Below are 127,607 nucleotides of genomic sequence, written 5' to 3'. Positions count from 1 at the left end.
TTCTTCCCCATTCTGATGCTCGGTTTGTCTTCACCACGTTTACATGCCTAAATGCATTTATTTTCTGTCATGTGATTGGCTGATTATCTATTTTGTTTATATATATATATATATATATATATATATATATATATATATATATATATATATATATATATATATATATATATATATATATATATGTATATATATATATATATATATATATATATATATATATATGTATGTTTGTATGTATGTATGTATGTATGTATGTATGTATGTATGTATGTATGTATGTATGTATGTATTCCAACGGCTGTTTTCCCAACGCTCTACCTGCTGTAGTTCCTCCCTCTGAACGACAGCTATGCGCGTTCATGTGAATTCAGTTACATTGACAGGAGACAAACAAAAGTCACTAAATATAGCGACAAAATCGCTTTGAGTTGGCAACACTGAGCACAGGACGAGGGCTATATAGGGCCAGCGGACGTCCTGCTGCTAGCGGCAGGCAGCCTAGGGGCAGAGGAAGGGGACGAGGTCGCGGTCGGAGAGGTCTTGATGTGATAGGGCAAGAAGACATGGCCGGTGTACTTTTTTTCGAGCTCTCTCCGTCTCCCTTTCAGCAGTTAACTTTTCAACATTCGTCTTTCCTCGTTTTTTTGCTGTCTTAGCGGTGTTAGTTGTTGGTATCCTGGGAATGGTAAATTGAGGGTTCGTTTGTGAAGACATTGCTACTCGCTGTCCGCCGTAGTAGCCTAGTACCAAACAGTAAGCTAGTGTCAGACTGCTAGGGTCGTGAACGCTCACGCAACTGACGCATCAACGTCGTTGCCAAGGTCCCACAGCCAATAAGAACGGAGAATCTGACCTCGCTCTGATTGGTCAAAATTATCATGAGCGGTGGCAATTTTGGGGGGGCAGCACACAGAGGCAGGGGGGAGCAAAGTGATAAAAAAAATATTTTCAGACCACTTCACCTACATATAGCTGGATGGCTATTATGACAGTTTTGCCAAATATTACAGTAAAAAAACTCTCAACTGCAGCTTTAAGGTCTGCACAGGTATACTCAGTATATGCTACTGTCTCTTAACTTCACTATGTATTTACCTTCTTTAGCTACTTTGATTTTACCTATAAGTAAGTATGAGATCAACTTATAAAATATATAATGCATGTCATAGATTTAAGGAAGTCTCAATTAATTAAACATTCTTAAAGTGCATATGAACACATTTACTTTCAAGTATATTTTGCTGCTAATAATACCAATATATATGGGACTGTAAAAAGCCAGATAATGTAGGTCATGCCGATGTTCTAGTCAGCCTCTAATAATTAAGTGTATTTATACATCTCGTGATAAGAATAAGATTAAATACCACAAATATCACTACAGTGGCATAAATGAAAAGAATGTTTAAATATCACATGAACACACACATGCACAAACATACATGAAAAAGTCATAGTTGAAAATCCATCCTGAACTGCATCATGGGACCTCTGAGATTCTAAAGACAGAAGTGATACACGCCACCACCAACCTGAGGATGCTTTTAGCTGCTGTCACTGAACACACACACACACACTCATACACACACACAGACATACACACACACAAACACATAGCAGTGCTGCCTGTTTCGACACCTCTGCTCTTACGCTTTTTGCACCAGCAGACGTGTGAAATCGCACCCGACCAAAAGCAAACAAACACACTGATACCAGACGCGACTTGCAGAGAAAAAACACCGAGCCAGAAATACTTAATTACCAACATTTTCATCCCTAAGATTCAGTCACTTTATTATAAAAGAATAAGGACTGTTTTTATGTTACCTTGGTTTTACGTGGATAAGAGAATGTCCCTATAAAGTATCTATCTAACTCTATCTATCTATCTATCTATCTATCTATCTATCTATCTATCTATCTATCTATCTATCTATCTATCTATCTATCTATCTATCTATCTATCTATCTATCTATCTATCTATCTATCTATCTATCTATCTATCTATCTATCTATCTATCTATCTATCTATCTATCTATCTATCTATCTATCTATCTATCTATCTATCTGTCTATCCATCTGTCTGTTTGTCTGTCTGTCTGTCTGTCTGTCTGTCTGTCTGTCTGTCTGTCTGATTCAAAGTTAAACTGTAAAACCGCCTTCATCCAGGTCCAATAGAATCCATGTTGCTTCTTCCACCAGTTCCATTCATCTTAACCTTCATCTCAGGCTCAGATTTTATGAATCCTGTAGTTTAAAAAAATCTACTCAGAAAATGATATTTTTGTATAAAACCCAGAGAATAAACGTCAAATTTTTCAGCTGCTCTCTCTCCCTCTCCCGAGTGCATACCGCTGTCTACCGCTGACTCTACATCTTTAATGACGCGGCCCCGAATCATTTATGAGAGTTTTTCTTCTCCTGCAGTCTTCAGCCGGTTAACTTTGCCCGCTTGTGACATGATCAATCATCCAAGCAAGATGTTGTGTGTCCCACTTTAGCTTTGCTCGGGTCGCTGCGTCACATGGCCCAGTGGGAGGTTTGGGGTGGGAGGGGGGGGGACTCAAAACTCACACAGACCTACGGGGTAGCACAGAGAAAATATGCTGTTCTTGTGTCGGTCATTGAGATAATTTAACCCATTTAAGACTGGCTCATAGAAACCACAAAGACCCTGTTTCCACCTGGCATTAACATCTGACTTTTTGAATCTGGTTACAAGTGGACAGCTCTCAGTCCGTGTGTTCCCACTTGTATTTTCAAATGTGACTTCTCTGTCTACTTGTGATCGGATTCCATTTACCCGCGCTGTATTTAAATCAATACGTTCATCATTTCCGTTTGCATTGGTGTTTTTAACCGGTGGGGTTCAAACAAGTAAACATACAGGGCTGTACAGTGCCACAGTTTTAATCGCATTTGCTATTAAAATGCATTACATGCGAAGATAATTACCAGTCTAGGTTGACGAGATATGCTACTGTCTCATTTAGACAAGGAGGCGCGATGCACAACACTGCTTAGAGGGCTCTCGCCAAATGCGGGAAATATCATAGATAGTAGCCTATATAAAAGTAAAAACTCTTAGGCGAGTAAGTTATTACGCTATTTTACGTTTATTACGTTATTTGGCTGGTGAAAGGTGTGTGTTTGCGGGGCGCCTTTTCTAACGTCTGCTACACTCTTGTCACCAACACCAGTAGCATACACGGGCGGCTTTCTGTATGAAGTTAAGATACTGTATGCGAACAGAATATTTCCTGTGCGCCTTCACATTAAAAGCCTGTTACTACCCAAACGCGAGTTGACTTTTATTCTTAAGCAGATAAGAACAGGAAGTCGTTGCCTTGCAGCTCTCCAGTCAATAGCAGCGATTTCCGTGTTTTCAGATTTACGCAGTGAAATGAAAACAGAGGAGTAAACTTGTCATTTGCAACTCGTTCATGAGGCTTCTATAAAAGCTGCATGAACGCCAGTGATGCATTTTCAACGTATTTCCGCCCAGGCAGGGGGCAGCAGTTGAGTAGGAGGTCCCTAAAGTGGACAAGAGTCACATTGGTGTTTCCACTACCAAATGAATGTGGATACAAGCGACACAAGCGACGTAAACCACCTCCGAATGTGGTTTTTGTGATCCGATCTCAATGCGTCTTGAGAGTGTTCTCACCTGTAGTTAGAGCTGTATTCATGTGATCGGATCACAAAAACCACATGTTAATGCCAGGTGGAAACGGGGTCAAAGATGGTGACGAATAATAGTGCTGCAGCCTGCTTTGTCTGCTAACATTTATGCTGCTGTCTAGTCTAGTCTTGGACAGGGACCAAACCTTATGAGGTTTAAAGCAAGACACTCTACGTGAAAAGGGTAACATTTTAACTTATAGATATCATCATGACACATTGCAGTTGATAATTACATTTAAAAAAATCTAGATGTTGGATGAAGCCAGAGTGAATTTATATCATTTTATCAATAACAAATCTATGTTCAGAATCATATCTTAAAAAGGCATTTTTCAGGACAAAATGTTTCAGAAATCAGACCATTTACAACAACAAATCATTTTGTAGTATCCTTCAGAATAGTTCTAAGAATGATTATGGAAAGTTTAAGTGCTTTAGAAGTTCGAGTTTTGAAAGAAACTATTGTGTGCAGCATTTCAAACCTAAACTAAAGGGTTTAGGTAAATATAAATAAACATCTGGTCAAGTTTAGAGGAAGCCGCTGGCAAACGTTAACTTAAAAGGTCTTCTTTCTCATGGAGATATTTGTCAGATTAAATGTTTCGATCAAATTCATTCATACTGATTGTGTCTCATAATAACAATGAAAAACCAGGCCTATATTGACAGAGTTACTGAGTCCAAAATGTATTTTTATTTAACACCTGGATCAGGAGTCTCTGCAGTCGTTCTGCGTTGAAAAGATCATGAAATATTAATCTTCCATCTATAACCACTCAGAGCTTTTCTCCCCTGATGGAAAACATGGACGAGTGCAGAGACGCTGACCTGCTTTCAGACCATATATACAATCTATGGCTCAAATGCGACTTTACAGGTTGAAATAACTTAGACACTAATTAACATAGATCTAATGTTTGCTCAAACCCAGCAGGTACATTTACCACAATTCATTTCATCAACCCAATAATCGATAGAGAATAGACAGAAAAAAACATATATTCAGGTTTTTATTTTAAGAAACTTCAAGGTCAAAAAGAATTGCCTAGAGCTGCATCAGGAAACACTCAACTCTCTCTCTCTCTCTCTCTCTCTCTCTCTCTCTCTCTCTCTCTCTCTCTCTGTCTGTCTGTCTCTCTCACTCTATCTATCTCTCCCTCCCTCTCTCTCTCTCTGTCTCTCTCCTTCTCCCTCTCTCTCTCTGTCTCCCTCCCCCTCCCTCTCTCTCTCTCTCTCTCTCTCTCCACCCGTCGTGCTGTCAATGTGCATTACCTCCACACTGCTGCATTTCCCTTTCCCTCTCTCTGCTTCCTGTATAAAGGTAAAACACACATCTCCTCAGTCATAAAAAAAGAAGAAAAAATCACGAACATGAATTTTGTTTGTGGAAGCACTTTAGGACAACAACAACTGTTTTATTGATGATAAATAATTTATATATAAAGTCAAAACAAGCAGATCAATCATTGATTTCAGATCTAAAGCTTAAATTTGAGGTTTAAATTGCCATGTAAACCCAAATCAATAAAAAAATTCTTCTTACTATGTGTTAGTTTCATGATTTCTAAGCATCTGATGAGAGTTAGGCATATTTATTTATCAATCCAAATTAAAGATATTGTCATTTAAGTTTTATAAACTGTACACAGAGATTCGGTTTAGATGAGGCGGGCTATGCTCTGGTTTTTATTACACAATAAGTTTTTTGAACCAACTGCCGTGAGTTCTGTGCCCGAACGTTCTACTGAAACAAGAGCTGCATTCCATTAGTAGTTGCACTTCCCCTCATTCATTTACCCTCAGCCCTTGGTATGACGTAACAGCATAAGTTGCACGGAGGGAACTTGGAGCGCGGAGGGAGAGTGGGCGGAGGAGGAGCGGGGGATTTAAATGGAACCCACTTGCCCTTGTGCTCGCAATGGACCGTCAGTTACACAGGTAGTTCTGAATGCAAATAATACAGAATTATAAGATTCTGCTAAGGTAGCCTATATTGCAGAAAGCCATTTCCATAGCATAACAAACATTGAATTTCGACATGGTAACTCAGATTATCAAGATATTGTTACTTACACATGTAAATTGTATGCTCCGACGTATTTTCTTATTTCTGTTAGTTTCAACCAAAAACATTTGTTTTAAACAGTGTTATAATTGGCAGCCATCGGTGTTATAGCAGCAATGTGTAAACTGCAATACATTCACTGGATTGTTCCTATGGAAATAGGATAGGCTAATTGAGGCGTTTTGGATTATTTATATATATTTCTCCTGTGGGTGGCCGCGATGTCCCTAAAAGCATACAGTCTACCGGAAAATAAAAGGGGAAGAAGAAGAAGACGAACTGCAATGCACTGTGGGTGATATCCACCTCAGAGTGACCATGGATGTTCACTCGATCACTCAGCCCTCCGAGGGTCTATCTCACCAAATTCACTTCAGTTTCCAGACAATTGGAACAACACTTATGATGGCGGTGGGGATTCCCCCAAGGGCAAGTGCCCAGGGAAAGTGAACGAGGGGATGTTGAACGGGTATTGGAACGCAGGGAAGGACTGTTGCAATGGAGACAGTTTGATACGGCCACTCCCACACAGTCCTGTCAAACGGTCTAGACAGTAAAAAACATGTTTTTAAATTTTTTTGTAAAAGCTTATTGAGACACCCAACTTTGATACTATAGATTGATTTTTACTATTAAAGACCGAGGTTCCAGAGGCTATAAAAAGTTAAATACTGTATAAAAACATTGTTGTCTGCTCACCTTCACTGTTGGTTAATTCCTTGGCGAGGGACTGACACAGAAACGTCCACAGCGCAGTGTAATCTGTCATAATGTTTTAAACATGGAGCTAATGGCCCACGTTATGTTAACAGGAGCTGGGGGCTTTTAGAGAGGTCCCATCACTGTAACCCAGATCTGCAGGCTACACACACACACAGTCACACACACACAGAACATTATAGTTATACTTAAACTTTTCCTATTTATCATCATGCTTAGAAATAAAGATTTGATACATGCTGTATTAATCCCTGCAGGCGATGTTGTACAGACATTTTAGATTGTACATGTGTATAAATATTAAGGATGAATTTCACTTCTACAGGTATGTTTAGTTTTTGGTAAATGTGACTTATAATATGACCACTACAGCTGCGAGTGAGTAGTAGTAGTTTTCTGTCAGTTTACTACAAATCTTGGTCTGTAATCGCAGGTGGTAGCAAGCGAGAAGGTCACCAAACCTCAAGAGGATGTGTGTGTGTGTGTGTCCTGACCTTTCCTGAGTGTCAGTGATGAGCCTGCAGGCATAGACCTCAGCGTGACACTCGGGTCAAACCACCCAGAGTGTGTGTGTGTGTGTGTGTGTGTGTGTGTGTGTGTGTGTGTGTGTGTGTGTGTGTGTGTGTGTGTGTGTGTGTGTGTGTGTGTGTGTGTGTGTATGTGTGTGTGTGTGTGTGTGTGTTTCTTTCTGTGAGTAAAGCAGACGTTTGATTGACAGCTACCTGCAAGATCTACCTCAACTTCACCAGTGGAGAACACACGTGAGCATCGCACATGAAGATGCTACTGCACCAAGTTCAAGGTAATTTGCTCTATAAAGTTGCAAATAATTACGTTTTCTAGTGCAAAGTTTTTATTTGACTGAATGTAACTTTATTTAAACAGGGAAAATGACAAGACAAGATACAATAATATACTGTCTATAATAGGATACAACTTTAAAAAGATTACAAAAAGCAATAAGCAAGGCTGAATAATTTAAAATATCCATCTATCTATGTATATGTTTGTTTGCTTGCATTGCATGTCAACAACAGGTGACGGGTTCAGCTGCAGTTTGTGATCTGTTGTGATTTTGTTTGACATGAAAACATCTCGCTTTGTTTTCTCTCCATGTGTCGCTTCACTGAGCATCTTCACCGCACGGGTTGACCCCTGGCCCCCTATACACACACACACCGGTCTGTGTGTTGTTGGTGACATGGCTGCTGTTTGCCTGGACCTCTGTGTCGATATGCCAAAGCTGGTTGCATCAGTGTGTTTGTTTTGTGGACCGAAGCAGATGAGGCGGGTGGAGAGGTCGTTAAATATTGATGGCTGACTCTGAAAAAACAACATGACAGAAAAAACATTATTATTTTTTTTTGACAGATAGAGAGACAGAGATGAAATGGGGCAGAGACGGGAATGACATTCAGAGAACGACCCGGGCTGTATTCTAACCCGAGTCTGCTGTGAAGAGGACTGAGCCTCTAAGGGGCGGTGGGGGCGCTCTAACCACTACACCATGAGCGCCCCCGCAGGAAACATTCCTATATCTGTGAGTGTCTTTCCTTTTTCAGTGTGTTTGTATTAGAGAAACTTAGAGGTCTCATATTAAGCAGTTTATATACCCAACTTTAAAAAATGTATCTGCTACTCTCCAAAAAATCTGATCATTCGTTGATGAAAATATGCTTTTAGTTGACGAATTAGATTTTTATTTTAGACAATTTCTAGTCAGTTTGACTGATTTGGTGAAATGAACTATGCTCACAAAGACTTTGGGCCGGTTTCACAGACGAGGCTTAAGCCTAGTCCGAGACTAAAATGCCTGTTGAGCTGGATTAATTCAAAACTACTTGCACAGACTCAGTTTAAAATAGTCCTAGATTAAAGCTATTCTGGATTAAACAAAGCCAATTGCAAAATGGACGACTAGAGCTACTCTAGGTCTAAATTTGAGTTTAAATGAATCCTCCAAAGAGGCAGGTTTAATTTCAGTTTAGTGGTGTTTGTGAGAGAGCTTGGACTATTTGAAATATCTAAATGAAGACCAACTCCCACTGCAGAGGCCAGCCAGAAGAGTACTTGTGGATAGGTCTTATCCAAAACATGTATTTGATGAACTTACATTTCAAGACCGCTTTCAATATAGAAAATGCACTGAAAATAACAACTTTGCTTGAGCTTATTAGATGGATGCATTTAAATTGAAGATGTATTCAGCATAATAAAATGGGTGTCTAAAACAATTCTGTTTTCAAATGTGGTTGTTGTGATTTAAAATACTGACACACATGAATAACAAAATGACAAAACACAACATGAACACCTTTTATTTTCTACTTATATCTTCACTGTGATTATTAATCACAATTGTCACAGTACTGTATCTTGTTTGAATCATAGCTCTCTCTTCCAACTTCATGTCCAATTCCACCTGTAGAATTTTCATTTTCATGTCATACTTATTTCAGATATTGCATTTTCTGTTCATGGAATTCTCGGGCTAACTTTCATGCAACATCATCTTTTTTGTCCTCTGTTGAAATGTTGTGACAAGCTCTTCTTTAAAGCGAGATGCGGGTTTTTCCAGAGTCTATCAGTGCAGCTATCATTAAATATAATGTCAAAATTATAAATGAGAAAGATGTGAAATACCGATAATAATGAAGATAACCTGAAGTTGGTGTATTGTTCTCTTCATAACATTTTCATTAGAATTTAATTTGTTGCAAATTGCGGCCCAACTATTTATTTGCTCAGTCCCAGCAGTATGGCTTTTAGATTCAATAACCGGATGGTTTCAAACTATTCTTTTTTAAGAGATTTTTTTCAAATTCATTAAAGTTTATTGACGGGATTTTTTTAGCCTCTGCCATTGTTTTTTCTCACAAGCAATGGTGTTTCTGCTCCACTCCGGGTTTTTATGATCACCGTTGGACCAGCAGCATGTGCTCATGGGCAGGTGTTTACAATCAGGCTTACTTACCTTACTCCAGGACTTCATAGTCTCAGACTAACTAAGCCAAATCTAAGCCATATCTATGAAAGTGACTTAAACGTCCCAGTTTAACTAGTCCACATTAAGGCCTACTCCTGGCTTAATCTAGGCCCTGTCTGTGAAACCGGCCCTTTATGTCTTCATCATCACTGTAACTCAAGTCTGGCGCTATAACAGCATTGAACATAAGGTCGTACAATGCATTAATTTTTCCCTTATTTTAATTCAATCCAAACAAATTAAGATATTCAGAAAGTAATAGTTTTGAACTTGGTTTTCAATATATAGTATTATGCCCAAATCGTCTGCAGAAACAAAACATTATTTTGTCAAAGATTGGTATCTTATTCAAATTCAAGGCTCATTAAAGTAACAACAAGAGATCCATACAATTATATTCTTACACTAAGGTATGCTCCATTTAAAACTTTACAAATGTGCAATAAACAGAGTAACCACAAGCTTCAAGTACGTCTCCTTTAATCAAGTCATAAAATCCGGTAGTGAATCTTTAATGACTCAAACCAACAGGTTGAAAGCGCGGATAACGCATGATGCTTTAATGCAGTTTGTGTTCGTTGGACAGAATTTTTGAGGCGCTCCTTGTTTGTTGTGTCGACTTTGATATGATGACGTTAAATAATTCAGAGTATTTCTCCGCGTCCTGCTGCGTGGCTTTTTCCAGTTTTTCCAAGAAGCAGCTGAAGCTTCACGGATCGGCCTGACCTAAAAGCTCTGACATCTCAAGGAGAGATCGCACACTGAGCTGCCAAAAATACTGTGAGTGTGTGTGTGTGTGTGTGTGTGTGTGTGTGTAAGGGTGTGGGGGGGGGGTCTTTGTGTGTGTGTGTGTGTGTCTAGGTGTGTGTGTTTTCGCCAGTCGTCAAGACTAGAAAGAACACAACCTTGACCTAGATACTGTAAAAACATCTAGGAGGAGGAAGAGAGTTCAAGGTGACAGTAGACGAGACAGAAGAAACGGAAGTTATCATTTTGACTAGTCGACTAGGCTACAGTATAAGCAAGAAAACTCTGAGAGAACCAGGCACAATATTAACAATAAGCTTAAAACAGTTTAGGGGCATTTAGCCTTAACATTCCTCTAGACAATGATCAAGTGCTGTTGTAATGAAGAGGAAAACGGGAAGAGAAAATAGAAATAAAGAAGTAAAGAAGAAAGGAATATAAAGAAGAGATGGGGGAAGAGGTGTTTTCTAGGAGGTCACGGACTCCCTCCTGTTGGTTTGATAGATCCACACTGACAACCAGAGACCACTGGAGACTGTGTGTGTGTGTGTGTGTGTGTGTGTGTGTGTGTGTGTGTGTGTGTGGTGTGTGTGTGTGTGTGTGTGTGTGTGTGTGTGTGTGTGTGTGTGTGTGTGTGTGTGTGTGTGTGTGTGTGTGTGTGTGTGTGTGTGTGTGTGTGTGTGTGTGCATGAAGCTCAGTCTCACTCACCCCCACATCCACACACACTCTCCCCCAGTTTCCCTGGAGGTGTTTTTTTTATCGACTGTGTCTCTGTCTGAAAACTCTCACACAGGCACACGTACAGACACACACACACACACACACACAAAGTAGTAGTATTCGTAGTAGTTGCTTTATTAGGCGAGGTTGTAGAAGTTGGCAGGAGTTATATTTGGTAAGAGATAATGTATTGCGAATTGGTCATCAGTTGAACATACATCACAAGGCCACTAACTAAATTAATTAATACATTTAAAATAAATATTGATTTGAAATTGTCCGTTACAGTTGGAACCTCCTCCATAGCAACAGTAACTACTGTATGTAGCTTAGTCTCTTGCCATTAATAATTTTTTACAGACATTAACCATGACTTCAAAAGTTCCCTGCTCTCCACATACATTCAAAAGTAATATTGAAAAAGTATTGCACTGTTTTTTGGTGAATTATACTGAGCTCAACATCTCTGTAATTAAAATAGATTAAATACATTTACTAAGATCAAATTGAGAGAGGTGATGACACTCATACTGACAGTGCCAACACTATGGCCGACACTCACAAGATGATCATGAAAATTAGAGCGACAGCAGCGATGACTATTTTAAATAGTCCCCCTACAGTCTGTGTTCACACTCAGTCAGTAGTTTTTACCAAATTTTTTCAACATTTTGCATATACAGTATCTCACAAAAGTGAGTACACCCCTAACATTTCTTCAAATATTTCATTATATCTTTCCATGCGACAACACTGAATAAATGACACTTTGATACAATGTCAAGTAGTCAGTGTACAGCTTGTATAACAGTGTAAATTTACTGTCCCCTCAAAATAACTCGACACACAGCCATTAATGTCTAAACTGCTGGCAACAAAAGTGAGTACACCCCTAAGAAAAAATTTACAAATTGGGCCCAAAGTGTCAATATTTTGTTTTGCCATCATTATTTTCTAGCACTACCTTAACCCTCTTGGGCATGTAGTTCACTAGAGCTTCACAGGTTGCAACTGGAACCCTCTTCTACCCATTAATGACGACATCAAGGAGCTGGTGGATATTAGAGTCCTTGCGCTCCTCCATCTCCCGTTTGAGGATGCCCCAAAGATGCTCAATAGGGTTTAAGACTGGAGACATGCTTGGCCAGTCCATAACCTTTACCCTCAGCTTCTTTAGCAAGCCAGTGGTCGTTCGGAGGGGTGTTTGGGGTCGTTATCATGTTGCAGTACTGCCCTGCGGCCCAGTTTATGAAGGGAGGGGATCATGCTCTGCTTCAGTATGTCACAGTACATGTTAGAATTCAATGAACTGTAGATCCCCAGTGCTGGCAGCACTCATGCAGCCCCAGACCATGACACTCCAACCACCATGCTTGACTCTAGGCAAGACACACTTGTCTTTGTACTCCTCACCTGGTTGCCGCTCCACACTCTTAACACCATCTGAACCAAATAAATGTATTTTGGTCTCATCAGACCACAGGACATGGTTGCAGTAATCCATGTCCGTAGTCTGTTTGTCTTCAGCAAACTTTTTGTGGGGTTTCTTGTGCATCATCTTTAGAATAGGCTTCCTTCTGGTATGACAGCCATGCAGACCAGTATGATGCAGAGTGCGGCGTATGGTCTGAGCACTGACAGGTTGACCCCCCACCCCTTCAAGCCCTTCAGCAATGCTGGCAGCACTCATACGTCTATTTTCCAAAGCCAACCTCTGTGTACGACGCTGACCATGTGCACTCAACCTTCGTAAACTGGGCCGCAGGGTGGTATTGCAACATGATAACGACCCCAAACACACCTCCAAGACGACCAGTGGCTTGCTAAAAAAGCTGAGGGTAAAGGTTATGGCCTGGCCAAGCATGTCTCCAGACCTAAACCCTATTGAGCATCTTTGGGGCATCCTCAAACGGAAGGTGGAGGAGCGCAAGGTCTTTAATATCCACCAGCTCTGTGATGCTGTCATAAATGGGTGGAAGAGGGTTCCAGTTGCAACCTGTGAAGCTCTAGTGAACTCCATGCCCAAGAGGGTTAAGGCAGTGCTGGAAAATAATGGTGGCCACACAAAATATTTACACTTTGGGCCCAATTTGTAAATTTTTTCTAAGGGGTGTACTCACTTTTGTTGCCAGCAGTTTAGACATTAATGGCTGTGTGTCGAGTTATTTTGAGGGGACAGTAAATTTACACTGTTATACAAGCTGTACACTGACTACTTGACATTGTATCAAAGTGTCATTTATTCAGTGTTGTCCCATGGAAAGATATAAAGAAAAATGTGAAGAAATGTGAGGGGTGTACTCACTTTTGTGAGATACTGTATACTGTAGTGTATAGTCTGCTTGTTAATAGCAGCAGTAATTAATTATCACTTGTTAAACTGTCACATCTGATGGAGGACTTGACAGCGGCGGAGACAATTTGTTCACGGATGCCATGTTGGATCTAAGGGGCGGCGTGAACGAGCTGCCTTCATTTACACCTCTGCCCGTTACACACACACGGACTGACAAACACACACGCGAGCATAAACACACACACACACACTGTACATGTTTGCAGAGGTGTGGACTTGAGTCCTACATCTGGTGTCTTCAAACTTGACAGCTTTACTCGGACTGTGAACTTTTTGACCTTAAAATCCTTCTTCCAAAAACAAAGATTAAAAAGTATTGTATAATATTCATTCCCTAAAACCTCCTAAAATCACAGAAATGTACTTGTACTTTAACAGACATGACTTTCTATGTTACTACTGTTTCATATATGAATACAAGCTTTAACATGTTTAAAACAAGGGTGTTCAAATCTTTAACAGAAACAGAAAAGAAAAGTATGTTCTTACTTTTCCATTTCCTTACTCCTTTGACACAGCCCTGTTTCGCCCCCTGCTGGCTGCTTCACATACTGCACTCAGATCACACTGACCTCACAGCCATGCAGACAGTATTGGACAGGTGAGACATTTGTTTATTAAGCTGTATTTAGTATTTTTATAATGTTTTTTTGTTGTAATGCCAACTTTGAATAAAATGTAAAAAAAAAAAATTATAATAATCTTTTTTGTATTAACAATTTTACAAAAGGAATGCACATTAAAAATTAAAGATAAGGCATAACGTTAGAGAAAAAATTACAAAGAATAAATATATATTTATTGAAGGAATTTGTGCAGGCTGAAGCTTAATATCTTTTTCTCAGCACATTTTTATAAGCAACTCATTCACACTGTCACTACAACAATAGAAATTGTAACCCACTCTGTATGTTCCAGAATATGCAATATAAAAGTTTAACAATGAATGGATGTAACACTGCTTATCTTTTATTTTATGTTTTGAATGCATCTAATAAATTGTAAGTGTAAAAAAACTATACAAATTTAAATTTAGACAAGAGGAAAACCTACTGTGTGAATATAAAAATGTATAATGAAACCAAATCAAACAATGGAAGCGATCTGAGAATGTAACGTTCCAGCAACATCGAGGTAATCCTCGACACAGGGGTTAACTCTTAGTGTCTTCATCGAGAGCGAAGCCGCTTTCACTTCTCACGGTAATCCACTGGAAACACACTCGATACACTCTATGTACTAATTTATATGTTCATATAAACGGACTAGTATTACTAGTATTGAAAAAAATATAATTTAGAAAGAATTTACAAAGACATAGGTGTTAAAAAAAAGAAAACCTAAATTTTGGTCTTTTTCAGTCAGGAAAAAACCTAGAACTCCTAGAATTTATAAAATGTAAGGTAATTTATCAAGTTAGACTGAATAACCCTCACTCTAACTTTTTTGGATTAACACTCTATGCACTGTCTGTGTGTACACTTTTTAATATTATACAATATTAGCAGAGGTGGGCAGAGTAGCCAAAAAATTTACTCAAGTAAAAGTAAGTTACTTTAAGATTATAATTACTCAAGTAGAAGTAAAAGTACTCATAAAAATTATTACTCGAGTAAGAGTAAAAAAGTATGCAGTGAAAAGACTACTCAAGTACTCAAGAGTACAAGTAGGCCTACTGCATTACTCCGGATTTATTTTTGAAATATACAGAGCAACACAAACGGTACAGAATAGACACGAACATAATATAAAACAGCAATGTTCAAATAAAGATGTGTTAAATAACATAATTTTAAATAAAACAATAAATAAGGTCTTTAAAAATCAAATGAATAACCCTTGAACTCAAACAATAATAAATTAATTATCTGCCAAATTAAATACATCACCCTTCAAATAAAATGATAATAAATTAGGCTTGTCCAAAATTATATTAATTAAAACCCTTATAACACTGTTGCAATTGTTTTGCACATACACATTTTAAAACAAATTCCTATATGTCACTGGCCCTGAGAAAATGATCTAGGTTGTGTTTAGCCCCAAAAATATAAAACACAAAATTAAACTTCGTTACACATCAAAACCTGCTAGCACACTCACTTAACGTATGAAACTACAGAGTGGCTGAACAAAGAGACCACTCTCAGACTGTCACACAGCCAGACTGGGGCATGCGAAGTGAGTAGGCTACAGGGAGAACAGGACATGTGTCAAAGAAGAACAGTTTCTCTGTAATTGCGAGTGTGTGGGAGTCTGTGTCACTGTGATTGTGTGAGTGTGTATTTGAGGCCACGGGTGTGGCTATTGCTCCTCGGAATCAGCGGTTTCTTCCATTTTCTCGACTCACCCAGATAGTCGGTAAAATATGCGTTTAACCTACATGGCACGGCCACAACATCGGTGCGGAACTGCAGCCTTTAAAAAAGTCCGCGGACATTGTTGAGCCCATGGTTGAGCCCTATGACAACATGACAACACTTGTCATGTGACTGAAGTGGCTGCATTTGATTGGCAAGCTTTTGTAATGTGGTTTTTATTGGTTGAAATAGTCACGTGATAGAGATGTTGGCTGAAGACGTCCCCGGGGAGAGAAATCATGAGAGAAATAGCTCTTGCATGTAATAAATAAAATATATAAAAAAATAAGGTAACGACCGTCACGTAGCCAAATGGAACGGCGTAAAAGTACCGTTCTTTCTTAAAATATTTACTCAAGTAAAAGTAAAAGTATGTTGCAATAAAACTACTCCTAAAATTACAATTTATTCAAAAAGTTACTCAAGTATTTGTAACGGAGTAAATGTAGCGCGTTACGACCCACCTCTGAATATTAGAATACAATTAGAGGAATCTCGCCGTTGCATTTTGTCTAAATTCATGAAATTGTATTTTTTTTTTCAAAGTGCATAATAAAAGAAAAAAATCCCAATTAATTTTTTTCCTCTGGTGGCCGTAATAGTCTTCATTATCAGGGTTCAGGCACGTTTGCTTCAATATATATATATATATATATATATACATACATACTTTTATTGAAAAGAGATGTTGTTTTAATACAGTCATGTAAATAATAATTGTATTTTGACAAAAAAAAATATGGATTAAATTAATGAAATTGTCACAAGGAGCACTGTACTTTTTATACTTGTAATACTCTACAGGGTGCTAGCAATACTTTTAAATTTTACCTGAATATAGGTTTAAAAGAGTGTTTTTACGTTGTTGTTTTAGTACTTTTACTTTTGTTAGTACTTTAACCTTTTTTTAACATAAATATATATGAGCAGAGAAATGGTGCGTTCTCCTCTAAAGACAGAAAAAAAATCCTGAAACGTTTGACTCAGCTAAAAGCTAAAAAGCAGCAGCGGAGAGTGGTTTATATAGGCCGGGGATTTACATGGTATTAGTGTAATCTTTCTCTCTATCACCAACAGGTCGGCTCATTGTCTATGTCCAATACATCTCATCGCGTCATACCAAACATGGTGATTAATATTGTCACATCTGTGCAACTCCTGAGTCAGTGACCGCAGGCTGAGATCTTGATGTGAAGGCGGTACAGACTTTCAGGTTTGTCCCAATAAATATGTTTTAAAGCTATAGTGCGTAACTTTTTAATATATATAAATGTCTGTTACATTCAAACCATCACCAAACGAGTTGACTTAAATTTGATTAAGCCTATCAACTTATGTCGCCTCCATGAGGAATTCTGAGTATTTACAACAACACTGTCGGTGCATCTACATGAGGCAAGCCTTCGGTGATCACGTTTGTATTTTATACCTTCTGCTGTACGTCCAGGTTTTTTCTTAGTAGTAGAATCAACAACTGAAACATTTCTTGGGCCCTTCTTGGAATTTTTCTGATCTCCTGTGTCAGTGTCCAAGGGGTGACACCAGTTTGTAAACGCTGCCATACTGAGAAATACAGAGAGTTCTGTGGAGCTGATAGGCTTAATAGATAATAATAAAGACAGGTTGTATCAACTCGTTTGGCGATGGCTTGAATGTAACTAACATCCATTCATATGAAAAAGTTATACACTACATCTTAAAACATCAACATATTCCTGTCATTTTAAAATACTCTTTTCTTGCCACAGAAACTATATTAATATGACCCTTTACAAAACCCTCATTGACTCACTTTGGGATGGGATTAAATGTATAAATCTATAAATAAACCCCGGGAACAAGCAGATTAACACCCTGGTCTGTCTAAAACCATCAAATCTGTCCCACTCCCAACCTTATAATACTGTCTGCTCTGTGGCCCAGTTTTGGCTTCAATCTTCCAAAGCTCTTGCTGATAGCCTGATAGCCCCTCCCACTGCGCTGTGTGTGCGGTGAATAATTGACCAGCTTCCCCCTCCCCTCTTCTCCCTTAACACTCTGTCTCTTTCCATCTCTCTGTCTCGCATGTTGACAAAACGACGTCGGCAGGTAAAAAAAAAAACGCACGGAAACTCTGGAGCAGCTGCTGGTTGGTGAGACATAAACCTTAAACATTATAACATACAAGGCTGTTTTGAGTTTAAAACAGCTTAATATTTACAGGGAAATAGCAGATGTACTACAGCTCTTTTAATCCTCATCTTTAACTGATGGTCTGACTGGTTTTGACCTCACAAGCAATAAAACGGAAGATTTTACTGCTAACTTTTCATGCAAAGTTAAATTGTTGTTGGCAATTTATTAGTTAGTAAAAATTTGCCCCGCAATTAATTTTTTGCTTCTTTAGTATCCATAAAATCATGAAGTAACAGTCAGCTGTGAGGTAACAAGCCCAGCTCCTTTTGAGTTGACATTTATTTAGATTTTGAGTCATTATTATTACATCACTAACTTGACAAACCTCTTAAACTCATGTGTGTTTTTCCAGAGAGTGGTGGAGCCATGAAGGAGATGGTCCTGCTCCTCTTGGCATTGACAGAAACAGCCTCTCGGTCCGGCCACGGCAGCTGGTGTGAACCGGGCTGCGACTGTCGAGGAGATCTCAAATTCACCATCTGCTCTCGGGCGCTTTTCACCGAGCTTCCCGGCAGAATACCACCCTCCACAGAACTCCTGGACCTGTCAGACAATAACATCTCATTCGTACCTCAACGCTCGTTCAGTAAAAACCGAAAACTACGAGTGCTACTGCTTCAAAACAACAATATCAGCGTAGTGGAAGACGGCAGCTTCTCCCAGCTAGAGTTCTTGCAGAAACTGGACCTGAGTTGGAACAGAATCTCTGTATTGACCGAGGGCTTTTCCATCGGTTTGGCTTTTCTGAGGGAACTTCAACTCGCACACAACTGCCTGACGAGCCTGGACAGCCGCAGCTTCATGCATCTTGATGGCCTGCAAAGGTTAAACCTGACCAGCAACAGCATCCACACTATGCAGGTCAGAGCTGTCAATGTTAAAGGTGGAGTCAGAGATTTTGGATAATGCTTGTTGTCAATAACAATTTTTGTCAAAATCAGTGAATATATCCTCACGATATGCTCCTTGTCCGTACTGTGTGTGTGCAAAAAAAAAAGTCTATATTATTTACACAGCCTAAGATACACAGTATGCATGTTGCCAGCTACGGTGGGCCCCTTTGTTTGCATACCCTTTGTTTACATACCATTGTATGTATGTTTTTGCAATTTCTCTGTCTTATATGTATTTTTTGTGTCATTTGAGCCTGCCCTTTCAAAAACAAATTTCTGTAATTTCTGACAGAGATTAACGTTTTTCTTATCTATACTTTTTTCACTGCACACACACAGTACAGACAGGTAGCGGTGTGAGGAGTAAAAGTTATAATGAGAAAATATGATTTTGAGAACAAGCTCTCTCCACAACCATAACTTTATTATCCCTTCAGCTGAGACCAAATAATCAGTGTTAGAACGTTAATCTATTGTTTTGTGTTGGCACCAAATAATCAGAGATAACGTCAGAGAACATCAATAATCAAGATATTTCACTCCCCTGTAATGCAGGTGAGGTCATTCTCCTCCATGAGCAGCCTGCGTCAGCTTCACCTTGACGACAACAGACTCACATTCCTTCGTAGTGGCATTTTCTCAATGCTCCGTTCCTTGGAAGTCCTAAACCTCGAAGGGAACCAGATCAGTGGCTCCGAGGAGGGCGTGTTCAAACCGCTCACCAGCATGACACTACTGAACCTGGCCAACAACCAGCTGTCCACCGTGGCCTTCAGGACTTTCCTCAACATCCACACGTACAGCACGCACATCCTGCTGGAGGGGAACCCCTGGAACTGCGACTGCGATCTACAAAGGTTTCTGCCCTGATCGCTGAATCTGTGACTTAATTTAAATTATTTCTTAAATATATTAACACTTCTTTTATATACTAATTGTAGGAGCAAAAATAGGTTATCTACTTTTTTTATGTATTTAAAACACATTTTTATAGACAAGCTTTCATGTTATAGCGCTTTTTTATTTTATTTTTTCATCATCTATTTACCCCTAGCACCTTCTAAACTCATTTGTTTTTTTGCATTTGTCCTTTATGTCTTACATTTTTAAACCATCACAATGATGTGTATATATGGATATGTGTAGCCTATTGACTTGATGTATATGTATATATATACTGTATATGTGTATTTGTTTCTGTACCCTCTGTCAAAGTACTGTTTTTAAAGGTGCTATACAAATAAAATTATTCGTATTATTATCATTAAAGGGTTTTCAGTAAGCTGCAGAGCATCCAGAGGCTTTTCCTCGACGACTACTACAACCTGACGTGCAGCGCTCCGCTCGATCTCCATGACTACCGGCTGATGGACGTGGATACGGGACTGTGCCTCGCTGAGACGGTTACCGTGCTCATCATCAGCGTTACCGTGGTTATAACTGTGCTGGCCACAATGCTGATGGGCGAGAAGAAACGGAAAGAGAGGAAGAGAGGGAAGCACTGGTCGCAGCAGGGACATCATTCAGATGAGTCGGACAATTGAAAAACATTTCTTTATTTCTTATGTCTTTAAAGGTGCACTATGTAACTTTCGGTGTACCAGAGAAGTGAACGTTTTCTAAGGTATATTCACATCACAGAATAAACAAACTTTCCTCCCAGGAAAATGTGATCCCTGGAACACTGCGTGAAGTTAGAAACCTTCCTGAAAAGTTACTGTTTTTTTTTAACTTAAAGACAATAACTGCCTCACGCTTATTACTTAAATCCCACAGGAACATCTGCACATAGAGACAGTGCATGAAATAGGCCATGCCCATCGTGGGGGAAAACATTGAACAGCGTTCCATTCACTTTGTATTGAAGGAGAACTATCTTCTGCAAACAAACTTAATTAAAACTTAATCAAACATCCATTTAACAAAACAACGTAACTTTCTTGAAAGCCACGACTCTTGTCTGTCTATACGAGCTGTTCTTGTGAAAAATAATTGAGTAATTTTCAATATCGAGGTGTTTTTGTCCGGTCGGACCCATCGTGGGGGAAACCGTTGAACACCGGTCTTTTCACTTTGTATTGAAGGAGACCTGCCTTCTACAAACAAACCTAATTAAAACTTATTCAAACATCCATTTAACAAAAAAACTTTACTTTCTTTAAAGCCACGACTCTTGTCTGTCCATACGAGCTGTTTTTGTGAAAAATTATAGAGTAATTTTCAATATTGAGGTGTTTTTTCCCGTCCGACCTGGCGAGGATGGAGTATACGTGAAGGTAGCCTACAGCAGGAGGCTAACATTAGCCTAGCATACAGCATACATTAGTTAAGAGTTTTGTCTCGATATTGAAAATTACTCAATAATTTTTCACAAAAACAGCTCGTATAGACAGACAAGAGTCGTGGCTTTAAGGAAAGTAATGTGTATTTGTGAAAGGCATGTCTTATTACATTTTTATTAAGTTTGTTTGCAGAATACTGTGTCATTCAATACAAAGTGAATGGAGCGCTGTGAATTGTGTTCCCCCACGATGGGCGTGGCCTCCAATTATGACGCGTTCCGCACTGTCTCTATCTGCCTTGGATTCTACATTTTGCTTTGCTCTGTAAAGCGAGTTCTTGCAAAGTGCGATATAAGTTTAATCTACTAATATAATTATTATTATTATCATCATTATTATTTATATTATAATTTCATTTTGTTGGATTTTTCCTTCTGCTTCACACCCCAAATAAATGTACACTGTATTGGGAATTATTCAAAATAATAATAAAAACACTTTTATTGATTTGAAGTATATTTTTTCCCCACATAAATAGACAGGTTACATTTAAGCATGCATAAGCTACTGCTTCCTACGGGCACTGCACTAGTGTCATAAATAAATGATGATCAAACCTTTAGATTTGATTGCTTATGAATCTTTAGCAATAGCATACATACATTATATACTGTATCAGTATATTTTCATAATTATGGCTGGTATCATAGCAGCATGTGGCATCATAACTGTCTAACAAAGTATTGCTGAAATTATATTTATAAAAAATTGTTTATTTTTTAGATGGGAAATTAGAATATAGGGAACAATTCATGGAGATGATTTTGAGGTTCAGACAGGATGAACTTTGCCCTCCGAGTGCCTCTTTTACAGTAATTTGCACCAAGATCATTCTGGTTAATGCTGATTGTCTTTTGGCTAAGTAAAACAAGTGTGGCTATGATTTATTGTCAGAATGAATGTTTCTTAAACCTCTTTTTGGATTTTTTGGTGCCTTCATCTTCATTGCTGCCTTGTTAAGCGCAAATGTCTTGATCTCACTGCAGGGCCGCTGCTACGCTTTTGGGTGCCCTAAGCAGAAATTGTCAGTGATGCCCCCCACCCCCCCAAAAAAAAAAAACACCCAGAAGCTCGCGTCCGCAGGGCGCGAGCAAAATTTTTTTGCCATTGCAAGATCTCTGCGACTGCTTTTTGGCACATTTGCCAGCATTTACTAACAGAAAGAACAGCTTAACTTGTGAAAAAACTGCCTTTGCAAAGGAATTGAGTGATAGGATCATAGACTGATTATGAGATAATGGGCCCCTGGGCTTACACTCTTAAAGGGCCCCCCACTTGTCCCTATCCAGTCAGGTACACTGAATTTTCTACACGGATACATACAATTAATGGCAAAAACATATTAAGGAAGTCAGTGTTTCCCACAGGATCTTGGGGTATTGTTGGAGGGACCCTGTACCTTGTTGGGGGGTGGGTGGAATTTTTTTTACCTTTTTAAAGTAAAATGATCATCAATCTGGTGCACTTTGTGAGGAAATTTTAGAGACTAGAGAGATATCAAATCCTGAGATGCAGAAGGAACATTATTTTTCAGATTTTTCTTAAACAGGTAGCACTCTTTACTCTGCAACTGTAAAAACAGTAGATTGGTCTGCAGACCCATGTTCTATGATGGAGAGGCCCATTTCAACAGATAAAGGGTGGATATGAACAATTTAGAATTCACACATATAACGTTTATTTGTGTATGTGTGAGGGGGCCTTCAACCCCCTTAGACAGAGCTACTAATGCTGTTGTTTTTAACTTGCTTTTGTATTTCTCCCCTACTAGTTGAGGGGCCCATGATGATTTCTATCTTGTTACATTTTAATGAGTACTTATATTTAGGCTATTCCTTTTTGGACCCTGTTATTGACATCAGTGACTGAGCTCTTTGACTATGCAACATGAAAAGTTACTATCAGTATCTCTGGCTAAGGGCCCCCCTGAGCCCTTGGGCCCCTGGGCCTGTGCCCGGTGTGCCTGTGCAGTAATCCACCCCTGGATAGGTTACACAATTAAGAAAAAACAACGATGGGCCTGTTCATAACTAATTTATATATTTTTTGTAATTTAATGAATATCATGAACTTTAAAAAAAAAAGCTATTTTGGGGGGCCCCCGGACCATCTCTTTTTCCTTTTTAATTAAAAAAAAAATAAAAATAAAAAATTATAATTATAATTATAATTATAATTTTTTTTTTTTTGGGGTGCCCCCCCCAGGAACTTGGTGCCCTACGCAGTCTGCGTACTCTGCGTATAGGGAGCGGCGGCCCTGTCTCACTGCTTATGTTGGTGAATAATATGGTGAACATGGTCTCCCAGAAAATATTTTCTAGGACAAAATGGATAAAAATTATTTTATTCCAACATCATGGGCAACCATGTAGATACATTTAGATAAAAAGAATAGTGAAAAGTACAGTTTTTGTTTTATTTACGTATCATGTGTATAATTTGTTTATGTGTTTTGCCACGGACCAAGCACAAAAAACAACCACAAACAAAGAGAAGCGCTATTCCCTAAGCAGTTTAAGGAATATCATATTCAGTTTAGACTAAACTGAGACACAACATGTAATTAAATACAACTAATTGGCCATATTGCGTGGCCTGTTCACACCTTGATACATAATGATGCCCTGAACCACATAAGGCGTTAAGAAAACACCTTCTAACTAAACACATTAGACAGTTCGCCTCATCAAAACATGATGTAATAGTTTGGAAACAGGGGAAGTTGTATCCCCCAAACAATATGCACTGTTTAGCATTTCACTTGAACCAAGATTGGTTTACAAGGCCAAAAAGTGACCTAAAATACACCCAATATGAAAACTTTCTATAAGGTATTTTAAAGTTTATTTTGACACATCAAAACCGTCATTGTAATGTGCACATATTAGAGCAGAATTGCCATTCAATTTAATATTTAAAAAAGTAATTCAGGATATGGCTATACAAACATCTTTAAATAAATGAATGAGGCAGATGTTTAAATACATATTTAAAAGATAATATAATAGGCCTATTCCCCAAACTGAGAAAGAAGAACATGTAATTTAATACAAATATTGGCCATATTGTGTGGCCTGTTCAGACCTAATGATGCCCTGAACCACAGGGGCATGGCTCAAATCAAAGGTGTTAAGAAAACACCTTCTAACTAAACACATTAGACAGTTCAGACTTGCACCGGCATGCTTTTCAAATACATGTCTCTTTCTGCAACAGTAGACTATACTTTCAAACAAGAGCTGCGATCACCTTATGGCAAACACAACCCTGCATTTTATGGTTTATATTGGCCTTTAAAAGGTATATCCGCAGATTAATAAATATATACAATTATCTATCTTCTATCTATAAAGCAAGAAACATCTGTCTGTCTGTCTGTCTTCTGTGTGTGTCTGTGGCTCGCATATCTCTCTGAATTTTAGTCAGATCGGCATGAACATCCGGATATTGCTTGCGCACAGCATGAAGGTGTGCATCCTTCATTGTAAAGTTTTTTGGACCAAATATGTGGAAGTTATCATATTAATATCATGCTGGCGGCGAATACATGCGCGCACTGAAGGCCACAGTAGACAGTCTTGTCTTGGTCTGTTAATAAATAATTATGTATACAATAATCATTGAAGAAAGGCTTATTCAAGTGTCTGTAATGTCGCCATATTGTCACTAGAGGGAGATCTACCACATCTTTGCTGGTCGGTGGTGAGTATGAGATCCTTTATGTTTATTTAATGTTTATTGTTGTATTAAATCATTCCCTGTAGAGTCCTACATTTGCTAAAATTCATTTGAACTTAAAGTGACGATGAAATGAATCACCACAATATTTGTTTTGTTCTATTATTGAACATTTCCCCTTTAATTGAGATGCTGCTCCCAGAAATGACCACTGAATAGTACAGGATATGGACAAAATAAAAGGAATGGAATTAATATGTATAAATATTCAGGATCATGCAATTAATTCAATGAATGATTCAACGTTCGCTCTGTACATTTTTTTATCTTTATACTTTTTATATCCATTTCCAATCATATAAGGTAAAGAAAAGCATTGCATTTTTCATATGATAATAGCCTTGTTCGACTTGGAGCCGTCTTGCTCAGACCTGCTGAGCGCACAACAAAAATGCTGTGCGCTCAGCAAGCCGAGCGTCATAATTGCGCAGGTCTTAGCAAGACGGCGACATCTCAAACGAGGCTATTGTGACGCTGGAATCAGCTTGAAATAGATTTTAGCTATTAATTTCTTTATCAAAAAATGTTTTTGATAACATTTTTGATTAATGTTTAATTTTTTTTTTTACAAGGTCTACATTTTAAATTGTTAATCTAGTACCTTTTTACTACCATTAGAGATCATAAAGCAAAAAAGGTGTAATATTTTACATTCAAGAAGCTGGAAGGAGCTTGAACATTTTTTTTCTGTTCATAAACTTAAAGGCCTACTTCACCGGTTGGAATATGAAAGTGTATTGAACTCGGAGATCCTATGAAGTATAAATGTGCAAAAAAAATTGAAATCGGATCATCCTAGCCTGAGAAAAGGCAGAAAGAGTGTTTTATGGTCTCACTGTCTAACCCTACATTTCTCTTTCTCTTTCTGTGATCTGATTTAATTTTTTTTTTGCACATTTATACTTCATAGGATCTCGGAGTTCAATACACCTTCATATTCCAACCGGTGAAGTAGGCCTTTAATAAAAATCGATTATGCTTACAGTAAAAAGGTCTATTTGGAGAAATAAAGTAAACTTAGACCGTTTAAAATCAATAGAAAGACTTACAATTTAAAACAAAGGTTTATTATAATGTTTAGTCTAATTGCTGGGTAAGTTTTCCTTTTAGATAAAAAAATAAAATAAGAGACTTTTATTTTGTAAGCGCTGAGCGGAAGTTGTCAGTAGGTCTGTGGACAGGTGGGAGCTCCCGGTTAGACGGGCTGCTGTTGTTCTCAATACAAAGAGAGAGGAGCTGGCGAGACATACTTTCAATTCACATTAAAATAAATAGGAAAACATGGACATTTTACGCTGAAATATTCAACATTATAGGCGGAATCAAAACTAGTTATTATGACGTTTTGTATTTGAAAAATGTCCCCGGGAGAAGAAAGAAATTCAACAGAAACTGCGCAGTCATAGTTAATGGGAGCGGTGACCTGACCAGGTAAGACGGGAATTAATCTTTAAACGGACTGTGTAATTTTAAATATGTTTAAATAGTGTCATTGTGGTATCCGCGTTAGAACTTCAACGTCAGAGTATTTCTCTTCCCATATAACTGGCTTTCTTTGATTCAGTTTTTTATATATGTAGGCTATTACCAGCGCCATTTTACCTATTTAACTTTGTTTCTGACTTTTAAACGTGTTGAATTTGGTTAGTTTTACGTGTTATATAAACAAAAGCGTTGTTCAAGATACCAATTACTTCCGCATGAGATCGTCAGTGACAGTTGCCAAACTGAGGTCCGAGGACCTACCAGCGGCCGTTTGAAGCTCACCCAACCGGATGTCATTTCGATGACTGTTAGTCATTTTTGTTTTCTCTGTCTGTATTGATCCGTTTCTATCTCCTCGGGACAAAGTACTGCGTGTCAAACTAGGGTGCGGGACCTACAGTCATCCTCAAGGAATCCCATTCAGGGTCCTAAGCAACTTATGGTGCAATTATTATTATATTTTAAAAGCATTAAAAAATTGGATTTAATCTAGGCTACTTGATTTCCATTCAGACACCATCAAACCATGCCAAACGAAAATACACCATAATTGGACTTGTTAAACATGCACCAGATAGATCAAAGACTTCAGTTTCGTCTTTAAAAAAAAATAATATATATATATATATATATATATATATATATATATATGAGGCTACATTTCATATTTTAGGCCTGGATAAGATTAACAGACACTACATTACCTGATTAATTCTATATGTGAAAACTAATAAAGGGAACACTGTGTTCATATCTTTAATAATAATATCAAAACATTCAAGGTCACCTAAGGCAATTAAGTTTAAGGCCTGTTTGCATGGATAGGATCACTAGTTTTTAAACACAGATTTGAAACCTCATGTTTGGTTTCCTTTTGACCATGCAGACATATATTTTGGTTGTGGATTCAAGATTCAAGAGGTTTATTTGTCATATGGACAACGATTACAGCAGCAGTCATTCGGCAATGAAATGTTTAAGTCCCAGGCTCCTCTCAACAATGCAATATAGAAGAAAGAAAAACAAGTTAAGAGAGCAAAACCATACACAACTAAACAGACACAAATTAACACAACAGTAATGCAAGGACACAGTGTAGAGATAAGGTGCACCATCAAAATATAAAGTATAATGCATAATAAAGTTAATATTTTTATATACAGTATATTAATGAGTTTAATTCCTTGTAAGACTCTTAAAGGATGTGTGTTTTACCCCTTTTAACTGCCTGTCTCTCTCATCTCTCTCTCTCTCACCCTCATTTCCTCTCATCTCTCTCTCTCTCTCTCACCCTAATTTCCTTATCTCCCAGATAATGGCGGCTGACGACAAGGTTGCCATTCTGACGGATGACGAGGAGGAGCAGAAGAGGAAGTATGTTTTGGCCGAGCCGTTCAACACCATGGCGATGGAGGGGCACCATGCCAACCATGACTCTATGGCAACAACATCCCCTGTCGCTACAGAGACGCCACCTAACGATAACCCACCGACCTCCGAGCCCGACTCTATAGACTGCTGTGAGAGAATGTGTCTTCGCATCAACAGCCAGTTACTAGTCTCCAAAGTATTCTATTTCTTCTTCTATGCGGCCTATGGTTCGTTGCACCCTTTGCTCGCGGTGTACTACAAGCAGCTAGGCATGTCTGCCAGTCGGAGCGGGCTGCTCGTAGGCATAAGATACTTCATCGAGTTCTGCAGCGCCCCCTTCTGGGGAGTGGTGGCCGACCGCTTCAAGAAAGGAAAGATCGTGTTGCTGTTTTCCGTCCTGTGCTGGCTGGTGTTTAACTGCGGAATCGGCTTCGTCAAACCGGCGGAGATGAAATGCGAGGAACAAGGTGTTGTTGTTACGACGACAGTGACACCCTTGACGACGACTCAAACGCCGATAAACGCAACGCAGCCGTGGAACTTCACCGGCAGCGGCAACAAAACGCGCCGCAGCCTTCGAGATCTCGGGGGACTCCAGGATTCATATTTCAGTGTACTACACAGGTAGGAATGCATGTGATTTATTGAATTTTAAACTTGAAATTTAACTATATTTAAACTCAAGGAAATCCACTGTTAAAGGTGGAGTCAGCGATTCTGTAGAACAATTGTTTTCAATCACTTTTGGTCAAGATAATCACAGATTTTGACAAATTGATTTTGACTGCAAGCATTTTCCAGAATCGCTCACTCCACATTTAAAGAGACCGCTTTTACAATTCGATTTTTTTCACTATAGTCATGACGTTTCCAAAGTAAATGTATTTATAGTTAAATAATAATGATATCAGTTTCAATCAAAAATAATCACACAATCATGCTTTTTCTTTGCATACTCGACCCGCCCTAACAACAGGTACAAGCGAAGCGAGGACGCCAACAGCACGTCAGCTCCTTTCAGCTCCACTAACACCACCCAGCTCTCGCTCAACACCACCTTTCCCCCCAGCACCACAACAAGCGCCCCCACCACCACGACTCAAGAACCAGACAGAGAATACATGATCATCTACAACAAGGACCAAGTTGAGAACATTTTCCTGATCATCCTGCTTGTCATAATAGTTGGGGAGTTTTTCAGCGCCCCTGCCGTCACCATAGTGGACACAGTGACGCTGCAATACCTCGGTAAAGCCCGTGACCGCTATGGGCTGCAGCGGATGTGGGGTTCGCTAGGCTGGGGCATAGCCATGCTGCTAGTGGGCATCTGGATCGACCACACACACATCCTGGTCAGTATCGACGGAGTGGGCTGCGTTGTGCCCGAATTCCGACTTCACAACTACCAGATCGCCTTCATCGTCTTTGGTGTGCTGATGGGAGTGGCGTTCGTGGTCGCTACGCAGTTTTACTTTGAATCAGGTAATGATTTGTATTGTTTTAATTATAATGTTCATTCTTTGTTGTCTTATTTTGAAATTGTATTGGATGGCTTGAATGACAGGTGCTGCCTGGGCTTAACTAAGAGAAAAATGTTTGTGATAAAAATAGACTGATGTGTTATTTATCCCTCTGGTTTAGTCCAAGGGATATTGCTGTTTTTTGTAGTTTATAAAGAAAATTGGGGACAATGAATTAACATATTTGTGAACAGGAAAGTTAGATAGAATGAGCGATAAATACTCTATTGATCCCAAAGGAAATTCAGACATCCAGTAGCAAACTTATGTAATAAACAAAAAACAGACAACCCCCCCACCCCCACCCACAGACACACACACACCCACCCTACCTTATGAGGTGTTCATCTTCTCTGTCGTCTTTTCAAAATAAAAAGGTGGCGATTTCAGACAGGAGCTTCCAGAACGCGTGATATCGGACACGGGCAGTTTGGACCAGAATTCCATCGATGCTAGTTTTGAGGAGTTCACCTACAGCGATCTCCTGAGGCTACTGTGCAGCGTTCGCTATGGATCGGTGCTATTCGTAGCCTGGTTTATGGGCTTCGGATACGGCTTCGTTTTCAGCTTCCTGTACTGGCACCTGGAGGATCTGGGCGGAACCACCACACTGTTCGGTGTCTGCTCCGTCCTCAGCCACATCTCAGAGCTCGCAGCCTACTTCACCAGCCACAAGTTCATAGAGCTGGTCGGACACGTCAGGTAAGACACAGACACACAGACAAAGACACACACACACACACACACACACACACACACACACACACACACACACACACGGGGAAGTGTGTAACTCTCCATAATTGATCATTAACTTCTTTAGCAGGTTTATGCATCTCTTAGCGTTCCAAGAGCCTATAGGATGTAAATTAAAACACTGGATTGTTTTTCAGCACACACACAGTACAGACATTTAGCAGATTGGGAGGAGATATTCAATGATTTTGACAAAGTGATTTTGACAGCAAGGATTCTCCAGAATCGCTGACTCCACCTTTAAATCTGTCCTCCACTCAGCAGTGAATGTTTCAGACAATGCGTCATGGATGCTCGGGGGTTTGTGTTCAGGGCCTTAGACCTCGCAGGCAGCGGGGACATTTGAGAGTCTGGTGTTAGATTTCAGCTATGATGCCTCGAGACTGTAGCCCTCTACCTACACAGGGAACTCTGAAGCAACTACAGGTGTTTACTAGAAGATTTAGTTTTTTAGATAATTAGATGTAAGAAAAAAGGCAAAAGAAGAAATCTTTTATTTTTTATTTTTTTATCCTGGTATTTATCTCTCGAACCTTCTTGTTCAGGTCTTACTTCAAAGTAGATTATTGTCTCAAGACTGTATTACCAGTAATATATATGGAAATTATATATACTGTATACATATATTATTAGTGTAACAGCTATTACACTAGTGTTTTAGTGCACGCCTCAGTGTGTGAGAGGATGCAACGCTTTGCTGTTGAAACATCATCTGCAGCCTCTTCAATGCTTTTAGCAGTTTTCCACTTAATCCACAATTCTGCGAACCGTTTTTAAATAGTAGGAACCAATAGAGTGAGAGCCACTTCAGGAAGTCACACAGAATTGAGAGACGCACAAACTCTTTGGTTTAAAGCTATAACGCATAACATTTTCATATAAATGAATGTCGGTTACATTCAAGCCATCGCCGAACGAGTTGCCACAAAGTTGATTAAGCCTATCAGCTCAACAAAACTCTCTGTATTTGTCAGTATGGCAGCGTTTACAAACTTCTGTCTCTCCCTGACACTGGCGCAGGAGCTCAGAAATAGCTTTTAGTAGAAACAAGCAGAACCAGTAGCAAAACCCACTCTGTAAAAATACTTTGTTCAACGTATGAAGTCAATGGTTATAATGCTAAGTATTTGTTGCAGTGAGACATTTTTCTGACATCTACTTATGTCTAGCCTCATAAAGATGACAAAACCTTTGTGAATTTATTACATGTCTCCTGTCATACAAACATGCACTGTGTGTGTGTGCGTGTTCTCAATAAACCTTCTGTGACTGGTGAACACTGAACAAACACTGAAGTAATGCTTTGTGTGGAGTGAGGGAGTGTCGCGTTCAGATCCGTGAGTCCGCACATTGTTTGTCCTGCAAAAACAATGCAGAGACATGTGATAATGTCCGCCCGTTTTGTAATGATTTAGTTTTTTATTTTACAGAATCGAATATGACAAGTTATTTTCTCAACCAAAGACAAGGAACATAACATTCCTGGATTCAAGTTCTCCAAAATAAAAAGATAAAAAATGTATTATTTATAAATGAAATATTTTTGGATTTGTTTATACTACTATGTGTTATATTTGCATTGTTTGTAATGCTGGTGCAATCTTTGTCTTGCAATGTACAGTATATCAGTGTATTTTTTATCAAATTTTTGTTCCATATTTTCTATTCTAACTTTTATATTTTTAACAACTAGTGAGTCTTACCAATGTCGCTGTACAGTTTTATGTGTATAAAGACAACAACAGTTAATTACTTAATTCATTTTGGACTGTTGATTTTATCAAATTAAATAAAAAGAAGAAGAAGAACCAGTTCAAAATCCCACTAGGAGATTTGTCACTTTTGACTCTAAAAATACAAAATGCTTTAAACTTTCAAACAGCTGATTGCACAGAAAATCCATCAAATGTTATAATATTAACATCTAATTCTCCTTCGCCAGGGTGCTGTACATCGGCCTGGCCTGCAACACCGCCCGCTACCTGTACATCTCCTACATAGAGAACGCCTGGATAGTTCTGCCCATGGAAGTCCTTCAAGGTAGCGACACACTCACTCACTCACTCACTCACTCACTCGCTCGCTCACTCGGAGACTCGTACAATCATGTCTGGGAAGCTAGGACCCTGGGGACCGTGGTGTTGATCTAACAGGATGCTTATCAAACAGTCCTTTTCCGCTCCGACAGCAACGGCCATCAAAGAAAAGCACGACCTGAAATGACCTGTAACCAACCATAGACTGTAGGCCTGTAACACACCAGAAGATGGCATTAAGTGTTATTGTTTTATAACAGGAGTATTGCACATCCAGAAAACTTGGATGCAGGTGCGTTGGAAAAGTCAGTAGGAGGCAAAAAAATGTATTGTAAATATATATAAAAAGTTTCAGGGAAAAGGAAATGCTGTGTGATACGAAAAGTGACAGGTTTAACAGGACGTTAGTTATTGTCTGGTGACTGTGGCTCACAAATGAGTCATGTAAAATGTGTGCATCATACTATATAAACGCAGTATAATGAAAATAGAGTATGGGATGTAAGTGTGTAAATAAAATAAAAAGGAAAACATAATACTTTAATGGACTGTATTGGACTACAACAGAAAAATCCTGCTTTTAAATTAATGACGAGTAATAACAACTTAATGATATAGTTTACTTTTAAGTTTAATACTTAAGAACTAAACATTTCAGTAGATCAATCAAACTAAAAGTGGATAAAAATATAGATTGTATTTGATGAGGACCTGTGAGTCTGGGTGTTATTGTTTGAGCCATTCCGCCCTTAGGAAACACCAACGCCTCTTTGAGTAAACAAAGAAAACTAGTTCAACACTTCAGCTTCAATTTCAAGTTGCTTGTTTTAACCCGGTAATCCAAACAGTAGAGTAATTAGATAACTTTAAAGATGGGCAACGTCTCCAGTTCCCGGTGTGAGCTGATCATTTTAAAATCTCAGGAAGGTCCTCAAACAAAGGGTTACACCTTTTTAATGTTTTTTTTCCCTTTGTAACATAAGATTGACAGATGCTCTCAGGAGGCGTGGTGCCTTTGGTCACATGATGCGTTGTGTCTATTTCAGACAGGAAGCTGAGCTGTTAGCAAATTAAAATAATCACTGCAGGTTTTATTTTAACGACAAAATATAAATTTTCCATGTAGAATTTGCTTTGACACGAACACATTCTGGATAATACTCTCTTGGATTTAGTGAATAAAGAATATTAGTGAAGCAGGAAATTGACAAATTATTTGATAAAAACCCTGTTTCTAAATAATAAATTATAACTGTTTTATTCTTAAATAGTTACTAAATGACGATAAAGATTTATCTGTAATATATCTGCAGCACAGCTCCCAGTCAAACAGAAGAAAAATTATGTTGTAAAAAAAAAAAAAAAAAAAATATTTTAACCAGCTGAAATTAAAGTAATTTAATCGATTTGACGTTATTGTAAAAATCCATTATGTATTTAATAATTATAAGTATAAAAGTGTTTCTTTCTTGAGTTCATATAGCGATTAACTGCAGAGGTGAACATGTGCTTGTTATTTAAGTGAAGATTGATGTGAGTCACCGCACGGATGTGAATGGACACACTTTATATAATTGTATATAATGATAATAAATTACTGTAATGACGCTGAAGTAGGGCCATTAATGGAGCATAATCCTCTCTGTAATCTGCTATTGAGGCCTCTAAAATGCTAAATTTAAGAAAGTTAACCATCTTTTTTTCCTTAGATAATTTTACTATTTTTTATGTTTCTCATAGCGTCGTAACTGAGGTAAATTTACAGTAAATCCTTCTAATGTATCTGTTTGTTTATCATCTCCACAAGACTTCCTCAAAAAGTTACAAATATTAATTGGTTTAAAGTTAAATATGAAGTCCATATATTTTCTTTTTTAATTTAATCATCAACAAATACCAACAACGGAGAATAAAATCAAACAAATCAACAATATAAATATTTTTCTCTTGTAACATGACTTACTTTACTTCACAACCTATGATCTGGGAATGATTTAGAATTTTGCGAAATAATAATATTAGTATTATTTGGTCTTTGTTGTATATTTGTTTGGTTTAATATATAAATGGTTTGTATCAATTTGTTTATTTAACTTTAAAAAAATGCTAATAAAAAAAATCTTTGACATATGGTACTATAAACACATGCAACAAACCCATAGCTGCAGGATTTCTGGCCCATTTTATTTTGAAATATCTCAGTACCAATGTCCATCTCCCTGTGTCCTCTAGGTGTGACCCACGCCTCAGTTTGGGCGGCTTGTATCTCCTTCCTGAGTGCGGCCGTTCCTCCAGCGCTCAGGACGTCAGCTCAGGGGATCCTGCAGGGCCTTCACCTCGGCCTGGGACGGGGCTGTGGGGCCATGGTGGGGGGCGTCTTCGTCAACTACTTCGGTATGAATGATTGAATGAATAAATTTTTTTTTTGTCTGCCCTTTATTCATAGAATAAGTGTAGGTACAAGTATATAATTAGCTGGAATTATAACATGGTGTATAAGTGCAGTTTAGTTGAGTGCCTTGGATTTTTCTTGATGCTCACTGGATTTGTTTTTGCCTCCCCTACTTCTTAGCTTTATCTTTTTTTCTAAGATGCTCTCCAGTTCCTCAGTTTGTCAATGTATACGTGGGGTTTTTAAGGCGCAATTTCCGTTTTATTTTTCGCCTCGAGGGCCAGAAATGTTTTTTTAACGGCATCTTAAGCTGTGATATCTGTCTGTTTTTACTAAATTTGTTTCATAGGACTCTGACAGAACGGCTCTGAAATGTTTGCTTATTTTTGCAGGAGCTGCAGAGACGTTCAGAGGCATCGGCATGGCGTCGCTCGTCATCCTCCTCATCTTCTCCTTCATCCAGTTTCTAAGCGGAGATTCTGAGGGGAAAGGTGAAAATACACGTTTTTTCTGGGTCAATTTTAAATATGACTTTGGTGTGAAAATGTATTACAAGTCTAATTGATGAATCTATAACCCTTTCTGTACCAACATAAAACATTTATAAGCAAAAAAAATGGTGGTTATCAAGTTAAATTCAATGTCCTGAGACTAGATATATCAGTTTAGGATAGTATCCAAATTAATTTCTGTGACATTTTCCAGACGAAAAGCTGTGCTTAATGTGAACTAAGGGCTAAGTTAATTTTATTGTGAAAATAAGATGCCATTTGTTTGTTAACATAACGTTTCCTCTCTCTTTAGAAGACAAGATGCTTGCTGAGAACATCCCTGTCCCATCCAGCCCTGTGCCCATAGCGACCATTGACCTGGTGCAGAATCAGAACTCCCCTGGGAGCCCCGCCCCTCCGCTACAGGTTAAGACCTTTAAGATCTGTTTACCCAATGTTCCTGTGCTTGAATGATTTTCAGCACTTTTACTTGTATTGCCTGTATTACACTCATATATCTTTTTTGTTTTCTGTTTTTATTGTATGCATTGTAAATGGTTAATGGACTCCACTTATATAGCGCTTTTCCCTGGTTTTTCACTGACCCAAAGTGCTTTACATTGTTTTGTACACATTCACCCAATCACACACACATCCATACAGCGATAGCAGCTACTACCACGCAAGCTGACTATTGGGAGCTATTAAGGGTTCAGTGTCTTGCCCAGGGACACTTGGACATGTGGCTGGGAGACGGGGGATCGAACCACCGACCCTGCAACCCAGTGGACGACTGCCCTACCTGTACTCATGTGTCCCTTGTTAATCACTTCGTAGCCTAGGTTTTGAAAGGTGCTATATAGATAACATTTTACATACTTACTTCCTTACAGGGGGCAATTTTGCCCGTGAAGAAGACCAAACACCAGGAGGACCAGGAGGATGTGAACAAGCCGGCCTGGGTGCTCTCCGGTGCCCCCTGGGTCACCGTCGCCTTCGCCATAGTACAGATCAGAGAAATTATGAAAATGAAGAATACTGGACCGCCGCCAGAGACTACACCGCTGCAGGTGAATAATTAAATTACAATTACACTAAAAACTGATTTTCTTTAAAAAATTTTAATGTATGCTTTTTTTCTTTCTTTCTTTTTTAAATAAATCTTTTTTTTTTATTCTTTTTTTTTTTACTTTTTTTTATTGGTGATGATGTACAAGACAGAACAAGTATGTGCAAACAAATAACAACATTAAACAGCGATGAGGGAAAACAAAACATAGAGGATGTCGTGGTACTAGGACCATACTTGAAATACAGATACTGGATATTGTACAGAAATGCTGAAAACTAAACAGCAAACGCATAAATACACATGCATGTGACACTCTGTAATGAACAGTTTAAAACTATTATTAGAACATTTTATTTATTTGACCTCAAATCAATATCACAATTATTTTTGTAATTAATTACCCAGCCCTTTCATATAAGTTTAATCATGAAAATGTATTAAGTTTGGAAAGTAAAAGTACTTAATCCAGAATTTAACATTTTTTACTAGAAAATCTGTTCAATGAATATCAAAATAGTTTCCAAACTTAACTGACGATATCTTTCATTTGGATTGATACATATGCGTAACTCTTTTCAGATAATTCTTATTGTCATGCAACTAACTCCCCAACTTCCCGCTTTAACCAATACTATAATATTAATGCTGCCTTCCATCTGTTCTGCTTTGTCTGAATGACTGTGTAGGAAATGTTTCTTTAACTTTCACTAATTCCCTGACGCTTCCTCCTCTAACTGGCTGCCCACACACACTCACTACAGAAAGGTGAGACGCTTGTGTGTTCAAAGGTCGATGGAAAACTACCGCCCGCCTGTGTGTGTGTGTGTGTGTGTGTGTGTGTGTGTGTGTGTGTGTGTGTGTGTGTGTGTGTGTGTGTGTGTGACGTGTGTGCACGCGCGCTCGTGGGAGGGTGTCCAGGGTTTCCTCTGTGCAAGTGTGTTGATGCACAGGGTGATAACAATGACTCACATCTACCTGTGTGTGTATGTGTTTGGTATGTGGGCGTGTACATGCATGCATAGAAGACTTTTCTGTTTCCATTTTAACCTGTACTTTTTATTTTATTTAAATGTTTTACTTCTTTTCATTCGCTTTTAAATGTCTTCTAATGTGTTTTATGTATTGTAATCTTGCCCCTGTAAAGCACTTTGAGTGGCCTTGTGTTTGAATTGTGCTGTATAAATGAACTTGCCTTGCCTTGCATATGCGTCTGTGAATGTTCCACGCCCGTTCTTATGCAGTCATATGAGGTGCATGCAGCATTTACTCCCTCGTTGACGTCACTCCGACCCCACGCACACACACACACACACACACACACACACACACACACACACACACACTGCTTGAGGTTCTAAGATTCTGTGAAACTCGAGATTCACACAAGACTGAAGACTGAAGATGTAGAGACAGTATAGTGCAGCAGGTGAAGTCAGACATCAAGGGAAGTTTGGATCTTTAAAAAAATAGAATAGAATGTTTTCAAGTTGTAGTAATACATTTTTTGTCTTTGTGTATATGGATAGATAGATATATGATAAATAGTAATCTAAATGTATTAATATAGCACCTTTCAAACAAGTCACATATAGTTCAAGGTGCTTTACCTTGATTGCAATATAGGAAGAAAGCAAAAATTATAGATAGATAGATAGATAGATAGATAGATAGATAGATAGATAGATAGATAGATGGATGTACCTGATTGAATAAAAAGTTTTAAATCCTACATCTATGTTGTTGCCAGATGTGTGATGTAATTGCTAAACCGACTGCCTTGTCAACACCATTGTTTATTCCTCTTGTTGCTAGGTACCTAATGGGCGGGCGGAACACAGAAACTCGAGCGATGACGCCACAGATTCACAAACCTCCTCAGAAACACCCACACACCCTGACCCCACCCACCTGGCACCCTCAGACTCTGATGAGAGCGAAAACCAAACGCACCCGCCCTCAGACGGAGGAGGGCCTCAAGAAAACCCGGCATATACGGCAGAAAACACACAATGACTGTATCATTTAGAATCTATAATAGACATACAATGAGCTTTGTTACTGCAACTTAACAGTCAGTTAATATATTGACCAAAATACTGTATTTATATAGTGTCTTTATTTGTATATGGTCATCAAATATGGCAGAAAATATCCTATAATTTCTTTTAAACAACTACTGTAACTTATTTTTCTAAACGGTTTGAATACACGGACATAATTTATTTTAATGGGTTTACGTTTGCAGGGAGTTTGGGTTGAAGCTGCTGATCCATTTTGTGGTCGCCTGGCAACGCTATGCACTATTATCACTGCCCCTTGAGTGTGAAGGACAATCCTTCAAGTGCCTCTTTAAGTTATTTATAAACTTAATTCAAAAGTGAAGAAATAGGACAAAATGGTGGTTTTAATTGAGCAGTTTGATGTGCAGCGACAGCACAAAATCAACAAATAAAAACTCGCTTTTAAGGATTTACCAGTTACCAGTCATTGACATTTGAAAATAACATTTGAAATGTTTTAAATTGTAGTTGTGCCTTTTTAAATGCATCATAATAACAAAGGTGCTCAGTCTTTTGTGCACAACTGCACATTTTTGTAGCGAAGGGACCATGAAGAGACTTGTTTCTAGGCTATAGAATGCTTTTATTTTGAAGTAGCATAAGCAGGAACAGCCTTTAGATGAGTTTATATGAGTTGACAAGGGACAAGGATTACAATTAGGCCTTAAAGACAAAGTTTTGGTAACTTAAAGCTCTACTTTGTATGTATTCTTTTTATTTAATTTTTGTTATATATATTTTTTTCACTGACAATTTGTCCACAATACCCATTCCACTTAAATAGGACTCTGACTAGACTAAACTTCTCTAACTACAATTTTTTACATATCTACTGTTTGCCCTATACATTCGCGCCACAATCACACGTATATCAAATGTATAACTAGCAACAAAAATTTAAATAAAACGCTCTTTGGATAACTATTCTGAAAATGACTTAGACATGGCAGAGCAGTCAATAAAGAGACCACAAATTCCTCTTACATAGTTACCTAATACAGCTTTAATAAATAAAAGCATAAATACAAATACAGACCTCCTCCTGACCTGCGTCGGTAACAAGAAAGGGTTAGTGTTGTCAGGGAAATTGCAGTAAATTCAAGATAATAGATAATAATAATCTTCTAAACCAAACATTATACGTCACTTGTTCACTGTTGCAATATTTAATAAATTATTAATAATTTTTATGTAGCAACTGCTTGGAAACAAAGGGAATTATACTAGTTTTCCATAAGACTCTCATACTTTAGCTGGTGTATTTATGAAACGGGTATAAAAACTCAAATTTTGTACATATTTATATAATTTAATCATTATTATTGTTCTAATTGGTTATAATTAGATGTCTAAGCAGGATTCCCTTTACTGTAATATCCTCACCGCAGTAAACTGAGGGTCTTTTTTAGGCCCGATTCCAATATTTTTGTATCGAAGGAGCTGCCAATAGCCGACACACTATATTTACAGCCTTTGTCTTCACGCTAACTGCCAAACAAATTCCCAGTAACAGTATTTTTGTTTCGCCTGGTTTGAAAAGGCAAAAAAAAAACATTACAAATAGAATAACAAGAAGAAAAGGAACAATTTCAAAGAAGGAAAATTGTCTTTTTGCATTCTGTATTAGTCATGAAGGCCAACATCAGCCCTTTAATACTGTATCAGTGTATGTTTAACTTATAATTATAATTAAATGTATATCTGACAAATAAGGTAAGATGATGTCTGTGCGTGTTTATTTTATTACTATTACTAGTTTCGGATATTGCGCCTCTTTGTTATATAATATTATATGTATTATTGTTTTTGTTAATTTGTGAAATGTTAAGATTTGGACTTACATCAGTATTTGTTCAAAATCATTATTAGTATTAACAAGCTCACAATGTCTCATGTAATATAGAATTTTACTGCAAGTTGAGTGCTTTATTATAGTATAATCTAGATGACAATATACAAATGTGTTAACCCAGATAAAGGGAATTATAAATGTTGTTCTCACACTACAAGTATGCACAGTAAAGGGTTTATATTCTGCAGGATGTTGTGTGTGAACCCGGCCTCTTGATGGCAGTAGCGTTCTGAGTGTATGGGTGGAATTATGGCGTCTTAAATGGACTGTGTGTGTGTGTGTGTGTGTGTGTGTGTGTGGAGGGTTATTGAGGTCGCAGTGCGCCTTGCTACTGATGGGTGTGTGTGGGAGGACAGTAATAGGCTTCCTCAAAAAAAAAAACTAGACTGTGTGCTGTCGTAAAATAAAAATAATAAAATCAAAGCCGTCTTGGCACACTCAGCCAAGTCTGATATCCGTGGAGAAATTTGAGCAGCCCCTGATGCTATGGATGCTGCCTTTGGTTGTTTAGTACTGCGCAGTCCTCAGTAATGAACGGTGTAATCATGTTGTTTAGCCGCCAAACAATGCCACACATTTCATCTCAAATGACACAGAGGGATGTGACATGTCTCTGAAAATTGCTGTGAATTAGCCTACTGTAGATACTCCCAGTTAAAGGTGGAGTCAGCGATTCTAGAGAATGCTTGTTGTCAAAAACATTGTATTTTAAAATCAGTGAATATCTGCATACCATCCGCTACCTGTCCGTACTGTGTGTGAGCTGTAAAAAAATCAGTGTGAATACACAGTCTAGGCTCTGTAAACTGAAATGTTTTTAGCTACGATGGGCCCAGTTTGTTTACATACATAGGAAACACCAGAAGGGTTTTTTTTTTCTGTGCACATAGGGGAGAACGGGGTAAGTAGGCACACTTTTTACTCTAGTGAGAATTGCTTATCACCTAAACATCTTTCAATAGTCATTCCTATATTACATTGAAGTTTAAGGTGTTGGCTTGAAATGTGTACCCCTCACTTTTTCTATCGTATTGTAATAAAGAAGAAATTAATCATCAAAGACACCCTTACACATTGTGACAACCAACCCCATCAAGGGGTCGGTTGTCAAACACTATGGGGTTGTTTGTCACAATGTAATCTTAATGGGAATAATCATAAAAAGAAGGCAAGAAAGTAGAACTAAATTTGAAAGTTTAATTGCATTGTCAAGTTGACAAATATGCCTACATAACGTTCTGTAGCCTTGGCAGCTGGTCTAGTTTGGGATGCACTGGGTTGTTTTGGATTTTTTCTTTTGCTTGCTAGCTGCCTTTTCCTGCTCTATTCTTTCCTTCTCTGGGGTGTCAGTGAGGATACAGCTTGATAATTTCTTTCGTTATTGGGTTCCTTTTCTGGCTGCAGCCTTGAGATAACATGTGACAACCAACCCCCCAAAAAATTTGACGACCAACCCCAACTTGAATTTCTTGCTAGCATCAAGGCCAACAACCATCTGACAACTAATTAGCTTGCTAACCACAATCTAAACTATAGTTTACCCTTCACACTTTGTATGGGTAACAAGTGTGTTGTTATAAACCCATTGTGTAAAAGCCTAGAAGAAAAATACTGAGGAGCTAAATATTTTCAATTCGACATGAAAAACACAAACAGTCCTCTCACCTCAAATTCAGCAGTCTAACTCCAAGGAAGACTATGTAGGTGACCTCTGATCCCAATTCTGGATATTTACATATCACAATTCCACAGACAGCGCCTTCTGGTTCCGAGATATAACGATTGTGACAACCAACCCGTGTGACAAATTACCCCGTTCTCCCCTACAGTACGGACAGGTAGCAAATCGTGAGGAGTCATTCATAGACAAAAAGTGATTTTGAAAACAAGCCTTCTCCAGAATGGCTGACTCCACCTTTAGGATGTTTACTCTACCCCATTACCACCACGATTGAAACCCTTGAATATTATGTCAATCAGTAGCTACCAGCCTATTGTTGCCCAGATACAACCTGAGGCTATTTTTATCTTTTCTTCTTTCCTCAGTGTGTGTTGATGGAGATGCGAGCCAGACGCCCCGAGGAGACGACTTGGCAGGATGTGTTTGGCCAAGGTTAATGACGTCATAAGGGATCAGGATCGGGACATATTCCTAGGAGCAGTGTGAGTTTTATTATTTAAATGTAGCCTCAACAATAACCACAGATGTTAATTAATGGTATTTTGTAAGTGAAGTAGCCTGAAGGTTAAATTGTGAAAACATTTTATATACATTTTTTTCCTGCCTTTAACTTTACATATTTTACAAGCCGTTTTGCATAAACACTCCATACTTATCTCAACCAAAACAGCAAGTGCACGTCACCTATGCACCTTGGTACAAACACAGCACACAAACCTAAGCCCCTAGAACTCTTCACCTAAGCCCCAGACTACTGCTATGTTTCGGGACCCTCCGAGTCGAACCTGAGTCAGACTAAAAGACCACAGACAGTCATGTTAGTGGCAGGATGTTGCAGACTAGTATCACATGGCTGCACGCCTCATACTTTGTCTGTGAATTGAGAAATTCCTTTTAAAACATGTTAACCGATTAAATGCACGCCAATGCAAACTTGCACTTAAAAATGCATCTTAAACCAACTCATTTTGTATTTTGTTTATCCACTTTAAAGTATTATCTTAAAGACATAATTTTGTTCTCTGGGAACCTGATACAGTCAATTTATGGATCAAATAATAAACTAAAGAACTGCTTTGAAAATTGAGACCAACCAGATTTATAGAAACGCTTTGTTGCTTGTAGGAATTTTGACTTTTTTCCCTATTAGGTACAGATTTTGTTGGATATTTAGAACATAATGAAACAGCAGAGCGTCTATTAATCGTAGATTAAATCCTAAGCATTGTTAGCGGCTTGTTTGGTGTTAAAATAGCGTTCACAGCGTCAGAGAGCGGCTGCTGCAGTGTGAAGAGGGTGCAGCGGACTAGGACATATAAGAGCAGACAGCTGTCACGGCCAGTCCGGCGTCACACCACTGCCTCAGTTCATACAGATTCTACTGTAGTGAGGACGCTGCAATGTTACCGGTCCCCTAAACTGAACACTACTGCTCTGACCTTATTTTGAATGCATGATACTAAAAGGTGCAGTGTGTAAAATATATTGGCCTTTTTTTCTTTTCTTTTTTTTCAGAACAGACTTGGTAGAAATCAAATTTAATTTTCACAAGTATGTTTTTTAACCACTACAACACTAGCGCCCACACTGGATGGTGTAATCTTTAGTAACTAGCTTCATGTCCTTGAAAGCCGCCGTAGATTTTGTACATTCCCTCAAAGGGAGGGGTTAGAAAGGGAGCTTTGCAATCTGGTATCTCACCACTTGATGCCACTAAATATTCCTGTATTAAACAATGCACCTTTAACTGGTGTTTTAATTTTCAACGCAGGTGAAGCAGTTCATCGTATTCATGACCACAGTTGTTCCATTGGACCAAATGGAGGTTTGGACATGTCAGAGGATCTCGTTAAGGTAATTATGGATGGATGGATGGATGGATGGATGGATGGATGGATGGATGGATGGATGGATGGATGGATAGATGGATAGATGGATAGATGGATAGATGGATAGATGGATAGATGGATAGATGGATAGATAGATAGATAGATAGATAGATAGATAGATAGATAGATAAAAAGTCAGCATATGATGATAAAAAGAAAAAACCCTACATGACACATAATAATTTTCTATTGCACTGGATATATATGAGAATAAGAAACAGCAATAAAAATCCATGAATAAGGGATTTTTATGAATATTTAAGAACCCATTCATCATTATTCGTGCCCCCTGGAAATAAACGTTTGAGATTTAGATTTTAAATTATTCAAAATGCTTCTTTCTGAGAATATTGACATCACCTTCTCCGAATGGGCTTAATCGCTTTCTATAAAAACATAAATTTAATCTCTTTATAGGAAGGGATTTTTCCTTCTCCAAGCGCTTAAGAAGAAGTTACGAAATTAAATATGCGGCATGTACAGTATCAATTGTAACACTCTTAAAACACAGGCTCCATAAACACAATAAATGTTGTTTATTCTTTTTCATTTAATAATCCCATAAATAAATCCCAACGTCAAATTACCTTTATTTTGATATAAATCCTGAACCCTGGTCCCGGGTCCCCCTGTGGTTTAATCTGAAAAACCTTAAAGGGTTTCCTTAAGGGTCTCTCTCATTTCACAGTGTGCGGGCTTGGTAATGTATTTTAAAACATCTTAAGCACATTACAAGCGTGTTACACACCATTCTGTTTGAGTAATCACATTTGGAAACGACATGCATCATTATCAAGGGAGCAAATTAACATTTTCATCCACCGGCCACAATGGTTGGTGTCTTCCAAATTTTGCCAGAGCGTTTCACTGTTTCATCATCTAAATATGATTTGGGGAGAAGCAGCGGAGAAGGGAGGTTATTGCGTTAAACTGCTGCCTGTTTTTGTGCGCTTCTGGAGAATGTCTGTTTTGATAAGTGATTGCAGACAGTGTAGTTTAATTTTTTATCAATTACCAATAACTGATCTTGAGTTGATAAGGCTTCAAAATAAAGGCTGAGAATGTAATTTAAGGCCTCTGGAAACCTGGTCTAAAATAGTTTAAATCTATATATGATATCAACGTTGTCTCGATAAGCTTTTTTTTTAAATTTTTGATTGAAAGTAAATGTTACTGTCTAGAAAGGACTGTGTAGGCGTGGCCGTATAAAATGATCTCCATGGCAACAGTTATTGTTTTTAAAGAATGTTTGGGCAGAGAACTGATCCGGTTATTATTACTGATTGGTTATCAATACTAACTGTGTCATAAAAACCAGAGCATAGCCCGCCTCATTTAAACTGAATTTCTGAAAAGTTTAATTGACAATATCTTTAATTTGGATTGATAAATATCCCTATTCTTTTCAGATGCTTAACTATCATGCACATAACTCCCCAAATGACATAGTTAGAAGAATTTTATGGATTTGGTTTTACAGGGGCTTTAAAACGAAGGCAGAAAATGTCATTCAATCAATAAAAACACGAGGCAGCGCTACCCTCCGTTTCATAACATGAATATTTGAGTGCGGTGCTTGTATCATGATCTGTATAATAAACTCCCTCGTATTCATTAGATCATAGAGGACACACTGTGTTTATAATGGACATGCATTATTTATCATTAAAAATCAATGAGAATCAGACAGGGCGCATTGCAGGCTTGTAGGTCTGTGGTGCGGTTAATAACGGATTATGATGGTAATTGCCATGAGATGAGATACAGTGCATACAACCACTACAGAGTGGAGTGTCACTAACCGAGACAATTACAGCAAAATCTCATTTTCACAGACGCATCGACATCTGCTGCCCGATACAGATGCTGCTGTCAGGCCGAGAGGGTGGACTGCAGCTGAGAAAAAGTGAGAAAAATCAAGAATGAATTTGTTTGTTTTTATCTACAACTGCTGATATGTACATGTTACTTACACCTTGTACAGCTTATTTTTATAGTGTTGGCTTTTATTATAACTCCATTGCTCTTTTTTGTGATTTTTACCACGTCTTGCATCATAATCGGTATAAAAAATAGGCCCTAACTCGACTTTAGTTGAACGAGGAAGAATACCTTTTTAAATCAAGCATCAAATAGTCAGCTGTCTATAAAACTAAAGCATAGTCGATCATTGGAGCATTTCGAGGATTTCTAACGTTGTGAGTGACCTAAGTTAAAAGGCTTGTGATCCCTGTCTTAGCCGTCCTGGGTTGTGTAGAAATGCCGTTTTCTGAAGAGACTTTCTGTGTTTTTGTGGGAAAACTCATTAATTTTGTAACAGCTGGTTTTGGTTGATACAGAGAGCTAAATGAAGCTAAGACCTAAACTCATCATGGCCTCAGCTGCTCTGAACCTACAGTTAGTTTTAGAGCTTGGTTTCCCCTCGCTTCCTAAAAATTTGCCCCAAAGTCAAAGAATAGTCAGTTCCAAGATAGTTCAAATAGGGTTAGCTAGACTTTAGAGATAGGAGGTGTGTTATAAATAATGATAATAATAATAATATCTTTATTTATATATATAGCACCTTTAAAAACAATGATTTAGAAAGTGCTTTGACATAAAATACATAGGAGCAAGTACAACACAGCAAAACACATATACAATAAGATAAACACTTTTTGCTCTGGGACCTTTTTAACCATCCAGTGAAACTCCCCCACTCCGAGCCCAGAGAGGCAGCAGTACAGGTGGCCTGGACTTCAAAGCAGTGAGTCTGGCACCGTGCCACAGTCACTCAACACAAACTTTACCTAAAGTGCTTTTTTCCACCGTAAGCAAGCAACGGCACTTATTAATGGAAACTTGTTGGAAAGTGTTAATGTGAGCAAATCACTTTTCCTCTATCCACAGTTGTTCCATAGTTACAGACTGTGACCCATGGCCTTTGACTTCCTTGGTTACCTGGCTTTACACTTAATAAGGCAATAAGTCTTCTATTTCTTCCCATTTACAAAAACAACACAAAAGTGATCAAATTAACTGTATTAACAGCAACTAAGAAACAAGTCCTGCATCCAAAATCTGTTGGAGTATTTATTAAACAGTAAGATTCAAGATTGTTAATTTATCATATGCACAACATTTACAGCAGCAATCTTTGGCAATGAAATTCTCCGGCTCCCTTCAACAATGCAATTTAAAAGAAGGAAATATATAAGCGAAACACACAAGAGAAGAGAGTCCCCTGAGACCTAAATAAACACAAAAGTAGTGCAAGACGGACACTAAAATAGTTGAATTAGTGCAGTGTTTCTCAATTATTTTCTGTCATGCCCCCCCTAGGGGACAGAAATGTTTTCGCGCCCCCCCCTAAATTGAAATACTATTGAGAACCTGCTAATATTTATTTATTTATCTGTAGATTCTGTACAAAACCACTGTATGAGTTTCTGGCATGAGCATTCTGCATACAATCATCTTATTATCAAATTAGATAACAAAAACTAGCTGAGATAACTTCTGCAGCAAAAAAATTCAAAGTTCAGTTTATTAGCTCAATTTGTAACATTTAAACAAGACTGCTCAGTCTCTGTGAATCTCAGGACAGAGAAAAAAGAGCAAATGATTCACTGAGGTTAGCATTTCATTCAAAACATTTTTAAACTGTAAACATAGTTAAGGTGGTGTTATTTTTAGTATTATTGGCCAATATATATGGCCTTCTGTGATAACCAATAATTCATTAATGTTATTATTAGTCTACTTGCTTGATTTATTTTTAAATAGCCTACAGAGACACTTGGAGACACATGTGGACATTTATTTACTGTAATTCGCGGCCTTTCGCGCGGATATGACCATACACAAGCACACATCGCGCTTGCTAGCACTTAACAGCTCACGGCGCCCCCCCCCGGGGGGGCGCGCCCCACCATTTGAGAAGCACTGAATTAGTGCATTAGTATTTGTCGCAGCCACTATTTTCTGCTGCATGTGCTGTAGAAGGACAACAGTGAGACGTTTTGTCCTGAGATCAATCGCTCCATAGATGACGCCCACCTGGCCAGGCCTCTAGTGGGCCAGGACCAGCCCTCCTCCGGCCCCCGCAGCCTGCAGGGCCAGCACAGCGGGACGGCTTTCAGCTCTGGCTTTAAAGTCAGTGTAGGAGAGAGGCAGAGAGCAGAGGGCTACTTCCTGCTTGACAGCCAATGGGGTGGCAGTCAGAGGGAAAGGGGCTGTTTGATTGGACGAGAGGGCTTTAAACAGCTGATATCAGGAAAGAAAAGCTGGTAAAAAACAAGTCTTTACTTATTGTAATTTAAAATATAAGTGTAAATGAGTCATTTATGTGGAGCAACTTACACTTAACCAAAATGATAAAATATATTGTGTGTATATAATAGTCACAATCCAGTAATATAAAATATATGATAACATAAAAACATACAAAACAACAACTTTTAAATCAGTGATTCAGGCGTTATCTTTCTGATTTAGAGGTACAACAGTACAGTGATGAGGATCCCCCACATCAGAACAAACTAAACAAATTTGCATTTTACATTTAGTCATTTATCCGACGCTGTTGTCCAGAGCAGAGTGCAGAATAAATTCACTGATCGCCCACAGTCAGAAAATTCACATCAACATTTATTTATATTCAGCTATACAACTTTGAAACTCTTCCCAGATCAGTTAACAAACAAACTAATCTGCGATAGTAAATACATTTTCAAAGAAGTTTAGGAACAAAACATGTGTATTAAGTTATAGAAAGATGGCGTCTTCATGGGATTCATCAAATCAAGGAGGGACTTTATCAATTGTTCCTTCACCTTAATAATATATTTTTTTCTATAATAGAATCATTGCGCTTTCAGTAAAGTACTTGGTAGCATTAGAAACCACCTCCCGTTATACAATTCAGATGTTGAAATTGCGAGTGGCTGGTCAAACTATTTTTATAACTTATCTAAAAACAATTATCCGACAATAATGCCCCCTTTACACAGCGGTTGTCCAGGTCTGAAGTTCTCCATCAAGCTTTATTCTTTCACACGTTTACCTCCGTGTGAGTCACCCAGTGAGAGCTGAGTGCAGCAGCGCGAATGCTTTCAAGAGACTGTCTGAAAGTGTGTTAATCCCATTTGAATGATTCATCGTTTGCCTGCCCTGTGTCTTCAGCACGGCCATTTGAAACAGGTAGAAACACTTTTGCCTTCAGCGTTTGTTTGATCCCACTTTGAATAAAGTAGTTCATTCAGAGCTTTGCACCTAGAAAGACTTGAGTAGCAGGATGTATAGTAAAGCAAAAATAAGTTTCACTCATAATATAGTGCATCTATTTTTTTTAAATTCAAGAAATTAAAGGTGCTCCGAGGAACTTTCAGTTTGTGTTGATTCTTGCACCCCCTTTGGACAACAGCGGTAGTATTTTTACTAAGTCAGCTTTTGTTTCTACAGTAGGTGAGCGTATCCATGACAAAGGCATGCAGAAAAACTATAGAAAAATAGCATTCTTTGCACCGATGGTCTCGTTTGCTGTTGCATGTAATTTATTATCATGAGAGGAAAAATTTGACTTTCAGAAATATTTAAAAGTTCCTCGTAGTTAATAAACCTTTAATAAAAGAAAACGTGAATTAATGTTCACTTCCACCCACTGCAATTATGCAAATTGTTGGAGTTGGTGCCAAATTTCTAATCATGTACTGATAAAATACTGTAGAAGAAAAAATGTTATTGATCCAGATATCATAATTGAGCTCCAGTCAAAGCTAAATCGATGAAACATATTTTTACTGTGATACTCACTTCTAACTGGGTGAGAGGAAAAGGGGTTCCACCTTTAATTATTTAGTATTTAGCATTTTTTTAAAGAGCTCATAAACAACACATGCACCATTGTGAGACACTTAAACACGACTGATCAGCTTCTACAACAAATGATTCATGTACAAACAATCACTTCTCACATTTGTGATTCTCCAATTAGTTGTTTTATGAAGCAGCAGGCGCTAATCCCCGTGGATAATATCTAATATTTAATTAACGCCAGAAAAAAAAATCTATATTTCCTCTGTGTGTTGGGCTGTGTTGTCTCTACATTAGTTTCCAGCCCGTCTCTGTGTTAATGTCACCAAAACAAATCCCTGTGCGTTCATTGTAGCGATTGCGGAGATGCCGGTTGTGATGTGCAGCAGGGACGTGGGCAGGCCGATGTGGGTACTTGTGCGTGTGTGAGGAGACCTAAGTTGCAGAGGTTTTTTTTCTAATTGAGTCAGGGACTTATGCTGGCAAAGGTAGGCGTGTGAGTGGGGGGGAGACTAATCCCAAGCTGCTGTTGTTTTTCGTGCCTGCTGGCTCAAGATCAAAAACTTAACAGCAATAATCATGCAAAATGTGTGGCTCCACTTCAAAGCCTTGCCTCAACTTTGCTCACACACCCTTGTAGCACGCATTGTTTCTTCATTTCTACCAGTTTTTCTCCTCCCTTCCACTCCCGCAAAAGGGATTTTTCTTGTTTTCTGATATTCGCTTTTTGTCAGCAGTTTGAAGGCGATCTGATACGCAGTCCTGACCTTTCTGAAGCCACCGCTTGAGATAAACTCAAGGTTGAGGTGTTTTTGTTCCACCCACACACACACATATATACAGTACACACGCACGCACGCACGCACGCACGCACGCACGCACATACATACATACATACATACATACATACATACATACATACATACATACACACACACACACACACACACACACACACACACACACACACACACACACACACACACACACACACACACATACACCCACGCTTTTACGGTTATACTTGTGAGGACATGAATATTGACATAGCCCCTTACCCTAACCATCAAAACTAAGGCCTAACCTCTACCCCTTTAAAGGCCTCTCCCAAAGTGAAAAAAATGGCCAAAATGTCCTCACTTTCCAAAAAATTCCTCACTCTTAAGGTCTAAATCTCAAATTGGTTCTCACAAAAATAGTTGTACAAGTACACACACACACACACACACACACCACATCGCAGGCCGCTTGGTTTCTGTGTGACTGCAGTGTGTGGTCGTATAGCGGGAGGGAGATAGCAGAAGACACGTCAGACGTCAGCAGCACTCTCTGGGTGAGGAGGCCGTAGGCGGTGAGGGTCGCTGAGGCCCGTACGTGGCCAAAATGGGCAAATCCCCTCCGTGTCAGCCCACGTCCTGTCACCAGGGACCATCAGCTTCCCACTGAAGCTCTAAAGGTGCAGCGCGTAGCATTTTAAGGCCAGTAAAAAAAAACTCCACCACATTAAAATGACGCCTTCTCTGAACCCACTGCTTTCATTCGGCAGCAAACGAGCGATGCACATTTGTACTTGAAGTGACCTCTTTCTAATCTGTGAAGACGATCATCAAACGAAATCTTGAAAGCAGAAAACCATTCACTCGTTCCATTTGTTGCATCTTTCACAGTATTTTCTTTTACTTTGATAACATGAGATGAAGCCCAGAGACATGAGATGAAGCCCAGAGTCAAGTTTTCTTGATAATTTTAAAAACGTTTTTAAAAAATAATTAATTTTGAAAATAAAATAAATGTATTTTTTAGTTTTAGCCAATTGATAGTCTGTAGGGTAGCATTGTAAGCGTTTTAATATTAGCCGTAGCCAATCATTTTGACGAGTAGCATGTTTTAAAGAAATTATACATTTGGAAATGAACTGCTGTAACTCTAGCTACATAACTTTAAATGTAGTAAAATGTGGTTTTAATTCTCATGACTGTATAATGCTGCATACATATTGCAGATTAGCATCAGTTGAACAGATACATCATAATAGCTAATAGCCTCGAGCCGATATTGTTTATTTTGAAGCTCTGACTAAACAGTTACAGTAAAGTCAACGCTGGATGATTCATGCATGTGTCAATATTCTGAAGAATTCTATCATTAAATACAACGATTTACATATTTAGTCAAAGGTTCAGATTTGCATGTCGGCTGTGAATTTGTTTAGTCAAATCATACTGGGGTTTCCCACCAAGATCCCAAGATACATGGTTATCTACCTCAGGATTGGACAAATACATTTGAACCCTTTGCCATTCTAACAAAGTTAAATAGTCCGCAATAATAGCAATGTTAACATTTAGGAACCAAGCTTTCTGTTAAGGCCTCTTCTGCTACGTTCAGGTCAAAATATTGTTCAGTCTTTAGCTACGAGAAGCAGCAATAATCGTAATTCAAAGTTCAAGATTTGAGGAATACATATCCTGCTTTTGGGAGCTGTAGTTTTTTGAAAAATTACAAAGTAGTAGCGGATAAATACAATAATACAAAACTATAATTTTCTCATAATCAAAAAAATATTTGCGAAACTTAACATTTTACGTTATCCGTAATCAATGATTACTCAACTCAGTTTTTTTATGACATGTGATTTGTTCAGTTATAAGGAAACTGTTGACGGCATGTTATGCGAAGATCAGGGTACATTTATGTTAGTCAATGGTAGGTTAGTGTGGTATATTTGAATAGCTTCTATTCACCAGAGTTGCTGAGCAGATAGTCTTAAAGGTTAAGGTCACGAGGAAGAAGTAGAACCTCCCTAGATGGACGTGTGTTTGACTTGGTATTGCACAAATGATGAAACGATCTGTCTATTTGAAGATATGATACACTTGATACCCCCCACACATGAGAATATAAGACACTGTTCTGTAACTAATCAGGAGTGCCATTGCGGCCTCCAGCCCGCTGCTTCGATGCTCCATGAAATCCTCTGTAAATGTCCTGATGAATCTCCTGAAATAAACCTCTCTGAAACACAATGATGCTGTCCAGGCCTCACCCTTTGTCTTGGTCGCCATGGGGGATTCGGCCACCACATTAGTCATAGCCAGAATCTTTTTCAACGCCAGTAAATCTGTCTATTAACTGATTCATTGATTAGTTTACATAATGTCATTTTTTTTAATGCACAGAAAAGGTATTTTAGAAGCTGAAACCACAGAAGGTTGGACGTTTTTTTAGCTCAATAATTGACCTTATTGACAGGCACATTATCAGAATAGTTTGAATCAACTTTGTATTGCACTAAAGTACAATTTTGAGGTACTTGCACTTTACTTAAGTGTTTATTTTAGCTTCTTTAAACTTCCACTACATCTTGAAAGGCCATGTAATACCTTTTACTCTACTTCATTTATTTGACCGAATTTGCATTATCAGATTATTAATACAAAACAAAGATAAACTAATACACTATGAAGCATTATTTTGGATTTTGGAAGATACCCAGAAATGCAATAAGTACTTTTAATACTAATACTTATGTACAGTACCTTTAATAAGATTCTGAATGCAAAGTATTTTTTAGAACCACATTTTGAGTCAACAGGGTCACAAAATAACTTTCTCAAACTCATACATGAGACTGTATCTTCATGGAGGTGATTTTGAATTTAAAGTAGAAGTCGACTAGTGTGAAGGCAGCCGATTTCCACACTGGCACATTTGCAGGCAGCCGGTTGGGCCCTTATAGCCAGCCACACTCTGCAGTTAAGTTTCACACACATAAACACACTGCATGGAACACTGCAGTCTCTATCTGCATGTCACATAACCTCCGCCTACGCACACTACGCCCACACACATCCTAGCCCAAAACGCCCACACAAGTGTAATCTGTGTGCAAAGAGACACACACACACACACACACACACACACACACACACATCGCCCCTATACACACACCCCACCCACGCAGGCACACACGTGTTCAGTCAGACATAAGCCGCTCATACCATCCCACACTTTCTCAACAGACACAAAGTAAGACTCGGCTAACCAGGGAGCCTGAGCAAACACACCGGCTTTAGCCCTGCATATTCACACACACACACACACACACACACACACACACACACACACACACACACACACACACACACACACACACACACACACACACACACACACACACATATAGTAGATAGTCACACAGTAGACACACATAAGTGATGGCCACAAACAGCATTGTAATAAAAACAACTGTGCTTTAATAGAAAGAAAACCTGCTCGCCTGCTTTAACTACTTTCTGACCAGATTTTTTTAGATTTCACAACATATATTTTTTCTCTCTCCTTCCAGTCAAGTCACATCAACGCCCTGTCTGCCACCCATAAACAGCAACACACACACACACACACGCACACACACACACACACACACACACACACACACACACACACACACACACACACACACACACACACACACACAAAAGGGTAGGGACGACTCCAGGAGGCACCAAAACAAAATTTTTAATTAATTTTTTTCAAATTTCTCTTTCTTTTCTTGGCATCACAGTCCTCCTGTAACCCATATTCACTCCAAATGAAAAGGGACACTCCATGACAAGCACGACCACCGCCTGGAGACTAAATCATGCCGCTCTGTTGTTCCCCCTCATCTCCTTGCAAAAAGAGGAACTTGGATGAAAAGAGCTGCTGCGTTTTTTTTTTTTTGCGCAAAGTGTTGAGGATGTGGGTTGGTGGGAATGGGAGGAGACAGAGAGGGGAGCAGTAGAGCCGCGTGGGCGCTCTGACAGGGCGAGGGGCTGACAGGCCCAGGCGTGGGCGTGTCATTGAAATGTGTTTCTACTCCAGGGGAGGGAGGGAGGAGGGGAGAAACACAAGAGAAGAAAAAGGAAAAAAAAAGTTTCAGGGATTGGGAAGGAGAAGAAGAAATTAAACGAACAGGCGTCTCCTGAAAAAAGTTAAATTTGAAGCAGTTTCTTGCCAAATGAGATACATCCACACTGTAGGGAGCACACACACACACACACACACACACACACACACACACACACACACACACACACACAGACACATGCAATCACACCGATACACACACACAGACACACTCTCACATAACATTCACAAATACAAACACACACACAAACACACACAGACACATACGTAGATACCCTGAAACCTACACACAAAACCAGACAGAGATACACACACACAAATTAAAAAGTCACGCCTACTCATTGGGAATGATTGACAGGACGACTTGAAAGCAGATTGCTGCTGTCGTGTCTAAACCTTGTAACTCTCTTGCTCTCAGCGTTTTTTTGTGTGTTAATTTTGTTTTTATGTTTCAGGACTAAATTGAAAAATTAGTGAAGGTTATTTGGGTTTAACAACGCACAGAATAAGACTGAAGCCGGAGTTTTGCATCTTCGGGATTCACCTTAAACAAAGAGAAGCTGACTTCCAACATCCTGTCAAGATGTTTGACCGTTTATTTATCAAAAACTTAATTCCTTTTAACCCATTGATGACGGCTGCTGCGCGATGCCACATTGGCTCTCCTGCCTGATGCTGCGTCGCGCAGCATTATTACTTTATCTAATTTTCATGGCATTCCCAGCATAGAATGCACTGTCATTGGTTCAAATACACATGAGGTGGGTTTTGTTGATTTTTTTAAGACCATGTGACCACCCAAAAGTTGTGTGGTTTGCCGAAAATCATGTCAATCAAAAAAAAATAAAAAATAAAAATAAAACAAAATAACAAAAAAAATACGCCAGCTATGTCGGCGACAGAACAGTTAGTGGCGTTTGGTGCGCAGAATCAAGGTCTACTATAGACTACTGACGAAAATCACACAACACATTGCATCTATTTATTAACAATATTTAATAATTTTCGAATTCATCTAATTTTGATGATTTTTTGAAATATTTATTGGTTTGTAAGCGCTAAGGGAGCATGTTTAAATAAAACCTGTGAACCTTAACTTTTAAATGTATTTTATTTCACGTTTCTATGTGCTACACAGGCTTAGATATTAAGGTTTTGGTAGACTTGACAATTCGTACTATTTTTTCAGAAAACCCTCAGGCATTAAGGACATGCATCCTAGATTGCCATAGTCATCAATGGGTTAAAGGCTCTATATCGTCGCCAATGTTGTCGTCTCTTAGAACATGTCATATCAATCTATCGAATAGTTTTTAAGATATTTCAGTTTGCGTCAAATTAGTTGACCAATGTCAGTCTTTATGAGCAGTCCTGCTAGCTTGCTTTAAAATATTCTGTCTATTCTAATCTATTCATATAACTTTGACAAAGTGCATTTCACAAAATGTTGAGCTATTCCTTCAAGGGAGAATCCAAAATTTCTATGTCAAGTTTAGAGACTTTTTTTCTGCAACTTTGTCTGATAAACCTGCCATTACGTTTGTCTTCTGTAAAAACAATCAGGTAAATTGAAATGCCCGTACATGAAAAAACAAGACGGTAAAAGTGTAAAAATGTGCCTAAACTCGGGAACTGGGACTTGTGGGAACAGGCCGACCGGGTTTCGACCTACCTCAACGTGTGGGTGGACCTCCTATTTCCTGCTGGCACACTCGTTATAATTTGTTCTTGTTTGGTTCTCGTTTGTTTGATATTGAGTGCTGTTTGTGCGCGCGCGCCTGTGTGTGTGTGTGTGTGTGTGTGTGTGTGTGTGTGTGTGTGTGTGTGGACAGAAGTCCAAAGAGAGATATTGAGCTGATATTTTTCTTCTCTTTTTCGTATCTTTCAGAATTTGATTTGATCCCCGTCTGCTCTAAGGCTGATCCACTAGAACACCATAAGAAGGTCATATCTGCATATTAACACACACACACACACACACGCACACACACACACACACACACACACACACACACACACACACACACACACACACACACACACACACACACACACACAAACTCTCAGAGCAGCCAGATGAGGATTTGGCGGCCGAAGGTGGGCGGTTAGGAATCCTACCTGACTACCTGCTCCATGAGTGCGTTTGGAAAACACATCATACATTTTTGTTTGCTTGGAAGTTCCTGATCTTTGAAAAACAACATATTTCACCATTTGCTTTTTGATTGAGGACTTTGTCATTGTGGACTCTTTAACAGTAATACATATTAACATTAATTCTAGTTTAGATACTCGTGAGGTTAAAAATTTAAAAACACTTAAGCTTATCATTCTGCTATATACGTAGCTCCTTTTCTTTAAAGCGTGTATGACCTTTGAAGTAAATAATATCATCATCATTTACTCATCAAAATAATTTACATTAGAGCGAAAAGTACAATTTGCTATTGAAGCATGAAGAGTTAATTGCATATAACACATGTTGGGTCAATAGCCCCATTGCTGACACAAAACCCTTACCTTAACCCACAACTTGTCATTTTAACATCGCAGTTCATTGTCTGTATGATGAATAAGAAGTCGGTTTGCTCAGCTTGGTTAGCATAGCTCTGTGAACTTACAAAACACACCTCTTAACCCCTTTAAAGCTTGCTGAGTAAAATGTTGCACTTTTACTTTAATATTGGTTTTAGATTCCTTCTGAAATTAATTAGAGGATCTCAGAAGCAACTGTCCCACCCCCATAGACACACACACACACACACACACACACACACACACACACACACACACACACGCTATACAAATACTAGTTTTCTCCTCATTTGGGCTTTTGAATACACATAAAAAGGAGCTTCAGCAGTGAGTGTGTTATTACATTGTGCCGCTGTGTTGAGGGTGTGTTAGTTATGGAGCTGTAGGTGGGGGTTGGGGTGTCTGCAGGGTTTTGGGAGGTGGGAGTGTGGGGGGGGGGGGGGTTAATCAGTGAAAAGGCGTCCTGGTCTGGTCCCTGGGGTGTTACGCTGGTGACGCCTGGCCTAATTCCCCAAAATAACTCATTGATGGAGAATCAACCGGAGTCAAAGCCGTCGCGATGTGGAGTTTTGATCTGAGCGGAGGGTGTCAGGAGAGCAACGTTTACGGGCGTTCTACTCACTCCTCTGGGCTTCAATATACTCAAGAATCACCCAGTAATGCCTCTACTTATTCCTGCTGGTATTTTACAGATACATGGACTCTATCACCTGTGACCTTACTACTATAACTACTAATAAATCTGATAATCTTGATTATTATTATTGCTGTATTTTTTGCAAATACAGCAAGGAAATCTTGAACTTTTAAATGTTTCTGGAACAGTCTCAGTTTTCCTTTGATGATCATAAATGACCTGTAACAGAAAACAAGACCATCAGTGAAAGAATGCTATTTTCATATAGTTATGATTAATGCCTTTGCTCGGATCTGAATCCAGACCAAACAATTTACGGCAGGGGGGCGCTACAATCAACAATAACTACAAGTTCCTCATAGCTTCTTTAAGGTAGAATTAGAAGCAGTAATAGCAGTATCATTGTAAGTAATCAAACCAGTAACTTGGGCTCAGCAGCTGTATCATTAACAGCTGTGTTAGAATCTGTAGCAGACGTTAAAGTGTGAATATGTGGATTGTGTTCATGTAGTAATTAGTATTAGTATTATATTAGTAGTATTCTGCAGTAGTAGTAAATAATTACAAACGTATGACTCAAGTTACTGTATTTCCATCATTCTGTATGTCTGCCACACACACACAGACACACACACACACATACACACACTCACACACACACACCGTCCTGCTACCCACTTCCCTGCGTTGGAAACCATTTGCATGCCCCGTCACATACTGTAGCTGCTGATTGTACAATTGTGAAATGCGAATTTTAATATTTGCATAAGAGCCTGTTTCATTGACGCACTTGAGTGTAACTTCACACACGTGACCACACCTGATATCAGTCAGATATCTCCCATGGCATACTGTCTGCTTATATATTCATGACAATATGACACAGATGCCTTTGAGTCACTGAACAATAGATCAATTCACATTGACCTACACATTTTATAATAAAAGTGAACATTTTGAATTGATAGCACATTTTATTTTGAAAATGTAACTTATAGATGACTACTGTACATATAGACTACACATACACAATTAGGATAATGAAAATTATATGTAATCATAGTATAGAAAATAAACTACATATAGAAAAAAGAGAAAGCATACAGTACGGATACCAACCATGTGTGGATAGAAAATAGTTTACAAACACATAATGTATATTTATAAAGACATTATATACATAAAAACACAATTTAAAGATAATGAATGTTATAAATATACAATTATGAAGACTATATGGCAAGATACTCATACTGCATTTGCATTGTTCCAAAACCATACTTTTAAAACGGAAGCAAAACTGCACAGTGATCAATTCTAGTATCAATTTTCGATTACTGGTTGTGATAATATTTAGAGCTCCGGATCAGATAATGAAACAATCTCCACAGTAAGTGAGTCTGAGAACACAAAGTGCGCAAAGTGCTGTGTCTGTGGGTGTTGAACCTGCCTGTGTTTGGTATTCCGTGCAGAAAGCCTCCCACGCCCCGTGTGTCCGCCCACGCGCGGATTTGCGTCACGCAGGGAGCAGCGTGGGCGAGAGAGAGAGAGAGAGGGGGGAGGGGGGGGGCTCTGTGGCAACCGCGCGGAATATCCCACTTTATTCTGCTGCCCGCGTCAAGCTGCATACAACGTGAAAGCGACAACACAGGAAGTGCTTACAAAATAAAAGCATGTGGCTTACGCTATTAGGCTACACAGTATTTATGCAAAGGCTGGTTTATTTATAAAGCACAATTCAGATACAAAGCAATTCAAGGTGTTTTACATGGGCATATACATACATTAAATATAAGATATAATAAAAATAATAAAAAATGTAAATGTAATTTTAAAGATAAAAACTAAATGTATATACAATTACAATAACAATGTGCTACCAAGAAGTTAGTACATCTGCTTCAGTAAGATTTTAAATGCAATACTTGTAGTGGAGTATTCTTAAACTGCGGTATTGTTTTTTTTTTACTCGAGTAATGTATCTCAATACTAAATAAAATGTAGTATCTATGTAGTCTTTCACTTTTTGAATGTAGCTGAGATAGTTTACTTCATTCCTTTGCATTCTGAGAATAAACCACATGCTTCAATTCAGCCTCCTCAGTGCATAAAATGTTCTTAATGCTCATGCTTTTATTTTGCTACTTATAATCGGAAGCATGCGTGTGTATGCGTGACAGTGTGCGTATTGACAGTGGTGACTAGTGCAGGGGAGTGGAGACGCTGGGAGAGGACTCAAACACTCACACACACTCACACGCACTCACTCATCATACTCACACACACACACGCGACACACACTTGGAGGAAAAAGACGCACAAAGGTCAGCGGCTTTTTTCAATGATATTCTGCGATATTTGAAAAAAAGTTAACAGAAAGATTGCAAAGAGGAGAGGAGTGTCGCTCGGTTTGAGCACGTTAAGACCAGCAGCAAACGCTATTTGGCTTTTTGTGTTGTCTTGGAAGTATTTTTTTTTCTTTTTCTAACCTTTTTTTTATTTTTTTCGATTTCTAAAATCATTCCACACACTTTGCCTGTCCTGGGGGATCCCGTCTTCTTCGTGGGATTTTCGGTGGCACTAATTGAAACCCAGGCGGCTTTGTTTTGATTAATAAGGAACAGAATAAGAAGAAAAGCTGGACCAGGGCGGACCAAGGGGAGCTAGAAACTCACCAGGTAGGCACCATTAAACATTTCATCTTGCATGTCACCGGCTGCTTTTATGCTTTTTTTTTTTTTTTTTTGCAAATACAGCACCATGTAACTGCCTGTTATTACGAATATTAGAACAATGCATTCAAATTCTCATCAGATAAGTAGCCTATGTGCACTATACAGTAAGTCTCTATAGAGTGAAGACTATAATAGGTGAAGTATAACCATCCCTTTTCATGATAAATGTTTATTATGTGAATATAAAGGATGCAATGGGAGATGAAAGAACTAAAAAGCACCATAAGTTACTATGTGTATTACTGTAGTAGTTTTTAGAGCTTGTGTGTCATTGGCTGATTTATATTATTGTTGACATTAGTGACTCGATTATTCTGCTAAATATGAGGCATCCAGGGACTAGGGAACTCTCTCTCTCTCACACACACACACACACACACACACACACACACACACACACACACACACACACACACACACACACACACACACACACACACACACACACACACACTCATATATGACCACTTGGTTCCCAGATCCCAATTGTTATTCTTTCAACATTATTGTGAAACTGGAAAAATTCCTTCTGAATCATAGTGAAGTCAAAGTATTCGTCCCTTTATTCCCGGTCGGCTGCGTGGCATAACATTACACCCGGAAAACGACACACATCTGTAGCCTGTGTGTGTGTGTTTGTGTGCCTGTGTGCTATTATTCCAGCGCACGCCTCGCTTCTCCAGGTGAAAAGGCGAACTCGCTAAACTCGCTTTTGTGGACTTCAATTAGAGCCTGCCATTCACAGCCGCCTATAGCACACACACACACACACACACACGCACACACACACACACACACACGCACACACACACACACACACACACACACACACCATTCACACACACACACACACACACACACACACACACATCTGCTGTAATAAAACTGGAGTGAGATGGCAGGCTGAGGGTATGTGCAGACGGCTGTTGAACCAACACACCTAGAATGAGCAATATTATTATTTAATTTAAGCTATTTTCTTAGTTAACTTAATTAATCCAGTTTCTATTTGCAGACGCACAGTGTGACTGTTTTCTTTTAGCTGTGTGTGCCAGGTTATTTTATTCTCTAGACACAGATCTGTCTTGGCAGCTGATGGACAGTTTACCTGCTGGTTTGGTGTCACACACAGCAGCTAAATATAGTTATTCACTTCACACGTTGTCACTTTATTTAAAAAAACAGCAGATAACACCTTTTGTAACAGAACTTGCGACCTCCATTAGCTGTGTTACTGTACTTTTAAAGCTACAAGTTAAAACAAATTGTCTATGATTTGGTAGAATATATTGAAATATTCTTGAGTGTATATTCTCTCAGAGGTCAAGGTCTGAAGGTCACATATGTATCTGTCAACTAACAGTCCAAAATATAAAGAATCAAATCCTCATTTAAAAAAGGCCACATTTAGAAAATCTTTAGAATTTTTACTTGGCTAGGGTGATTAATCCATTTCAAAACTAGTTTCTGATAAATCGACTAATCGTTTAAGCTCCAGTTGCATTTTAATAGCAACCTACCCATCTTGACGGTTCTTAAAAATATCAGCTTTAAATATATGTTAGATTAATGGTAAAACAGCATCTGAAACTGCCGGTCATCGTCAATATAAGCGTTTTAACTCGAATCGTGGAATTTTTAGTTATAGTTTAACTTAATTGGCAGACCAGTGCTTTGTAAATACAAATGGGGTCATATTCGATTAAAGTTATGAGTTAATGAGTTGTGGATAGAAACAAATCAGATTTGACTTATCTGTTCTTTTACTTGACCTTTTGTGGGATAAAGTTGAATGGAAACGTTTTCCACTTGTCATGGTGACATTACTTTCCCATAGGGATTTCACCGTATCACTACGTTACCGGTACGTCTTTTTGGTCTGTTATGCTGCCAACGCCACACTCATGTTGACACAAGCCATTGTGTTACAGTTAGATAGATAGATAGATAGATAGATAGATAGATAAGTTGTTCTCTGGAAATATAGATAGACAGACAGACAGATAGATTTTGGTCCCGGTCGTTTCAGCCAGGCTAAGTGGAGGCCTGCCTGGCTCTCTGGGCCTATTCTAGGCGAGGCGAGCCCACCACCTACACATCCTGCAGGGGTGGAGACAGGCATGTGGTCCTCCCAGCAACCCGGAGCCTGCTGACTGCCACTCCTCTGTTAGAGAAGAGAAGCCTCCGCAAGGGCCTCACACACAGCACATAGGGAGAGGCAGAAAAACAAGACTCTTTCAGACCTCCACTTTAGCTTTTTTATCAAATTTTAAGATGAAAAATGACATGCATTTGTTACAGTTTCAAGTGTTTTTGTTTTGTGAGGACTTAGATTGTAGCAAGAGTTAATGACGGCGTCGCTTTTTTTTCTTTATTGGTATTTAAAGAAATCATACAGAAGGCAATGCAGATACAGTTAGATAAATATATATTATAACCCCCACACACCCTACTTTTGCTCCAACAGAGCCCCATCCCTCTAACAGTAACACTGCGACATTCAACAAACAGTGCAATGCTGACAAGAACAAGAAACCATACAAAAATAACATACAAACACAATTAAAGAACAGTCTAAAATAAATATACAGAAAATAAATACAAATTAAAATTTAACCTAAATAAATAGGGCTACAAATGAGAAGTAAACTGGGGTCAGCAGCAACACTAAACTCCTATATTAGTGTCATCTATCCTTTCCAAATAGGTCAAAAAAGGTTCTCAAATTGAAGACAGCAAGTGAAAGATGCTAGACTTTCTTTGCTTTGTGAGGGCCAAATATCCAGGAAAGGTTTATTCCCTGGGTTCTGAAATCTGCTCTTATGCATGTGGAGACACTTACAGCTCAAATAGTAGATTCAAAATACTATGATTTTCAGAATATGGCAATAAACTACTGCAAGAAATGTCTTTCCTCGTGAGTAGACCCATGCTTTGCAAGTCTTAGAAATACAAAATTATCCCTGAAATAGTACAGCTTTAACGAGAATTTTTTGGACGAGAAGATACAAGACAACAAGATAGACCAATCAAGAGACTTTGTCAAGATATGTTAAAAAGTCTTGCTGTCGAAAAGGCTCATTACTTTTTTGTCTGTCACTGACTCCTGCATATGCTGTCCTGTGATCTCACTTCATTAAACAACACCTGAGAACTCTGAAACTTTTTTCCAGTCATCTTTTATTTTTTACCTTCCATACATCCGAACAAACAAACACGAAATATAGTTTTAATACACCTGCAATGTCTGGTTCTGTGTCTTTATCCCATTTCTTCAACTTCAAACACCTGAAAAGATGTCGATAACTAAACAGGGTTAAATAAAATCCTTCATTCACGCACCTGCTAAGGCCTGATAAACTGCCACTGTGCACCTGCCAAGAATAATGTGTGCAGACCAAATATAAGTTGTGTATATTTTTCATACGAAACGTATCGTATACGACATTGTCAGTGTAAGCTGCTAATTTTGGTACACCTACATAGGATCTCAGAGTTCAATACACCTTCATATTCCCACCAGTGAAGTAGGTCTTTTAGTTTAAATAGTATTAACCTTTTGTACTGTTGAGAATAAGTGAAGTTTGCATAATAGATAAAACCTTTAACCTCTTGTCCTCCCTCCCTTCAGGCATGGCGGCGGTGTTGCCCCGGACCCTGGGTGAGCTGCAGCTGTACCGCATCCTGCAGCGCGCCAACCTGCTCTACTACTACGAGGCTTTCATCCAGCAGGGCGGCGACGACGTGCAGCAGCTGTGTGAGGCCGGAGAGGAGGAGTTCCTGGAGATCATGGCTCTGGTGGGCATGGCCAGCAAACCGCTGCACGTCCGTCGGCTACAGAAAGCTCTGAGGGACTGGGTCACTAACCCGTCCATCTTCAACCAGCCGCTGACCTCACTCCCTGTCTGCAGCATCCCCGTGTACAAGCTGCCCGAGGGCTCGCCCACTCTGCTCAGCGGGCAGGACAGGGCCAACACCGCCAGCGTCAAGGTACACAAAGGCATTATTTTGGTTATATGAGTAACCAAAATAATGAATAATAATATTTTTTACTACTGCTGACTTTACCTATTTATTAAATTTTTTAGGCTTATTATTTTATTATTCTCGCTGTTACTGTTGTCATGGCTGTAGTTATTAAAGCCTCTGAAAACTTGGTCTAAATTAGTAAAATTCAAGATATGATATAAAATGTGGGTGTCTCAATAAGCTTTTACAAAAATAAAAATCAATATTATGAAACTTTGTTTACTGTCCTTACCGTTTGACAGGACTGATAGGGACATGTTTTACGGTGGCACCTCTGGAATGTGTTATAGTTTTATTAACTTCTACTGGCTGTCCCAATAGGTTCCCAAAGCCCTCGCCGCGGCCTGCTCCGACCCAGGGAAGCTGGACGTTGCTCGGGACAAGGTTTCGGGCGGTTCGCCCCTCCAGGGAAGCAGTGAGGGGCGATTCTGGTCGGGTCATAGTAACGACAGCGAGCACAGTCTGTCTCCGTCGGACCTGGGCTCCCCCTCCTCTCCTAGAGACGCTTTAGAGGCTTTAGACGCGGCCGCTGTGCAGTCGGTTCTAGAGTGTGTGGACAGAATGGCTCCGGGACTTCCTAAAACAGACTTAGCTGACGTCAAAGAGCAACTGAAGAGCAACAAGAAACTGGCAAAGATGATCGGACACATCTTTGAATTGAGCGACGATGACCCGCGCAGGGAGGAGGAGATCCGTAAATACAGCGCCATCTATGGACGCTTTGACTCCAAGAGGAGGGACGGCAGACACCTCACGCTGCATGAGGTATTATGTTACACACTAAAGTATACAGTATATCTTTACTGCTTGAAATGATATGCCCGAAAAATGTATATTTTTTTTCAATTATGGTTTTTATTATTTAGACATTAAGAAATTATTCAAGTTTGTTTTACATTTTTGCATCTACAAACTGACAAAAGCCTCAACGTAAAAACACAGCACAAGTATGGGTTAATTAACTAAACTAAAAATAAAGATATCAAGGCTACCTCAAATTTAATAGTACAAGTAGAAGAAACTGTGATCATAACAATATCAGCTCGATACATGAATATTGATATTAGTTTGTGTAAGCTAAGGTGACTCACTGTGTGTGTGTGTGTGTGTGTGTGTGTGTGTGTGTGTGTGTGTGTGTGTGTGTGTGTGTGTGTGTGTGTGTGTGTGTGTGTGTGTGTGTGTGTGTGTGTGTGTGTGTGTGTGTGCAGCTGACAGTGAATGAGGCGGCGGCTCAGCTCTGTATGAGGGACATGGCTCTGTTGACGCGACGAGACGAACTGTTTGGACTCGCACGGCAGATTTCCAGAGAGGTCACGTACAAATACACCTACCGCACCAGCAAGTAAGACAATCAACCTTTGTTTCCTCTGAAAGGTGTAGTGAGCGATTCTGTAGTATGGAAAGGTAATGGATTGTGAGGAGATATTCACTGATTATGACGAAAAAGTGATTAAACAACAAACATTCTCCTGAATCGCTCACTACACCTTTAACTCTGAGCATCTTTCTTTCTACCTGCCAAATAAATATGTACCAAACTACTGTGACAATCAGCTTTTATTTTGAAGGGACACTTTGTCCTCAAACAAGACTATATGACAAATACATTGTTCATAGCTTCTTTGAGACTTTAAGGTGGAATCAGCGATTCTGGAGAATTCTTGTAGTTAAAATCACTTTTGTGATTTCTCTTTTTGTGTGGGCTGAAAAAAAAATACAGTGTTAATACACAGCCTACGCTCTGTAAACTGGCATGTTGCTAGCTACTGTCTCCTTAGTTTACATACCCTTTATTCACATACCAGTTTACAGAGCCTGGGCTTTATATTAACACCAGATTTTTTTGAAGCGCACACCACACACAGTATGTACAGGTATCGGATCATGAACAACAACAAATGAACATCGATACTTTTTAAATTAAATTCCAGGCCTCAATTTTCTCTCTCATGTTTTAATCTACTATATCAGCCTCTTATTGTGACCTTTTCTTAAGTCCCCATCATCTCAGTGCTTACATCTTACACCTATTAGGGATAAATAATAATAAGTTTAAAGTCCTGACGTGTTTACTGACATTTCTCTCTGCAGGTCTCGCTGTGGAGACCGAGACGAGCCGTCCCCGAAGAGGATTAAAACAGAGGTGAGCGAACAGCAAAAACTAACATCTCGTACTTTTTATTTGGATAATTTTGGATACTTAACTAACACTTTAATATATTTAATTATTTTAAGATTTAAATTTTTTCAGAGATATTATTCACTTTTTTTCAAAGTTTTTTTTCACACAATATAAACTTTAAACCTTTGTCACATAAACTTCCACATACCTAGGGGGCAAAACCCCTTTTTTTTGAAAAACAGACATGAAGCGTTGTAAAAGGTTGTTCACCAGAAATGATATCCAGGACCTTCCATGATCACAACCTGGGTAGACAACCTTGTCAACAAGCTGCTGGAAAGCTACAGCGGGCCGACATAGAGAAAATCAGAAGCACTGTTTAAGTGAATGGGGGTGGGCTAATAGGGAATTTTTTAAACTTATATATATCATTATGAAACTTTGCAAGTTGATTACTGACATTAAAAAACAACAACTTTTTGTATTACAGTATTTTCCAAAAGGTTTGAATAAATATGAAAAATCATCAATATCTTACTAATGATGCGTACATTTGCATATCTGCAAAGCCCCAAAATGTTGGACAAAAACAAAGTCAATTTTTTATTTTTATTTTTTAAACAAAACAAGTGTCCAACTGCCTGAAGCCTTTCCTAATCACAGTTCAAATTTGATCAATAACCCATAGAAAATGAATTTTTTACACTGTTTTTTCCAAGGGAATGTCTAGCCGTTTCCTAAAATACCAGCTGGAGACTCCAAAAGGACACTTTTGGTCCATGGCACATGAAATGTAACTGTGTAAAAAATTTATTTTCTATCAGTTATTGATCAAATTTGAACTGTGATTATGAAAGGCTTCAGGCAGTTGGACACTTGTTTTGTTTTCAAAATTTAAAAACAAATTGACTTTGTTTTCTTCCAACATCTAGATTTTGGGGCTTTGCAGATATGCAAATGTTCACATTATTAGTAAGATATTGATGATTTTTCATATTTATTTAAACATTTTGGAAAATACTGTAATACAAAAGGTTTTTGTTTTAATGTCAGTAATCAACTGGCAAAGTCTCATAATGATATCTATACGTTTAAAAAATTCCCCATTAGCCCATCCCCATTCACCCCCATTCACTTAAGGCCAGGACACACCAGTCCGACATGTTCCGACTACGCAAAAAATGGAGTCGGCCGTTTCAGGAAGCTCCAGTCTTCCCGTCGGGGCCAAAGAACACACCGAGACGACTGTTTATTTTCCGTACGCTCGCGGGACGTAATGTCTCCACAACAGCAGGCGGCGCTAATCTGTATTGTGGCCCGAAAAAATACGAAAGCCGGAAATGATTGGACATCTCTCTAGAGCATAAACATAGATAGAAATACGTATTTATATTTATGGACCATAAGAGCACAATTTTTAGCAGAGAGTGTCGAGCATGGTGTCGAGCAGTCAACAAGGGTTGATGCATGTGAGTACTCTCAAAACGAAACGAACAAACACATTAAAACGATGGCTAGCTGTTGTTAGCTGTTTGTGCTACCCGCCTCACTTCCGGGCTTCACTGATTCGCTAGCCCTCCACCAATCAAATTGCTCCAAATGAAAGACGGTCGGCCGCCGATTGAACATGTTCAATCGGCGGCCGACAGGCTCAAAACAAGCCCGACGACCTCTACGTCGGCCGACGTCACGGCACACACCAAACAGATTCGTCTTTTTTTTTGACGACGGCGATTATCGGGCTGGTGTGTCCTGGCCTTTAAACAGTGGTTCTGATTTGCTATGTCGGCCCACTCTAGCTTACCAGCAGCTTGTTGACAAGGTTGTCCACCCAGGTTGTGATCGTGGAAGGTCCTAGATTTCACTTTTGGTGAACAACCTTTTACAACGCTCCATGTCCATAAAATCACTTTGCCCCCTGGGTAACACTGCAATTCATAAATTTCTCAACACAGTATATGATCATTAGTAAAACTGTAAGTTATTTATATGGTTCTAAACTTTATCTGCTCAAAAACATGCCTCATACAGAGGATTATTATGCACTAGTGGTTAATACAAAGCATTAATTGTTCTCTAAAGGCTCGAATGTTCCTGTGATATTCTTGTGAATTCTTTGAGTTTCTGTAGTTTCAGTCACAGGTGGTGAAACACATCACTTCCTTTGTGAAAGAGCCAGTCTGTCAATGAGATATTCTTGCACTAGACATTTGTCACTCCTCAGTTTATTTGAAAATATGATGCAGGATATTGTCTTTAAAGTGTGACATCTGACCACTGTACTTGTTGTTGCTAGTGATAAATAATGAATGAGCTTCATATTTGGTGTTGCAATAACTCTTTTCATCAGTGCAATATATTTTATAGATGTATATGTACAAACACTGGCACAATTTAAGCTGATCATTTATTGGTATGAATGTTCTTGTTTGCTTCTTTTATTTATGCGCCTCTAGAAGCAAATTTTAATCACGTTTACATTCAAGGACTTCACCAGGATTTATAAAATACAGAGATTCAACGTTTCTTTAAATGACGACTCTAAATAACTGATGTGTAATTGATGCAAACAGCATAATGACCTACTCATACCGATCAGACTGGGAATTGAAAGCAACTCTTGTAAAAAAAAAAATGTCATGAAATAATTACAGCAGTCTGGACCTCTGTGACATCATCACTTGCTACTACGGCCATATATTATATTTTATAATGACTATAACGGTTTCTACTCTACTCTATTCTATTCGATTGAAGCTCACTCATTGGTTAATGTCCGATGTTTAAAAAATGCCTTAGATGATGTGTCGATTTGGCAGACGCAGCCCCTCTGTGTGTAGTCATCAGAACAGAGTGGACACAGCAGCTTCAGCCTTGAACAGAGTACAAAGACACTTCTTCAGCGCTCGTCTCCTGACACACTTTGAGAGTTTTCCTTGTGAATGAATAGTTCCTCTCAGTTTGTAAACCCATGATTGAAAACATGTGGCCGATGTGAACTCTGCAGGGACTTAAATAACTGACACCTGCTCACTAAAACTATCTCCTAGTTCCTAATGCAGTAGGGGAACTCCTGCAAAACATTCACTTCCAGGCTGTACTGTAAAAAATAAAACTCCCAAAAATTCCACTTTGTTTAATTCTCAGAGGAAATGCAAATATTGGAAATGTAATACTTTTTCACTAAAGAGATTATAATAGCTTGTTTTAACAGTCACCAAAGCAGAATGATTAAAGTTATTTAATGATATTTTGATATTGGTACAAACTGCATATGAATGAATAAATTAAAGTAAAAATAATAGAGTTTAAAAATGGCCTCTGTAAACAAAAAAGTATCAAATCCATAGCTATCCTTATTATATATTAAACTAACCAACATATTAGTCTTTAAATCCTCTCAAACCTTGTCCTCTGTGCCAACAGGAGAACTTCTTTGACATCCAGGAGGCGCTGCAGGCCATCCACATGAGGCAGGAGATGCTGAGGGAGCAGCTGGCCTGCGCCAAGTCCAAAGGGGAAGAAACCGTCGGTCGAAATCTGCAGGTAGGAGAAAAAAACACGAAAAAGTACTATTTATTATGAGAGTATCAACACTGAAAAACCGAGTGTTAATACACAGCCTAGGCTCTGTAATCTGGCATGTTGCTAGCTATAGTAGTGGGCCCCCTTTGTTAATATACCAGTTTGAAGAGCCCAGGCTGTATATTAACACTGGATTTTTCAACGCACACTGTACAGACAGGTAGCAGATCGTGAGGAGATTTTCACGGATTTTGATAAAAAGTGTCGCTGTCTCCACCTTTAAATTCAGATTATGAATATAGAAGTTAGAGATGAACCTCAGCATGGTCAGATTTAATACAGATTTCCATGTGAACAGATGTTTGTGGATTCAGTTTGATCCCAGTAATGTTCTTTAAAGGTTTCCACTCTGACGCTTGTTCCCTAATTAGAACCGCAGTGTAGGAGGAGAGCTTTATGATAACTCATTACCCAGGAAACATGCTCAAGTGTGTGTGTGTGTGTGTGTGTGTGTGTGTGTGTGTGTGTGTGTGTGTGCGTGTGTGTGTGTGTGTGTGTGTGTGTGTGTGTGTGTGTGTGTGTGTGTGTGTGTGTGTGTGTGTGTGTGTGTGTGTGTGTGAGAGAGTGCGTGTGCGTGTGAAGAACTCCCTCTCTTCTTCAGGTGTGAACATATGTTTGCTCTGGTGTAAATATGTGATATAGCCGGTTTATCAATGGGTGTGTGTGTGTGTGTCATTTTGATGTGATTTTCCCACATTTAAATGAAGAAGAAGAAGATGTTTTAATGGCTGTAGTCACAGACGTTTATATTGTTTACACTACCACCATATCCCATAATAATCTGACAACAAGCAAAGATCCCTGCTGCTTTAACTGATGCACATTTCAATTCATCTGAGGCGTCAACTGTCAATATTTGGCTCACTCGCCCTCCATGTTATTCTATGCATCATATTCTATTGGATCAGGGAGTGATAATTACACAATTACAGCAACCATTAGTGGTTATTTCTTTGTAAATTAATGTGTGAGTCAGAATAATTTTTTTCCAGCTCAGTTCTGTTGCTTTTATGTCGTTTTGAGAAGTTGCTGTTGAAGATCTTGTTTTTCTAACTTATGTTTGAATAATTTTTAGGTTTATTTGTTTTTCAGTTTTTACTAATATATGAGCGTCAGTGTTGGAAGACATTAACATATAAACAGATCTTTTAAATCTTCAAATCTTGAATAACGTGTCTTATTGTGTGTGTGTGTGTTCCAGATCCAGTTGGAGCGTCTGCTAGCTCGTCAGATGGAGATTCTTCAGGACGCGGCGGTACAGGAGCGACTCCAGGCTTTAGATTGGAGGATTCCTCCCGCTGCTTTAAAGTATCTAAACGATGCCCAACACACCAACGGAGCCTCCGCGGACGCCAGCAGGGACAGCCAGGGTAAGATAGCGTTCAAATGCTCCTGTAAAAAGATTGTTTAAGTGGGGCGCTCCGTGGTCTAGTGGTTCAAATGTACCAGGGTCTCAGACCCGGGTTTGAATCAAGCCCGGGATGTTCTCTGCATGTCATTCCCCTCTTTACCACATTTCATCTGTGTCACTCCACACTGTCAATACAGAATGGAAAAATGGAAAAATTATATTAAAGAAGGAACAAAAGTGTTTTCCTTTATTTCAGTGCAAAATCAGGCTTATTTTTGACCCAAATAATTTGCCATTTTCATAAAGTTAGTGCATCTGAAGTCGCAGAAAAACATACTTTTCTGGCCTGAATATGCTGCTGTTACATACACTCAAAGACACTGAGCCAGAGCCTAAGATGACTTTATCATTTTGGGAGTGTGTCATGCTAAAATTAAGATTTTCATAAATGCCATAGTATGTGTACATGGCTGTGCAGATAGAAACCTATAGCTGCGGATCTTGTTTTAATGTGTGACTCCTGGAACACAGAGAAGAAAGACGCGTTCATTATTCAGGCTCTGACTTCTCCTGCGGGCCTCATCTCATCTCCATGCCCTTCCTCCCTCACCCACTCCCGACAGCTCATTATAACGCTTCCCACAAATCCCACAATGCACCTGTAATTATCACGCCCACGCCTGTTTACCTCCAGCCAGTTGCCTGGAGGGGGGCGTCTCTCTCTCTCTTTCTCTCTTTCTCTCTCTCTCTGTCTATCTCTCTCTCTCTTTCTTACTCTTGTTCCTTTTCTCTGTCATTTTTAATTTATTCGATTCTTGTCCTCTACTTATCCCACAGTCTTTTCCTGTATACATAATGATTTCTCTTAAAGGTAGAGTCAGTGATTCTGGAGAACGCTTGTTGTCAAAATCACTTTTTGTCAAAATCAGTAAATATCTCATGATCCACTACCTGTCTGTACTGTGTGTCCACTTCAAAACAATCTGGTGTTAATACACAGCCTAGGCTCTGTAAACAGGCATTGTTCAAGCTACGGTGGGCCCCTTTTGTTTACATACCAGTTTACAGAGCCGTTTTTAACATATTCTTTCATCTTTTATTGCACATTGTGTTATATCTCACTAGAGTAGCTTGACTAAATAAGTCAAATGTAGTTGCCAGTAACTGCTTGAGGATGCATATACACACATTTTTTAGGAAAATGTCTGAAAATCAATAACATAGACTAGAGCCTTAGGACTGAAGGCAGTCATTGAGTTTTGTTCTTCATTCGCCCTCAGTACAAATAAACATGGTTTTCTAACAGCTGTAACAATTTGTCCAGCTCAAAATAGGTGAGAATATGATGCTTTATTGTGACAGTTAACTGAATTGAATCTTTCCCGTGTTTCCTAGTTGTTGTTTCGGCTTTCGGTGCATTTTCCACCTCGGAAATTCGATCGCCGATATGTCTGATTGATATCACATAAATACAGTAAATGATCAAATCCAGAATAAGACTCTGTAATGTTAGTTTGCATGTAAACGCAACAATCTATAAAATATCTGTGTCAGTCTTAAGCATACAGTATGGCGGAGTATTGGTGCAGAAAACACTGACATATTCCCTCTCTGTCTTTCTTTCTATCTCTCGAGCTTTCACACAAACACACACGCTTTGATACCAGTGGGAATATCGAACATGTGGGGCAACATCTGGGCCGATGTTTGCTTTTATCCAACTGGGTTGACAACAGTGATTGAGATTTATGATAAAATGCTTGATTTAAAGGTGCAGTGTGTAACATTTACTAAACAGACCTAGTAGAACCGCAATATTATATTTATAAGTATGTTTTAATAAGCGTATAACCTCTTGGATTATTATTATTTGTATTGCCTTAGAATGAGCCTTTTATATCTACATAGGAGTGGGGCACTGAGTGCATGTTGCGCCGCCAAGTTTCTACAGTAGCACAGAACGGACAAACTACACAACCATATGCCTTTTTCTATATAGTGGGTGTTCTGGGGAAATGTTCCTGTTTGAAGACCATAAAGAAGTACTATAGAGTAAATAACTAAATACATCTTCACCTCATCACTTGATATTGAGTAAAGACTTGAGGCAGTGGTGGATGATGCCATCTTTAGTTACTAGCTTCTTGTCCTTGAAGGCCACCGTAGCTTCTGTGCATTTTCCCAAAGAGAGGGGTTAGCAAGGGAGCATGGCAATCTGGAATGTCACCAGTAGATGCCATTTAATATTCCGACATGACACACTGCACCTTAAATATGCTTTTATCATATATGATGTAGTTAGTGTAAGTTTTTGACAAAAGGAGAATACATTTTTTTTTGTTCTTCCAGATGAACGACCAATCAACCTGCGAGTAGTGAGTCAGAACATGCAGGAAGGAGACCTCCCATTGGGCAAGCAGCTAGCCAATGAGCTGAAGCGCCATCACAACCACAACCACAACAACAACCACAATACAGACGAGACCAAAACACCAGCAACAGGTCAGTGATGTTATACAGGGCTGTTATCCAATTGGGAATAAGGTAGAGGGTAAAGGACACTTAAGGGGAGACACTGCAGGTGAATAGGGTAAAATTTTTAGCTCGTAGATGTCATTATGTAACTTTGCCAGTTGATTACTGACATTAAGACAATTAATTCTGTATTACAGTTTTTTCAGTAATGTTTGGATCGTTAAAAATGCAAATTTGGCAATATTTAACTGATGTGTACATTTGGAAATCTTTAAAAGCCAAAAAGTGAATCTAAACCTTTTTTAATTTTATAAATCTAAAAATAAAATGTACCGGTCTTAAAAATGTGTTTTTCTGCATGTTTTCAGGAACAAAATGTACCACAAATCAGACAATTTACAACATATGCACAAATCCTTTTGAAATAACCTTCAGAATAGTGCAAATAATGAATATGGCAAGTGTAGTTGATGTAAGTGTAAATTTAGAAGTTGATATATTTGGTTGAGAGTATTGAAAATCTTCTCACCTCTTCATCTTCTTCTGCAGAAAACGGGACGTCGCAGCGAACGTCCAGCAACACAGAGAAGAAAACCATCAAGTCAGAGCCGGAAGACTCTACATAGTGCCTCCCGCCTGGTCCTCAATCCATTCTACTCACATTTTGAAAGTATGCAGTTATCACACGTCAATAGAAACTAAGCAAGCACAGCCACAGTAGAGCCTTAACAACCAATGTTGCCTCATGAATAGCATTTATTTTTCTTTGATTTTTTTGTTTTTTTGTTTAAAAAACAGTATTTGCCAAAGCACCTACAGAGCGCGTTGAAAGCCCCTCGCACTCCCACAGGTCTTTGAGTGTTCATTCATAGTACACGTTAAAATATATGTGGAATTGAAGAACGATTTGTTGCAGACGTTTGTAAACTTTTTACCTCTGCCTCGGTGGTATTTCTGTTGCTTTGATGCCAGGGCTGAGTCTTAACTCAAACGTAGATTCCCAGACAAGACAAAAGTAGAAATGTATATACTTTATATGACCATAAAGCCAGTGTTTTAAGGCCTTAAAACTAATTTTAGAATCCAAATAATTCACGTATTATATTAATTTATGGCTGCAAAGGCTGGTATCCAAACATTCACAATACACTTTCCTGCTGTTTCAAGGCAACGGAAGTAATGCCAAAACGTACCCATTAATATTTGACGTTTTAGCAGCGTTTGTCTGGTTACTTACTTGTCCCCTGAGCCTCTGTCACTCTTCTAAATCTAACTGAGGCAAAGCAAAGGTGTAAGAGTATTGTAGGGAGATTGAGTTAGGATTCAGCCCGTGTTGCAAGTGAGTTTTATGTTGTTGTTCACTTTGAATGGGGGAAAAAAACGCTCTTGTCTTGTGTATATTTATGGGAGGAGTTATAAGAAGACGGTGTATAGGAGCTGTTTTGATTGCTCGACAGGATGGCTGGGCCAAGCTCATTGGTTAATTTCACTTTGTAATTTAGCACAAAAAAAACATTTGTTGTTGAACTGAAACCATGCATTTGCAAACAGGGAGCATTTCAGGAAATAAAGCCTCTGTATTTATACACAGGCTGTAAAATCATTCAACATTTGAAGCTATAGTGCGTAATTTCTGTCGCCCCCGTGAGTAATTCTGAGTAATTACAACAACACTGTTGATGAATCTACATGAGGTAAAGCCTTCAATGATGGCACATGGATTTTATACATTCTGCTGTATGTCCAGGTTTTTCTTAGCAGTAAAATCCACAACTGAAACATTTCTTGGGCTCTTCTTGGGATTTTTCTGAGCTCCTGCACCAGTGTCGGTGGGCGATACCAGTTTGTAAACGCGGCCATACTGAGAAATACACAGAGAGTTGTGTAGAGCTGATAGGCTTAATCAAAGTCAAAGTCAAAGTCAGCTTTATTGTCAACACTTCACATGTACAAGCGATATTGATATTGGTATAAGCGATGGCTTATATGGAATGGACTTTCATTTATATGAAAAAGTAACGCACTATAGCTTTAAATCCTTAACAAAATCTTAAGATTGCCGGTTGCCTCAGTTTGTGGTTTTAAACAACAACAGTTAAAAAAGCAAATACCTGGGTCTGTAAATAGTACATGATAACAAATAGTGCTAGTCTAATATCTCAACCAGGGTTTTCCTTTTGTCAAGTGTAACTTTGCTGTAGATTCTTGGTGTCAACACAGTGTTTATATGTATGTAGAGCAAAAACTAAAAAAAGAAAAGTTCTAAGGAAAAAAAGACAACAGTGTGAAAGTGTCTGGTGTATAAAAAACAATCTTTACATGATGATAATGTTGATTAGCCTTAGCTCCTAACAGTGTTTATATTGCCATCAGTGCATATTTCAAAGATGTGTTTTTGCTGTTTAGAGGTAAATGCATAACGAGTAAGTGCTCACTGTGTTTCTATGTGTAAATACGTCCGTTTGGTCTAACTCTCCTCTCCCCCTTGACTCCCTACAGATAGTGTAGTCTCACTCAGCGTAATGACAGACCAATGCAATATTTATGTAAGTAATAAGTCTATTTGCATACTATATATGGATTCATTTTGTCAGTGCTCAGTAACTGTATGTGTATAATTTAGGCTGGGAATTCACCTACAACTTGGGAAATGTCAATGTTGTCTTCACTTTTTGTATTTGTATTTAAAGACATTTTCGTTCTCTTCACAAAAATCCACAAGGTTTTGTTTTCGATTCAAACTAGCCAGGATTTGAAGTTGTGTTGTGATGTAAAAAATAAAATAAAAATTATCAAAAAAACTAGCTAGTGAATTCTGGGAGAAAAAGCCAAGCCCTGATTAGCTCAAACACTGGCCTAGTTTTAGCGTGACTGTTCTGTTGTATATGTTTCTGAGAAAAGCGCATGTCTGACCTGCCGTCTCACTGATCACTGTTCTCCTCACTGTTTATTGTAAAGTGCTAGATTAGGCCTCACCTACAGTAGTTATGCACCTGTTTTTTAAACACTAATATATTTTATTTGTTATACAGCACATGAACATTAAACTTTATTTTTTTGAACTCTATTGTGAAGTGTGTTCTGTGATCAATGTTCTTAATGGTTCATTGCAGCAGGATTATTCTGGAGAAATCTGGAACGTTTACATTTGAACTTGTAGCTTTAACATTAATTTAATACTCAAATGCTGCCAACTTCCTAGTGGGGCCTCTTGGACCAGATCAATATTGTAAATAAGAAAATGTTCTTAATGTTTTATCTGGAAAAATAAAGGTTAAATAAAAAAATTAAAATAAATAAACTGGAGCTACTAATTCTCTATCCAAATGTACTTAAATCACGTGTTCTTCAAAGCTCTCCTAAAGTACCACTCAGCTCCTTATCAAGCAGCTGCACAAGTTCATAATGAGTTGATGATTTGAATCACGTGTGTTGGAGTAGGAGACAAGTGGTGCTACAGGAGAGGGGCTGTACACTGGTCGAACCAACTAGACCTTAGTCGCCAAGCACGGCACGGATTGCCTAGTGTGAGTGCGCCCTTGGATTAAAGGTGGAGTCAGTGATTCTGCAGAATGCTTGTAGTCAAAATCAACTTCTTGTCAACATTAGTTAATGTCTCCTCAAGATCTGTTACCTCTCCATACTGTGTGTGTGACGGGAAAACAATTCCAGTGTTTATACACAGCCTAGGGTCTGTGACAGAGTGTTTAAAGTACATAGTATAACATTTCACTAGGAGTTATCTTTTTCGAGAGAGATTATTGCATTTGGAAAAAAGCTGTTTGTGAATCTGGTAGCTCTGGATTTGATGGAAAAACGAGTGCAGTGACTAACTTGCAGTGCCGTTGATAACAGGATAGAGTATTTGTAGCACTATAATACAGTGATAACAATGTTTTGGTTAATTATATATTTGTTCCCAGCTACAGGGAGGAGCGGCAGGAGTTTTAGTACCTCGCTGGCCTGAAATGTGAACTCGACAACTACGCAGGTTCCTTTGAGCAAGGCAGGGAAAGACTAAGAAGAGACAGACATAAGGCACTGCAGGTGAATAGGGTAACATTTTTAAGTTAGAGTTAATCATCATGGAACTTTGCCAGTTTATTACTGACATTAACACACTTAATTTTTGTATGAAATGTTCATTCAGAAATGTTTGGCAAATTTAGCAATATATAAGTTATTGTTTAAACAGATGTTGGATAAAGCCAGGGTTAAAATCATTATTTAATTTTTCATGGAAGAAGAACTGTTATGGAAGAAAAATACACAGAAATCTTAATATTGATCAGTGGTTAAAAAAACTATGTTTGTCCTCTTCTACTGAGATGAATCCCCGCGCAGGCCATTTGCATCAGCGTCACATCAACACATTGTGAAACTGTGATGACTCACTCTGACGCAGGTCCTTTTCACATTCCTCCCATCATCCCCTCCCTCCCTCCCTCCCTCACATGCACATACACACACACACACACACACACACACACACACACACACACACACCAGTTAAGATTTCAATGGCTATATTTGTGAGGACACTCATTGGCATAAAGCATTCCCTAGCCCCTTACCCTAACCCTCAACACTAAATGCCTAACCCCAACCCGTAACCTAAACCTAATTTATACCTGAGCCTTAAAACCTAGTGTGAACCCTCAAACAGCACTATAAAGACCTGTCCCAAAGTGAGAACCGGACAAAATGTCCTCACTTTCAAAAACTGTCCTCACTCCTATAAGGTCTCAAACTCAAATTGGTTCTCACAAACACACACACCCACACACACACCCACACACCTTTCCCCTCCCTTGATTTCCAGTGCAAGTCACTGATGATGATGATGATGATGTGTTGCCCTGGTAACGGCTGGAAGTGGGCGGCTCCACGGGCGGTGGGCGGAAGTCAGCCGCTAAGGCGCGTGGGAGGGATCTGCCGAGTGTGCGCACTAGGACCTATTATAAGGCGCGCACACGAGCGGGAAAGTGAGACGGCTTCTGAGAAGGTGTGGGAGTCGGAGTGAATTATCGCCTCTCCTCCCTGCAGCTTCGTTAGGGATCTGCCTTCCTTCCTCCCTTTGTTTTCTGCTTCATACGGGGGAACCAAAAAATCTGCTCATTTGGGAGTATAATGCAAAAAAATTACTTTAATTTACTTCGAGAGCTGCTGCTGCTAGATTGAAACAGTGGCAGTTTTCTTATGTACTGTATGTCATCAAAGGTTTCTCAAGACAGGCAGAAAACCATAGTTAGTTAAAGGTGGAGTCAGTGATTCTGGATATCGCTTGTTGTCAAAATCACTTATAATCAACAACCATAGAAGACAAGCGTTCTCCAGAATTGCTGACCCCACCTTTAAGGGACAAAACCTGCATAGAAAAAAACTTATTTAAATACTTACGTAAAGGATACGGAGCATATAGAGATCAATATCCATGCATCAAAATCAAAAAAGTAACACAAAACATTGTTGCTTATTGCACGATTTTACAGCTTTAATGTACATAGGACATACTTGTATACAAGCAGATACTGTAGCTCAACCGAACAGTTTCAGTCAGCTGAATTTTAATTGCATACTGAATGTGACAGATAGTCTTATTTTTAGAATAGAAAATGTTTCGCTCACATAAACAAAGCTCCTGATAATTTACTCACTATCGAGCTCGTTAAGGTTGTCAGACACAATGCACGGCCCATATTTAAAACCAATGTCACAACACAAAGACACAGGGAAGTAATCAACTAAACTGGAATTTACAACGTACAGAAGAAAATATTGTAAAGCATAATAGATTGTGAAGATTATTTATAGACTAAATAGACTATAGTGTTGGACAAATAAGCTGTTGGATGGGGTTGAGGCCTTGGCACTGGGAAAAACCATGTCGTAGGTGCATTTGCATAAATTTTTAAGCTCAGAACTCAAACAAATGCAAAAAAGGGATTGTTTTTTATGAAAATGTGGATTCTTGTAAAATATTCTATAAGAAAATGTGGTTGTAATTTCCCTTTAATTCTATAATTTTAGACCTGGTTACATGGAAATGTGATCCACGCAGTTTGACTCTCTTCCATTGCATTCATTCCAAATTCTTGAATGTTTCATGCTTCAAGTGCAGCACTATTAGTCAGCAAGAATTTGTTTGTTTTACCCAACTTGGAGCTCTGGGTGGGTGGAGTTTACAGAAAATACAGATAAAGTCAGACAAAAAAAAGTTTGGAAGCCACAGAAAATGCAAACTGAAGCAACTCACTGTATAAAAAAAAATCCAGTGAGTAATCTGTCTTGTAGGTCATTTACTTTATAGTGCATGTCAAACTCCACCCACCTGGGCCACAAAATAGGTCAAAACTAACTAAATTCAAATGCTGTCTGACTCAGCACTCGGAGTACAGTAGGATGACATATTATAAAAATGCCTTCAAGTTAGAATGTGTTTAAACATCCAACATAAAACAGTTTTGTCCTGACTTTTAAGGACTAGTTGGTATGGAACATTTTAATGTAAAATTTAATAAAAAAATAAATCAATATTAATTGCAAGTTTTCTTCAGTGTGCACAGTTCATCAGAAGAGAAAACAAATCTGCCTGCATGTAATCAAACAAATAAAATGTATTACCCTCCTCTTACGCAGCACAAAACTTGGCTCACAAGTTACCAGGCCGTCTATAATTATCCTTTTTTTAATATAGACCAATTTATATCCGATCCCCGGCTGTATTTAGGTGCTGAGAGATTATTTTTGTAAATCTATTTTTGGCTTGTCTGTTGCCAGTTACTTGCTGTAGTTTGGTCTGGCTTTGCGAGACTAGTTGCCAGTGCACGGATGTCAAGTACCCTTTCCCACCAGGAGATGGCGCTGCTGTAACTGTGCTACTGATTAAACCACAGTCTCGACAGGTGCAGTACCAAAATAATTCAAATGGTGTCACACCGAGACAAGACTTTAAATTGTGCTGCACCAGTGTGTCATGTGTTTTCCCATTTAGCCTAGGAACATTGGTGTTCCTAGGCTAAATGGGAAAATATGTAGGGGGGGAAAACTAGTCCATATGCCCAGCAGCCCAGATTGAAATGTTTGTTGTCATTTTCCTAGTAGGAGGTGGACTTAAAATGCATACTCTTAAATACACAGTAGTGGATTTTCTTCCTTTTGCATAACATAACTCAACCTAGTGGTATCAGATGAATCACTCAGGTAAAGTTTACACATCAGGTCAGTGCTATTTACTTTACAACTTTATTTCATCCACAAAACCAATTATATTAATAAAACGTCCCATTTGGTCCCATATAAAGCTGGGAAAATGTAGTCCTGGGAACATTGGGATGGCCCCGTTTATAAAATGCAAAACATGTTCTGTTAATGTGGCAGATTTGATCAAATTATTGTTAAAGCACTACATCTATGATGTTTCTCTAATATATGATTGCTGTAGTTCTTGCATGTCTTACATTTAAAACGTTCTCAAGAGAAATAATCAACTTTAAAATATTATAAAAGTATGTTTGTATCAATAAAAGCTATACAATGTTTACTTAAATTATCCCAAGTGATTGAGATTCATGATCAGAAAGGTCAAAACAGGAGACGAGACAGCTCTGATGATTGACAGCTCTATTGACCAATCAGGTGCAGGTTGGTGTTCTCATCCTCCTATCACAGCTCTGGATGGGCGAGAATGGGATGTCTTCTGTAAAAAAATCCGTTACACACGACATAGACAAACCTACACAGTACTACAGCACCTACTCATCCAGATTTCTCCTCCTTAACTCGCTGTAGTTACACCATCTAAAACATCTTTTCCACGGGGGTTGAGATGTTACATTTTCGGTCCACGGTAGCGCTCAAGGAGTTATTTCAAACCCAGCTGAAGCGCCCGTTGACAGCAGGTAGAGTCGGTGTTAAAGCCTCACCACCATCAACACCACCTGCCGCGGCCGTTGCCTGTTTCAGCACCGGGAATGATGGCAGGTTCTCGGCTAGAGGTAGCGGTCTCGCCCGGCTAAACCTCTCCAGGAGGACCGGCGTGAGGGGCTTCTGCTCCAAGGGGGATGGACACAAAGAACCTGCAAAGGAGTCCAAGGACTCGGCAGCTGAGAAGTGAGTAGCGTTGACCCCTCTATTATCTACAGTACATTGACCCTGGTATGTGGGCAGATGTTAGCTAGTAGCTCCATTCCACGGTACGCCATACTTTATAGAAAAAAAGGGAAATTAATGGGAGCGACAGTCGTAATGGAAAACTGGGAAGTTGTTCCCTAAATAATAATTTGTGTTGAAATAAGTCTATATTTACATACCTAACCAATGCCGAATTCAAGTATGCATCCTACTATTATCTAAATATTATATTATTTTCTTACATTTTTGTTTTATCTTACATATTTAGAAACAAGTAATTTTGTATGGTTTTAAGTATTATATATTATGGCCCGAGATTTAATTTCAAGTTTCATATTTATTGAAATTAGTCTATATACTAAATATAAAATATATGCCGAATTTAAGTATGCCTCCAAAATATAACTATTTGATAAATTCCTTTAAATTGTGTTGAATGTTTTTTATTTAATACAAAGCCATGTTTTGAAATAGTACATCTTCAATACGTAGTTTGGCCTTAAGCGTCTACAGGCGCATCATGCAAAGGGTGCTAGCTGTTAAGTAGCTAGCTCAGATACTGTTCTGTTTGATTGATGAACTAGCCAGCAAGCTATTGGGCAGCTACATCAACAGTGTGGTTCAGGGTTAGCTAGAGAAAATATTGCAATAATTGAAATAAAGTTGTGGTAAAAAAAGGTTTACATAAATTAAACTTTGCAAATGAGAAATAAGAGATAATAAATAATATAGCTCAGCTGTGAATGAATATTATATAATTTATTATAATAATTCAGTATTATTCAAACTCCTTTTTATGTTATTGAGTGCATTTAAGAGATCAGTTTGTCAGAATATAGTTAAAAATACCAATAAAGATATCAAAATGATATCAAGGTGGCATCTTCAAGTTTGTTATTGTATCCAACATATAGTCCAAATATACCACAACATTTGAAGGTTAGTATTAATATTATAATACAAGCAAAACGTCACATTTAAGAAGTTGGAACCAAAGACAATTTTTCCTGAAAAGGTACTTTAGTAAACTTGATCTTAATGATTAAACAATGTCTTGGTTATTTATAAAATAACTTTGAAAACGCCATCAGACACTTACTCATTAATTATTTACAAGCCTGTTCCACCCACATATCCAATACTTATTCACTGACAGATTATTGATCATGTCATGGGCTTTGTTTGGTCTGTGGTTGCATTTGTATTTCAGCAGCATCATCCAATGTGAGTGTGCTTTAATCTTAATGAGATGTAAGGGCGGGGTTAGAGATTCACGAGAATGCTTGTTGTCAAAATACATTTTTGTAAAATAAATCAGTGAAAATCTCCTCGCGATGCGCTGTTTTACGGAGCCTAGGCCTTGTATTAACAAAGGATTTATCATGAGGAGATATTGACTGATTTTGACAAAAAGAGATTTTGACAAAAACATTCTCTTGAATTGCTGTCTCCACCTGGAACATGATACATGATCGTGTTCCAGGTGGATGAATAAAGTGATTTGAATTGATACTGTGCACATACTGTATGTAATAATGCGTTTGGTTTTTAACATGAGACCAGCTTTGAGTCTGTGACACCAGCCCTCAGAGAGTTTCCATGGTAATAAAATGCCTCATTGCCCCTGCAGACCGTCATTGTCCCATTTGTTTCCCTTCACGGACCATTTGTTAAAGCAGTCGGCCATGTTTAGGCACTTTACTCAGCTGACTGGTTTATCAGCAAAATTAGGCTAATTTCACTTTTTAAAGCTTGTTTTGTTAGATATCCACAGCACAGATGTGTGTTTGAGACATTTAGCTTCATGTTTAGGATGAAGCACAGTGAGTTAAAGTCAGCAATTCTGGAGAATGCTTGTTGTCAAAATTAGTGAATAAATCCATTGTAGTACACAACCTAGGCTCTGTAAACAAGCATTTTACTAGTTATCGTGGGCCCCTTTGTTAACCAGTTCACAGAATGTAGGCTGTTACAGGTCATTTTTGATCATCAGAAGACAAATTAGACTGTTTCACAAACATTTAAAAGTACTAACTATTAAGATTATTTTTAGATAATCAGAGAGAAAAATAGTGAGTAACTAATAAAGTATTGAGGCTAAAGTCAAACAGTAGGTTGCTGACAGTGACACACCTAGCTGACACAGAGAAGTCGGGCGGTCAAAAGTCATTAAAGTAAGCCCCCACAACATGAATACATGTGTTAATATTTGATCCCAGGGGCCCATACAGTGTCCCGAGGCAGTGCTTCGTTTAATAAGGGGTTAAAAAAATTTGTAATGCAGGGGGGAGATTATCCCGCCCACATTCACTTCACCACGGTTTCAGCACCAAAGCCTGAATGCTGGCGTGCTGCCCGGCCGCCAGGAGCAGACGTACAAGCACACACACACACACACACACACACACACACACACACACTTGCATAGATTGATTTGTGCCGCGCCGCCTCTCAACACATTCTCCAGCCTACTGATGCGTTTGACCAGTTTAACATGACACGTGTGCAACCAGTGCTATCAACCGGGGCAAATATACACAGAGCAGATACTGCAGACAGACACAGACAATGAGGACAGCGGCCTAAAGTGTTCCACTTTCTTTCTCTATTCATATTTTTGTCTTTTAAATATTGAAAATGGCCATCACAACTTCACACGGCTTTTTTATTTTTAATTCATAACAAAACTCAAATATTTTACAATTTTCAAAGACAGAAAAAAAGTCTGTCGGACCAGCATTGCATGTATGGCGAATGGCGATATGTGCTTTTTATTCCATCTATGAATATGTAGTGGGCTGTGAACATAGCACGGCCTGTGTGTTGAGTTAACTGACACGGAAAAAGAGTTAGGAAACAAATTGACTTCACGAGAGCTTAAAGGTGGATCAGTGATTCTTGTTGACAAAATCAATTTTGTCAAAATCAGTGAATATCTCCTCATGATCGATCTGCTAACTGTGCATACTGTGTGCACTAAAAATAGTGTTTATACACACCATAGGCTCTGTACATGGATATGTAGACAATTAAGGGGCCCACCGTAGCTAGCAACGTTCGCCTGTTTACAGAGCCTAGGCTGTGTATTAACACTGGATTTTTTCCAGTGCACAAACAGTACAGGTAGCGAAACGTGAGGAGATATTCACTGATTTTTAGAGGTGGCTGACACAAACCACTGCATTTTATGCTTATTTCAAATGATAAGAGTTAAAACAAAAAATACCTTTATTTTCTCTATGATTGAGTCGATTTGAATAACAGACTTTTAAAAGCAGAACACACACACATAGTGAAATTATGAGACTGTGTTAATGAGAGCAGCGGAGTTAGATTAATTTGCCCGGTCCAGATGTTCCGGTTCCACCTCTAACCCGCCGGTGAGGATTCTCCCAGAGGTGAAGCCTCTCTCAGGCCTCATTAACTAAACCCGAATGGGTCACGGTTATACAACTCACAACAACACAGTCTCATAGTTATGTTAATGATGACAAGAACCCTACCACGGAGTATTAGGGCCATGAACATTGAGGGCAGAAAAAAATGTATTTAGAGAATCATTTTGTAATATTATAAGAATATAGTCATAATTAAACTAGTTATCAGTTAAGAAAAAAATATGTTTATTTATATGACGTAAGTATTAAAAGTTAAGATTTATTTAATTTTTTGATTCATGTAAATTTTTTATTTTTGACATGAATTATCCATGTTTAATTAAGTGTTTTCCATTTATTCATCTAAGTTATTTTTTGTCTTAACAGCTGCTATGAATTATTCCATGTGTGTATTTAACAATCTGAATATTTTTGCACATTCACATCATGTATTGCATTATTGCAACAATCCATTGGAGTGCTCATACATACTGTTCTGTAAATTTAATTTCAACTGTTACTAATTCAGTATTCCCTTTTCACACTCTCTCCCTGTTGTTGATCTGCTTGCTTTGCATTTGTAAGTATGTTTAAATTTTTTTATTTTAGTTTAAGTGTGTTTTTCTTTAAATGTTTTCCAGTAGAAGTAGAAGGTTTTCTGCGGAAAGCCGACATTACCTTGAAATGACCTCACTACCTCCAAGAGGCTGCGCTTGATTTCCCCCCTCCCCTCTGCCTACCTACACACACACACACACATATACACATTACGGCTATTCTTCTAAGAAAACTCATTGACAAAATGTATTCCCTAGCCCCTTACCCTAACTCTAACCATCAAAACTAAATGCCTAACCCCAACTCTTACACTAACCCTAACATAAACCTAATTAATACCTGAACCTTAAAACCTAGTGTTAACCTTCAAACAGCCCTTTAAAGGTACAATTTGTTCTCACAAAACTACACACACACAAACACTCTGATGTGTATTCCTTCCTCAGCAGCAGGCATCAACCTTCATTATTGAGGCAATGCGGTGAATTCTGAGTTTGAAAAATATTTCTGCTGTGGTCTCCAAAGGTGCAAACACAGCTTTATACATGGTGGGCTGTTGCAGGGAGCTGCCTGCCAACTAAAGCTTTACCTCCAGACATCCAGTCGTAGCACTCAGACCCCATGATGCATTGCAGGACAGAGTGGATGCCTGGGCACGCAGAGCTTTGCACAAATCCAATTAATTTGGTTTTGAAGATATGAACGATAGCAGAGAAAGACTGATGCCTCCTGACGCGCTACTAACTTTCCTCCCAGAGAAACGACTTGGTGTGGAAGTGCTGCTCAGAAAACCAGCCAGGCCAAAGTTTATTCATCAGATTTTGATACAGCCTTTTTCCATTTTATGAATAAAAAAGGACTGACTTGAAGAATATGCTAAATTCCCAGTAACAGATTCCTCAAAGGGAGTTTCATTGTGGGTCAAAGGGTTTGGGATTGAATTATTGGTGTAAAGACCAATTTTTAAACACATCATCCCTGGCTGGTTTTCTAGCTACGTAGACAATAAACAGTTTACATTACAGGCCTTATGTCAGCACACTAACCTATGGAAAGCTATACAGTCTTTTCCTCAGGTTATAATACTGAACTAAGGTCCGTGTAACGTAAGGTTTTATTCCAGTTCTTACTCACAGCTTCTCCTTGCAGCCATAAAAAGCTTCTCTATCTCTCCCTCTGCTCCGTGTCTCCACTACAGCGGGCCTCACTCTCTCTAGAGTTATATTTCTAACTGTTCTGTCTGTTTGTATTTTATTTATCTTCCCTTTAGGAGAAGGAAAGCGGGCATCCTACCCAGTTTGGAGGACCTGCTCTTCTATACCATCGCAGAGGGACAGGAGAAAATCCCTGCGCACAAATTTACCACAGTGAGTCTCAGGAAAATACCGTTCAACAAAAACTAGTTTCTTTTACAAAATATAAAACCAGAATGGGGAGGTAGCAGCCGATAAGGTTAATAGGCACTTGAAAGATGGAGTCCGTGATTCGGGAGAACGCTTATTGTCAATATCAGTGAATATCTCCACACACCTAGGCTCTGTATACGGGCCTGTTGCTTGCTACGGTGAACCCCTTTGTTTACATACTAGTTTACAGAGCCTATGCTGTGTATTTACGCTAGATGTTTTTCTTCGCACACACAGTACGGACAGGCAGTGGATCATGAGGAGATATTCACAAAACGTCCCAAGTGTTCTCCGTAATCGTTCGTTATAACATTATTGTCTGAATTTACTGTAGGATTAATAGCCCGTAGACAAAGGAGAGGTATTTAACAGTTGGTTGAGCAGTGAATCAGCGTGTAGGTCCTCTGGTTGAGTTATAACTCCTCTTGTAAAGCCCTTCAGGAACACTGTTCACGGCTCGTAGCTTTATTGATTTGTCGTCAGTATGTTTTAATCATATTGTCACCACCTCCTCCCTCTCTCTCTCTCGCTCCACGATGACTTGCTGTTTGCACATGTTTTTAAAAGATAACTACTTTTTAAATAAAGAGATACGCACATACTCTAATTTTTTAATGTTCATGTAAAAATAAGGAATATGTGAATAAAGTATTTTTGTAAAATCTCAAAAATCTCCCTCTGTCTTTCTCTCTCTCTTTCTCTCAGGCACTTAAAAAGACAGGCCTTCGCACCGGTGACCCGCGGCTCAAAGAAACGATGGAGATGCTGAAGGTGACTTTGAAGACAACCTCGGATGGAACGCTGGACCGACAACTCTTCAAAAAGTAGGTTTTAGTTTTTGTAACCAAGGAGATTTTTGAATAATGCTTTGAAATAAGCAGGATGATTTTATCTGCTCACATAGTGTTTAAAGTTGGAGTCAGTGATTCTGGAGAACGCTTGTTGTGAATATCTCCTCACACAGAATCTGCTATTGTACTGTCTGTCTACGAAAAAAATCCAGTGTTAATAACATAAGCTCTGTAAACGGGCATGTTGCTAGCTACAGTGGGCCCCCTTTGATTACACACCTGTTTACAGAGCATAGGCTGTGTATTAACACCAGCTTTTTTTCCAGCACACACACAGTACAGATAGATAGCAGATCGTGAGGAGGAGATATTCACGGATTTTGACGAAAAGTGATTTTGATTCAGCATTGTCCAGAATCGCAGGTTCGCAAGGTGCAGTGTGTAATATGACATCATCAAGAAAGTTCTACAAAGTTCTAGAATGCAACGCTCCCTGGGTAACCCCAACCCTTTTGAATAATAACAGAAGCTACAGTGGCCTTCAAGGACAAGAACAATTCTAAATTTTAAACAATGCACCTGATGACATTCCTACTATGACACTTTCAAGATGGCGGCACTAGGCCTTGGTCCAAAATATGCAGAAATATGGACATATGTGAGACCCTTTCTAAGGAAAAAAAAATTATAAAAAAAAAAAAATCAGCTATTATGCACTCAATTAAATGTACTTATGGATATTATAATTACTTTCTACAAAATCTGCTAGGAAATAAAACCCAAAATTCTACACACTGCAGGTTTAAGTAGGCCTTCTATGCTCCTTTCCATTCCACCTTTTATTTTCTGTATTAATCTTTCATCAGAGTCTATTCTCAGAATGTTAAATGCTGGCCAGAGTCCTATGCACCAGCAGAAAAGTCACTACATGGTATTAATTATTAACATCTTGTGGAGGTTTTTCATTTAGCGTTGCACTTTTCTTACACTGTGGGAAACATGGACAGTACAAACTAAATATATTTGTCTATAAGGCAAGTGTATTTACATAGCACAATTCAGACACAGGGTAATGTTGAAGTGTTTTACAGGGTCATCCCTAATACATTAAGTAAATAATACATAAGAAAACATTGTTAAGAAGTTAAAGAAATTGCATTTAAAAGACATTAAAACAGCAAACATAAAGTTACAGGTTAGAAGGCAAACAGAACATTTTTCAGCTTTAATTTTAAAGAGCTGAGAGTTGCAGCAGAAAATGGCAACAAAGATGGCTGCTGTGGTATAAGATAACATTACCCCCCCTGAGGACGACAGCTTGTGTAGTGTCGGCGCGGTAACAGTCCATATGACACATCACATCCGCTCACTCCCCGGGCTTATTTATAGGGTGTGTGTGTGTGTGTGTGTGTGTGTGTGTGTGTGTGTGTGTGTGTGTGTGTGTGTGTGTGTGTGTGTGTGGGGGGGGGGTATCCCATGCCACGGGGATTAGACAGGGTTTCATGCAGTGCAATATTAGCTGAGCTACAAAGCTGTGTGTGTGTGTGTGTTAGAGCCACTGCTTCTACCTCACTCACTGGTTATGCAGAGTCATGTGTTTACTCTTTGTGCTCCGTAATCATTCGGATAACAAGGATCAGGTCAAAATCTGGAACCCTGACAACAACCATAAAATTCAACTTCTGAAGCACTTACATCAACTAAATTTCCATAATGGTATCTTAGATATTCTGGAGCTTATTACAAAAGCATTTGTCCAAATGTTATTAATTGTCTGATTTATGATACATTTTCTTCTTAAAAACATGCTGAAAATGACAAGATATGCAATTTAAAACATAGTAAGATATTGCTAAATTTGCATATTTATTCAAACATTTCTGAAATAAATTTTACACAAAAAATAAAAATTGTAATGTCAGCTATCAACTGGCAACATTTCAAGATGAAATCTACAAGTTAAAAATGTTCCTTAATGTGTCTCTTCTAGAGATGTGATTTGTGCGTCCAGTAGCAGATGTTACTGTGTCAGCTGGTGTGAGGAGAATTAGAGCAGTTCGCTTGGCAGGATGTGTGACAGATCAGCGTCTGCAGACAGTGTGTAACTAGTTTGATGCAAAAGGCTTAACTCTAAGCTCTGTCGGGCATTTAGCCATTTTAACAATGAGACGGAATAACTTGCGTGTAATATTTGGGGTTGAGTTTGGATTCAAATAAGGCTGCACGTGTGAATTTTTAATGGTTAGATTTTTTGTCCGAATTTGTACCAAACAAATATGTTTTCCTAAGTCTGTAGAACATGTATGTAGGCAGGACTCTAATATTTAATACACACGTTTAGCCTTTACATTTTTTTTGCAGTAGGTCATATTGCGATTACATTAATGTTCTATCCTAGGTTCAACCCGCGAAATAACATGTTATGCTACGTTGCCTATAGCACCATCTTCAGACTAGTGTAGTTTATCCACTCAAACCACTTGGTGGAAACGCACCTAATTCACTTTTCTATTTCTTTTTTTTATGAACATTCAAAAGATTAATTTCATATTAAGATGTTAACATGGTTATAGTTGTATTCTAACTGGAGGCCTACACTGTATTGTGTCTTAGATGTGTCCAGAGCAACATTGTGCTGCTCACCCAGGCTTTCAGGAAGAAGTTTGTGGTGCCAGAATTCCAGTCCTTCAGCTCACACATGAATGAGCTGTATGAAAACGCCAAGAGCATGTCTGGAGGGCAGGTCAGTGATAACGCTTGTATATACAGAGACCATGGAGCACTAAGAAAACAAACCTCTCTAAAAAAGAAATAGTTCAACATGTTTTGCTCATCCAGGTTATCTTAACTCAAACACTAGTAGTCAAGGGGAGCCAGTCAAAAGATAAACTTAACAACATCACTAAACGCTCCTGTTTGCTTGAAGGGACCTGTTTATTTAGCACATTATGTTGCCCTTTACATTTGATGTCATTTTAGAATCAAATACATACTGGAAAACAAACAGGAAGTGCCTCTGACAGTCACGTATTTATTTGTTATTTCCTTTAACATAATGTTTTTATCTTTGTGTGTGTGTCGTGGTGCAGGTGGCCGACTACATTCCCCAACTGTCCCGCTTCAGCCCAGACCTGTGGGCCGTCGCCATCTGCACCGTCGATGGACAGAGGTAATCATCTCTTCAGTGTTTTGACATCAGTGTTTCCACAAAAAAAAAAGATTTGTGCCAGTCTAGTGATCAGGGGCCTCATTTATAACGGTGTGCGTAGAAACCATCCTAAAACATTGCGTCCGCAGAAAGCCAAAAATGTGCTGCGCAAAAAAAAATTCAGATTTATAAAACTGTGCGGCGCACAGTTTCACGCAATCTTCCCTTTATAAATGCCCACCTGCGGTGAATTGTGCGCAGACGATCTCCACCCCGTGTCCTCCCACTTCACCTCCCAGTTTCATCCCACAATCTACCATACATGGCGAATGCTAAATAGTTCCTGAATATGATGACGCACTTAATAAGCACGGAATTTTGACTGACATGAGGAAAAAAGGGAGGCAACGCGGCCGCAAAGAAAGCGACTGTGAAGGAAGAAAGCCTGTGACGTCGTGCATGTGCTGCAGAAACTGGCACACACACATACACACCCGCGCGCTTATCACATATCATGATTGGCACAGTCGTTGTAGTCTTTGTAAAGCAGTTTCGCCCAACTTTGTACTGTATGAAATATCACGTATTAGCGTAGGCCTACCTGTAGTCCTATATGTAGGCCTATATAAAATATGGTGTGACAAGTGAAATAATGCCTATAGTCAATTCGAGAGAATTGTTTATCTCCCGTGAGATCCACACATTTCCAACAACGTCAGATTATAGTTATATCTTCCAGGGTGAATTCTTATGGGAAAGAGATGTGTGTAATGATTTGCTAAATTCATAACATGATTTTATCTAACGAAATTACAGTTTTAATTAATATCTGTTGGGCTTAACTTTGTACAAAACTACTTTTTACACACCTCTTAAAATTTGCTCTCCCGCTGTGCACTCACGGAAACACCTCCCGACGTATAGGATATTATTAAGTAGCGCTATAAGATTCAACTTATAAAATATAACCAAAGCATGTAGACCTAGGCTACTTGATAAGTAATTCAACCTACATCACAACTGCATGCCATAGACTACAGTAGCCATACATTCACAACTATAGGTAAGCTTATATATTTTATTGACTAAATATATTGGGTGCCAAGCATAATTTGTCTGTGTTTTTCTGATGACTGAGCTTTATTTCGTGGTGTTGCCATTCAGTGTCGCTGATTCCCCGAGTCAGGAAAACCTTGCGGTAGCTCTACGCATGGTCGAAGGTTGGCGTAGGAATATGCACACTTCTCCGCAAATAATGTCTTTATAAATACCAACGTTTGCCACCGCACATTTTCCCGCAAATTTCTTCCCGTCTACGCAAGGTTTTTGTGCGCCGCAAGCTTTATAAATGAGGCCCCTGGAAGATTTAATTTCACTGGGCAAACTGGAAAAATTCTGGTAAAATTGTGTCTGTGTTTATTGCACTTAAAAAATTATTGGCAGGGTATATAATTTAAGTTACAAAAAATTGAAAAATAAATGTAGTCTACTGCATTCATTCAGAGCGAGAGTGTGCCATGTCATTTAAAAGAACAGTTGTTTTGCTTCATCGCAAAGGCTACAGTCTGCATACATTTTTTTTTATAATCAATATAGATATGAAAATCTTTGTAGGATATTTTAACACAATTCAACAACACCTTTTGACTTACCTTTCAAAGCCATATCTTTCTGTTAGTAACATAAGTGAATAGGCAAGGCAAGTTATATATCTATAGCACAATTCAGACACATAGCAATTCAAAGTGCTTTACGGTGGCATCCAATACATCAAGATTAGACATTAGAAATTGCATTTAAGAGATAATAAAAATAAAGAACAAATAAAGGCAAATAGCCATAAACAGTTTATTTCTCATGCACTGATCGCATTTAAAAGCTTCTCTCTGTCTGGTTCTCAGACACACTGCGGGCGACACCAAGGTCCCTTTCTGTCTGCAGTCGTGTGTGAAGCCGCTGAAATACGCCATCGCCGTTCACGACCACGGAACAGAGTACGTGCATCGCTTCATCGGCAAAGAGCCCAGCGGACTGAGGTTCAACAAGCTGTTTCTCAATGAGGAGGGTGAGGAAAACACACACATTCACTCACTCACTCACTCACTCAGTCTCTCTCTCACACACACTCTCACTCACACAAACACACTCTCACTCACACATTCTGTTTGTATCGTGACTGGAAGAGGATCCATCCATTAAAGTCCGGTTGCCATGGAACTATAATATATTTTTAATGAGAGGTTGTATCACCATAGCAGAATCAGACAGTGTAGTAGAGACTTGATGACAAGCTGCTTTCATGTAATCAAACATTATACCGTTTACAGCGGCCAAACCTAACTGTATATTAACTACATTTCTTTGGTTTAATTTTCTCAGGAATAAAATGCCAAAGAGACATTTATGATGTTTATATAATTGTGTAGAAGAGGTTTGATCCAATCTAACTGTCACTGTGCTCACAAAATGTATAACTCTTTTTTTATATGGAATAAATGCATATTAGCGCCATTTTTAAAGTTTAGTTTTTTTGTATTGTTGAATAATGTGCTTTACTATAGTGAGATATTATAGAGATAAAGAAATAGTGCTGTGGACAGTTTTGCGATTGCAGACTCAATGCAGTCTCACGTCATCCCTAACAATGTCGTGATACAGAAAACTAAGATACACTACACATGTTAACATTCGAGTTTCTACATGTGAAAATGATGTGTGGTCCTATGTGGAAGCCGTCTGCAGATTTGACTTCAGTTTCTGTAAAAAAGAAAATTGTTTGTTTTTGAATGGAAACGTCCAGGTTTCCACTCTTTGTTGTTATCTAACAGCAGCTGTTTATTTTATATTATATATTTTTTTAGCATTGTCATGATTGGTTGCATAAGAAGATTAAAAGCACGGAAGGGAAATGTTGCATCACTGCACACCATGTGTTTAAGTTTGTGTGAATGTGTGTTAGGATATTGTGTAGTGACCTGCCTCGTTATGCTGATGTTCACTCCGATTATTCCATAAAATTAAAAATGTTGGGGCCATCAGAAAAAAAGTTTTTCTTGCCATTAAAAAGCGTACCTAGACAAATGAATATCCATTCAATTGTACGCTAAATGTTGGATTTTTCACAGTTTTAGTTTGCCACCAGACATTCGTTTATTTTTGCACTTTCTCTTTAAGCGTAGTTCGGCCATTCATTACTACACCAACTTGCGCTGGTGCAGTGCAGCATATCACTCCACCAATCAGTTTTTCCGATTGCTACTTTTGGCGTTGCAATACATGGCCAAACTACGCTAGAAAATAAGTGCAAAAATACATATGCTGCTGCCAGCCATCTCAATGAGGTAACAGACTTACTATATGCACAAGTACCTCATACAACCACACTTCAATTATACTGAACTATCCCTTTAACACTTTTTTATAACTATCATGTTGCTTAAACATCCATGTTAAAACCTGTATTTTGTCTCCTGCAGATAAACCACACAACCCCATGGTCAACGCTGGCGCCATCGTCTGTACCTCCCTCATTAAGGTAGGGTTTACACATTTGATCGTGTATATTTAGGACATTTATTTAAGAAACCCATCAGCTCAAATACAGAAGAATAAATTGGGTCTATGTGACTGTTTAAAAGCTCAATTCTAAATGTGTAACTGCATCGAGAATGTCCCAAGAAAGTTGTGTCCAAAGAGAGATAGAGAGTGCTTGAAATTTAATTATAATAGTTTCCGGCAGATTACTGTATTCAGACCGCACTATATATAGGGGGGGGGATTAAGGTTCTGAATAATCATGCTGAAAGGGGATTTAGTTGAAACGGCATTAGTAATCTTTCCTGCAAATACGCACACACACACACGCATACAGAGTGGGCAGAGGTTGTCAGGTCAGCTCACAGAATCTCCCAGGTGAATATTTCATTTAACTTTTTAATGTAGACAGGGAGCTGGTAGACTAAGGCACCACCTGCTGAAAAATATAATCTTTGAAAATTCTCGATATTATCCACCCACAAAGGAACACGTCGTACCGTCCTTTAACATTTCAAATACGCCTCTAAACAAACCAACACGAAGACGCCCACACCGCACAATAAAAAAACTTTTTTCTTGTAATCGTATTCTGATGAACCTTTTGAGACTTTATACAACACATGGTAACACAGACATAATACAGCAGTGAAATAAACCCGTTTCATGAAAAGTACGTTATATATTTATTTTATACAGTTATACATGACACTAGCTGTGCAGATATGAATGAGGAGTTGATTCATCCGCTGTTTTGTTGTGGGAATGATGTGCAAAAGGTTTTACATCAAAGAATCACTGAATCATTCTGTCCCTCCTCTTTGCACCCCAACCAATCACTGATTTTATTCCTTTAATTGAAGTTAAAGCTATAGTGCGTAACTTAAGTTGCCCCCATGAGGAATTCTGAGTAATAACAACAACACTGTCGGGGAATCCTACATGAGGTAAAGCCTTCAGTGATGGCTCATGGATTTTATACCTTCTGCTGTACGTCCAGGATTTTTCTTAGCAGTAAAATCAACAACTGAAATATTTCTTTGGCGCTTCTTGGGATTTTTCTGAGCTCCTGCACCAGTGTCGGGGGGACGACACCAGTTTGTAAACGCTGCCATACTGAGAAGTACAGAGAGAGTTTTGTGTAGCTGATAGGCTTCATCAACTTTGTATTGACTAATTTGGTAATGGCTTGAATGTAACCAACATTAATTCATATGAGAAAGTTACGCACTATAGCTTAAATCTATCGTATTCATTGATCAGAATAATCAAAGCAGTTTCTATCAGGGAGTCTGTGCATGCATCGCCCTCTCTCTGAATCAACACTTAAAATACACTCATTTGTAATGTATCTTTTCAAGGCTCGTTTTGTGGTTTTCTGTGTTGTTGCATATTTTACAGCATTAGGATCTTTGGGAAATTATGAGCACTGCAACAGGTCAATGACGTTGGTAATTTTTCCTTTTTAATTATTTTTCTCCCCTCTCTTTTGCCTGGATTTGTGACAAGCTTTTAGCCTCCACATGATGGCTGTTTATGAATGTTTTAAAATGTTGCTTTTATACTTTCCACCTGCATTCTCTCTCTGTTTATACGTCTGGGTTATAAACAGTACAGCTATGGCTCAACTCAAATACTGGTTTTATATCATTCTCCATTTTTCTGTAGAGAAGGGTCTTTTTATGTTTTTGATGTTTTTAATTTGATTAAAAAATCCTTGGATTCTATTTTATTTGTGTTTATCAGATGCATCTAACGCCAGGAAAATCAGTTTTGTAGTTGATAAAATTATTGTACATGTATTTTAAAGATAGATAGATATATAGTGTAGATAGATAGATAGATATATTTTTGTTAAAATGTCTCTGCCTCATTAAATTCCAGCTTTTAAACTCCCAGTTTACGATGCAGACTTTCTGTTATAAATCCAAATTCCCTGACCCTGATGAGATCACAATGACATCATCAGACTTCACAAAGCTCTCAGTGTGAATGCACCTTAAAGTAAATCACTTCTGTCAGACACTTCTTACTTTCTCTGTAGTTAGTTTACTCTGATCAGACAAGTTTAGTTCATAATTTTCTTTCAAACTATTTCCTGATCGATTTTTTTTTTTACAAAACCAGAACCTCTGAGTGTATTAACTGTTCTCTCTCACCTTCTCCATCTCCAGTTACTCTCCCACATCCTAATCTTAATTCATTGATTGGTTTGACTTGTCACATAACCGAAAACCCTCAAATTAGTAGTGATTGTAAACTTACTCGTAGTGTACTTTCATAGATAGAGAAATGGATCACATGTTGTAGTGCTAATGTCATGACATGGGTCAGTTTGATGTATTTAAAATGGTTAAATTCTAATTTAACGCAGTGATTTTTCTGTTTGTCTTTCAGCAAGGGGCAAGCAACGCTGAGAAATTTGATTATGTGAGTTTTTTATTTTTTTCAATTTGTGTTTGAAGATGTGCAATTTCTCCCATTATTTCTTCAGTCCATTGATGTTTTGGCCAGAAAAAGTGCATTTTGACATGTTAAAAAGTCCAAAACTTTTTGTTAAAGTTGCAATAATCAATATGATTGCTAAAAAGGCCTTGAAGGTACTCAAATAAGGTTAGCGAAATTGGAAAAGTTTTGAAAATTAATTGGTTAAAATGTGTGAGAACCCTGATCAGTTATTGCGGGCTTCCTTTTCCTTTTCCTAGATTTTCTGCTATTTTAAATATCGCTTGTGTTTTGAATTGATCCTTTTTGATTTGCTTTATTAGTGAATCCTCTTTGCTCTGCAGGTTATGAACTTCATGAACAAACTGGCAGGAAACGAATATGTTGGATTCAGCAACGCCACGTAAGTAAGACAACACGTCACCACGGAAACACAAAGGAACGCTGAACCTTTTTATTCATTCATATGCAAAAAGTGATTTATTGTATTTTATTAATCATCTTTATTGTCCCCAAGGCGGCAGTTTAGTTTGTATTTAGTAGTAGAAAAACAGAACACAATACATCATGCCATTAATAAGTATAAATACAAAAATAAAAAAAGCAGGTCATGGTCATACAATTAGATGGGCTATAAAGCACAATGAGTCCATGCTTGACATTTATATGAGATGAGTTTTCCCTTTCTGCTTGTCACAGGTTCCAGTCCGAGCGAGAGTCTGGAGACAGGAACTTTGCCATCGGCTACTATCTGAAGGAGAAGAAGGTCGGGGAACTATTCATTCATTCTACAAGTTACTGTGCATCCTTTAAACAGAGGATGGTTGCCACAGATACAGTTAATAGACAGTTTGACAGTGTTGTTGTTGTTGTTTCAGTGTTTTCCAGAGGGGACGGACATGACCTCCATCCTAGACTTCTATTTCCAGGTAAATAAAGCTAAATGAAATTTACCTCTTTAATTTGAGACCCATTTGATTGTGACAAACTTGACTGTTTCAAAGGTAAAACATTTCTTAGATTTCAGTTTCAAAAAGTAAAATATAAAATGAAATGTTTAGTTCTGTGTTTAAACCTGCAGTGTGTAGAATTTTGGGTTTTATTTCCTAGCAGATTTTGTAGAAAGTAATTATAATATCCATAAGTACATTTAATTTAGTGCATAATAGCTGACATTTTTTTTTAATTATTATTTTTTCCCTTAGAAAGGGTCTCATATATGTCCATATTTCTGCATATCTTGGACCAAGGCCTAGTGCCGCCATCTTGAAAGTGTCATAGTAGGAATGTCATCAGGTGCATTGTTTAAAATTTAGAATTGTTCTTGTCCTTGAAGGCCACTGTAGCTTCTGTTATTATTCTAAAGGGATGGGGTTACCCAGGGAGTGTTGCATTCTAGAACTTTGTAGAACTTTCTTGATGATGTCATATTACACACTGCACCTTTTTAAAGTAGCGTCATAATTCAAAATGTAATATTCAAAATTGTTATTGTTTAATTTCACAACAATTACAGCAGTATTCGTTGGCAATGAAATTCCTGAGTCTCAGGATCCATTCAAAGAAGAAACATTTATAAGAAAACAAGCCATGTGAGACCTAAATAAACAAAACAAATAGTGCAAAGACATAACAATTTAATGGTTCAAATTAGGTATGCCATATCATTATAAAGCATAATATACAATTTGATGAGATCTAAATGAAATACAATAGGAATAGGATGATGTAGATGGAATAGTAAACTGTACATGGGATATACTAATGTAAATAAATCAACCTTTTGTCTCCGTTCCTCACCAGTTGTGTTCCATCGAGGTGACCTGTGAGAGCGCTAGTGTCATGGCGGCGACGCTGGCCAACGGAGGCTTCTGTCCAATCACAGGCGAGCGTGTGCTGAGCCCCGAGGCCGTGAGGAACACACTCAGTCTCATGCACTCCTGTGGCATGTACGACTTCTCCGGACAGTTCGCCTTCCATGTCAGTATCTCCTACATCAAGCCTTTATCTCTGCTCCTCTTAAAGGTGCAGTGTGTAGAATTTATGGGCATTTTTCCAGAACAGACTTTGTCGAAATGAAATATAATATTCACAAGTATGTTTTAATAAGTGCATAATCTCTTGAAAATAAATGTAAATACATTTATTTTCAAGACCAACTTAACGGCCTTACACATTTTTATATATAGTAGGCATCCTAGGGAAATGCACCTGTTGGAAGACCAAGAAGAAGATGTACTATAGAATAAATAACTAAATACATCTTCACCTCATCACTTGATATTGTGGAAAGACTTTCCCCACTAGAAGCCACTTAATATTCCAATATTACACAGTGCACCTTTCAGTTCTTCTTCTGTGTTTTTCATCACAACACGTTGTCTGTTGTCAGGTGGGTCTTCCGGCTAAGTCAGGTGTTGCTGGCGGGATCCTGCTGGTCGTTCCTAACGTGATGGGCATCATGTGTTGGTCTCCACCACTCGACAAGCTCGGAAACAGCGTCAGAGGAATCCAGTTCTGCACGGTAAAGATATTTATTCAGTGTTTTAACCTTTATTTGACAGTTTGAAGCAGATGACAGAGTTGAAATGAGGAGAGAGAGGGGGATGAAATGCAGTAAAGGTCCAAGGGTCGGATTCGAACCCGTGACCACTGCAACAAGGACTGAGCCAATATGGTTAGCACTCTACCCACAAGCAACCAGAGCACCTGAAATCATTTTGATCCTAAACCTTTATGGCCAATAGTGGCTGGTAAACTTAAACACATTTCTTTGTTATTATAATAATACATAACGTTTGTTATGTATTATCAGCTTGGATTTTCAATGTTCAAAGCATTAGAAAGTCTAGTTTAACCCATCTGACGCAGGTTTTAATTCTCTTCTTTCAGGACCTGGTCTCGCTCTGCAACTTTCACAACTACGACAACTTGAGACACTTTGCCAAAAAACTGGATCCTCGCCGGGAGGGAGGCGACCAGAGAGTGAGTCCTCCACAATCTCACTCCTTTTGCTCCAGTGTATTTTTAGTCAAACGCGTCATTCAGTGATATTCAAAAAATTTCTCCACTGCTGCGTCACATCCTCTCTGCTCTGGATGCTGTGTGACCTTGTGTAGCATATGAATCAACAGTGCCATCTGGTGGACAATAACTGAATCACCATATGTCGAATATTCACACATCGACTAAATAATTTTTATTAGCTCATTCCTAAAATTGTGTGAGGTACTCGACTGTTGACAAAGTTTGTGATTTGCAGTAGTTTATGGCTAATTTTTATTATTGATTATTTTGTTTGGCTAGAAAATGTGAGTGGAAATTTATGGCTTTAAATTTTCTCTTATTTTTACCTAAATGTTGTGGTTGTTTTTTCAGGTGAAGTCTGTGATCAATCTGCTGTTTGCTGCTTACACTGGAGATGTCTCCGCTCTAAGGAGGTAACACCACTCTTTACTTACTTCAGAGGGGTCTAATGTTCAGATTTAAAATCATCAATCATCAATATTCTGTGCTCTTTGTGTGTGTGGAACGTTTTACTTTAACCACTACACCACGAGCGCCCCCACAATGCCTTATTTTAAGCATGATTATTACATTGTCCAGGTTTGCGTTGTCGTCTATGGACATGGAGCAGAGAGACTATGACTCCAGGACGGCGCTGCATGTAGCCGCAGCTGAAGGTAAAACACTGATCCACAATGTAATGATTAGTCATTTAGATCGGTGTGTCTAGTTTGTAAAGCTGATCTGTGTGTGTGTGTGTGTGTGTGTGTGTGTGTGTGTGTGTGTGTGTGTGTGTTTCAGGACACGGTGAGGTGGTGCGCTTCCTGCTGGAGGGCTGTAAAGTCAACCCAGTTCCCAAAGACAGGTTAGAATGACACTTAACATTCTGCATCTAGTAATGTAATAAATATAACGCTTCACATTATCTCAACATTAGGATTTTAGGACCAAACATCCCTACTCCTTAAGCACTAACATCAACTCAACTTTCCATAATCATTCATAGCACTATTCTGAAGCTTATTATAGAAGGATTTGTTCATATGTTGTTAATTGTCTGATTTATGATACATTTTCTGGGTGTGAGATGAAGCAGAATTAGGGGATATTTTTTAAATCTGATTTCAACTCCAGTCATATGAAAGTCTCCTGACGTAGCATTACTTTGCTCTGACTGCAGATGGGGAAACACACCGATGGATGAGGCGGTTCACTTTGGTCACCATGACGTTGTGACCATTCTACAGGATTACAACACTAAGTACAGCCCCCCAGAGGTAGCACCAGACAAGCAGAGTGCTGAGACCAACCTGGACGGTATGCTCTGAAGAACTAGTCCATCTGCAACAGAGAAAAAACCTCTTAAATCACAACAGAAACTCCCTTTAACACATGTAGAAAACGGTTAAGAAAATAAAACTGTTCAGTGGAAACAAACCTCCTCTAGAATAGGGCTGCATGATTTAGAAAAATATCTAATTGTGATATGAAGTATTTATTTATTTATTTAACCTTAATTTATACTCGAGAGGGGTGACCCTGGACCAAACAAATCCACTTTCTTAGATCTGTATAATGTGGTGTGTTGGCAGGTGATACTGTATCTGCAGTATGCCAATATTTTATTTTAAATGGTATTTTGACACACATTTAACCCAATATTGTACCTTCCTGCGATTTGAAAATTGCAGTAGGTCATATATTGCGATTTCGATAAAATGTTTATGAATTGTGCAGCCCTACTCTAGAAACAACTTATCCCGCCAGTGTAAAAGCTCCTCATCACGTTATTAGATGTTGTCGGTTTCTGTAATATATTACTGTATGTATGTACTTTGGAAAATATTTTTATGTCATCAGCTTTGTGGGAAGCAACCAGCCGCCAGTTGAATGCTGGGTAAATTTGGCTGCAGCTGGTAAGTCGATGGACCTTTCTTTTATTTACTTCTTAAATCGTTATTTTTATTCTGAAAATCTTGAAACAGGAATTGTGATTTGGAAACAGTTTAAAACTTTCCTCACTGGAATGTATCCGGACACTTTGGTGTGTTTGTATGTGTCATATTTATGTATCTGTTTAAGATAAAATGGATGTTCATGTAGTGTGTGCGTGTTTGTGTGAGTGTGTGTGTGTGCGTGCGAGTGTGTGCGTGTGTGTGCGTGAGACGAGGATCAGTTGGTGTAAATACTGGTGTGTGTATAGTTGTAGTTCTGTAGTGAAACTAAAACAAATATGAAACTGTCAATAAGATGTGACATTTATGTTTAAACTTTGGTTTATTTAAACTGTTTAATATTTTGCCTTTACAGGTTAACTATGAATTATAAGAATATTTTGTGTACCCCCAAAACTGGAATTACATTTTAATTTTATTTATTTTTTGACATAAGAAGTGCAAGTTGTTCGTTGAAAAGGTTTCTAGATATCAGTGCTGACGGCAGCTCTGATTATTGTAAAGTTACAACAACACGAGGAGTTTATTTTATACTTTTACTGTTTCTTAAATGTCACTTAACAACGTTTGAATGGAATCACACTCAACAACAACAAAAAATCACCACAAATCGGCCGTTACATTGTTCAGTTGTTTCGTTTCAAAAGTGGTTGAAATGATTTAAAGCTCTGTGATTGGTTGTTTGTTACTGCAAAGCATTCTGGGACTTGTAGTTGGCTCCTACGTATTTACTTTTTTTTTTCTTTATACAGTAACTTCTTTGAGCTTTTGCCACTTTAAAAAGCTCAATTATTTTTCTTTGTTGAGTGCACCGGTTCTTATTGTCTTATGATTTAACACTACTGTTCATTGTCATTGTCATCATCGAAAGACTTGATCCTATTTTCTGAAAATCAACGACTTCTATTGCAGAAAATGTGTCTGTTCTGTAATTTATCACACACTCTGATGGCTAGTATGTAAAACACATTTTGAAAAGCTGCACATATGTTTAGTTTTTCCAGAAGTTTTGTGCGTTTGTGAAGTTTGGATGTCAGTTCAATCAACATGTCTGCGATATTAACAATCCACTGTCCACATTTAGTGCAGTGGGAGACATTTCTACTCACCGGGTTGAGATTAGTTCATTTACTTTGACAGAAATTGTTATTTAAAAGTCTTGTAAGTAAAATATAAAAAAAGCACAAAACCCTACGCACTAAAACCTGCAATATTTCAAGAAATAATTAGCAATAGAGATGTAAGGATTGTAAGGTGAAATCAGCAATACACCATTTAAAAAAAATACAATTACTATTAATTTGAAATTAGATCCCGACCCGTGGTAGATATGAAGTGATCTCTGTTTGAATGTAACGTGTTTGGTGACGTTCTGTCCATTCTTCATATGTGAATGTCGCAGATATTTATTCACAGATCAAACGTTTAATAAAAGTTATAAAAATCAATCGGGCGGCTGTGTTTTTTTTGTTTCTTTTGTTGGATTAAGTTTGTTAATGTTGCACAAATGTTTAAGATATTAAAAACATGGTCACTCTCACCTGAATTGTCTTGTGTTATGTTTCTTCTTTCCCGATTATATGTATTATTTTCACTATTATAACATTTTAAGAATACGGTTTATTAAAGGTGCAACGAGGAACCTTCAATTTCTGTTTATTCTTGCACCCCCTTACTACGCCAACTGTAGTCCCTGGGTGAGCGTACCCACGACAAAGGCATTAATTAAACTTTATGAAAAATTATGAAGGAAAAATAAATCAATATATTTATATTTAAATTTTTCGTATATTTGCCGGGTGTTTAAGAACTATTTATTATCTATTTTCAGTAAGGGGAACGTATCAAGACCATAGATAGTATATAAAAAGGTCAGGAAAATAAATCTCTTTATAATTACGCCTCAATACTGCCATCCCGTGGCCACAATGAGGTACTGCAGCTAAAGGTAAAAAGCAAAAGGGACCTTAAATCGGTGTAGTATTGAAGGTACGGACGGTGTCGCCCCCTGGTGACCACAATGAAGTACAACACCTAACGGCACTGGACGCTAGGCGTAATTACATACAAGCACCATTTATTCGCGTTTTTAAAATGTATTCACCGTTTCAAAGTATCAATGTAGTTAATACATGTGAATTATAACGGACAAAACAACACCTTCATTTCAACAAAGCACACGTTAGAAACTTTATTTTAGAAGGAGGAAGGTAGGCTACATGTTGTTAGCTTCACTAGCTTAAGCTAACGTTTGCAGTTGGCTAATAATCAGGTTTAGTGGAGCAATAACTATTGTCACTAACTTCTACATGAGCAAAGATTACTCTCTTGTAGTAACGTGTCTTTAAACAACACCCAAGCAAATCTACAGTCTGCTTTGAACCATCCGTAATGAATGACCGAGTCAAAGAAAGTAAAAGTGAAGTTAAATCGGTAATCTATTCAAAACACAGACGTTGTCGCCCCCCTGTGGCCACATACCGTAACTACAGCCATATAATAAAGCCAGACGCAATCACATACAAAGTAATACTCCCGGTCAAACCTTTCAAAATAAAATGTTATAAAGCTAGACACATTTACATATAAACAGTACTTCCGGTACCAAGGTTAAGAACTTAGCATACTTTCAGGAGCCACAATGTCCTTTTATTTTATGTATTTACATTTCCAATTACTATGTGTGTATTAATATGTATTGTTGTGAGTTGTGTAATACTTAGATAGGATGTAAACAGACAGAGTGAAACACATGTTAACTTTAATAGCCTACAGTAATAAACTTTTGATAGCCTATTTATAAACAAGTTGAATGAGTCACTCTTTCATTGATGGCAGTCAGCCCCATTGTAAGTCCATTTTAAACAATGTATCATCAAGGCTAATTAATTATTATTGTAGGTGTCATGTAAACTATCAACCATAAACAACATTCATACCAATAGCCTGTTTACATGGCGATGAAGTAGTTTGAGATGAAACTCTAACTCTGTCTTTTTTTTTATTTAACCAAGTGTCCTGTATCATAAATATAAGTCTACCCTTCATAACAAACCAAACGGATTGAAAATCGGTTGCAAATTCAGCGAGTTATGAAGATTTAGGGTCCATACAGACGTATGTCTCCATTGACTTAATGCAGTAAGAATACCCTGCTCCTTTTGTGGACTCGCTGATGAAACATTTGCCCACCTTTTTTTTGAATGTGAATTTACGAAGAAATTTTGGTCTGATTTAAGTTGTTTCATTTTCCGTCCACCCATGGTTATTCATGATTTTATTCTTAAAGATGTGATATGTTACTTTGACGATGGTAAAGATAAGTCCCTTATTTATGTGGTTAATTTTTTTATTTTACTTGGGAAATTTTTTATTCACAAACAAAAATTCTTAGATTCTCATCCCTCTTTTCAGGTTTTTTTGGTAGAATTTAAATCACTTTTTAAATCCCTTTCCCTGCTAAAAAATAAAAAATGCGCTAGATTTATTGATTGTTATCAAAAATTCATACCCCTTTAGATAGAATTATTCTTTATAGTTTTACAAATGTTTATTAATGTTTTTTTTTCATCCATCTTTTATTTATTTTGTATATTTATTTATATAATAATAATATGACAATTAATGTATTAAGTATGTATGTGTATGTGTATTGTATGTCAAATATTGGATTGCTCTCCGAGTTTGTATTGCATAATTGTTTTGTTGTAATTGCATAATTGTTTAAAAAAAAAAAAAAAAAAAAAAAAAAAAAAAAAAGAATACACGCGGCCGCGACGACGCAGCATTCCAACGTACAGCAGCGGGGAACGCGTCATCTATGTATATTATATCTATGGGGTGTTATTTAAAGACGTCACTACAAGAGAGTAATATTTGCTCATGTAAAAGTGAGTGACAATAGTTATTGCTCGATTAAACCTGATTACTAGCCAACTGCGTATGCAAACCGTTAGCTTAAGCTAGTGAAGCTAACAACATGTAGCCTACCTTCCTCCTTCTAAAATAAAGTTTCTAACGTGTGCTTTGTTGAAATGAAGGTGTTGTTTTGTCCGTTATATTTCACATATATTAACTACATTGATACTTTGAAACGGTGAATACATTTTAAAAACGCGAATAAATGGTGCTTGTATGTAATTACGCCTAGCGTCCAGTGCCGTTAGGTGTTGTACTTCATTGTGGTCACCAGGGGGCGACATCGTCCGTACCTTCAATACTACACCGATTTAAGGTCCCTTTTGCTTTTTACCTTTAGCTGCAGTACCTCATTGTGGCCACGGGATGGCAGTATTGAATCGTAATTATAAAGAGATTTATGTCCTGACCTTTTTATATCTATGGTCTTGATACGTTCCCCTTACTGAAAATAGATAATAAATAGTTCTTAAACACCCGGCAAATATACGAAAAATTAAAATATAAGGCCGTGTCTGAACTGCCATACTAGCGTCCTACATCCTACATACTCATGCATACTCTCTACTCAAAGATCGATTGTGTATGCGAGCTGCGTCTAAACGTTCTCAGTTGAAGTATACTCAAGCAATGAAGAATTTCTTCTTCTTATAAGATTCAGGCAGTTTAGACACTGTTAAGCTTATAACCGCCCTCTACAGGTTAGATATTGAACTAGATTTTTACAGTCCTGTGTTCATCATCTGTGTTTTAGACCTCTTGTTTTATAATAATGATGTTTTGAGGCGGAGGATCCCTCCGACGCTCTCTGTCCGGCTCATCAGCACTCAGCTGTCTGTGAGTTGAGCTGGAGGTCCCGCGGTTTGTGGAACAGCGATCTGTTCTAATCTCTCTCCACTATCAGACTCACAACACTCATTTCACTTAGTGACTCTAATGTTGTTAGGTATTTATCTTCATCTCTTATCTATTGTAAGAGTTTATGAATGACTGCACGTACAGTTGTCAGATCGCGGAACCCCAAACAATGTTGTTGCCTAGCAACTTGCTCGAAAATATTTCATTTTCCTGGGCGGGTAGAATTGACCCAGTGCATTATGGGGCGGTTGAGTAGGAAAAGTATACAATCGATTCATACCCAAAATCTTCCCGGAAGTTAGTACTCATCCGGGAATTTCTCACATACCCAAACTCGCATACCCAACCGTCACATACTCAAATTGAAGTCAAAATGAGTATGAGTAGGACGTTAGTATGGCAGTTCAGACACGGCCTAAATATATTGATTTATTTTTCCTTCATTTCTTTATAGGTCCATGATCGATTCATACCCAAAATCTTCCCGGAAGTTAGTACTCATCCGGGAATTTCTCGCATACCCAAACTCGCATACCCAACCGTCACATACTCAAATTGAAGTCAAATGAGTATGAGTAGGACGTTAGTATGGCAGTTCAGACACGGCCACAGTTTCTACCTACCAAAAAGCTAGCCTGGCACCGCCCGCCTACTACTTCCGCTCAATTTTCATTTCCCTTCAGCCCTTCAGTAGTCAAATGAAATGAAGTACGATGGTCTGGTAGAACCAGGCTACCAAAAAGCTGTTATTGCACTAAATACTGCAAAATTCAACAACTGTAACCCTTGAAATGCATCATACCGACCTCTGTGATATACAAATGGTTCACTGTGCAATATATATATATTTATATATTTTTAAATAACTTGTACTTTTTTTAATCAAGATTAATAAACATGATATATTTTGTTTTTTTGGTTCTGATTTAAAAATAAAATAAAAATGTATTCCTTAATTTTGTATATTTCTTTTATCCATTAGATTAGAATGTGAAAACAGGGTCATACAGGCCGATACAGTAGGTGGCGACATACACCTGAAAGTTGGGTTGTAGCCCACAATTAAACAAAGAAGAAGAAGAAGAATTGTTGTTGTAGCTAGCAGAACCATGAGCAAAACCATGGACCTATTATAACCATGATTATAACAGGCAAATGTAGCTTAATAGCTGTGTTTCAACAGAATTATTCTGTTTAGCTCTGTATAAGATTAAGCTTTTGTTTAAAGGCCTTCCTGGAATAAACCCAAGCGCTGCACACAATGTTGGCCACAGGAGCGGTAAGTAAAGAATACTTTTCAAAATGGGCTATCGCGCGTCAGTTCACCTAATTTCCATGTCTAGTCATGCAAGTTCAAAATGTTTGATATCGCTAAGAGGGAAATGCATTCTTTCTACAGCTAGCTTAATAGCTGAAATACACTAAAATCCCAGTGGTGCATTCAGTTGAAGTATAAGTCAATTGTACAACTTTCGAAACGTTAGGGTTTATTTTCATTTGTCGCCATACAAAAATACTTCAATCAGAAAATACTTCAATTTGACAAAGTCTTTATTTTTTCCAGTCGTTTGCTGTGCTAGTATTTACCAGTAAAACAAACAGAAATACCATTTGGGGCCTCTCTTTAATTCGGTGTGCATTTAATACACTATTCATTGCATATGTATTGACAATTATCACTTGAAAGGGACATACAGAGTTCCCAGAGGCAGCCTTCAACAGTTGCTGATATAAGCCAGGCTGCATCACAGTGATAGGCTTTAAAGGTGGAGTCAGTGATTCTGGTGAACGCTTGTTGTCAAAATCACTTTTTGTCTAAATCAGTGAATTTATCCTCACAATCTGGTACCTGACCATCCTGTGTTTGTGGGCTGAAAATAAATCCATTGTTAATACACAGTTTAGGCTCTGTAAACTAGCAAGGGTGGCTCCCTTTGTTTACATGTCCATTTACAGAGCCTAGGCTGTGTATTAACACGTTTTTTTTTCCAGTTTACACAGTACGGACAGGTAGCAGATTGTGAGGAGATATTATTCACTGATTTTGACAAAAAAGTGATTTTGACAACAAGCATTCTCCAGAATCACTGACTTCACCTAACAATAATCCGGCACTGTCCTTCCCTTTTTCAAAAGCAAACTGACTGTTTCATATTTAATCTTTTGTTTTCAGGCTGTAACAACAGCTCTGGCCCAGGTGGACAGAGAGAAGATCTACCAGTGGATCAATGAGCTGTCCAGTCCAGAGACGCGGGAGAACGCTCTGCTGGAGCTCAGCAAGAAGAGGGAGTCTGTCCCCGACCTCGCCCCCATGCTGTGGCACTCCTGTGGGACCATCGCCGCCCTGCTGCAGGTCACTACACAGTCACACTACGGGCCAGACGGCCTTTTACTTTTTAAATTGTATTCCACCAACACAAACACAAACACAAAAATACATGACATACAGAACAGGGCTAACAATCAATCAGCAAGCCACATCCAGAGATAAAAGTAACACTACTGGCTGTTGTTGCAATACTGTATCCTCCAAAGTTAAAGATGGAGTCCATGATTTTTGAGAATGCTTGTTGTCAAAATCATTTTTGTTTGGTTAAAATAAGTGAATATCACCTCTCCTCACCTGAATGTACTGCTGGACCAAAAAAACACAGCTTAGGCTCTGTAAACTGGTATGTAAATAAAGGGTTTGTAAACAAAGGGGGCCCATCATAGCTAGCTATGCCTGTTTACAGAGTCTAGGCTGTGTATTAACAGTTTATTTTTTCACACTCAGTACAGACAGGTAGCGGATGATGAGGAGATATTCACTGATTTTGACAACAAGCATCCTCTAGTATCGCTGACTCTACCTTTTTAACTTGTTTTTGTAATCGAATAAAATTGCAATTCATGCTTGATCTGTTTATTTCATCCTTTTGAATTGCTAGGAAATTGTCAACATCTACCCGTCAATCAACCCGCCCACGCTGACAGCACACCAGTCCAACAGAGTGTGTAACGCCCTGGCTCTGCTCCAGTGTGTGGCCTCCCATCCAGAGACAAGGTAACACAACTTCATTCAGCCTGCCCACAACTGTGACAGTCCATGTAGTGCTTATCAGTAGAATTTTCCATTTAAAAAAAATAGAAAATTAGAAAATTGCATTACAGTTTCTATTTTTTCGTTAGTCAGATTTATGTATTGTATTGGTTGACATGCAGATACACGCAGTCCATTCAGCCATTCATCAAATACAAATATGCAAAACATTGATTTTGTCTGTTCACAGGTCGGCTTTCCTGGCTGCACACATCCCTCTCTTTCTCTACCCGTTCCTACACACCGTTAGCAAGACGCGGCCGTTTGAATACCTGCGCCTCACCAGCTTGGGAGTCATAGGTAAGAAATGTTTATTCATGGGTTCAAGTAAACATTACAAAACTTGATGCCAGGATTTCGTTGACTATTCTTCCCCTAGCCTCTACAATAGAACATATATAACTATATGATAATAAGATAATGTTGAATAAAATACAATACTGATGACAGAGATAGACAATCATGACATTTTTTTAAATACTACATTCCCCTTTTAGAAATTATTCCTCGTATAGAATTCAAATTTTTGGAATAAACAAACTAAAAATGTATTTGACAAAGATGGGACACATTTCAGTTTCATATAATGGACCATGGCTCCAATACATACTGTAATGAACCTGTATGTTCTGGTGTTATTCTCCACACAGTGACTGCATTACAGGTCTTACATTTTGAGTATACTTGTCTGCTCGAATAGTTAAAAATGACATTGACTGCATCTGTACTGTTGAAAATGTTTCCGTCTCATTGGTTCTTTGTGTCGACCCTGTCCAGGTGCTTTGGTGAAAACAGATGAGCAGGAGGTGATCAACTTCCTCTTGACCACAGAGATTATTCCCTTGTGCCTTCGCATTATGGAGTCTGGCAGCGAGCTCTCCAAAACGGTATTCTGACCCCCACACCTTATCCATACTAATATGTTATAGGGCCCAACCTATATTGATTTTGGAGTGCCGATGGCGATTATTTTCAGAGAAAAATTACGATTACGATTAAATCGGCCGAAAAAAAAGAAAAGAAAAATCCCCAAAATATATATTGAAAAAAACTTTCTTTTTTGAACCCTTAAAAATATATATACCTTTTACTGTTGAAAATATGTACAGGAACTTTTTCTTTATTGCAATACGCATTGTCTAAAAAAAATAAAGTGTAACAAATATGTCTAAATTCAGACATTATGCATTTTATCTTACTGCACCCAACCCTCTGGAACTCCCTGCCCCCAAACATCAGCATCTCACACTCAATACACTTATTCAAAAGTCAACTCAAAACTCACCTCTTTAAGGAAGCATAATGACACCTGACTCCAATTCAAACCTTATTTTATTTGTTTCTGTATTTTGTACAGTGTCTTTGAATGACCTCCAAAAAAGCACCATATAAATTCTATAAATAATTTTAATTATTAACTGTCAAGCGATGACCAATGCCTCTGCTGCTGCTGCTGCTGCTGCTGCTGCTGCTGCTGCTGCTGTAAATAGGCTATAGCATTAATGCTATTCATTTAGGCCACCTCCGGGGCAGCAATGCATTTTACACATGATTGCTTAAAAAAAAAAGGAAAAAAAAAAATCGGCAAAAAAACGGCCGATGCCGATAATTCCGAAATATGCAATAATCGGCCGATAAATCGGTCGGGCCCTAATATGTTATCACTATATGGATCAATGAATATCCAAGCTAGACATGGCCAGTCTCAACATGTGGTAATGATTTATGTTTTTAGGTTGCAACCTTCATTCTCCAGAAGATTCTCCTGGATGACACAGGGCTGGCCTACATCTGTCAAACCTACGAGCGCTTCTCCCATGTTGCTATGATCCTGGTAAGTTGCTCATATCTTTTATTGCTTGAAATAAGATTATTTGTGTGCAGTTTTTCATTGTGTGTTTTTTTGTTTCAGGGAAAAATGGTTCTCCAGCTCTCCAAAGAGCCATCCGCCCGCCTACTCAAGCATGTAGTACGCTGCTACCTACGCCTGTCTGACAACTCCAGGTACTTTATAATGGAAGAAATAACTCTTAAGCCAGCCGTCTCTAATTTTTTGCTTGGCCAAACCAGCTGCTACTATATTTAAAGTGTGCCAGTGTTATGCGCTTTATGGTAAATACATAGAAACAAACTTCTGAGGGCCGAAAGGCACAGTGAACGACTTTCTTCTGTCATTTTCTCTCATTTAGAATGCCTGGGAAGTGTTTAATAATTTAATTGAATTCATGACTTTACATTGACAAATACAATAAGTGGCTCAAGAGAAATGCAGTTAGAGCCTCCATTATTGAGCCATACGACTGCAAAACAGGCCGACCTACTTTAAAGCAATTTGTCTGCCTCTATTTGTTCTTTGTTTTGGTTGTCTCTTAAATGCAATATCTAATGTCTAATCTTGATGTATTGTATGGCCCTGTAAAACACTTTGAATTGGCTTGTGTCTGAATTGTGCTATATAAATAAACTTGCCTTGCCTTACCTTGCCTTAAATAAGGTTATAGAAATTAGGTAGAAAGTCATCTAAAAACGTTTGAAAATGCACTGGTAAAATATGTGTGGGAATGCTGATTGTTAAAGGATTCTGATGATTGTGTTCTATTGTTTAGAGCCAGAGAGGCCCTGCGTCAGTGCCTCCCCGACCAGCTGAAAGACGCCACCTTCTCCCAGGTGCTGAAGGACGACACCACCACCAAGCGCTGGCTGGCCCAGCTGCTGAAGAACCTGCAGGAGGTACAGGTGACTGACGGCCGGGGGATCCCTCTGTCCACACAGTGACTCTCTCTCTCTCTCTGCGCTCACACACACTGAGAAACACCTGCAGAGCACAGCCTAACAGAACAGCCCTGGCTCCATCAAGGACACATGGATAGTGGACCTGTTTTTTTTATCAAAGACATTCAAAGGAAAAAGGAATGCTGCCTGATTATTTCTTTATGTCCACATGGATCCAGTGTTTCAAAAGACTTTCACATTAGCTGCCTCTTTCTCCATGTGATTTGCAACTGACGAACAATACGACAATAAATTGTTGCACAACAATTAACCGCTTGAGCTTCATTCTGCTATTAGTAACACACCATCATTACTAGATGTGTTAGCTAATAAACGGTGCTGGATGACTTGTAGATGTGTGTTACTGAAAAGGTATATCTGAAAGTTAGAAGATTATGCAAATTATACTATTTCATGTGTTTTACAAGATTAATATGGGTCCCTGTTGTGAGAGACTTCCAACGTATGATGAAAAAATGACCCTCTATTTTTATCCACCTCCACCTTTCTGAAAACCTGTGTTCAAGGTGAATATGGTGAAAAGACTTGAGGCAGTGGTGGATGATGCCATCTTTAGTAACTAGCTTCTTGTCTTTGAAGGCCAATGTAATGCCTTCTGTAAATTCTCCTTAAGGGAGTAATTAGCAATAGAGGGTTGACATCTACAATCTCACCACTAGATGATGCCAAAAAACTCCTTTATTACACATTGTACTGTTGCTTTTTGGTACATTAGTTTTTTCCTACCTTAAGAGAGGTCATTGTGAGGGAGCCCCTCCGTTTGAGTGTTGGCTCACTCTGTGTCATTTGAGCTTGGAAGCTGAGCTGCAGCTGTGGGTTATTAATGCCTTAGAACCTGAGCAGGCAACAAGCTATGAAAGACATACACAGATGGAATATTATTATAGAAAACGTACACACGTATGTGTGTGAGCATAAGGAGCATATACGTGATGTCAGTATAACTGTGCCTTCATGGGTAAAGCTGGGAGCAGTTTTCTTGATTTGATGTCAAATCTCTCTGTGGTTTTCTGTCCTTGAGGCCTGCAGCTAAACTGCCCTGATCAAAGATTGATGAGCAAGAGCTTTGTAACATTAGATGGGACTGGTAAAACAGCTGGTTTTCTGCTGTGGAGTTTGCTGGTGATGGGACAGACAAGGGTCCCGGGCCAAATCTGGGGGGAAAGGGCTGGTTGTAATCCTCTGCCAATGGGTGTCTTGTATGACAGTGGCCTTTATTGTGGACAACACCAGTTTGATGTGGCCAGAAGGTGATGGCCGTAATGGCTTTGGGAAGTAGAAAGCTGTACATCTGTTTATATGGACCTGTATCAGGTTTAGTCATTTAGTAATTGGGGTTCACGCACTGAAGTTAAACCATCAAATAAAACATTTTCCAGTAAATGTATAAATTCACAGAGGATTTTGTTAAACTATGACATGGACTTTGATGTGATAGTGGACTTAAACACCTGTACGTTGCAAGTGAAAAGTTGAAAATCTCCTAAACCGTGAAAACTTGGGGCAAAGACTGAAGACTGTTAGAATAGCACACACAGTATATGTCAAGCATATGCTATACATACTGTAAACATACACGCATGAACTGCTTACATGCATTTTGTTAGAAGATCATGGAAAAATCCATTCAAAAAGTTACACTTTCATAAATATTGTATTCTAGATTCATTACACAAAATGAAACATGTCAGGCCTTGCTTTTGCTTACATTTTTATGATTACGGCTTACAGGTCATGGAACAAAAAATATTAGAATATTACATAAACCCATCAAGAAAATAATGTATAATATGTATATGTTTATTCTAGTTTCCTTTAACTGCATGTGTTATAAATCTAGCAAATATGAAATGTTCACTTTTTGAATTAAATTACAGAAAAGAAGTGAACTTTTCATGATATTCAAAATAATTTAGATGCACCTGTATACTGTGTCTTACAGCTTATCGTTCAAATCAAGAGGATGTAATGAAGAGAACTCCAAGGACAGTTTAAGTAATGCTGAATAGGGCCAACAGCAACAGGGCAGAAAGGATCCGGAGAGAGAGAGAGAAAGAGAGAGAGAGAGAGGAGGGGGAGCTCACAGTGAGTTGACTGGCTTCAGTTGTTCTGGGCTTTCATCAGTTCAGCGCGGCATGCAGAGGGACTTGTTCCAGGGCCATATGATCGCATTCAGATCTCTGCACCAGCCAGCAGCAGCAGCCCGGATACAGGGATGATCCTGCAACAGGTCTGACACAACTTTGACATTCTAACAATTAGGATTTTTTGGAATTTACATTCACTTCTAAAGGATGGAAGTTTGTGTTTCACTTCCATGTAGGTGAGACTCTGTAGGAGAATAGGGTAAAATGTTGAACTTACAGATGTCATCATGACACCTTGTGTCAAGTGTATTGCTATTGTGTTGGTTTTTATTTATTTGAGTTCTGTCAGTACATTATCAGGGTGTCCCCAGGAATCTCCAAGTTCTTCAAGACTTTTTAATACCTTTTTAATGCCACTTATAGAAGTAGAAGCCAATAATAATAGCAGTGCTGCAAGCTGATAAAAGATCCAAGAGGTATATTTGTCATACGCACAACAAATACAGCAGCAGTTATTGGCAAGGAAATTCTTAAGTCCCAGGCTCCTCTCAACAATGCAATATAGAAGACGAAAAACATAAGTGAATAGAGCAACACCTGAGACACAAATTATCATAAAAGTAGTAGAGATGTAATACAAAAGTGTAGAGATAAGATGCACCATATCATATATTAATAAAAAATAAAATGTAGGGGATTTTGCCCCATACCTACTTTGTTTACAACTCAAACTGTGTACATAAGAATGACCAGCATTGTGTTAGTTGAGGTCATAATTGAAAGGAATGCTGAGACCATGACATGGGATTTGGGGAGATTAGTTTGGCTCAGGGGGACACAGAACAAAAAGTGCCGGACAGCCGGGAATTCAGTGAAAGCATAAGAGAGCATACGCCGATCCGCTTAGTGTGTCTGATGACGATCTGCTATGTGGAGCAGGCGTCTGATGCTACTACACAAACAGTTAATGTAGTGGTCTTTAGTTAGAGGAGCGATTACAGTTCCTATATTGCTGCCTTAGTATTTTCTTCATTCTTAATGTTTATAGGACTTTAGAACAGTATTGTTATTGACCAATTTTTTTTCCCTTTAGATGGCACAAGTGTGAGACAATCATGGCTTCTACCGAGGGTGGCCTCCGTAAGTCTGCTTCCCCTTCTTTCAGTGTGATTATGGTTTACTTTTCAAAATATTAAACTAAGGACATGTATAAATAATGCACCAGTTCAATGAATTGATCTAGAATCGCTAATTGATTGCAAACTTTCTTTCTTATTGACTATAAAATTTGTTTTTTGTGCCAGAAAAATATCTGATTGATACTAGTGAATTTGTTTTGCAAATCCCACAAAAAGAAAAACAGAAAAAGACTGAGGGATCTGCCTTGGCAAAGTAGACACCTGAATATAAACTTTAATATGGAAGTCCAGGCTAGAAGTTGTATTTGTTGCTCATGGCATATGACAACATTTGTAGAAACTAATATTTTTATTCTCTTATTAGATATTTCATAATTACTACCAGTTTGAAAATTAGAAGAAATTTCCAGTGTACTCCAAAGCATAACACTGCCATAATGTTAATGGAATTGTATGTGAATTATTTTTTTCTAAATCCAAATTTGCAGACAATGTGCAATCATTTTACAGATGGGATTTTGACAATAAAATTAGAACCAAACATTTGAGTGAAAGTCCTATCTAATCATATACCGTATACCTTTTTTGCTTCTGCATCTTACATATTGTTGTAGTGATCTTGTACAGTATTGAATCTTCTTAGTAGCTTTATTTCTAGTTTTTTATCTCAATTAAAACTCTCTTTCTCTTTTCAGGCATCCGGGGGGATGACAACCTCCAGTCCATGCTGGTGGGGACGGTGATGAGGAAAATCAAGTCTCGTACCTGGAAGAAACAGCGCTACTTCAAACTGCAGGACGACTGTATGACCATCTGGTACAAGTCCAAGAAGGCTGGCAACGCACACTCCACATGTAAGAACACAGTTTTTACTCATGCGAAGGACAGCTCTGGATCAGACAGAACACCCAACAAGATGATATTGAGACCCAAATGTTGATCACACAAGACATTATTACATTCATGATCACAGAAAACAGTGGTGGATAAACTAAACAGATACATGCACATACTAAACTGTTTTCACTGTACCCGATTACTAGTGGACACTGGGGGCCCACCAGTTGTTTTATTGTGCGTATTAGAATTTTTTCTTTTATTAAGATTATTTTTTGGCATTTTTTTTTATAAAACAGTTTGGAGGGACATAGATGAAATGAGGTGGAGAAAGGAAGGATATGCAGAGAATGACACGGGCCGGATTTGAACCCAGGTCTGCTACTTCTGAGGATTGAGCCTCTATGGGGGGGGGGCGCTCTAACCACTACACCACAGGAGCCACCCCCCAACATTTTTCGTTTCATACAAGCTGACAATCAGAGCCTTTATACTCAAAACAATGTAATTAACTTTCTGCGTATCACAGTTTTGACTTGATATTCATTCTGTGCATCCGGTCTTCCTGCCCAGTTTCAGTGGGAGATGTGGAGGCGATACGCGAGGGCCACCAGTCTGAGGTGCTGCTCAGCATAGCGGAGGAGTTTCCCGCTGACCGATGCTTCACGCTGGTGTTCCGTGGGCGCCGGGGCAACCTGGACCTGGTGGCCGAGTCCGCAGAAGAAGCTCAGTCCTGGGTCACGGGCATGAAGAAGCTCATAGAGAACCTGGAGAACATGGGGGAGCGAGAGAAACTAGACCAGTATCTTTCACCAAGTGTTTTCTACTCGTATATCGTCAATGCCTTCTAAGGGTTTGTTGGTTTACAACCCAACCAAAACTAGCACAAAACATTTCCACTATGTTTCGCTTTGTCTTTGCCTGGGGTTCTGCTCAATAGCCAAACGATTCACAGTACAAAGTTGGGAATAACTCAATAATATTGTGATTGTCCGGTCAGAAATAGATCATATAAACTACTCTTGACCATGTGTCCATGTGTCTGTTATGGATGTTTCCATTGATTGTGCTGTGTACCTGAGCAGTCAGATTGATAGACCTCATTGAGTATCTATTTCAAAGCTCTTAGAAAACAGAAGTGGAGTGTTTCACTCACTATTCAACGCGACACTTTCCTCAAGTGGCATCTCCCAGATGGATCGGGGACTGGTTCAAGAAGGCAGACAAGAATAACGACGGCCGGATGAACTTTAAGGAAGTGCAAGACTTACTGAAGATGATGAACGTGGACATGAACGAGCACCACGCTCATCGCCTCTTCACAGTGAGAACCGTTAAGCTTAACACATAAATCATATAGAGACATATTAGACCATAGTCCTTCTTGTCCTTCAATTCAGTATCTATCTATCTATCTATCTATCTATCTATCTATCTATCTATCTATCTATCTATCTATCTATCTATATATCTATCTATCTATCTATCTATCTATCTATCTATCTATCTATCTATCTATCTATCTATCTATCTATCTATCTATCTATCTATCTATCTATCTATCTATCTATCTATCTATCTATCTATCTATCTATCTATCTATCTATCTATCTATCTATCTATCTATCTATCTATCAATCAATCAATCAATCACATGTTCTCTTCTTTTCTCTCAGATGGCCGATAAGTCCTGTTCGGGGACACTGGAGGATGATGAGTTTGTGCTCTTCTACAAGATGTTGACGCAGCGAGACGATGTTCTGAGGGTCTTCCAGGAGTTCTCGGCTGACGGACAGAAGTTATCCCAGAGCGACCTGGAGGACTTCCTGAGAGAGGAGCAGCTTGAGGGCGGAGACACCCAGCAGCAAGCCAAGCAGCTCATTGAGCAATATGAGCCTTCTGACGCAGGTATATGGAGAAGTGAAGAATAAACGGTTTCTTGGTGTTCCTGAGACCATAAAACATAGGAAATGACCGATTATCTAACTACTTAGATTCAAAGCAGATTAGGGATGAGATTCAGGGCCAATCAGACCAGACTTAAAGAAACAGGCTCTAAAACGGAGGGTTTCAGACAGAGGCTGTAAAGAGGAGGATCAGAAATGGCACAAGATTGTTTTGTAAATTACACTTTGAAAACTATTTCTATGAAACCCAAATTAAAAGTTTGAACCTGAAAATGAGCATGATATGTGACCTTTAAAGGTTGGATACCGGCACTATGTGAAAAGGTTCTGACACTACCTTTCTGTATTCCCAGCCAAGCTGCTGAATGCCATGACATTTGACGGCTTCTTGATGTACCTTGGCTCGGCCGAGGGCTCCATCTTCAACCCACAGCGGCGGGGCGTCTTCCAGGACATGAGCCAGCCTCTCTGCCATTACTTCATCTCCTCCTCCCACAACACCTACCTGATGGAGGACCAGCTCCGAGGGCAGAGCAGTGTGGAGGGCTACATCAGGTAATGCTGCTGGCTTCACTTTCTAAGCTTAGTCAGATTTGATCATGGAACTTTTCTGGTCATTGTGATAATGAAATGACAAAATGTGTCAAGGAAAAATGTATTTGCACCTCCCTGAATAAGTTTTGCTTGAAAACTTCTTGCAGGGTGAGATAGATAGATAGATAGATAGATAGATAGATAGATAGATAGATAGATAGATAGATAGATAGATAGATAGATAGATAGATAGATAGATAGATAGATAGATAGATAGATAGATAGATAGATAGATAGATAGATAGATAGATAGATAGATAGATAGATAGATAGATAGATAGATAGATAGATCCCTTAATAATATATTCTCTGCTGTTTTTCTTTGAGCCTCTCAGGGGTAATGCTTCTAATATGAGGTGGCCCTGAATTAATCATCTTCCTTTCATCAGTTTTACCAAATGTATTAATAAATGATGTCATTCTTGCATCAAATTATGTTTAGTGATTAATATTTCATCCATTTTAATAATGTCATCGTTAACAAAGTACATTATTTTTTGGCTGGCAAATGCTCTACCCTCCTGTCAACCTGGATATGGAAATTGAACGGTCGAATGAATGAAAGATTAAATTAGTCTTTGCTGTTTAGGGCTCTGAGTCGTGGCTGCCGGTGTGTGGAATTGGATTGCTGGGATGGTGCCAACGGAGAGCCCATTGTTTATCATGGACACACTTTCACTTCCAAGATACTCTTTAAGGATGTTGTTCAAGCAGTCGGCAACTATGCGTTCAAGGTAGCATCACCTGTCTCTTGGTATACTCTGTTTAAAGTAGACTAAGCATGTTTTGAAATCCCTTCATGCTGGCATTTTAAATAGTTTTGCTTTGATTGTCTGTAAAGCTGTATCAACAGATAACTCAACATCTCATTGTCAATTTATAAGAAGTACAACTGCTCAATGATATCTAAGAAGAATACCGTAATAATCCAGAAATCAATAAAGTGAGCTATAGCCAGGGATCTGTGCCAGCCTCATGCCAGTGTGAACAGCTGCGTGCCAGAGCCTGCTTTGTTTGAGCATCTATTGGGGCGTCGTGACCCCTCGCCCATCCATCTGCTAGACTTTTAGCTAGCCAAGACAGACAACCAACAGGTATACAGTATAGAAGTCGTATTAGCTTTCCCCTTTTATAATGCGCTCCAGTATTATATTACACACTCACCCACTCCCTCCCTACTTCCCTCCCTCTCTCCCCACCCAGGTATCGGACTATCCACTCATCCTGTCCATAGAGAACCACTGCAGTGTGGATCAACAGAGAGTCATGGCCCAACACCTCAACCACATCCTGGGTGACAAACTGCTGAAAAGCACCCTGGATGGCCAGGCCCCTATCGGGCTGCCATCTCCTGAGGTTAGCAGTGACGTCCGTTGTCTTAAACCTACCCCGACCTGTGTGGTACTAACTAACACTGGCTTAAGAGTCAGGCTCTAAAAGAATGCAATTCATGTCTGTGCTGTTCTTCAATAGCAACAGATTTTTATGCATTACCTTATGGAAACTTTTAACCTGGCTTAGCATTTAGCTAATACCTTAAACATCACTGTCTAGTTATCAAAACTAAATAGGGTTGACAACTGGGTGACCAACCCACAGTCAGTAACCAACACATTAAAGTAAGCTGTTGAAGTGTACCTTAGTTAGTTGAAGTGTACCTTTAACTTTGCTATTACTATGGTTGTTTCAACAGTAGCACAAAACGGACATATTTGACGTCCTTATACGTTTTTATATATAGTGGCGTCTTTGGGAAATGCACCTGTTGGAAGACCAAGAAGAAGTACTGAGAATAAATAACTAAATAAATCTTCCCCTCATCACTTGATTTTCTGTAAAGACCTGAGGCAGTGGTGGACGATGCCATCTTTAGGAACTATAGCTTCTTGTTCTTGAAGGCCACCGTCGCTTCTGTAAATTCTCCCAAAAGGTAGGGGGTTAGCAAGGTGGCGTTGCAATCTAGAATCTCACCACTAGATACCGCTAAATAATCCGATGTATGATTTTTGTTTGACCTTCTATCTGTCAGGATCTGAAGGGTAAGATCCTACTGAAGGCCAAGAAGATTGGCGGTCTAGAGGAGAGTCTGAATGGGCTGGCGGAAGACTCTCTGACGGGCGAGGTCACCGATGAAGATGAGGTGACGGAAATCGACGAAGATAACCTCAACCGCCTGAGTCGCAGGGTTAAGGTAGGTCAGGTTGTCATGGCATCAGACCCAGACAGTTTATTATACACAGTCTGATGAGCCGGCTTGGTGTATAATCTGTATCCTCTATTTAGGTCATCTTTATGCTGACGATGCAACACTCTGAGCACTAAGGGCACATCCGGAAGTGTTTCAATGTGTTATTGGGACACTTAGTAAATTAAGCTGACAGCTAACCCGGAATAGAAGCACTACTTTTGATTAATTAAATGCATCTGGTTAATAGATTCATTTTGTTTATCACCGCCGGTACTTACAGTAGAATGTCTTTCATTATGGGCACTAGAGAAAAACAACCTCAATTGTGTTTATCTAAAAAAGCTTAATTCATGTGCACAATGGTTTTGTCCAGGAAAGCCCTAAGACTTTTTCTAAACGGCTGATTGAGCAGAGAGTAGTGAGGCAAACCACTGCTACACACTTAACCAAACTATCCTTGGGTGAGAGTTTTGTATAAAACCACTTGGAGACGGCCTGAAATCTGGTCCCACTTGTTATCTAACAGTAAAGGATTGCATAAACATCTGTCATCCCTCATGAAAAATACAGCAAGTGAAGGGCAGGGCGCAGACACTTGGTGTTAGATAAAGTGATCTGTTTACACTGGAAGATATACTGTAGAGGCAGTATGAGGCTTCAACACTCGTGACACCGGTGTCTTCTACCCATCCAGATCTGAAGTGAACTTCTTTGAACTAAAGTAAAGTAAAACTTAAAGGTGCACTATGCAGTTTCAGACGAGGGGGATTTGTTTACCTGCAAATAGTTAACAAAACATCATCAACATCATTATCATCATCATCTTCAATAGCTTTTCCGGAGTCGGGTAAAAATATTCACTCTACATGTAATTCTTAGTATTGAAAAATTCAATCATCATAAATCAAAACTAAAATTATTTGAAGGTGAACCTAGAACCAAATATGAGAATAGAATATGTTTGTTAACAAATTTGTGGGCCCTGCTTCTGTAAACAATGACAGTAAAACTAACTTTTAAAGTAGCATTCTAACTTCACACAGTGTTCCAGGAGCATATCATTTTTTAAAGTTTGTTTTTTCAGGTTATGAGAATATACCTTAGAAAAATGTTCACTTCACTTCTGACACACCCAAGGTTACACAGTGCACCTTTAATTATACAGGTTTCAGAAAATGAATACGTGTCTATTAAGTAATTGCAACTCTAAACAAACAGCAATTAATACATATCTTCCAGCACTTGATGTAATGGACGAGAAGGATAGAGAGAAAGGACAAGAGGATCCAATGGTTGCCCTCAACCTTTACTGTCATGTCAATGTCAGGCCCGGACTAACCAGACTTAGTTCAAAAAGGTGAAGGAGGTTGTACAGTCTCCTCTAAGACGGGATACTTGATACTCTCTCTGAGCGCCACTAACTCCAGTCAGTAATCACCTCTGTTGATAAATGCTGGGGTGTAGAGTCTCTAAGTAGGGCTAGAATATAATATCAGGTGTGTCCCTTTTGGCTGCATTTCTAAATACTTTAAATAATTTAAGATTAATGCACGTAAAATGTGATGTAACACTCAAAATCATAATTATTGTATGGCACGGAAGTCCATAGCAAATTTAGGATTCTTTCCCTGCTGATTTGCGGACTGATATGTCAAACAGCACTGGGCAGACAGCCGTTTATTTCTGCACTTTTTTCAAGTGTATTTCGGCCATGTACTGATTTACTATGCCAATTCGCGCCTGTGCATTTTCTAATGACATAACAGGCTTCGGATGTTGAATGTTTCCAGTGCAGCCAATTAAAGGAATGATTGAGGCACTTAAAGTCATGTTTATTGATAAGCACCAGAGAAGCATGAAACGCCACACTGGGACGTCCTGTCAACATGGGCATCAAGGGTGAGGCCAGTGTGGGGTTTGGTTGGTCATGTGAGCTCGCTGGAGCCTCTACTGAAGGTTTAGGTGTCTGTGGAGACGTCTGGTACTCGGGGGGAAGTTAAGGGCAGGTGACGCCCAGTGTACAGCTGCCAGATCGGCTTTCATGTGCAAGCTAGGCAGACGTGCATGCTTAGGTGCTCCGCTAGGTTTCACTGTTGTTGTTGTTTTATTTGGGCACTCCACACCTCTGATCCTCTCAGTCCTGGAGGCTACCCATGTGGTTCATATCACTTATTCAAAAGGCGGTTGTCTCAAGGTTTATAATGTGCCCAGCGCTTCCATCCATGAAAGGATTCCCTATGCCTCCCAAGGGTGAACCCTCTCATGTGGTAGTTTTTGATATAACAGTCATCCTAATTCAATGTGTTAAAGCTAGAGACAGCCAGTGTGGAGCATGCCTGTGGTAAAAAAAAATGTTTGTTGGTCAAAGTCAGTGAATATCTCCTCACGATCCACTACCCTGGAAAAAAGAAATCCAGTGTTAATACACAGCCTAGGCTCTGTAAACTGACATGTTGCTAGCTACGGATGGCCCCCTTTCTTTACATACTCTTTGTTTAAATACCAGTTTACAGAGCCTAGGCTGTGTATTAACACTGGATTCTTTTTCGGCGCGCACACACAGTACGGACACACCACCTTTAATGGCCCAAGAGGTTTAAATTTCTCTTTGGGCCATTGGGTTTGCAACTCTTCCTTACCAGTCAGCAGAACTGTGCATAGAGTAACTTTCTTTGTATTCATTTGATACCCAATCGAGATTCACTGGTAACTTGCTTTACATTGTCAATCTAAAAACTGTTGTGAGATGCAAACAATAGAATTATAAACACGAGTTTAAAAATGTATTTTCTTTTAAATGATCATTTAACAGCCCTAATTATACTGATTTTAATCTAATGTATCAACCTTTATAACCTTTGTCATATTTTTATCCATAGAAATCAAAGCAGCGTCTGTCCAAGGAGCTGTCGGACTGTGTGGTTTACTGCAAAAGTGTCCATTTCAGCAGCTTCAAACACTCCCGCATCCACTCCAAGTTCTACGAGGTGGCCTCCTTCACCGAGTCCAAGGCCCGCAAACACCTGAGAGAGGCTGGTGAGTCTTGCCTTACTTCTTTAGACATTAAAATGTATTTCTTGATATATGTATGTACTGCTAAATGCCAAGGTTTTGCCTTATACAGATTTATGATGTGTAATATTTATATTCTGTGATTTTGTGCTACAAAGAGCTCATGTTACATTTTTAGTAGCTTTGAATTGAATACATTTGAAGTGAAGGTAAAGTGTTAATACTGTAAGTGACAAGACATTTTTTGTTATAAAGAGTACAGCATTTATCTGAGTTTATCCACACACATGTACACACACACACACACACACACACACACACACACACACACACACACACACACACACACACACACACAACTTTAACTGTCTCCTTCCCGTTTTGATCTCCATTTCAGGGGCCGAGTTTGTGCGCCATAACGCACGGCATCTGACCAGGGTTTATCCCAGTGGATTCCGAACTGACTCCTCCAATTTCAGTCCTCAGGAAATGTGGAATGCTGGGTGCCAAATTGGTGATTGAAACTGAAAGATTTTCTGTCATGTTGTTACAAACTGCATTTGGCTACAGTTTGCATAAACTTGCCAAAACTTAAATCTTGTTTCTTTTCATTCAGTTGCGTTGAATTTCCAGACGGCGGGGGAGGGGATGGATCTGAACGACGGACTGTTTGGTCAGAATGGCGGCTGTGGCTACGTCCTGAAACCCGGCCTCATGACAGACGCTGAGAAAAGATTTGACCCGGAGACGCCCCAAACACAGGATGACCACAAACCTGTTGTCCTCACCATACAGGTACTAACTCAAATAAAATAGGATAGCATTTATCCCTGCAGATTGCTTTTTCAATCCACGTTTAACTGAGGACTGTTTTCAAAGATAATTTTTTGGCATTTTTAGTTTTATTAGACAGTTTTGGAGAGGCAGAGGTGAAATGGGGCAGAGAGGGGAATGACATGCAGAGAACGACCACGGGTTGGGTTAGAACCCGGGGGCACTCTAACCACTACACCACTAGCGCCCACTATTTCAATCCATGTTTAACTGAGGACTGTTTGAATGTGTTTCAGGTGATCAGTGGTCAGCAGCTGCCCAAAGTCAACATCAAAGAGGATTCTATCGTGGACCCACTGGTGAGAGTGGAGATCCATGGTGTTCCTATGGACCAGGCCAAGCAGGAGACCAGATACATCGAGAACAACGGTACAGGAGACGCTCTTAAAATAAATAAATAAATAATGTAGGAAATGAAAGAATGGACAGAATGGATAATAACAGACTTGGTTGAAATAAGAATGTTTTAATTAGTGTATAATCGCTTGAAAAAGTTTTTTTTAGGACCTTAAAAATTTGCCTTTTATATCAACATAGGAGCGGAGCGCTGAGGCCGCCATGTTGCACCACCATGTTTCTACAGTAGCACAGAACGGACAAAATGAACTGCCTTACACGTTTGTCCTTTTTGTCAGGGTTCAACCCCGTGTGGTATGACACTCTGCGCTTCACCATCCACACGCCAGAGCTGGCCATGGTGCGCTTTGTGGTGGAAGACTACGACAAGGCGTCTAAGAACGACTTTGTGGGGCAGTATACGCTCTCTCTAGGCTGCATGCAGCAAGGTAAGGCTGAACAAGTTCTATCTGTTATACACGCTTTGTGAATGAGTGAAGACACTGTTATCATTTGTGGGCACTCGTGGTGTAGTGGTTGAGTTCTCTGCATGTCATTCCCCTCTCTACCCCATTTCATCGCTGTCTGACCAAAACTGTCAATAAAGAATGAAAAATGGCTAAATATAATCTTAATTTTTTTTTAAATTAAGAAGATAAGAAAACTGTTCTCATCCATGTGGTTTTGTATTGTGTTCTCAGGCTATCGTCACATCCACCTCTTGTCCCGAGATGGAACCAGCATTCCTCCCTCTTCCTTATTCGTGCACGTCAGGATCACACACCTGGAATAAAGCTTCTATTCTCTTTCCCAATTCACCAAAGGATTTGGAAAGAACAGCACACTTACAACAGGGAGTATCCCTCCTACTTCCTATTGGAAAAATATCCTAAAATAGTATTTAATTGTATTCTTATTTGATGTGAATAAATACCAAGCCAAATGTTGAGTTGTTCTAGTAGAAATGCATGTTCTTTTTTCGTTGTGTTCACTATAGTGCGTGTTAACTAGTTCCTGTGATGGACTTGAGCTTGGCTGTATTGTGTCGGTAGCACAAATATTATGTTTCTGCTTGAATATTGTGTTGTATTGTATAGAATGTGCCACCAATGTGTTTAGATCAACATGTTTATTTTTCTGTCAGTATTTTCCTCTAACTAACGGCACTTCATGGACCTTGTCGGATCGCTGCAGTCCTCGTCTTTCTCTTTGGTCAACATGCAAAACTTGAAATTCTATTATCTTCCGACTCTCTACACATGCAGGTAGAACAACGTCACCTGTTTAGAACATGTAAGGGGGCAATACAGGGTTCGTACCATCAAGACATAAAGTATTAAATTGAAGAATTTTGATCGAGGGGAATTTATATTCTATAGTCCGAATTTTTCTGAAAAGTTTAAATGATTGATTACAATAAATTAAAACTAGATAGTAAAATTTATCTCCAAAATGTGTGCAGTGTTCGGGATTTGTGCATTAAAAATTGTGTATTAAGACGATGGACTAATCAGTTGATCAAATACTAATACTCAGTTTTTAAAGTGTAAACTACACTAAATCATTTTAGTATTCAGTATAGATTAGATAAGTATAGATTTACCAATTTAGCCTAAACTGTGAAACTATAACAATTATAAATTATTTTCATAATATTCATTAATTTTAGAAGGTTTGTTTAAAGTCTCATGATTTGCTTGTATAAGATTATTTCCTTACGAATCTCAAACTAAAGACCAATTACTCTTCTGATGTTACTTTTGACTGTTATGTACATATTAGCCGTTTGTGTCAATGTGTTTTGATATGTCTATTTTTGTATACATGAAAAATTCTTATGTACCGTACAGTGTAGCACAGTGTAGTGCTGAAATGAATATTTTCTTTTGTATTGTAGAAGACCTCATATTCATTGGCCACATGTACCTGCAAATAAATGTGATTTTCACTGTAATTTATGTTACAGTACACTACTGTACACTACTCTCTTATTTAATTCTCTCAATTATATTTAAACTGTAAGTGTTGCCATTGCATTTCAAATGTGAAGCTCATTTTTAGATTTAAATATCACATATTGTTTTAAGCTTTATGTGTTACTT

The 127,607-nt window shown here is 38.6% G+C and overlaps 6 protein-coding genes across 7 annotated transcripts; all 6 read left to right on the top strand.

Moving 5' to 3' along the window:
* Nucleotides 1–18,182: 18,182 nt before the first annotated feature.
* On the top strand, nucleotides 18,183–20,253 carry LOC307269896 (uncharacterized protein; the record flags this gene model as incomplete). Its single annotated transcript, XM_080052978.1, has 3 exons — nucleotides 18,183–18,677; nucleotides 19,265–19,566; nucleotides 19,980–20,253. The coding sequence occupies 3 exons, from the start codon at nucleotides 18,183–18,185 to the stop codon at nucleotides 20,251–20,253; spliced, it is 1,071 nt and encodes a 356-aa protein (XP_079909104.1).
* A 5,725-nt stretch (nucleotides 20,254–25,978) lies between these two features.
* LOC307269685 (major facilitator superfamily domain-containing protein 6-like) lies at nucleotides 25,979–39,670 on the top strand. Its single transcript, XM_080052690.1, has 10 exons — nucleotides 25,979–26,220; nucleotides 27,587–28,269; nucleotides 28,622–29,127; nucleotides 29,543–29,867; nucleotides 31,864–31,961; nucleotides 34,190–34,351; nucleotides 34,742–34,840; nucleotides 35,154–35,266; nucleotides 35,734–35,910; nucleotides 37,725–39,670. The coding sequence occupies exons 2-10, from the start codon at nucleotides 27,590–27,592 to the stop codon at nucleotides 37,923–37,925; spliced, it is 2,361 nt and encodes a 786-aa protein (XP_079908816.1). The 5' UTR covers nucleotides 25,979–26,220; nucleotides 27,587–27,589; the 3' UTR covers nucleotides 37,926–39,670.
* Nucleotides 39,671–59,540: 19,870 nt separating this feature from the next.
* Nucleotides 59,541–76,598, top strand: nab1a (NGFI-A binding protein 1a (EGR1 binding protein 1)). Of its 2 annotated transcripts, none has more exons than XM_080053130.1 (10): nucleotides 59,541–59,594; nucleotides 59,866–59,948; nucleotides 63,637–63,995; nucleotides 64,356–64,799; nucleotides 65,243–65,376; nucleotides 66,126–66,177; nucleotides 69,583–69,702; nucleotides 70,943–71,111; nucleotides 73,442–73,594; nucleotides 74,117–76,598. In XM_080053130.1, the coding sequence occupies exons 3-10, from the start codon at nucleotides 63,639–63,641 to the stop codon at nucleotides 74,191–74,193; spliced, it is 1,506 nt and encodes a 501-aa protein (XP_079909256.1). In that variant the 5' UTR covers nucleotides 59,541–59,594; nucleotides 59,866–59,948; nucleotides 63,637–63,638; the 3' UTR covers nucleotides 74,194–76,598. The 2 variants fall into 2 exon arrangements, with proteins under 2 accessions (XP_079909256.1, XP_079909257.1); XM_080053131.1 differs by having other exon boundaries at nucleotides 59,547–59,948; nucleotides 74,117–74,237; nucleotides 76,067–76,598.
* Nucleotides 76,599–81,395: 4,797 nt separating this feature from the next.
* On the top strand, nucleotides 81,396–101,293 carry glsa (glutaminase a; the record flags this gene model as incomplete). The annotated part of the gene is made up of 18 exons (XM_080052593.1): nucleotides 81,396–81,679; nucleotides 86,906–87,002; nucleotides 87,747–87,865; nucleotides 90,446–90,575; nucleotides 90,922–91,001; nucleotides 92,882–93,045; nucleotides 94,457–94,515; nucleotides 96,912–96,944; nucleotides 97,304–97,362; nucleotides 97,659–97,725; nucleotides 97,838–97,888; nucleotides 98,763–98,939; nucleotides 99,352–99,483; nucleotides 99,852–99,944; nucleotides 100,338–100,399; nucleotides 100,566–100,642; nucleotides 100,767–100,830; nucleotides 101,146–101,293. 18 exons carry the CDS (start codon nucleotides 81,396–81,398, stop codon nucleotides 101,291–101,293), a joined length of 1,896 nt encoding a protein of 631 aa, XP_079908719.1.
* Nucleotides 101,294–107,795: 6,502 nt separating this feature from the next.
* Nucleotides 107,796–113,042, top strand: cnot9 (CCR4-NOT transcription complex subunit 9). Its single transcript, XM_080053212.1, has 8 exons — nucleotides 107,796–107,975; nucleotides 108,870–109,049; nucleotides 109,627–109,742; nucleotides 109,969–110,078; nucleotides 110,556–110,665; nucleotides 111,514–111,612; nucleotides 111,691–111,782; nucleotides 112,385–113,042. Exons 1-8 carry the CDS (start codon nucleotides 107,958–107,960, stop codon nucleotides 112,551–112,553), a joined length of 894 nt encoding a protein of 297 aa, XP_079909338.1. The 5' UTR covers nucleotides 107,796–107,957; the 3' UTR covers nucleotides 112,554–113,042.
* Nucleotides 113,043–115,773: 2,731 nt separating this feature from the next.
* Nucleotides 115,774–126,298, top strand: plcd4a (phospholipase C, delta 4a; the record flags this gene model as incomplete). The annotated part of the gene is made up of 15 exons (XM_080052977.1): nucleotides 115,774–115,798; nucleotides 116,493–116,651; nucleotides 117,208–117,436; nucleotides 117,829–117,958; nucleotides 118,311–118,542; nucleotides 118,895–119,096; nucleotides 119,725–119,869; nucleotides 120,339–120,491; nucleotides 121,165–121,326; nucleotides 124,203–124,359; nucleotides 124,733–124,849; nucleotides 124,952–125,130; nucleotides 125,406–125,538; nucleotides 125,805–125,954; nucleotides 126,207–126,298. The coding sequence occupies 15 exons, from the start codon at nucleotides 115,774–115,776 to the stop codon at nucleotides 126,296–126,298; spliced, it is 2,265 nt and encodes a 754-aa protein (XP_079909103.1).
* Nucleotides 126,299–127,607: the final 1,309 nt, after the last annotated feature.

Source organism: Ammodytes marinus, assembly GCF_949987685.1.
Source record: "Ammodytes marinus genome assembly, chromosome: 24".
Taxonomy (NCBI): Eukaryota; Metazoa; Chordata; class Actinopteri; order Uranoscopiformes; family Ammodytidae; genus Ammodytes; species Ammodytes marinus.
Note: the sequence above shows the minus strand (reverse complement) of the source record. Positions and strands in the feature narration are given on the sequence as shown.

What these genes read in the sequence shown, in the direction of transcription:
- LOC307269685 (XM_080052690.1), top strand. Translation starts at nt 27,590, where the DNA reads ATGGCGGCTGACGACAAGGTTGCCATTCTGACGGATGACGAGGAGGAG. An exon ending in CGTCTTCGTCAACTACTTCG is followed by an intron (nt 34,352 to 34,741) that starts GTATGAATGATT and finishes TTATTTTTGCAG; the next exon opens with GAGCTGCAGAGACGTTCAGA. An exon ending in GCCCCGCCCCTCCGCTACAG is followed by an intron (nt 35,267 to 35,733) that starts GTTAAGACCTTT and finishes ACTTCCTTACAG; the next exon opens with GGGGCAATTTTGCCCGTGAA.
- nab1a (XM_080053130.1), top strand. Translation starts at nt 63,639, where the DNA reads ATGGCGGCGGTGTTGCCCCGGACCCTGGGTGAGCTGCAGCTGTACCGC. An exon ending in CGAAGAGGATTAAAACAGAG is followed by an intron (nt 66,178 to 69,582) that starts GTGAGCGAACAG and finishes CTGTGCCAACAG; the next exon opens with GAGAACTTCTTTGACATCCA. An exon ending in GACCAAAACACCAGCAACAG is followed by an intron (nt 73,595 to 74,116) that starts GTCAGTGATGTT and finishes CTTCTTCTGCAG; the next exon opens with AAAACGGGACGTCGCAGCGA.
- cnot9 (XM_080053212.1), top strand. An exon ending in CCATCGCCGCCCTGCTGCAG is followed by an intron (nt 109,050 to 109,626) that starts GTCACTACACAG and finishes TTGAATTGCTAG; the next exon opens with GAAATTGTCAACATCTACCC. An exon ending in GCCTCCCATCCAGAGACAAG is followed by an intron (nt 109,743 to 109,968) that starts GTAACACAACTT and finishes GTCTGTTCACAG; the next exon opens with GTCGGCTTTCCTGGCTGCAC.